The sequence below is a fragment of the Saccostrea echinata genome, unplaced genomic scaffold, assembly GCF_033153115.1.
Source record: "Saccostrea echinata isolate AGI-Se365-2 ecotype Australia unplaced genomic scaffold, CSIRO_AGI_Sech_v1 ptg000025l, whole genome shotgun sequence".
In the NCBI taxonomy this organism is placed as follows: Eukaryota; Metazoa; Mollusca; class Bivalvia; order Ostreida; family Ostreidae; genus Saccostrea; species Saccostrea echinata.
The window spans coordinates 21,308,184-21,426,269 of NW_026889774.1; the positions used below are offsets into that span (position 1 = coordinate 21,308,184).

The window sequence follows — 118,086 nt, forward strand, 5'->3', positions numbered from 1 at the left end:
TATTTTCTTATCTTTGTTAAGTTGTTCTCCAATTTTTAATCCTTAATATGAGTACAAAATCAAGATCTTACACCTCATAATACATGTATTATAGGCTTTAAACCGCTTTCTTTGACTTTAAAAATTCAAAGCTCTGTCTCAGTATAGCGGTCTGGATTTTTAACTACTTTTATCAATCTTTTTGTTGAAAGGTGTTTACCTACATGTACATCTCAAAATATATTATAAGTGAAAATCAATGAATTATGAAGAGAAAGATGTTATTTATTCCAGTTTGTTGAATATTTGATTTATCCATGGTTCTCAAAATAAATAAATAAATTAAGAAAAAAAATAATTAAATAAATTACATCTTATTTGATGACATCAAAATAAATATCAAAGACCTTAATTTCGCGAACTTTACTGATAATCTATAATTTTCAGAAAATCATATTGCTTTGAATAAAGAAAATGTATAGAGAAAATGTAAAAGAGAATGTCATAGAAATACGAGTGTAATGCCTAGGTCACATTTAAGCCGATGGTGTCTGGAGAGAAAAGTGTGTGTAATTAGTGTGTACATTGAAAACGAAGATGCTTATAATGAAACAAGATGCCCATATGGGCCACAACGCACACCTGAAGCACTGGCCAAGCAGATTAAAAAAAAAAACCCTCTTTTATTTCATAAATATTTTGACTCCACGTTGTGAACCAAAATCTAGACCTAAAGGAGTTGCGATTTATTTCAAGTTAAATCAACGCAACATTTTGGTGATTCAATATCAATACGACCAACATGGTCCTGCTGCTTTGTTGGATATTTTTTCCTGTACACTTTGGAATACTTACAAGTTGATGAAACAAGAATATCAGCAGTCTCGTATAAAGTCGTCATTTCGCAAGTTCTATGGTTGATAGAGTGACCTTGTCAGCAAATACACGGCGGGTGTGTTCGGTCGGCAGGGGATGCTCACTCCTCCATGGCACTTGATCCCACCTCTGATGTTTTAGAGGTTCGTGTTTTCTCTGCTCCAAAATTTGTATTGTTTAATGGACTTTGAGCTTGAATACTGTTCGTTATCTCCATATATTTCATGCATTATGTAAAAATTTGTCAGAATGTAAAATTGTACTTAACCCAAGGGCTCATAACTTAAAAAAGTCTAGCTACTCTACATTTCTTAGGTAAGTTTTGCTTATTAATAAGATTAATCGTGATCTTGCAACTCCTTTTAAAGATTTCGTCCAATGTACTCCCTTGTAAAACTCTGATTCCCTTTTATAGTCTCAACCTATTCTTGAGGGCTTTGATCTGAACAAACGTAAATCTAAATACTTGAGGATGCTTGCATATCAATATGCCTCATCATGGCTTCTCTTTACATAAAGAAAGAATTAAAGACTTTTCCTACACACTCATATGTAAAAATTTGATCTCCTATTGTACCCTGAGGGTATTGACTTGAACAAACTTTGATCTACATTACCTGAGGATGTTTTCATATAAATACGATTAATCATTGCTTAGCCTTTTCTTCCAGAAGAAGATTTTTATTAAGATTTTCCTATTTATTCCCATGTAAAACTTTGAACGCCCATTTTAGCCCCACTCTGCACCTGGGGGGTCAAAATTTGAAGAAACTTGAATCTTCACTACCTGAAGATGCTTTTATTTAAGATCTTAGCAGCTTACATGCATTTATACTTTACAATGTATCTTTCCCACTGAAAATTTTCCAAGATATTCTTAATTTAAAATCATAGTACCATCAGATGTTTTTTAGACAAAAAAAAATCATCATACATTACCAGGAGTTTTGAAAAGATATCCAACGATAAAAAAGATTTAATAAAAATAAACAAAAGTATAGTTTTAACAGATGTTTCCTAAAAAACTTGATTCAGAGGAGTTGTACAGCATTACCAGACATCATTAAATCACACAAATGTCCTTTAAATATTGCAACTCTTTAAAGTATACAGTCAGGGAATAAGAAAATAAAGCTCAAAACTACGTTTCGTACCCCATAAATATGAATAACCATGGCATAGCTGCTCTTGGGAAGATTTTTTAAAAAAAAGTCTCTATATATTCTTATGTAAAAGTTTGATCGCTGAATGGGCCCCCGCCCTAACCCCGGGGTTCATGATTTGAACAATCTTGAATCTACACCTGAGGATGCTTCTATATAAATACGACTAAACATGGCTTCTTCTTGAGAAGATTTTTGAAAATTTTTCTTGTACATGAATATTCCAATGAAAAAAATTGATCGCCTTTTGTGGCACCACCCTATTCCCGAGGGTCATGATTAGAAAAATAATCTGAATCTACACTATGTAATGAAGCTTTCAATTAAGGTTCATCTTTTCTGGCCAAGTGGTTCTTGAGAAAATGATTTTTAAAAGTTTCACTAATTCTCAATTATCTGATGTGGCCCTTCATTTGAACAAACTTGAATCCTCTTCAACCAAGAATTCTTTGTGACAAGTTTGGTTAAAATTAGCCAAGTGATTCTTGAGAAGTCGAAACTGTGAAAAGGTTATAGATGACAGACGACACACGACAGACGGACGCCGGAACCCTTTGATCAGAAAAGCTAACTAAGCCTTCAGTTCAGGTGAGCTACATGTAAAAATATACACTCCAAAAATTTTAATTTGTCAACTTTTATGGCAGATCTAAGTATTTCTACAATTTAAGAAAAATTTTTTGAGAAGAAACAGAAATAAAGATTGATAAATCAAGGTAATTTTATAGGTACTATAATTAACTATCCTTAAGGAAGTAATGAAAGTAATTTCCTTTTTCATGCTTGTCTGCTTGGCATTTTGTATGTGTAACTAATCAGCTAGAGGATTTTTGCTCAAGATACTTATACTGGGACGAATAACATCGTTTTGGACATTTTTTTCTGAACTTGTAAAAACTATCATCTCTGGATTTTTATTTTTAAATGGTGGTGTTTTTGAACCTAAATTCATCTATGAAATAAAAATACGCTTTCTGCTAGTGCTTGGGATGTTAGTTTATTAAAAATCCTATGGGTAAATGATTTTAAAATCATACCCATTCAATTTAAATACTCAATTACAGTTATTGATTTATATAAGTTTAACTACTTGATTAGAGAGAAACAGTTCCTAAACCTAGACAATTAACATGAACTTATTTAATTTCCGCATTTGTCATGATTATCAATAAAAAAAAAAATGATTAATTGTTTTTACGGTAAAACAAAAGATGGAGGGTCGGGCCGGTTACCGCAGCTCTTACTGTTCTCTCTCCATGCACGTGTTCGTTAATTTGAAAGGAAACAAATCTCACAAAGACAACTGTCAAACGAACAACGTCACGGAAATGATAGATCGAGAGGTAATGCAGGTGAATTATTAGACGACAGTCCCTGAGAGAGACAACACAAGACAAACTAAAGGGATATAAACAGGACTGCGAAAAGTACTCTAAAGGGACACAACTGGACAATTACGAAAAAATAATATAAGGTGAGAAATGAATTTTCATTTTTAAAATTTAAAGAAAAATGTTCAAAACCAAGTCATAATGGAAAGCGTTTTTGGAGTATTTGTAATGGATTGCTGCCAGTATGTAAATCACGAAAACATTAGGCTCTTTCGAAACATTGATTGATAAGGCTATATTGCTTGATTAATTACAACAAATCAATATTTCAATTTAAGAAAAATGAAAAAGAAAAGAAATACATCATAACTTTGATCATAAGACCGCCACAGATAAACATTAAAGCATGTTTGTATCGCCACTGTGCAGAATTTCCAATGGATATGTTGAACCCGTGTTATTTCTTACTACGAGGAGACAAGAAAAAACAACATATTTCAGCTGTTTCACATGGCACCTGCGGATATTTGTCAGAAACAGCTCGTTTGTAAAGTCCTAGAAAAAAAGCTGAATTTTTTCCATTTCTTAGAACAAGTGCGCACATGATAATGTGTCATTCTTGACGGGGTCTTCTTTGGCAGGATAATTAAGAAAGTTAATTAGGATTGACAAGTTTACATTTCTTGGTAGCATGTAAAAATGATATATGTGCGCTTTCAATAAAAGCTGAAGTTTAACATGTATTGTCTTCCAAAAAAATTATGTACATGTATCAATTTTCCTGACAACTAAAAATGTTTTTTTTTAATGATTCTTTTAATTCAGTGTTAAATGGAATTATTTCAAATCTCATTATAAATCTGAACTTAATAATTTGCTTTAATATACTTAACATATAAGATTATAGTATGTCCATGAAAAAAAGAGATCTTTCCAAAAAAAGTAAAATTCTTCGTAATCAGACGAAAATGATCTGGCAATATTGACAACTGGTTTCTTACTCACCTTTTTGAATCAAACTTTGACAAGCTATCTTAATTAAACTCAATGCCCCATATATGCCCTTACCTCCCTATAGAAGTCAATTACGGAAGTAGCCCCGATTAATCAAACGTAAAATCCTTAAAAATACCCTTAATCGTAAGAAATTCTTTGTCTTCATTATAAATTCTTGATATAAAAGCACTTTGATCTTTTGTATTAATACATTTTAGATTTTTAAGGTTATTTATTAAAAGATTATGACCTGTAATCAACTAATGCTAATCATCTATTAAAGACCTCGCCTGGTTTACGTGCATGGAATGTCAATTATGAATAATTAAAATAGATTTGTAGATCATTGATAAAACTTTATTGAATATGAAATACGAAAAAAAGATCAAAAATACCCGCAGGCAGCTAAAGTAACAGATGAAAGTAATGTTAATATTAATGATTATTAATTATACTTATTAAAGCTATTGAACCTATTGTTATTAATTTTCTTGTTATAGAAAAGATTTTTTTTGTTAAAAAAACAACTTTGACCTGAAGAAACGAATAAGAAGATGTCCTGACAACAAAGGCCACATAATTATTAATATCAGATCAACTGACCACGAACAGATAATAACATACATTATAATTATGTAGTAATGATTAATTAACACCTAGTTTAATGTTAGTTGGAAGAATATATTGATATCCCTACGTTTAAGAAGTTACCATATTAACACACCAATGTCTTTCTAATAAAATACATACATTTCTGGGTTTATCGGAAAAAAGAAGGTGTGATGATAAATAGTCAAAGTTTGCCTAATCATTGTATCTTGTAAGAACATCGTCTACAGATTGAAATGAAAGGAAAAATTCATGACGTACTAGATCATTAATCAGAATAAAAAGTAAATGATTTGAGGGGGATTTTTCTCATAATTATATTCTTGTACAATTTATTGTTAATTAGCTTTTTGTCAATAATCACTAAGCACGACCTGACATCGGTTTTGTTATTTAAGCAGCTATTCTCCTCCCGAAAATTAAATACAGTATTTAACGACCAAAAAAGCAGTTTCTTTAAAGAGGCTGGGGGGTTGTGGCCATTTTTAGACTATATTGATCTCCTTTAGAAGAAGAGCTCCATATGAAGATATAGAAAATGATCAAATTTTAAAACTAAAATTTTTGAATTTTTTCTTTGCCAAATGATAGTTGACAGCTTAAGATATCATATCTAAAAAATTAAGTTAAATCTGGTGGTTAATTTGTTGACCCCCCAACCTCCTTAATGTAAGCTCCTATTATTTATTTCTTATAAAGATCATTTCTCCCCTAGTTTGATGCATTACATTGAAAATATATGTTGACCTCAACTGCTGGCACAAGTTCGGATATTCTTGTATTCTACAGAGAAATTGCATAATAGTCATTGCATAAATCAGATTCCTTTTTGTTTCAGCATTAAAATTCTTATCTTGCTTGGGAAAAAATATATAAAAATTTCATTACGCAAGCATGACAAGAAATCTAATGTGACAATTTGTTAATTGAAATCACGAGATAAAATTATGCTTTTATAATTCGACGTTTCCGTGTTACTCAGAATGCTTGCATTTGATTTATTTTTGTGTCAACGCAATGAAGCTTTTATTTTTGTACTTTTTCCCCTAGAGCTTCCCAGTTGATTCTTAAGACTCGCTGCATATCCGGTTCATTTAAGAAAAATATATATTGAAATTTGATCAAATCAATCATATATATCTATTTTTATGAAAACATGACTATTCTAGTATGTATTCATTGAAGTCGAAACATTGATAAAACGCCATAGATCTTTTTATTGACGATAAATCATAAAAAAGGAATAATTCATTTCATCTAATAAATCATTTATCTATACACTAGTCGACAAAAGTTATTAAAAAGATCATCATCTGTCTTTACAATATGAGTGCAAATTTTGATGATGTAAACTTTTTCTTTCAATGAACTCCTTTTCAATTTCAGATTCTTACTCTTGAATAACACACTGATAAGTTCAGACGAAAACCAAAAAAAAAAAGTGAAACAAATCGATTTTTTGATACTAGTATATAGACCACTAGTTGTTTTTCCTTCGAACATAATACGTTCTTTTTATAATTCAATTTGTTAATTACTTTATAATACAACAAATGATCTCTGCTTACTCTTTGTTTCAAGGATGACCAACAAGTTTGAAAGTTGCATTTTAAATTGTCATTAAAGAAATACCTTGTTTTTTTCTGTTTTCTGCTTCCGTGTAAACTTTTCAAATTATGCAACTGTCTCGTTTCAGAGAGCTTTGACAAATTAATTTTGGTTTCTTTAATTATTGCATAAAAATTAATTTTAAGACAAGAATATGGCGTTAATACAACTTATTTCGGCCATTTTGTACAGTGAAGGGTAAGTTTTGCCTTACGTTTCTTAGATTAACAACATATTTTCACGGTTACCGTAGTTTAAAAGGCACGTGACTTAGATATATATAATGATTAATAATGTTTCATTTCGGTTTACATTTTGTTTAAATACTAAACTGACGAAATCTAAAAAAAGTAGATTGTAACCTTAAGCCTAGAATTCTTTAATGAAAATTCAAGAATTTCAGACTATAATAAATCTTGCTGTGACCCATATTAACATCACTGATGTGTTAAGTAATATATCTAAAATATAATGAATGGTGATTATCGAGGTATTTAGTAAAACATGAAGCCTTATTTAACAATTCAGAAAGCGCGATTAGCCTTGTTCACTTTAACCTTGAAGTTTATTTTGTTTTTTGAAATCTTAAATGTTGCATGCATTCTTTGTATTTGTTCAAGGGACATACACGTTTAAATTAATATATATTTACTGCTGTGGTAGCTTGAATAGGTTAAATCTGTATGATCCATCTCTATAAATACATTTTTTTGTAACTGTAAACAACAGTAATCTGGCAACGAGATAAAAATTCAACAAGTGCTGTCCAACATTTTGCACGTAAGCCAGGATTTCAATATCTAAATATAATAAATATATGCAAAATCTTAGTAAATATTTGATTTCATTGTTCTGTTTACATGAAATATATGTAGAAATAAGAATATTTTAAAAATCTCGTAGTAGTATATGATGAAATTGAATATTTTACTACTTTTGTGGAGAGATGAAGCACAATTTATTGATGATATCAAAAGAATACCTCTTTTTAGAGATTCTGGTATAGATCTACTTGAACTTTTACTGCCAAACGCCTGAATTGATGTATATTTCAAATATTAACTTTATGTATGAAAACAAACATGCTTGTCTACCAATGTTAATCTATAGTAAATTAACTGATGTTAACAGTTGTAATCAGTTAAGGTAAAAACCTTGTAAGTTGTAAGAACTTGTGTTTTAACTTTTCTTTATGTTTTTTTTTGAATGGAAAATGTTCAAATCAAAACAATATCATAATACATATCTTCATATTCGTGAACTCTTCACATTGATTAGCAATTAAAGCAATGTAGATTTTTTCAACTTTAAACGCTTAGTACTTTGTTTTTCAGATCAACCAACGAAACAAAAAGGAACAAAAGCTGTCTCATAATTTCCAAAGAACACAGAAATGTCTCTACGTATATTCCTAGGAATTTTAGTATTTATTCCATTTTCTCAAGGTAACTACCTTAAGTAATATATGACCTTTATCTTTGCATATATTTTGTAAAATTTACTTGGAATACAAATCTATATTTTCTTCTTAGCCAAACTATTGTGATCCTGTAAAAATGCAATATTTAATTATCTCTTTACACCTATAAAATGTTTTTGAACTTTTAGAAAATTATATTGTATAAAGATGAAAATATTCAGCTCATGTAATATGGAGATAACTAACAGTAATCAACCTCAAAAGTCCATTGAATCAAAACAAATCAGGAGCAGAGCAAACACGGACCTCCAAAACACCAGTGGTGGGATCATGTGCCACGGAAGAATGAGCATCTCCTGTCGACCGATCACACCCTCCGTGTGCTCATTGTCATGATCGGGCAAACGGAAAAATCCGCAGACAATTCAGTGTTAAAATAATGCCTAATGAAAAAACGTCAGTCAGCACTCGGCTTAATGATAGATTGTATTTGCTGACAACAACGTCACTGTATCGACCATAGAACTTGCGAAATGATGACTCTAGACGAGACTGTTGATATCCTTGTTTCATCAACTTGTTTGTCAATAACTTGCCTCGTTTTAGAAGTTGTTCGTACGTGGAGCATGCTCTTGCGTATCGAAGTAACTGGGAGATATACATGTATTTCATTTTAACATAGACTATCTGCCATTCTACCTCCAGAAAAACATGTTCAAAGATGAACATAAATCACTTTAGATTTGCTTACTTATTTGGGGAGAAGGATGTCACTAAATAAACGCATAAGAAACAAACAACTTTATTAGTCCCCTACCGGTGAAACCGGAGGGGACTATAGGTTTCCTCTGAGTCTGTCCGTCCGTCTGTCTGTCTGTCCGTCTGTCTGTCTGTCGGTCTGCCCCACTTGGTTTTCCGCATCTTTTTCCTAAACGCTTGCAGATATTGAGCTGATTTTTGGTATGTGAGTGTATCTTGATGAGTTACAGATCAAGTTTGCATTTCGTTCCGCTTCATTGATTTTTGACGGAATTACGGCCTTTTCAATTTTTACGGGTTTTCCGCAATTTTCTTCTAAACGCTTGTAGATATTGAGCTGATTTTTGGAATGTGGCTTTACCTTGATTAGTTATAGATCAAGTTTGCATTTCGTCCCGCTTCATTAATTTTTGACGGAATTATGGCATTTTCAATTCTTAACGGGAACCAGATTACACTTGCTGGTAGGGGACTTGTATTGCTAATGCAATACTCTCAGAATGCTTGTTCAGTGAGCAAGGCGTTATGAATAGCATTTGCTCTGCTGACATATTTTCCACGATGAGCTATCGCGTATGATGGAAAATATGCCAACAGAGCGTTTGCTATTCATAAAGCCATGATCACAGAATATCGTTATTAATTATATTAGCATTTTATGGTTTGATAAGAATGAAAGTGGAAAGGCTGACTGTGCTTTGTTCACAGCTGCATGTTAGGCATAGGCTAAAACATGAATAAAAGTAATGCATGAAAATACTAGTAAATCAGAAGTGACCATTACACTTTAATTCCATCTGCATCATATACAATAAACACGATACTTCTAAACACAAATCTCGTGATAAATGAGAAAGATAGAGATTGGCGCCCCCAAATATCTAAAATCAAACTATTGTATGACCATATGAAGAAGAACATTACAATCTAAAATTTTATCTTTTAGGCCATCTTTAAATTTTTTTGTTTGCCCTCTCCCGACCGCCTGACTAAAAACTTATTTAACCCCAGGAAACGATATTTTTTTTCTTTTTATTCCTGAATTCTCTCATCCTGTCAATAAGTATTTTGAACTTTTCTGGAAAAAATTTAACCATCTACCTACCGACCCAATGATTTTACCCTGAGTCGGAAGAGGGCAAACAAACATTAGTTTAAAGATGGTCTTAACACGAATTAAGAGCATATTTAAATGTCAGATCTAGTCAATGTATGCCTTTTGATAATAAACTTTCATAAGATTTTCATTTTTATTATTTACCAACATGATTTTATAATGCTTATCTCGAAAATTATTTTAAAAATCAGGACAATGGCAAACCGGTGGTGGAACTAACGGTAATCCAGGAGGTGGTGGAGGAGGCCAGGACGTCTTGAACGGCCAATCAGCACCGGCTCAGAGGCCAAGCTTAAGACAACAGCAGCAACAGCAACTACAACAACTTCCTGGGTTCCCCCAACAACTACAACAAACAGCTGGGTTCCCACAACAACTACAACAAACGCCTGGATTCCCACAACAACTACAACAAACGCCTGGGTTCACTCAACAACTACCTGGTCTCCCACAGAATTTTCAAACATTACCCCAACAAAACAACTTTTTAGGTGAGAGAGGACAAATGTTACTTCTGACCAACGGAGCTGCAAGTATTATGATAGCTAATAGGGATCGCCTCCCCCGGGAAAGAATCCGGAGGGTAGGGGTCCCAGTGTCTCTTATTCGTGCTTTTGCTATTCAGCCTGAAGTTTTGCTTCCACGCTCGCTTGCAGCTAATGCACAACCTACTAATCAAACACCAACAACAGCACGAGGTATGTTTTTTTTTACTACAGCTTTATATTTAGCCATATAAATTTTATGCTATATAACATATATGTATATCAATATCTTAACATTATCTTATATCAAGATTTAATTATTATAAAAGACGGAATGTGCATAGCTTGCCTTTCTGGGTTGCTTTAATGCTTTTGATATTGTAACGCTTCTACTATGCCCTTTGTGAATTTTGAATGGAAAACATTAGATGCCAGAGTATCCAAACTGTTCAAACATTCGACATTTTCTGTCAGTCCTGTGGGTAATGGGTGATATTAAATTTTTCACTATGCACAATATCAAATATTTAACCACCGGTATATTGCACACATATACACATATAAATATGAAATATCCCAGAATTAGCACGTTGTTGCCAAGCTTTTTCCTATTGCTGAGTCTAAAATTTTTTTATATTTAATTTGAAAGTACATGTAATCACCAAGAAAAGCTTTCAAAATATTTTTGTAGACTGTTTGTTAATGTAAATATATATATGTTTACATAACAGCTTGATCGTTGGGCGAGCGCAGTTATTATCCCCTCCTCTCAGGAAGCCCCTGAGCTTTTTGCAATGAAATTTTATATCACAACTCCCTATATGACGTAAAGAAGACCCCCATTGATTGTGAGGTCAAAAGGTCAAAGGTCAAGGTCAGAAATTTTTAATTGCAAAAATGATTTCCAGATGACAATTTTAGTTCTCCTTCTCTTTTTCAATGAAGTTATATATCACATGGTAACTCCTAGTGACTAAAAAAAACCCTTTTGATTTTGAGGTCAAGAGGTCAAGGTCAAAAATTCATATCTTGTATAAAATGTTTTTCTGGTATTAAGTCTAGTACTTTTGGAGGTTCTGCAATTAAAGAAGATGGGTGAACAAGGCGTGCAGAATGCCTATAGCTTCAGATATTAATAAAATCATATTCAATTTGTGAATTAAGTATTTAAAATAAAGTTCTCATTATTGAAATTTATGAAATTATGATTAACAAAACTTTTCTGAGAAAAAAGATCTCGGAAAAATTATTCTTTTATTAAAAAAAATAAAATGGTATTCGTGAGATTCGAACCCCTATCAATAAAAACCCGGAGTATCATATTGTTTTGAGACTAACACGCTAACCACTTCGCCACGCAGCTACTGACGAATAGTGGCATTTAAATCATGTTTGTGATATGACCTTGACTTAATGGACTTCAAGTATTTCTCGGAAAGATACGAATGCTTTGTCATAAAAGTGTACTTTTAAGGTATAGTGGGTCTTTGCTCCATGTTTTTGTAAACCAAAAAATGTATATTTTTATGCAAACTTTTAGGATCAACTTTCAAAAAAATGGAGCGAAGACCCACTCACATCGAAAAATTTTGTTAAAGTGTGAGAAAATGATCCTTTTTGTCCTCTTTAGTGTGTGTATGCTATTTCGTAGGCAAATAATTTCAGTCTTTGTGAGATTTTTGCAAATTGTAGAGATTTAGCATAAAATAAACTTTAATGTTAGATGAAATATCAAAGAAAATTTTTATATAATTGAGATTTTATTTTCCACTTCATGTTTGTCGCACTATAGGCACTTCGCCCGCCTTGTTCACCCATCTTCTTTTATACCTTTATTCAAAAGACTTTAAAAAGGCTTCCTATTGATTCTGAGGCCAAACGGTCAAAAACCCAAATCAGAAATTTGTATATTGCATACATACATTTCAGGTGATAACTTAAGTTGTCTGCAAGCTTTTGTAATGAAACTTAAGACATGAATTTCTTTCATTTAAAACAACTCTAAATGACTTTAAGGCAAAAAGCTGAAATATCAAGGTTGTCCTTTTTTCTCCGTCTGCATATTTCTAACTTCTTCCATCTTCCTCTTTTCCTTTAATTAAGCAGGGAAACAATTCTCTGAATTAGGTTTCATTTATTTCAGTTGATTTAAATGAATTTAAATAAATAAGTGCTTAGTAGAACTCATAGCTTAGCTCATGTTACTTTGTTAGGTAAAAGTTCCGTGGTTTGTGTGTGTGTGTGTGTGTGTGTTTAGATTCATAACTTTCTTATCAATATTCACACGTTTACTATGAACTAAACATTTTCTCACATTTTAAAGACACCCCAAAACTCGAAAGGTTTAAATTTCTTGGACTTTTCCGACAAATCGGGACACCTCCCCCCAGAAAAATTTGATTTGATTTGAAGTTTTTTATGACAGAAAGATTATAATCCTATATTTTCTTACAAACCTTTTAAGTAAGTTGTTTCTATGATGTAAGGACTAAAACATTTTTCATATGGACGCAATATATATACTTTTCGATTTCGACTCGAATTCACCCTGTTCACACACTATTCTACATGCTTCGCGCCTCTCGCTGCGCTCGCTTTTAATTTAAATCAATCTGGTTAAAATTATATCCCTAAGCGATATATGTGAGCGGATCAAAGGATATGATTTTAATAAAATTAAATATAAATATGTTTTCCTCCAAGGAACATATTTGAAACATGAGGTTTTAATTTGTTGACGGTGTGTAAAGCTCGCTGCGCTCGCTCTAATCATAATTATGCTTTTATTTAATTACGACAGGTGGAGGAAACCCATTCCAAAGACCATTTTTCCCCCCACCTAGGGGACGTAAGTGTCATTCGATAGCTTCAGTTCATCAATAGTAGCATGAAAACACGTTTCATTGATAAGATTATTCAGTAATTGTATAATTTCGGCCATAACAAATAAGCCTCTTTTCAGTTTTGTATTATATAAGTATTTCACATTTTTTTCGTTAAGAAAGGTCAAATTAATTTTTAAGTAGCATACTTTAATTAAAAAAAAATCATAATTCGATAAATATATCAAATACCTTACTTTTATCTCATTCATGAAGCATTTCCCCCATTTGGGCAACCTGGACAAATTCCATTTGTGCCATTTAGAGGTATGAAAGATCATCTTTTTTCATATTTTCACGGATCAGTTTTGTATTTTTGAATGATAAATATGTTTCGTTTATCAAAGACATGCATTGAATTTCAGAAAACTTAGTTCATTCTTCCAAATAACAATAATTATCTTTCACAGGAGGCTTTCCTCCATTTTTGCCATTCCCAGGTATTTGTGATCACACGAGCACCTTTGTATTAAACCTTAAAAGCACCATAGAATATTACAAACCATATATTAGTCACTTTCTATACACCATCTGTATTATATCTAGTGTGACTGAAGCTGAAGTACGAGTTTAAAGATTAGAATGTTCCTTAGATTGAATGGTGTTTCTATCTGGTGAACACAATTGTGTACTGTATAGAGATTTAAATTCGCAGGTGTATAATTTTGACAATTTTCCCTATGGCACTTAATTCAGGGTGTCTGAACTTACACAAACTTCAAGTTTGTTTTGTATTTATGATAATTTTTAAACATAATAAATTATTTTCTGTTTCCTGAATATGTAGATTTGTAAGGAGCACTTATGAAGCGAAAATTAATCCTGCGAGTTATTCTTTTCTTATACAGTATGCATTTTAAACTTATGTACTGGAAAATCACATATTTTCGTGGGGTCAAATTTTCATGGTTAAAGAAAAAAATCCTGGTTTGTGGGGATTTGAAGTTTAATATGTTTTACATTTCACTGAGGTCATGAATTCGTGGGTCTCTTCATACCAAAAAAAACAAACAAACAAACAAACAAACAAACAAAAAACAAAAAACAAAAAAAAACAAAAAAAAAACAAGCCAACCAAGAACATAAATCCCACGAAAATTGTGATTTCACAGAATATATATAAATATATATATATTGGTGGTGTCAATATATATCATATCGGATTCATTTCAAACAATTTAACTTTATGTAACCAGAATGCCTTTAACGGTTGAAGTTTTTCAACTTTTAAAAAGGATATATAGTTTTTAATATTTAGAAAATCAATACTTAGATATAGAATTTAGTATCTAGTGAAGAGCCATTATAATTAAATAAAAGATGTATATAAATGGATAATTTTGAGATGAAGAAAGCAATGGTAATGACAACCACCTCTGGTTCATGCTATTCGGACTTTTTTTAATACTACAAGTTAAAAGGAATACTTTTTTGAGAGGGGACTTTGTTAACAGGTCAACTATTTTTAAATTAAAGGTGAAAATTAAAAAAAAAACGATAACAAACAAACAAAAACAAACCTAAGAATTCACGTGGACAATTGTTTATTTTTTGATTTCCAGAATTATTTTTTTTTTAATTTGTTTTAAGAAAAAGAAAATAAAAGGCATTAAATTAGTACATAAAGTTTTTTTTTTTTTGTGAAAAAGAAAAAGACCTGTTGATACATTAAAAAACCTCACTGCTTTATTATATGTTGCACTTCCAGTTTCGATAAGCTTTTTATATTAGATAACGAAGTATTCAAAGTAAAAAAATTCTTTTTTTGTATGTGTGTAACATTTAAATATTTAAAAGTATCCAGCTTTTTACCAGTAGGCATACAAAACTTTCTTTGACATACAAAATGCTTTTAGTTATTGTCAACCCAATAAAAAGTTGATATATCTGTAATGCACTGCGGCATGGAGTGTACAGCTGTAAAGATTTATCCATATATTATTTGTTTTGTAAGAGATAAAGATAAAACTTGGGATTATGCCAATTATATTCCCAGTTTTCTGTTTTCAGGCAGACCACCCTTCCTCCCACAATTAGGCGGTAAGTAAAATCTAGTATATGAAGCATGGAGATATTAATTATGTGTAAAAAAAAATACAAAGAAATAGCATATTACTTAAGACAAGTTATACCTTGTTTTAAATATAGTTTTTAATTACAATATATATATAATTAAGTCTTTTAACATTTATTAAAAAACATTTTCATTTACATAGAGTTCCAAATATCATTGAATGCAGAACTTTCAATTATGTCACATTTAATTATGTATAGTATTTCCTCTTAAACTAATCTAAATTCTCTAAATGATATATATGAACTTTAAATTTCAAATAAACATTGTTACTATGAATGCTTCTGTCAGGAGATTTTAATGATTTAAATTTCAGGAAGGCCAGGATTTCCGGGATCTTTTACAGGTAAGGAGATTATTTTCATAACTTAAAATGCCAATTAAAACAATTCTATAATGCCCATTAAACTGAATTCTGGCTCTTATAGAGATGAAACTTATTTTCGTATAAATTTAGATAATTTTGCAGGGCAACAATTTCAATTCCAACAACCACAGTTTTTGAATGGAGCTGGAGGTACATGTACGAATCTTATAGAGAAAGCTTTTCTTCTGATAATCATTGCATCCAATTCAATAAAAACAAATTATTGATTATTATTTTTATAAAATGCATTGCTCCTTTTAAAACACACTCCTTTGATAGTTATGTTTCTTGCAAAGAAAAATTTGTCATACGATTGACTAAAAAACTTTCAAAATAGTAAATTGATTAGAATTGAAAGAATTCAGAATGTTAAATGCCATTTACGGGAACATTTGTGTTAAAAGTGCAATTGTACATAAGGGTTCTCAGTTTTAGTATGATAAAAATCGTAAACTATATGATTGGGTCATAGTGTAAAGGCGAAACATAATGTGTAATATCATGTTTTGGAATTTTCTGAAAAAAAAAATCATTAGTAACATGAGTAAATCATTTAGTTTTTATACTCACCTAAATATTCGAATAATTCATTTTATTATGGATTGTATTACTATGTTAGAATACTCGTCCTTGTAGGACAGGGAGGGCAAGGACAAGATGGACTTGGTAAGACTATAAACATTTAAATTTTATTTATTTATTATGATTTGATAATTTTGTTTTTACTGTTTACTGATGGATGCTTTAATTGAACATTAATCAGTCATTTATTACTAAATTTTTCTAGCTTTTGATTCGATACCTCCGTTATCACTTCCTATAGGTATGAATATACATGGATTGAATGTACTTTATCACTTTTGTTTTAGTACTTTCACCTGTTATTCAGCACTTAGATTTTTTCCCATACATGTACTTATATAAAATGCTTGTTTTATTTATCGAATGATCACAACATCTCTTTTTTTCTTTAATAAATATGTTCTACCACTTAAACTATGAATAAAGATAAAACAAATATTTGCTACATGTATGTGATATCAGAACTTGAGGAAAAAGCATTGAAAAAAGAGTGTCATTTGATTGAATAGGAACAAGCAGTTATATATTTAGTGTAGTATATATTACAAAAACACTTGCTTGATAGATCTCAAAATCTTATATTTATTTCACAACTATACAGTTTATTTTTCTATGAAACATACCTTTGTCATCGCATATTTTAATAAAAATGTAAATGCATGAAGGGGCTTACATATTCGACATTCATAGAAAAGTCTAGGAATCTTTAAAACAATACCAGTTCAGCTAGCTTAAATGTATAATGAAAAATATACATATTTGATATCGCATAAGAATACATTGCATTGTATCAGTTTATCAATATTTTTATTAAATTATCTTTTGTCGTTTGGCTTCCCTTATGGTGATGGGTGCATTTTTTAATGTTACCCAAAGCTACGCAACACCTCTTAACAATGTCTTATGATGTATATATATATATATATATATATATATATATATATATATATATATATATATATATATATATATATATATTGGCTGTATATTTCTTTAAAATGAAAATGAGTAAGCTTGTACTTTTGTATAAAGGTTTACAGAAATGTGTTTGTAAATAACAATTTTGCTTTCTTTCTTTGTTTTAATAATATATATTCACTGCACTATATTTATTTGGTCCAGGCACACAAGGACAGTTCCCAGGAAACGGTAAGTTACTAATATACAATTTTTCATATATGCAACAGATTTCTATCAAATTGGTGTTCGGCTTTTGACGTTTTTGAAAGTGTACTTTTATCCATTCTATCCTTTTTCGAAAAGAAAATTGGACATTCTAAATTGTCTGATCGAAGAATATTGTCCTATTACAGTCCCATCTACTTTCAAGACTCCCAAAGTCACATTTTACTGAAGGGGGTACCCCATCCACCCGTCCATCTGCTTCCTTCGTGTCTGCTTTTGCGGTCTTTTCCATTCTTAATTCTTAATTGCATACATTTAAATGTTTTAGTATTTAAAGTCTTTTTCACGGTGTTGGAGGTACTGTGTAATAGTGACAGAGGTGAAATGTTTTAAAAATTACAAATAATTAGCTTTAAAAATAATAAATCTGCTATTCTAGCTCAACAACAAAGAAACTTTCCTCAGTTTAATCGAGGTACAATGCACCTGCTAATCAGTGCATAAATGTATGTGCTAAAAATCTTGTAAAAATGCTTGTTTGATTTTTTTTCTGTCTTATGTTCTAAATAGTACATTTAAGAGAGAGCTTTATTTGAATGATATTCACAGGGTTATTATAAAATTATTAGGACAAAAAGATTTAAGACAATATAATACCCAAAGCACGGTTTTAAAAATTACAAATAATTAACCTTAAAAGTAATAAATTTGTTATTCTAGCTCAACAAGGAAACTTTCCTCAGTTTAATCAAGGTACAATGCACCTGCTAATCAGTGCATAAATGTTTGTGCTAAAAATCTTGTGAAAATGCTTGTTTGATTATATCTGTTTTATGTTCTATATTTTAAGAGAACGCTTCATTTGGGTAATATTCACAGGGTAATCATAAAATTATTAGGGAAAAAATTAAGACAGAGTGTAATATCCAAAGCACGATTTTAAAATTATAAATAATTAGCTTTAAAAGTATAAGTTTGCTATTCTAGCTCAACAACAAGGAAACTTTCCTCAGTTAAATCAAGGTACAATGCACCTGCTAATCAGTGCATAAATGTATGTACTAAAAAATCTTGTAAAAATGCTTGTTTTGATTTTTTTCTGTCTTATGTTCTAAATAGTAAGAGAGAGCTTTATTTGAATGATATTCACAGGGTTATTATAAAATTATTAGGACAAAAAGATTTAAGACAATATTAATATAATACCCAAAGCACGGTTTTAAAAATTACAAATAATTAACCTTAAAAGTAATAAATTTGTTATTCTAGCTCAACAAGGAAACTTTCCTCAGTTTAATCAAGGTACAATGCACCTGCTAATCAGTGCATAAATGTATGTGCTAAAAATCTTGTGAAAATACTTGTTTGATTATATCTGTTTTATGTTCTATATTTTAAGAGAACGCTTCATTTGGATGATATCCACAGGGTTATCATAAAATTATTAGGGAAAAAATTAAGACAGAGTGTAATATCCAAAGCACGGTTTTAAAAATTATGAATAATTAACTTTAAAAGAAATAAATTTGCTATTCTAGCTCAACAACAAAGAAACTTTCCTCAGTTTAATCAAGGTACAATGCACCTGCCAATCAGTGTATAAATGTATGTGCGAAAAATCCTGCGAAAATGCTTGTTTGATTATATCTGTTTTATGTTCTAAATGGTAAGAGAAAGCTTCATTTGGATGATATCCACAGGGTTATTATAAAATTATTAGGACAAAAAGATTTAAGACAGAGTGTAATACCCAAAGCATATAAAACAAATCCTTAAAACTTTTCTTCAGAACTTTTGTTGGTGATATCACCTTAGTATTTGTAATGCCTTTTTGTGAATCATATACATGTATAATGATATGTTTATTTCAACGAGTTCAATAAAATTTTTAACACCTTCGGTTTTTGAGGATGAAATCAAACATTTGTTTGTCTGTTATTGATGATTATTAACAAAATCATAACTTTACTCCTTTCAACGGTAAATGATAATTTGAAATACACTAGGGTGTACGCCAAATTATATCGAATCAGGATTAAGATCATTTTACAATTATACAATTATTGAGGATTGTTAATTACAGAGGATCTAAATAATTTCAAGAAATTAGAATAAAAATTATCACTTTTAAAAAGAGTAGGTCTATCAAAAACAAAACAACAGATTTTTTTACCAGTTGTCAACTGAGTACTGTAAATGAAACAATATTTTTCTATCTAAATGCTCTTTGCACAATATATTGATTATATTTGAAAATTCAAAAGTCTGCTGTGAAAACTTTTTAAGATTTATGTCATTTCTTCTCAATGTATTAGTCAATGTATGACTGAAAAATAGTTCATTTGTTCTAGCTCAACTTCAAGGAAATCCTCCGCAGTTTAATCAAGGTACAATGCACCCGCGAATCATTGTATACATGTTAGTGGCAACATGCGTGTGAAAATGCTTGTATTGGATAATATTCACAGTGTAGTTAGTGTTTTTGATTATTTTCGGTAGGTTGTTGATAGTATAACACCTCAATAAAAGTTCCTTTTTTAAAATGTTTTAAAAGAAATTTTTATCCTATGTTAATTCCAGTGATTTCAAAATGCTTAAAGACATTTCAATTCATAATCTAGAATAATCAAATTTTTATCACAATTAATTATATTTAGATGATAACAATTAACCAGATAAGAAAAGTAAATAATTATAAATATCTAACTTATACAATTTGATGTTACACCTAACGACATAATTTCAATTAGGATATTATATTATTGCTACGAAGAAATACAAGTAAAATCAGAATTGTGAAGATTATTCACAAGATTTTAAGTATAAGATTTTAAGTATAAGTACTGATGTGCAATTGACAATGAATACTGTAAATAAAACACAATTTCTGCCCAAATACATTTTGCGCAATGCTTTTAGGAATTTTCATGTCAGAATATATTTTCATTTTCGTAAACATTAAGAAGAAAGCTATTATATTTTAGCATTCAAATTTCTGCTGCAAAAATATTTGTGCAATTCATTTTTCAGTTTTTTTCATTGTAAAGCTGAAAGATGTTATTCATTTGCTATTCTAGCTCAACAACAAGGAAACTTTCCTCCATTTAGTCAAGGTACGATGCACCTACTAATCGATGCTTACATGTAATGTCAAAATTTCTCTGGAAACACTTGTATTGTTAACTTTTGTCTCAAGACAAGAACAAAATCAGGAAGATTCAATTCGATAATAGAATGTATTCAGAATTTAGAAAGAATTGACCTATAAGATAAGTATTATTAATTTGTAATTCTAGCTCAACAACCAGGAAACTTTCCTCCATTTAGTCAAGGTACAATGCACCTACTAATCAATACATACATGCAAAATTCTTTGGAAACACTTGTAATGATTATTTCTGTTGCACGTTCTGAACAAAATCGGGAAGTTTCAAGATTAAAGAATGAATTCGAATTTCAAAAGAATTAACCTATAGGAGAGAACAATTTCCAAAAGTCTCATTAAAAATATCAGAGTTCATTAGTTATTTTGTACAGTGTATATGTTTAAATATTTCAAATTTGCATTATGAACCTAAGATTTATTATTTGCAATTTTAAAATTAGTAAATGTCTTTAAAAATAAGATTTAAACAACAGTTATTCCCATTAAAGCACGGATTTTTGCATGAATTTTTATCCTAGAATTCTTCAGGACTCCTAAATAAATATGTTTTGATAGGTTATGATCTAACGAGTATATAAATAGGATTATTTTAGGGGCATCCCTGCCCTGGGGTGGACATTTACAAACTTACAAAAATAAGGAAACCTGTTTTTGACAACCTGTTTCATGCTTTTTTTAGTCAGAATAGCTCAGATGGTTATAATGCTGACATTTGAAACCGCAGAAACGTTTTTAGAGTTGTGGTTCGAATCCACCTGACCAAACTTTTCACAGTTTTTAATTCTGGTCTTTTCAAGCACTATTTTAATTTTTTAAATAAATATGTGTGCATTTTCCTTCAATTATATATTTTTAATGTATGTTTATACGTGATAAAAAGGACAATCAAAAGAAAGAAAATCATAAATTCTATGTAACTTGCATGCACTCAAGCTGGAATATACACCAATATTATTATTCTCATTTATTCCAAGCTCTCTGATTGGCTTAAACTTGATCACATGACCAGATATATAACAGGATATAGACTTGTGTTACTATTTAAAGATTCTGAAATGCAAATCGACTTATGTTTCTAAAAATGGAGATAATCTTATGTAAAACAATAATAGTCCTGACTTCACAATAGCTAATACAGTGTATGGCTTAATTGATGTTTCTCAAAAAAAAAAAAATATATATATACTTCAATTCTTATTTTTAATTGTGATGTTTAGTAATCATTGGTAAGACCTAACATTATGCCTTGAATAATAAGGACCTATTTCATATTAAAACATATTAGATGTTTTTCATAAATCTATGCAAAACATAATAAAACAAATGAGAAACATAATAAAAACAAATAATTATAATTTGCTATTATAGCTCAACAACAAGGAAATTTTCCGTTTAATCAAGGTAGATACACCTACTAATCAATACTAACATGTCATGACAAAAACATCTTATAAAATACATGTATTTTTTCTCTCTCTCATGTACTTAACAGAGGAAATTTTCAATTTTATAATATTTGTAGGAATTTATTTTTATCGTTTATTTGCAAGACATACTTATTAACGCTTAAAGCATATAAAACTTAATTCTTTGATATTTTGTCAAGCTTTTTAGCTCACCTGAGCCAAAGGCTCAAGTGAGCTTTTCTGATCACATTTTGTCCGTCGTCCGTCCGTCCGTCTGTCCGTCTGTCTGTCTGTCTGTCCGTCCGTCTGTAAACTTTTCACATTTTTGACTTCTTCTCAAGAACCACTGGGCCAATTTCGACCAAACTTGGTACAAAGCATCCTTGGGTGAAGGGGAATTTAAATTGTTAAATTGAAGGGCCAAGTCTCCTCACAAGGGGAGATAATCAAGAGAAGACAAAAATAGGGTGGGGTCATTAAAAAATCTTCTTCTCAAGAACCACAGGGCCAGTAAAGCCGAAACTTATATGGAAGCATCCTGGGGTAGTGTAGATTCTAAATTGTTAAAATCATGACCCCCGGGGATAGGGCGGGGCCACAATAGGAAATACAAGTTTTACATTGAAATATATAGGAAAAATCTTTAAAAATCTTCTTCTCAAGAACCACTGAGCCAGAAAAGCTGAAACTTATGTGGAAGCATCCTTGGGTAATGTAGATTCTAAATTGTTAAAATCATGACCCCCGGGGGTAGGGCGGGGCCACAGTAGGGAATACAAGTTTTACATTGAAATATATAGGAAAAATCTTTAAAAATCTTCTTCTCAAGAACCACTGAGCCAGAAAAGCTGAAACTTATGTGGAAGCATCCTTGGGTAGTGTAGATTCTAAATTGTTAAAATCATGACCCCCGGGGGTAGGGCGGGGCCACAGTAGGGAATACAAGTTTTACATTGAAATATATAGGAATAATCTTTAAAAATCTTCTTCTCAAGAACCACTTAGCCAGAAAAGCTGAAACTTATGTTGAAGCATCCTGGGGTAGTGTGGATTCTAAATTGTTAAAATCATGACCCCCGGGGGTAGGGCGGGGCCACAATAGGGAATCCAAGTTTTACATTGAAATATATAGGAAAAATCTTTAAAAATCTTCTTCTCAAGAACCACTTAGCCAGAAAAGCTGAAACTTATGTTGAAGCATTCTGGGGTAGTGTAGATTCTAAATTGTTAAAATCATGACCCCCGGGGGTAGGGCGAGGCCACAATAGGGAATCCAAGTTTTACATTGAAATATAAAGGAAAAATCTTTAAAAATCTTCTTCTCAAGAACCACTTAGCCAAAAAAGCTGAAACTTATGTGGAAGCATCCTTGGGTAGTGTAGATTCTAAATTGTTAAAATCATGACCCCCAGGGGTAGGGCGGGGCCACAATAGGGAATTCAAGTTTTACATTGAAATATATAGGAAAAATCTTTAAAAATCTTCTTCTCAAGAACCACTGAGCCAGAAAAACTGAAACTTATGTGGAAGCATCCTAGGGTAGTGTAGATTCTAAATTGTTAAAATCATGACCCCCGGGGGTAGGGCGAGGCCACAATAGGGAATCCAAGTTTTACATTGAAATATATAGGAGAAATCTTTAAAAATCTTCTTCTCAAGAAACACTGAGCCAGAAAAGCTGAAACTTATGTGGAAGCATCCTGGGGTAGTGTAGATTCTAAATTGTTAAAATCATGACCCCCGGGGGTAGGGCGGGGCCACAATAGGGAATCCAAGTTTTACATTGAAATATATAGGAAAAATCTTTAAAAGCCTTCTCCTCAAGAACCACTTAGCCAGAAAAGCTGAAACTTATGTGGAAGCATCCTGGGGTAGTGTAGATTCTAAATTGTTAAAATCATGACCCCCGGGGGTAGGGCGAGGCCACAATAGGGAATCCAAGTTTTACATTGAAATATATAGGAAAAATCTTTAAAAATCTTCTTCTCAAGAAACACTGAGCCAGAAAAGCTGAAACTTATGTGGAAGCATCCTAGGGTAGTGTAGATTCTAAATTGTTAAAATCATGACCCCCGGGGGTAGGGCAAGGCCACAATAGGGAATCCAAGTTTTACATTGAAATATATAGGAAAAATCTTTAAAAATCTTCTTCTCAAGAACCACTGAGCCAGAAAAGCTGAAACTTATGTGGAAGCATCCTGGGGTAGTGTTGATTCTAAATTGTTAAAATCATGACCCCCGGGGGTAGGGCGGGGCCACAATAGGGAATACAAGTTTTACATTGAAATATAAAGGAAAAATCTTTAAAAATCTTCTTTTCAAGAACCACTTAGCCAGAAAAGCTGAAACTTATGTGGAAGCATCCTCAAGTAGTGTACACTCTAAATTGTTCAAATCATGACCCCGGGGATGGGGGGGGGGGGCACAATAGGGAATCCCAAGTTTTACATTGAAATATATAGGAAAAATCTTTAAAAATCTTCTCAAGAACCACTGGACCAGAAAAACTGAAACTTATGTGGAAGCATCCTGGGGTAGTGTAGATTCTAAATTGTTCAAATCATGGACCCTGGGGGTAGGGCGGGGCCACAATAAGTATTACAAGGGGGGAAGTCTGGTAATGAACAGCATGGCCAAAGTTACTCAGGTGAGCGATGTGGCCCATGGGCCTCTTGTTTTGTATTAACACTGCAGTATCTTTTTTTTTTATTTTCTTTTATTTTTATCTTCATTATATGTTTATTTTAATGAATTTAATTTAAATATTACGCACATTTTGTTTTTTCAAGTTCTTACTTTTTCCAATCACCGTTTGGAATTTTCAAATTCTTTCACGAAGGATTAATTTAAGATGAAATTATCTAAAAAGATGATTGTTCGTAAATGTCCAGTTAGTACAGTTTGACGTTGTACTCCCAACATATGTGATGATAAAATTACACAAGATTATTTCATTTTTGGATCAAGAAAGATACATGCAGATCAAATCAGGATTTTTATGCTCCTTCATGAATATGACCGGGGCATATAGTATTTGTCATGTCCGTCTTCCGTCCTTCGTCCTGTCCTTCCGTCGGTCTCACTTTGCGTTAAACTCAGTTTCAAAGAACTATTCAAGATATTTTTATCAAACTTCATGTTCTGATACATATTGATGAGAGCTATTTAACTACTTCAACTTTTTTACATTAATCTTTCCTTTGACCTTGACCTCACTTTTCTAAAATTTGTGTTTAGCTCAGTTTCGAAGAAACTTTTCAAGGTACTGTTGTCTAACTTCATATGCTGATACGTATTGATAAGAACTATACTGCATCAACATTTTTGACATTGACCCTCGTTTATACTTGACCTCACTTTTCTTAAAGTAGTGTTTAGCTCAGTTCCGAAGAAACTATTCTAGGTACATTTGTTAAACTTCATATGCTGATACATATTGATAAAATTATGCAACTGACTCGACATTTTCGACCTTGACTTTTGTTTGATCTTAACCTCACATTTCTTAAATTTGTGATTAGCTTAGTTTCGGAGAAATCATTATAGCTATACTGTATGTTTTACTTCATTTGCTGATACATACTAATAAGAGCTATTCAACTGTATCAACATTTTTGACATTGACCTTTCGCTTGACCTTGACGTCATTTAAAAAAAAATTATTTAGCTGTTTCGAAGAAACTATTCAAGATATATTTGTTTACTTCATATGCTGGTACATATTAGAACTATACAACTTCATCAAAATTTTTTACCTTGACCTTTTTTTTTCAACTTTACCTCACTTTCTTAAATTTGTGTTTAGCTTAGTTTCGAAGAAACTATTCAAGGTAAATTTATGAAATTTCATATGCTGATATTAATTGGTGAGACCTATTCATCTGCATCAACATTATTGACCTTGACCGTTCCTTTGACCTTGACAACATTTTTCTCAAATTTGCATTTAGCTCAGTTTCAAAGAAGCTATTGTTATCTAAACACACATACATGTACTGATAGATATTGGTGAGAACTATTTAACAATGAGAACATTTTAACCAAAAATGTATGACCTTGACCTTACTTTTCTTTATCTTGCTTTTAGATCAGTTTCAAAGAAAGTATTTAAGAAATTTTATGTAAGCTTATGCACTTATAAGTTACTTTTACCTTGCCAATGACCTTTGACATTACTTTTTATTGTCTATAAAACTCATTTTAACGAAACTATTCAAAACATTTTCATCAAAATTCATAATATTTCATCAAACTTCATATCAACCATATATTGCTGAAATACTGCCGATTTGGCGTTAAACAACAATCAATCAATAAATCAAACATCAAATTTCATGCTGTATCACTAATGAACCCTAGGTGGAACATTCATGATGTCCTATGGACATATTTCTAGTTAAAGATTGTTTTACATTTCTAAAGTATTATTATTCAAAACATTCGACTATTTATGTCAAATTATTTGATCAACAGACCTTTTGATACAAAAGCATGATTTAAAACAAGTTCTTACATTTTTCGTCCTTTATAGTTACCCATATTCAACTGACAATGACTATAGGTACTTCGAAAAAGAAAAAGAAAACACTTGAATTTTTGTCGTTATACTGTTCACAATACTTGTGCATTTTTGTTCTTTTTGGTGTAAGAATATATTTTCGTAAATATAACCAGAAAAGCATTAAAACGTATGCCGCGAAAACATTTGAGATCATTTGTTATCAGTCAGAAATATTTTTATAAACAGAACCAGAAATAAAACACATAAGCATCCTTAGCTCATAAATAATAATTTGCTATTCTAGCTCAACAACAAGGAAACTTTCCTCAGTTTAATCAAGGTACAATGCACCTGCGAATCAATGTGTGCATGTAACATGTAAATGTATGTGCCCAAATTTTTGTGAAATTAATGCTTCTTTTGTTAATTTCTGTTTTCTGTTTTTTTAACCAAAAAAAGGAGATGCTTTCAATTATATAAAAATCACATGTTATAGTTTTTCTGCTGACATGAAGACAAAAAGGTTATAAATGCCTAAAGCATATAAAATGGCAGTCTTTGATGTTCATGGTCGGGATTCTTGTTGGTATTAGAAACTCGGTATATTTAAAACCTCCAGGTTTCTTTTAAAGGGGAATTTCTAACATCTTAATCAAATTCTTTCACGGTTGAATAATTTTAGATGAGACTTGAAAGAAAAATAATTGCTTATAAGTAATAAATTCATACAAATTGATGTTTCCATAAACAACATACATATGAATATGATTATTTCAAAAAGAAAAAAAAATAAAGTAGGTCATTACAGCATTGCTTCAAGGAAAGATAGCTACACTTGCACAATGCTTATGTTACACCTTCAACATCAAATTAATATTTTGTTAATCATTACCGGACAGGTGATCATATTTAAGCATTTAAACATATACTGTGAAATTCAAAAATTCGGACTAAGATTTTTTTCAACGTTTTAGTTGTATACTAATAGTTTAAAAATATGAATTTGCTATCCTAGCTCAACTACAAGGGAATCCTCCTCAGTTTAATCAAGGTACAATGCACCTGCTAATGAATGTATTGCCAAGCTTTAAGATTCTTGTGAAAATGCTTATATTGTTAATTTTTGTCATATGTTCTTAACATGAGATGTTATTCAAATAAAACAATGTATTATTTTTTCGCTAATTTGCAAAACCGAATACTTACCAATGCTTAATGCAATTAAAAATGTTGTCGTTGATATTCATTACTTTTGTTGGGATTTCATCTCTTTTATATATCTTTTTAATGTTTTTTTTTGTAAATCGTATCTTTCTGAATTATTATGCCAATAAAGTTAATAAAATTTAAACAACTCAGTTTTTTCAAGAGAAAATCAATCTTTAACATTTTCATTCATCATCTGTGTGTGATTAAATTCTCTCACCGTTGATTAATTTTAGATAAAATATTTTTGAAAGTTAATAAACAATTCTTTAATATAAATAACAATATCGTACAACTCGAAGTTTCGCTTAACAGCATAATGATAATTTGAAATAAGCAATATTAGTAATTATATACAAAATAAGGATATTTAAAGTGGGTTCAGAAATAAAGATTAACTACTAGTACTCATCTTTAAGAAGTTCCCAATCATTAAGGATTATTTGGCCTTTTATTTCATGTCATTTTGATACGTACCACCAGTTTAGAGGAACATTATTGAAAGTAAATTACCATTTTTTCATGGCATAGTACCATTTTCTAAATTTATTTTTTCACCTTTTTATGTTGATAACATTTATTTCTTTGGATAAATATTACATTTTAAGCTATACATAATGTATAGTATTTTTTGTGAACTCGTCTTTACAGTATATTTATTTTATATTTTAACTCAACAACAATGGAACACACCTCTTTTCAGTTGTGGTACTTGATGTTAAAATATAGAGCACCCTCTCTTATTGGCACATGTAAACATTAACAAAAATGTTTTTTTTTTTCCCGAGAACTTGATGTTTTTAAATTGAATGTGAAGCCTTTTCATACCAAATTCAATTTCCAACTTTGATAGTAATTACATATCGTAGTAAAATTGGACTAGCAATCATTAGCATGAATCAAAATAGGATCATCCTTATACCGGTTTGTTTAAAATTAATACAAAGGTAATGAATTTGTATTATTTGTTTTGCTTTTTAAGTATCATACCTATGGAATTTCTATAGGTCCGTATGTATTATGCCCTTTTTGAGATCGGTTACTATTCGCTATCTTCATTTATTACATTTTCAACAGTGAAATACTGTGATTTATTTATTGAATAAAAGTGATATTCTCTCACAGTGTGAAAGAATACCAAAAATGATTTTCCCTCACAGTGTGAAAGGATATCAAAGTAAGTAAAAAATAATTTCTGGCCTGTCATAAGATAGATATAGTAACTAAGCATCTTGATAGAGCTAAAACTGCAAATTTCTTCCTAAATTTGTTGCTAAAATCCATGCTATTTAATGTTTTCAATCTGACACACAACTTCTAAGCTATGACGTCTCAACCGCTCAATTATGACGTCAAGCCTATGACACTGTGTTAAGAAAAGACAGAGGCAAAGGGAAAATCAAAGAAAATGTAATAAACAGAAAATTAAATGTTTTGTAGATGAATATGGAATTTTATTTCACTTGTGAGAAGGATTTTTTGATATTTTCACTCGTGCTTCGCACTCGTGAAAATATAAAAAAATCCTGTCCCACTCGTGAAATAAATTCCATATTCATCTACAAAACATTGAATATCCTCTATCTATTTCATTACACATTGATTCTTATGTCATGAGTAATGTGTTATGTCGATATTCATCAATAATTAAACTCATATGATATTATATTAAAGGTGCATTTTTATGAGCATCCATGTAATAATTTTAAATTGCCATTTAAAAAAAATTATTTGCATAACTTAATACTTTTTTCAGGCCTTCTTGCAGGTCAAGGTCAAGGACAAGGAGGATCCGGTAAGATTAGATACAATGTACAAAAATAGAAATTATCTTCTTAAAAAAATTATTCATTTAACATTGATATAATTTGAAATATTTTTTTTTAATAGCTATTGATTCGATTTCCCCGTTTTCGTTTCCTACTGGTATGAACATTGATATTCATGTACATGTATATTCTATATTTAACCCTGAAATTATTTTCATTTATTACTTATACGTTCAAGCGAAGTCCTTATTGTAACATTAATAGTATAATTACGGAAAGAATTCATTTCAATTGTAAATGTAAAAAAGCAAATTATTTTGACTGTATTCTGATTTCAACATTTTGCCAAAAATATTTCAATTCGATTGAACGTATGGATTAAATGCCATAATACACTTAACTATTTATATTTTATTAATATACTTAACTATCCTTATTAACACTTGAGGTTTCTTTGCAATAGTAGATGTATTTTAAAGTTTTACTTATTCCAAAGATTTGAAATGAAAATGTATAATTGTATTTACAGTCAAACTAATATTTTTTTTACATTATGAAAATTAAATAATGATTTGATTAAGTTATGACGCAGCATTAAGCAATTTATTTGCTTTCCCTTCAAAGCAATATATCATGCAATAGAGATCTCTTGTGGCACACGTTTACACACTCATATGAATGTTGAGGACCACATGTTATTACATCATATTGTCCAATATCAATGACACAGGAAGAATTTCTTAAATTTTGCACAAACCATTTCACTCTTTTATCTGTGTTGCATGACACTGAAAATAGTTATTAGTTTAGGAAATTGTGAAAATATAACAAACATATTCTTACTCCCGGCATATTTGCTTGTGTATACTGGGTTATGCCTCGATATGAAAGAGACCTTTCATACTATCAATTCTAAGAGCATTAAAAAGAAACAAGTAATAATAAACGCTGAAGATTAAAAGGAAAGAATAATACATGTTATTTGTGTCAATAATTTGATGGGAGAAACTTTTAACTTTTTTTAATAAAGATTAATATATTCAGCAACTAATTTTATTTTCTTTTTAAAAAAAGTTCTATAATTTGGTTTGTAGTATTTAATTTAAAATCTTTTAACGTAAAATCTTTGCCAGGAACAGGAACAACTGATGGCTCACAGCTTCCAACAAACGGTAGGTTTTCTTATACGTTTGATGTTTTTCTGCGTTTCTATATTTGTTTTCTGAAAGAGTAAATAATCATGAATATGGCACTGTGAAATATAACTATCTTTAACTGGTCATTGTCCACATATTTTTTACGTGTCATGTGGTCCTTAATTTTACGTATGTGTTATAAAAAAATATTGTAATTATTAGAAATAAATATGGTAGCCAAAGAAAAACTGGTTTTAAACAATACAAAACGGGGGTCATTAGATTAGCTGCATCTATTTGTAGTGTATAATGTATGGTCATGGTTGTCTTTCTTACATGTAATGTTTGGCATTTCGATGTGTTTGACAAAATTAACGAGAATTTCTTGAGGGAGATTTTTATTAAAAAGAAATATCAATTATACCCTTTGCATAGCCAAAATATGCAAAATTACGGTCCATATGACTTTAGAACTTAAAAAAAGAAAATTCTAGCCGTTTAATGTAATGAAGATTATATGTATTTCTTCGTTTACCCCTCCCCCCTTCCCCCTGCTTCTGTCTAGTGGATAACTATCATCCATGTTCACTGTTTGGTTTCACGGTAAGAAAGAAAGAAATTTTACTGCGCTCTTTTAAATGCTCTAAATTAAGAACTGTTATTTTTTTATCCTGTGCATTTGTAATGGTGACACATCTGGTTAGAATTTATCAAAAAACTTTATCTTGATAAATTTTTAAAAAGTAATTTTAACAAATAAAGTCTACCCTTGCCTTGTCGTGGTATAATTCCTTCCAGGACAGTCGTAGCTAAAGTTTTTTTAGTGCAACATGAAAGCTAAAGTTTCATTTAAAGTTACTAAAATATGTGATATATCTGAACACTTAAATACGTATGTCATTTTTGAAAAGTGTAATTATCTCGTAATCATTAAAGGTTTTAAACTGATATATATGGAATATAGTTACACAATAACTGTAAAACCAGTTATTTTCGTGGGGTCAAACTTTCGTGGTTTGAGGAAAAATTTCTGCTTCAAGGGGATTAGATTTTGGGTAAAGGAGCATCATATTGCTGTATTAACATTGCGTGAGGGATATGAATTCGTGGCTCACTTCATTCCACGAAAAGAACGAAAATTAAACCCAAGAAAAAAGTGATATCACAGGTATATATATATATATATATATATATATATATATATATATATATATATATATATATATATATATATATATATATATATATATATATATATAGTTTAGAATTTTCATCGTTTAATGAATTTACTTTATGTTATCTCACAGTAGCACAGAGAATTCAAGGTACTACGCACCTACTATTTAAATTTAAATTATAATCACAAATAGTACCAATTAACTATGATATATGTTTTTGTATACTAGTATTGGATTACAGACATTAAAAATAAATATACATGTACTATATTAATAATACTGTTTATCAAATATTAATCATACATTAAGAGGATATAATGCTTTTTATTATTTTTTCATTGAATTAATAGAAAATCAAATTTTTTGAAGGATACAATTTATATTGATTGAAAAATTATTTCCCTAATCACTTTTTTTACAAACATGTTTTTTTCTATTTTTAAAGAAAAAAGAATGCAACATACTATCCTTTTCCTTATTAATGAAAATATTTTGAATTGTTACTTGTGACCTGATATATTTACCACTATAGTATGACAGGCCTAATACTAGATATACTTGGGATATTGTATCAAATTAGTTTCACTATCTACACAAGAAATATTTAACTGTTTTCCCCAAATTTAAAGAGTTTGTCTCTTGTGATCTTCTTATTATGCTATAATTCAAAATTGTTTCATTTTGGAGCAAGGGGTCCTCATGGATAATTGATTATATTCTGTCATTCACTCAGATAGAGGCCCCTAATCTACTTGGCTAAACTCAACATTCGTCATGTTTTTTTTTTTTTATATCAGACATGTGCTTAAATTGAAAAATGTATATCATTTTAAAAGAAATCATATTTCAGCAGCTCTTAATGGAGTAGTTCGTTGTTTATATCTCTCCAAAATTTAAATGATTTGAAATTATTTTGAAGAAAAACCGTCTGTTTTATTATAGCATTACTCCAACAAGTTCAACAACGACAAAACCCCCAATTTAATCAATTGCAAGGTACCACTCACTCACAGAAATGGCAGCTTGGGAGATGTAATTGTGATGTGAATGTTATGCTAAGTCTGTTACTTACAAAATGTCAGTCTTGTTTCATAGTAATGTTTCCTGTTTCATTTGTTTATCCATATTCATTTTATACTTAAAGGCTAACCAGTCTTTGAAAATCTGTTTTTATAAAGATTTTTGACCTTTTTTAAAATGCACAAAATAACCTGTGATTTTATAAATATTAACCTCCTCTAATAAATTTACAAAGCAGCTATATTCACAGTTTAATCAATATTTTGAAGTACCGAAATAAAAATAATAAAAAAGATTAAGACAACGAACAGTGTTCGATCCTAGAAAACCAACAAAACAAAGTATATTTTTGAATAGGGTATAAAACACGGACCACTAGAAATTCCAGAGGTGAGATCAGGTGCCAAGGAGGAGTAAGTATTCCTTGTCGACCGGTCACACCCTCCGTGAGGCCTATGTGTTGATCAGGTAGACGGAATGATCCGTAATTACATTAAGTATAAAAACACGACGAAACAACAAACCCCTCTTTAAATTAACTTAAAATGACTTGCTTATTGAAAGAGGAGCCTTGCTATTCAATTATGATTATCTTGCATAACTTATATTCTAAATTTTTGTGTATTAATATCAGTACTACAACTTCTTATAAGATCACTTTAAAGTTCAAAAAGTGATTTGTTGTGGATATTTTCTGTCATGCTACTTGATGTATGACTATTTAAAAAAGGACATGCTTGCTTTACGTAAAAGTTACCAGCATTTTAGATGTTATTGTTTTAAAGAGTTTTATTATATGTATTTGTCGTCTAAATCTGCATCTGTATTTCGTATGGTTCGCGGAAATATTTTTTTTCAGCTATAAGTTATTTTTTAATTAGTATATTAATATAATTTTTCTTACTTTAGTTTACTTTCTTTAAAAACATGCATTTGGTTTTTTGGGTATTATTATAATTGAATATAGAGTAATTTGAAAATGAAATACATCTCTTTACATAAATCTTTTATTGTTTCATTTTACAGGACAAGGATTACCACAAGGTTTCAATGGTATTTATCTTTATTATCCACCTTTTCTGTATGTTTAATTGAAATACAGATAAACTACATATATTTTTTAATGCTTGCTAATAGTTTTGTACATATACTATACTGAACACTTCACACCAAATTCAATAATTATGCTTTGGTTTACCAGGTAGTCCCTTTACAGAAGTATTTCAAGGGTCAACAAACTTGGATTCTCTAGGTTTTAATCTTAAGTTTTTTTCATGTGATTCTGGTTTACATAACTAGACTCATAAAGGAAGGAATCATTATATAACATATAAAACCTTTTTCTTTCAATTTTTGTAGGACAAACTCAAAATCAAGGTGCATCACTTCCATGGATGCAAACAGGTAATTTTTTTCCACAATAAGTCTAGAAAATTTTTAATCTTCACGTACAAAGACGTTTTTCATTGTATGACAAGAAATATATGAAAAATATATGTGTCTTTATAATTTCCATTATGAAAAAATGGGTCAATCAGTAGGATGAAATGTGAAGATAACGAACATTATTCTTGCTCGAAAGTCCTATGAAACAATACCTGTTGTAAGCAGAGCAAACACGGACCTCTGAAAACATCAGAGGTGAGATCAGGTGCCTTGGAGGAGTAAGCATCCCCTGTCGACCGGACACACACGGTGTGCCCTTTGTCATGATCGGGTAACTGGAGAAATCCGTAGTCAATTTAGTATGGAAATAATGGCTTCTCAATTTGTATGAAAGTCGTAAGTCAACATTTGACCTAATGACAGATTGTATTTGCAAACAAGGTCGTTGAATCGACCATAGAAATTACGTAATGTTTTCTTTAAACGAGATTGTAGATACTCTTGTATCATAAACTTATTTGTCAGTAGTATTCCTTGTTTTAGAAATTGTTCGTACAAAGAACATGCTCTTGGGTATCGAATCAAGTGGGAGCGAAACCAGATATGCAGGTGATAATGGTATATTGCTACATGAATATGGGAAATTGATAAAAGTTGAAGCCATCATGTTTATCATAAAGTTTGGTTGTAAGTTTGCCATCATTGTCTTTCTCTAGTAAAATATCCAAAAAAAAAAAAAAAACAAAAACAAAAAAAAACAAAAAAACAAAAAAAAAAAAAAAACAAATGTTTCAAAAATCCTGGTATCTTTTATTTCGAGTTCAATAGGATATATTGAATCAACGTATGAATTAAAATAAATATTGTTATTTGATCAGACGTCATCGATATATCTTAATGTCGAATTGAAGACCATAGCAAGAGACTTCTTTTCATGTAGAAGTTTTTTTAAAAAATAAATTCTTCATAAAATATACAAGGACATGTCCGCTGATAATGGGACACAATTATATTAATAGGAATTCCAACATTTTAATTTTTTCAAATAAATGTTTTCGTATATATTTCAAATACGTTGCATGTTATCACCGTTCACTTTGCATAGTTTTTGTAGTTGTGCTATCCCATTTATTATGAAATGTATGAAACAGCAGAGTCTGGAGTCGGCAAGGATTTAACTCTTTAGTGTTTTATTTCTATGATAAAAATATTCAAGGTTGGGGTAGAAATCAGGTCAGTCTGAAAATCATTAAGTCATACTGTTTTGACTTATCTGATATTCATAAGGTAAGGGAAAATAATGATCCCTTCAAATAATCAGTAAACAGTTAAGGTATTTAATATAAAAGTCGCTTAAAATGTCAATCTCTTCATTTTCTTCCTCGTAGGAAATGGACAGAGTGCAGGATTACCAACAAACCCATTCGGCCAGACCCCAGGACTGCAAGGATTAGGTAATTATTACAAATGACAAACACAAATTAGATCATTTACAATATTCCAAATGTTTTAAAAATTTTCAAGGGGTGCATTAATTCCAGTTTATCAGATGAATTTGTCTTTGCTGTAAAGTTATCAAATGAACATTTTAGTACAATATATTCAATATACATCAATATTCGAACAAAGCTATGTTCACAAAAATGGACCCCAGATCTTTCATTTTGCCTCATTTAATTAAATGTCATTAAGATTTTATTTTTAGAAGTACGATTTTTTAGCATAGGAAAAACGTTACTTCTATTTTCAATTATTTTTTAACGAATTTGCCTTATTTTTTTTTAATGCATTTAGGTCAACGATTTTAATTGAACATTTTTTTTTTCATATTGCACTTATCTTTAGGAACTTATAAACAACGGTCAATCTTCTCAATATCAAATCCAAATCTTTTATAAAGAGCAATAAAGGCAATTGAGTGCATTAAAATACAGATCTTGAATTATTTTCCATATAATGTCTCATATCAATTTTTTTTTACCTGTCAAAAGATATCGCACTAAAAAGCAAACAAAGTTGTATATAATTTTTACTGATCCAGAAACAGTTTCAAACAAGAGGTTCACAAACATTATTTATAAGTGGTAAAAAAAATATATTCTTTTGTCTAAAAAGGCTGTCTGGAAAAGGATGCACTGTAGAATAAAATGTTTAATAGCAAATTAAATATACTGCAAAAATGTAATTGTTTTCTTAAATTTTCAAAAACAATAAAATATTCATGTTAATTATAACGTTTATTTCAATCAATTTTGAATAGGTGGATCCAATAATCAACTACCATGGCAAACTTCTCGTGAGTAACACTTCCTACAAAAATTGTAATACATTTATATTATGATGTAATTGTTACATTTGGTAAATCAGTAGAATGAAAGAGGTTAACTTATGTTTGTGATCTGCAATTAGAGGAACAAAAAGAGGAGATGAATTTTGAAGACTTTTCTATAACTCAAAACAGACTGAAAAGTCGATATTCATGTATTCTCAGAATATGATTTTTAACAAATATTAAACATCTTATTATGGCCCCGACTATTGAACTATTTATTTTTGTTTACAGAAACCCAACCTCAGAACTCTGGTGTTTCCGGTAAGTCTTCTTAACACAAAAAGAAAAAAAAATCGCGTGATTTAAAAAAGCTTCATGAGAAATCTTTGTCATATATAAAAACATCTGTTAAATTTTGTAATTTGTCTTTGTAAATCAAATTTATTTATTTTTCTTACTTTAAGTAACTTTGAAACTATGTTGAGATCGTTTAATTTAGGAATGTGCATTAGTTTTTTGAATGTTTTTGCATGGTGTGTAAAACTCACGGACTTGTCACGAAGGCATATTTCATGAAGTGCGCTAGACAGCCAAAGAATACATTAATTTATCACTGCCCTATTTCGTCATATTTTCATTACAATCTCCTAAACCTCGTTGTGACGTCATTCTAGCGTGAATTTCTCCTTGTATATCTCTACTTGTGACTATACACGACAATGGCATTCAAATCAAATTTTTTAAGGGAAAAATCTAGACTGCAGTGTGCTAACAGATCAGATTTATTTCATCGATTAAGTTCGTTCAGCTTACTCTGGGACCAATTTGCCATGTTTTAAAATCAATTGTCAGTAATGGTACACCAATAAAATCGAGCTTTCTTATCTTCTTGTCATGGACAACTATTTTGCTTAATACATTTGAAATGTTTTTTTTGTAGATCTTCTTCCAGGCCTTACATTCCCCGATAACTCTGGTCAGAACACCGGTCAAGGTAACACCGGAAGCAGTGGCACAGGAGTCCCCGATTTCTCCTCTCTCCTTTCAGGAACTGGGTCGGGTACACAATCCCTCGATTTCTCGTCTTTATTTGGAAATAATGGTAACACTGGAGGTACAGGTGGACCACAAGGTACGCAAGCACAAACTCCACCCCAACTTCCGACAAATTTGCTTCAAGGACTTCAGGCCCTTCAAAGTGCTGGGCCTGCTCCAGGAACTAATCCTTTAGGTGGAAACCAAGGCGGTAATCCACTGAGTGGTCTACCAGGAGCTCAAAATAACAATCCTTTTAGTGGAGCTCAGGGCACCAGTCCATTTGGAAATCTTCCTAGTTTGAATCTAGGCAATGGAGCTAATGGTAACAATCCATTTGCAGGTCTTCCATCATCTGGATTACAAAGTACTAATCCATTAGCTGGTTTTCCGAATGGTCTTCCATCAACAGGAAACAGTGGTAACAATCCATTTGGAGGTCTTCCATTAGGAAATCTTCCAGGAGGCTCTCAGCAGGGAGGATTACCAAGTAGTAATCCATTTGGAAATCTACCAAATGGTAACACGTCACCTGGAAACAATGGAAATAATCAATTTGGTGGTTTCCAGGGTTTATTGGGTAGACCCCAAGGGAATAATCCACTCGGTCTTCCAGGCGGTTCACAATTACCTGGAATGCAAGCAAATAATCCTTTTAATGCCAATCCGTTTGCCGGTCTTCCAAATATGAATGCATTGGGTGGACTTCAAGGAGGAAATCTCACTGGACTGCCAGATCCACTTGGTGCCGCAGGTCTTCCTCCATTCTTGCCGCCTGGTTTCCCCCAGATGGGAGGTCAATTTCCATCAAACATCGGAGGTGCGTTAAATCCATGATAATTCTTCTTTTAAAAAAAGTTATTAAACGGTTATTTCACATATTCTTTTTATTAAATGTTAATTACTCATTGTTAATGGGGGGTTTGAACCTTCTTTATCCCTTAATACTTCTTTTTATCGTTTTAAATCAGTTGAAATGCGCTAAGCAAATACCACCATGAATATTTTTCTGCATTAACACCATTACTTATCAAAAAGTCTTTGACATTGAGTTGGCTACATTTTACAATAAGGTATTTACACATACCGATAGTTTCTCAATCACTTGTTGTACATAGTTGAAATGTATTTTCAGCCACACAAACAGGACAATCCGGAACTTCTACAGGTACGTTATCTACTAAATGTTTTATCACCATTTAATGCCACTTTAATCGAGGATTAAGATATGCAACAAAACATAACTTTGAACACATTTTATATTATCTTTGTATGCCTTTTAAGTCGTTTTTAGGTCAACCTGACCATCTAAATGACTTATTGCTATCTTTCTACTTAGTGTGTCATCCATCGTCCGTCGTGCATCGTTATAAACTTTGAAGCATTTCCAGCATTAACTTACAGTCAGAGAAAATCTTATACCTGACTAAAGTACATACTGTTTGACCAAAATCCGTGGTCAATCGCCTCTTTTGTGCAAGCGTAAGATCACCTTGAGAGAATTAAATTAATTACAAGACCGATAGTTAAATATGAGAAACTTGCGATACATGGACTACTATGTAGGGGATTTTCCTAGAAAAAAAAAATGGCAGCGATTTATAAAGCGATTAACTTTATGAACTCGCAAAAATTTTACATCAAAACAGAATCCCAGTTTTGCGCTGACACATATGAGTAACGCTTTACTTCTGATAATTTTGTTGCATGTCATGTAAATGTATAGGTCTGATAATCATGCTTCAAGATCGATGGATAATAGCTTTCGATAATGATCAATATTTATTTATAGGTAAGGAATACGACAAATACTTTGTCCTTATAAATAATATCCTTTAAAAATAGTGTTTACTTCCTTGTTGATTTTCATGCTTAAAAAAATTCTTTTTCTTTATCGAGGTATCAAAGAAAAAGTTCTTTTTCCGCGTCTCAGACTCTTCATCCAAATTTCAAAACTTTCAAAATATTTTCAATATCTAATAAATATCTTGCATCGTGCCTTACATCTGGCTGTAAAATATTTTAGTGTCATTTACCGATTTTTTATAGCTTAAGTAGCGCAAATCGCCGCTTGACACTGCGAGCTCTAAAACAGCGCCATGGCGAAAATAGAGAAAATTCGGACTGTTCACAAAGGTCCAAATGATTTAATTTTGCGCAATAACACTGAACTTTATAAAAAAAAAGTATAAATATATATGCTCTTGGAATTTTAAACACAGGAATTTGAAAATTTCCAATTATTTTATGGTATAAAGTCTAAGTATCTAGTAGACATTCTGAGAAACCCTCTCTGGAAACCAGACAGTGGAATTTTCTCTTGCCTAAAATGTGCAATATAATATTACTCATCACATATTACGATTTCATCAAAAAATCTTTTGTTAGATTAGAATATGTTTAATTTGCTATAAAGTGCGAAAAATTAGCACTTTCCTATATAATCCCATAGTTAATGTACCTGTCTTTTGATACAGTCCCTAAAATACCCTGATTTTCCCTAAACTTGGCATGTACAATTCAATGTAAGTTACAAATGGTATAAAATTGAAGCTTTTTTTAAATTTCACTCAATAAAATTCCATTTGGCTCCCTAAAGGTTATAAAATCTCAAACTCGTTGTAACAGTTCAAGAAAGGATAATATTCGAGAATGTGTTATATGTAATTGGCTAATCTTTAATATCTTATAATTTTTTTAAATAATCATCTTTTGAACACCCACTCTCCTTCAAACTTCACTCAACATTTTTGTATTCCCATAGTATCCAAAACTGCATGAAGCATATTTAATGTATTATTCGCAAAAATAATAGTTTGGTTGTTGTGTAGAGAGCTTTCTTGAGTATTCCCATTTTGTCCTAGGTACTGGAAATAACCAAGGAACCCCAGGTGTTTTTAATCCCCCAACGGGTATGGGTAAGTGAGACGTGTGTATGTGTGGTCGATGTGAACTAGATATAATCAATGAATGATACTGTAAACTTACTTATTTTAGCCGTAATCAAATACACGATAATGCATGGTTTAAAGAGATACCTATCCTTTTCAAGTCTCAAATGCGCTACTCTATGATTGCGCTAAACAGTTGAACAGGACGATTGCGCTAAATTTTGAGTGCGCTAATTTATGTACGTTTACAGTATGTTGTAGCACCTGTGGTGCATGCTGGGATAGTTATTACTAGTATACACTTCGGTTGCTTGTTTAGCAGTTACTGCAGTGACAAAACCATAAATAAACTATATATGCAGCGCCTGCAAATTAAATATTACTTGAGGTTTGATAATTAATCTTTTATCAGCACCTGTATAAGACACTGGATTGACGGGTGCACGACTTGATTGTCTCATTTTCTATTTCCTATAGACTTTTTGCAAGGATTGGGAACAGATGCTAACCCCTTCCCTGGTCCATCTGGTGAGCTTCTATTTTTAAGGAGATAATACGCAATTGAGATAATTAAAGATGAATCAGACAAAACAAGTCATTTATTTAACATATATACATATTTAGGAGCTGGTGGATCAACATCAGGAACAAATCCTCTCTCTGGACTCACCGGTCAATCCAGTGGTTTGAGCCCCTTCTCCAGCGCTGGCTCGCCCTCATCAAACCCCGTCTCTGGGGGTGGTAATACCGACCCTTTCTCAACCTTCACATCATTTCTTCAGAACAACCCTTCTAACACCGGAATCCCATCCTTTGGACAGTGATCATCTAAAATTTGATCTCTTAAACCTAATTTAAGTGGGAATACTGTGTTTTCCTGAAACTAATTAAAAACTCTCCTTCTCGTCTGTTACTGTGGTTATGGTTTGTGAAGAATTCAAATCAAACACTTCAACATCTAATTGACTTACTTTTTTGTTTCTTTTTTAACAACATTTGATGCATGTAATGATACTAATGTTTTAATTTAATAAACAAATTATCTCTTTTCTAATTCTATCTGTTGATCTTTGCAATGGTGTAAATTACGATCTTAAATGCTAAAGAAGTCGTATTTATAATGAAACTGAGGCGATCGCTATAAAAAAGGATAACTTGCACCGAATGAATCCAGACTTTAACAAGGTTGGAAGGAGTTTCTGTCCCTTTTACCAGATCCATGAACGAAGAATGGCAACACTACAAAGAGACATAAAAGGACAAGAATAAACCGTCTGTGCCTTTCATTTACCGTCTTCAGGTTTGAATTTGTTAACCAGGAGCAGTATACACAAGTTATTTATTATTTCCCCAGCTTTTGACCCACAGCATTGTTTGAAACTCTTAATTTTTAAATTTAGATTCGAATGCTTTGGAATAGTAACATGATTTTGCTCCTTCTTGTTTCCCCCTGTATGTCTATTTGCTTCTTATGATCCTTTAAAAAGCAATCCTTTAAATAATAATATTATAGATCTAGAATTCATGTAGCTGCTTTTGCCTCCACGCCGTATATCTCGGAAATTGCATGGGTTGCACGAAACTCATATTATGCATGATGATTGTAATAAGGTTTGCATGTGTAGCATGAACTACCTTTATGCCTGTCGCTTTTTATATAACTCCCCTATATTCCCCGTATTATTATGTTTATCAAACTTGTCTTTAACACCGGTTTTGACTTATATGAAAGAATGTTTGATTTAATATTTATTCCTCAATCTACTTTTATTTTTGCAATGGCAATAATGATAATGATGTTGAATTTGTAGGCATGCGGATAACAACGGAGCGACCACCACCACCACCACCTAATCCTGTGAAATCAAATAACGGTAATTCACAACTTTATTTTTACTTCACAACTTTACTTTTACAACACAGATATTCAATTACTTGAAAGATTTTAAAAATTAAGTAAATAGATTTGAAAAAAATGAATTCTAGTATTAAAGCAAGAAATATGTTCTTTAACATTTGAAAAAAAGGGAAAAGAGCAATCTCATTAGGAAAAAACGTTCATGTTTATCATTAATGGCAATCTGAACACCTCCAATTTTCAATGCAATCAATTCATCAGACATGAAATTCCTTACTAAATAAAAACTACACATCTTAAAGAAGAAGGTATGGTTTTAGCTTTATTGTGCCCTAAAAATTTAATGTTTTCGAAAAGTTTTGAAACTGACTTAAATATTAGTTGAGTATATGACTGTAATAAATCAGGAAAGAATATAGCATGATGGAGTACCATCTTGGATATATGACGTCATTAATTTGATGCATTTCTCTATTTTAAACAGAAAAAGCCTCAAAATGACCCATTTCAAGGGTTATTTTCCTTAAGAAAATAGTGTCCACAGCCGTCGCCCACGTTAATTTTTAGATATGTTGTGTAAAATTCTTTGAAAAATCACATATCTCAAAATCTTTGTGGGCGATGCCTGTGGACAATATTATCTGAAAGAAAATTCCATTGAAAATTGATGTCTTCTGCAACTTTTTAAGAAAATACGGGAAAATGCACAAGTTTATGACGTCACAATTAGCATTTGGAAGGTCATGTGAGAAAAAAGATTTGTATGATCTTTCTGCATGGAATTTCAATAATTCAAAAAGCATGAGTTTTAATTTTTCACATCACTTTTATTTTTAAGAAAAACACAGGGCAAGATTTGTATTGAAACCGTACCTTGTTCTTTTATGATGGATTTTTCTCTGAGTGCGGATTGACACGCATTATAGTATTTCTGGAATTATTTTAATGTAATTAAGTAGAATAATTAATTACATTAAACTAATTCCAGAAATACTATAATCCGCATTGTTTTGATCCGCATTCAGAGAAAAATCCATCATAAAATTTAAGATGTGTAGTTTTTAAGTAGAATTATTAAAAGACAAAAAAGGGTTACTCTATCATTAGGTGATAAATCAAGGTTGGTTATGTCATCTCGTCATTTAGTGAATTTCTTTCTCACTAAAAACATCTGCCATATTTGTAGCCGGAAAGAAGCCCGGAAGAATCATGGCCGTCATTGACATGACGAACGCTACTGAGGAGAATCTGGCTACTATGATCAGAGTGTTAACAAACATGCTCGATAGCAAACGTGAGTTGCTGAAGCAACTGTGGGGTGGGCCATTGTAAAATATTCGCACAGCTTTCATTTTTCATTTATATGCACATTGACTAAGAGACCAAAAAGGCTTTTCATTTGGCCGATCTTAACATTCGTATGGAGGGATTATTATGTGTAATTTTCTATAGCTTTGAATTGAGTTAACATCTTAATGTATAATTGGATTTTCCAAATATGTGCTTTTCTGTTGTTGTGCATCTTCCCATCACAAGAGTTTCTGATCCGCTTTGCTGCACATAAACGGAGTGGATCAGAAATCCTTTACTTGGGAGGATGGTTGCTGTGCTAAAGTTTTTGTTTGGATTGAAGAATATCTATAAAAACGACTTTTTTAATGCTGAATGTTCATAGTCTGCATTAATAAAATGGCTACACGTGTATGTCGTTGTAAGAAATGCTACTTGTACATATGAGCACACATCACGTTTTTACGAAGCATAATTCAGATTTATTAAATGGTTAAAGAGCTTATTGACGTTTATTGTTTTAACTCAGTGTCTTATCTGAACTATTTTTATGCCCCCGTAATCGAAGATTCGGGGGCATATAGATTTTGCCCTGTCTGTCCGTCTGTCTGTCTGTCTGTTTGTCCCCAAAAACTTTAACCTTGCCCATAGCTTTTGAATGGTTAGAGCTATGGATTTCATATCTCACATGTGTATTCCTTGTGACAAGACCTTTCTTTGGGTACCATCATATTTGATCTTTTGACCTTGACCTTGGAGTTTGACCTACTTTTGCAAAATTTTATGAGACTTTAACCTTGGCCATAACTTTTGAATATTTGGTGCTTAGGCTTTCAAACTTCACATGTATAATTCCTGTGACAAGATCTTTCTTTGGATACCAACAACTTTGAACCATTGACCTTGACCTTGGAGTTTGACCTACTTTTGAAAAGACTTTAACCTTGGCTATAATTTTGGAAACAAAGGGCTATGGCTTTCATACTTCAAATGTGTATTTCTTGTAACAAGACCTTCCTTTGGATGCCAACAACTTTGACCTTTTCACCTTGACCTTGGAGTTTCACCTACTTTAATTTTATAAAAATTCTAACCTTGCCCAAAACTTTTGGTTGGTTGGAGCTATGGCTTTCATATTTCACATGTGTATTCCTTGTGACAAGACCTTTCTCAACTATTAACATCATATTTGACCTTTTTACCTTGACCTTGGAGTTTGACCAACTTTTGCAAAGTTTTATGAGACTTTAACCTTGGACAAATTTTTGAACAATTAGTGTTTGGGCCTTCAAACTTCACATGTGTATTTCTTGTGATAAGACCTTTCTTTGAATACCAACAATTTTGACCTTGACCTTGGAGTTTGACCCACTTTTGCAAAATTTTTTGAGACTTTAACCTTGGCCATAACTTTTGAACATTTGGTGCTTAGGCTTTCAAACTTCACATGTGTAATCTCTGTGACAAGATCTTCCTTTGGATACCAACAACTTTGACCCATTGACCTTGGAGTTTGAGATACTTTTGAAAAGACTTTAACCTTGGCTATAATTTTTGAACACTTAGGGCTATGGCTTTCATACTTCAAATGTGTATTTCTTGTGACATGACCTTCCTTCGGATGCCAACAACTTTGACCTTGACCTTGGAGTTTCACCTACTTTAATTTTGAAAAATTCTAATCTTGCTCATAACTTTTGATTGGTTGGAGCTATGGCTTTCATATTTCACATGTGTATTCCTTGTGACATGACCTTTCTCAACTATTAACATCATATTTGACCTTTTCACCTTGACCTTGGAGTTTGACCAACTTTTGCAAAGTTTTATGAGACTTTAACCTTGGACAACTTTGAACAATTGGTGCTTGGGCTTTCAAACTTCACATGTGTATTTCTTGTGATAAGACCTTTCTTTGAATACCAACAACTTTGACCTTGACCTTGGAGTTTGACCTACTTTTGAAAAACTTTAACCTTGGCAGTAACATTTGAACGTTTGGTTCTAGGGGTTTCACATTTCACGAACATGTGTATCACTTGTGACAAGACCTTCCCTTTGGGCACCACTTGACCTCTACTTTGACGTTTTACTTACAAATGTATTTAAAAAAAAAAAACTTTAACCTTTGTGATAACTTTTCAACAGATAGGGCTAGGGCTTTCATATTTCATAAGTATATTTCTTGAGACAAAACCTTTCTTTGGGTACCAACATTTTTGATCTCTTGACCTGGAGTTTGACTTGCATTTGAGAAACTTTAACCTTAACCATAAACTGCCATACGGGGGCATCAGTGTTTCACAAACACATCTTGTTTTTAATTATAAAAGACTGATTTATCATTACTAACTCACAATGAAATAGTTGAAGACTTAGCAAAAAGACAATGGGAGGATCAGTCTTAATAATGACAATTAAGACGTAATATGTTTACAAACAAAAAAATATAGTAAAACATTTCATATTCTGGTAATTACAGAAGGCGATACTCTCTCGGTGAAAACAGATTCAGGCGATCTACCTAGTAAGTATGCATGCTCGACTGTAAGCAGTCATTCATTTTTGTTTGGAATCTATATGTTGGTGACAGTAAAGCCCCATTAATCTTTATTAAGACTGTGGATTAAAGATTTATTAAGACTAAAGATATTGATGTTTATCATGTTAACGAAAATTTTGGATAAAAAATAAGTTAGTACAAATACATTTCGATTAAAACTGGTTTGGTTTGTTTATGTTCATATGTTCAATACTTTATACAAAACAAAAAAGAATTAAATGAAATTCACATCTGATTTGAATTAAGTATATGAAACTACAACTTTTAGCTGAAAGAGATATTCATATAGGGCCTTTGTTAATAAATCAGTTATTAAATTACCCCAAAACTCGCATAAATTCTATGCAAAACAGAATATCTTAGAAATACAAACAATAATAAAGCATTACATATTGCTACACTGTAAAATAATATTTAAAAAATTTAAGATATTATAATGACTGGTAACATATTACACAAACAGCAGCAAAAACGACCTGTACCTAATACATGTACGTTGCGAACTCATTTCTTTTTACTGTTACCAACGAAATAATTACTCTAAAGTAGGTTCAATTTTGGCGAAATCGATTGCAACTTACAATAAACTTCGATTATGAATAATAATAATAATTCATGCTTACTAAAAGCTATAATATTAAATCGCCTCCAAAGTCTGTCGTTCTATCAACACAATGTTGATAGACAACAGATTAAAGCCTCATTGATGGTTTATGAATTTTTAATGTTTACTTATGTCTGATATTTTCAATCGCAGGTTTATCCAACCTCATCGTCTAAGGTAAAGATTTTCTGTCCTTACTAACAAACATGTAAAGTTGTGTGCTGTCTTTAATGTTGCTTAATGTAGTAACAATTAAAGCTGAAAAAAATGGAATTGCATAATATCATATATGGTGACCTTTTGAAAGGTTATTTTAAGAAGTCACAGGATAGTTATAATGTCATGTCTTTTAGTCTAGTAATACAGGTGGCCATATTCCTAAAGTTTAGATTGACGAAACGGAATGTTGATACAAAGTATTACAAGAAAATACACATGTAGTTAAAAAGAAAAATAAGAAATATTTCCAATGTTTCTTCAAACAGATTTTCTGACTTTAAGAGAAAAATTGTGATTTGTGTTTGCCTTTCTGAAATAGTAGGTAAAAGCAGATAGATATATTATAAAGATGACTAGGATAAAATTTTAAGCCGCACAATATACAACGTCTCATAGTACAATGATTGCTGCTTAGGACGGTTTAGAATATAGTTTATTCAAGTCAAATTTTCAAAAAAGATCAAGGTTATGCTTGAAATTAAACCTATGGTGTAAATTCGGCATTGTTTCTAATCTTTCATACAGATTAATGGGGCATCAGTCTCTTTTACCACAGAATGATGATCGGATTTGAAAAAAAATTAAAATATTGAAAGTCAAGATGGAATTTCCCCTCTTTTCTTCACAAAGTTTATGTAAAATTTGTTTCTTTTTAAATAGTTATTCCTTGGATAGAAAATAAAGCATAAATGTCAGTGTGATGGTGAGTACAATTTGTTCCTTGCAATCTTTGCACTTGCATCTTCTGTTTATTTTTAAGGCTGACTGCTCTCTTGTCACAAAAAAGATCCCAATAACTACGAATAGGAAATTTATCTCGTTCCAAGATATAATCCATGTATATATAAACTACACAGTAATAATTATTATTTACTTTTCCTCTTTATCAATAACAATGTATTTGTGACGTCTTTCAACTTCTTTTTCCAGGTGCAATATAAGCTTGTGTGTGCAGATGTAATTGTGATGGTATATAGCTTTTGTATTTATATATTCTGAGATGCATATTTGCATATTAAATCTCTAAATACTCGTCTGTCTTTCTTTTCTATATTTGTATTCTAGAATCTTAAGGTTACAAGTGAAGTGCCTTGATTATGAGTCAATATTATTTGAAAGAAAAGGACAGTTTAAATCTAAAAATCGAAGAAATTTATTGCTTCGAACACGCACACAAAGCATATATAGATGATTAATGGAAATGGAGTATGTACATGATATCTCAATTAATTCAATCATTTGAAACTAAGTAAAAAGTTCCAAGAACGCAATTCTACAAAGTGAGAGAGATAGCAGGGAGTAGAAAGCCCGAAATGCTACACATTAATCTACTTAGTGTGTTTGTTTCTGCGAAGACTAATTGTTATGTACATCTGCTTCAGTTAAAGTCTATCTACTCAAAATATGTCTTTTATAATTCTTTTACAATGGCATCGGATCAGGCATGGATGTGACGTCACTCATTGCAGGTAAATCAGTTGGGAAAACATCGTTTGTGAGGGAACCAGAAACACCTATATCTACAGGACCGGAATCTACTAAACCAGTGTCAATTATTCCGGATCCATCAGACATGGTTCCTGAGGAAACCATTCCTCCTGATGTAAAACGTTCTCCTCCGATACCTTCGTTGACGAAAGAGGAACTCATACTTCCGCCAACATCACTCCCGAATCCATCAAAACCGACGTCTGTTGTGCCTGTGTTTCCTGTTGGCGATGTTCGTCGGATGATGGTGGTTTTCTTAATTTTTCTCATTCCTCCAGATCCTGCTCCTCCGTTACCAGTCATTGATGTGTCTCCGGAGGTTGTTGTACTTGTAGATGTTCTAGAACTTGAACTTGAACTCTCGAATGAGCTACTAAAGCTACTTGATGAACCATCCAAGGCAGCTCCATTACCCACACTGCCATCTACCGCCATCATTCCTCCCATGGAGTTGTCGACCTTTATATGAACATGAGAATATTGTTTATAACGTTTTAACGTAAATAAATGTCCTTTATCTTATTTTTAAAATAAATTTCCTGTACAGATACTACTTTTATCTTATAATATTACAATAATTGTATGGAATTTAAATTGATGGTAAGCCTAAGGAAGTTTGGTGTAAAATACATTTTATTCATTTTACTTACTCCTACTCCACTGTCTATGGTATTAGTTGACGTTGTTGACTTTCTATTAATTATATTTACTTCTGAAAAAGAGTAACACAGTGATGAAATACAATATAGAGAGACATTAATATCAAACAAATGTTTTTTAACAAAATGAAAGCTTATATAAACCTACGATTTGCATTCGTCATATTTCGAAGGAATTCATTGAAGTCTGCTTGATTGGCCTTTTCATTCATTGGGATAACAGCAAAAACAGGTCTGTCTACTCCAGCTGCAGCCACTAACTGTTGTTCAATTGCGTTCAACTGTTTCTCAATAGAAAGAGCAGAATCCCCGGTTATACCAGCCTCAGCAAGTCGTCTTGTTGTTGTAGTGGTTGTACGAGTTATTGTACCTGAAGAGCCAACATCGGTCACTCCATCTACGCCTATTTTCTTTATCGAAGTTGTCTTCACTGACGAAGCAGATGTATCAACTCCTAGTCCACTTCCGTCTATTGTATTGTCTATTGGATCTATCCTACTTCCTGCAACACCAGACGTATCTCCTGTGAATCTGGTGGTTGTTCTTGTGGTTTCCGTTCTGGAAGCTGTGGCAGGAACTCGACTTGTCATGTCGATTGTTGCCCTCGTGTCTGGTATGTCGATTCCAATTGACCCCTGGCCTCTATTGATGGAGGTGGGCACGCCTATGTCGATATCCACGTTACCATCAACATTAAATCCTCTCGATCGTGTCATGCCATTTATGGCAGCTGCAGTTCCACCAGCAGGTCGTAAAGGTCGCAAGTTGATGTTGATTCTGGATCCTCTTCTTATTGTAGGGGTAATTGGTATTCTGTCTATTGTTGCACGAGGAAGTGCTATAGATCTTATGTCAGAGTCAACTGAAAAATATCATTGGATAAAAATCAGTTTATTCGGTGTTTTGGAAAAGACTGTTCGAAATTATTTTTATAAAGATGTATTTTAGTTCAGTTTGTCCTTTAATCTAAATTTGAACCTTGTAAGTGATGATAAATTATTTAACTTGATTTTATGAATAGATATTTTCAATCTTGGCTGATGTTATGGATATTAAGGTGCATGTATTTGCCGATAAATCATTTGAAAGAACATCAAATTCTTTATTTTCCTTCATGGCACTGTAAATAAAGAAACATGAAAAAATGTATTCACTGGCAACAATTGCCAGAGAACTTGCAGAAAAGAAACAGGTCTCCAATGTTCATATTTACAATGACCCTTAGGGCGATATGCAGCGTCTATATACAATTTAACATTTCGATTTTTATGTATATTCTGTTTTCAAATTATACAGCATAGTCAATGAGGATGCTAAAGAATAATAATTCGTTTGAAAAATGGTTACAGTATATCTCAGTTAATGAAATAAATGTTAGAGAAGGGATTCAGAAAGTAATCTGATGAAAATTAGATCGTACAGGAGTATATGACTCATTATTTTTTAGTATCTTGATTAAAGGCAATCGTTAACGAGGTCTCTTCATAATTTGTGAAATTTGTCTGAGCTTTTGCTTTACATATATCTTTACCGTATAGATTTTAAACACTATGTAAAATATCCAATGTCGTTACATATATGTAGCTGGTATTTAAATTTTACCTGAAAGTCTTACGGTGAAAAAAAAACAGTCATGAAATAAACGGTTACTGGATAATTCAGAGAGTTATTATCGCAACAACTTTTCTTTGCTTAAAAAAAGACATTTCTGTACAGTTTATACTTGAATAACCATTGAGGGAAATGTATTAACTTAGTGCGTCTGATACTGTATCCACTACATATATATTGTATCTAGTTTACATTAATATTGTGTCCAGTACACATACTATCATTTCTAGTACACATTATATAGTATTGCTACAGATATAATTTGTAGTTCTGGCAAATGAGTACAAAACAAATCCCCTCCTCCCAACAGAGGTGATTGCCATGAATTCTGAGAGTATGTTTCCTATGAAAAGATAGATCAATACAAACTTTAATTTTCACCGCACAGGAATGCTTGGCATTGTCTAAAAATTCTTAGTTTGACAATCTGTAGCTTTTGTTCTTGATGAATTTTTCTTCTCTACTATCTATTTGTCTACATATATATATAATCGATTATTTACTTTCAAGTACTTAGTTGTTCCCCTTTTTGCACGAATAACTCCTTAAATGCAATTAATCATGTTATGAACTATGTTTTCACGGAACGTATTTTGAATTGAGTATACCATTCCCGTTGATGTATCTTCCACATGTCTTGTTAAGATTTTGGCGTGTTTTAAACAAATTGTAAATACTCCGCCCTAAAAATTCCCTGAATTGCTTTACATTAAGTTTCAATCGGTATTGTTTCACGACGGCGTTAACATAGAAAATTCATTGCGTTTGAGAAACTCTTTTGTGCTCATCAGAAGATACTGAAGGATGTTAATTCCATGGGTACCTGTTACGTATTTCCCACAAAATGATTTGTATGTATTATGTAGCAGCATGCCATAACTCGGAAAGCACAAGAGAGTTTCCCAAACGAAACGTAGGAACTAAATTTTTGTTGTTCTGGAAGATTCTTGATTCAAACCTAAATAAAAAATTGGGGATCAAATGAAGAAAACCGGACCTTATTCAAAACATGCTTACAACTTACAGATTAAGATATGCGAAAAGCACTCTAGCGAGGACGGTGCTCAATTCCAAATAAAGGTTCTGTGAAAACTAAGTTCATAAAATGCCAAATCGCGTTAAGGTTGTTATTTGTGCAAAAAAAAAGGAGAGTAACTAAGTAATACAATCTAGATTATCAATTATGAATATAAAAAAAATGCAATTGAAATTACTTGACTCCAATCTTTGCCCTATGCTACATTTAAACTATAATTTCACTATACACAGAATCCGACAAAAAAATTTTCTCAGCAATTTTTATATCCTATTTTCAAGGTATGTTATTAACCTCTCAATGGAAAGAAAAGCTTTTCTCGAATAAGAGCCCAAACATCTATCTCTCGTTCGAGGAGACTTTTTATCAATTTTCTATGAAACTGATCCAATAGTTTTGATAAAGAAACAATAGGACGACAGACAACAAGACAAGGACTTAAAAAATCAGAGAGGTATGCATTTTCATCGCACTAAATTTGAAAACACTTCTTCAGACACCACCTACAATTAAGAAGTATTGTTCGAACGCTCGGATGCTTGTTTATAGCATGCTGGTTAGTAAAATTGAGCAAAACTAATAATAAACAAATATTTATTCTACTTTATTCACGTACGATTGTTAATTCAAACAATAAACAAAACAGTCTATCACATCAAAATAAACATATAAATCTTTTAAACGCAAACATCAGTCAATTAATGCGCATTTGAAATATGTCTTTGGTTTTGTTGGCAACCTATCAGTAATCACTTGTATCCATAGTTAAGTATTACAATAACAGCAGTCATAGCTGTTAGTATGTAGCTCCCACATACTTCAATAACAGCACCATTAATGTATATTGCATGGATCTACTGATATATAATGTATATATAGAGATTATGGATACACAATCTATGTTAGTGCTAAATTGGCTCCACTCCAAGACGCTAACCTGTTGTGGTATCCGGGCCTGAAATACAATAAAAGAGAATTATCATTGATTACATTGCAGAGTATGAAAATACTTTGTAAAATATCACTCATTTAACTGTTACATTTATTAAAGAAAGATACATTAAATGCCTTGCCAACAGTTTAAATTCTAGTTTTTCTAGTTTTTATATAGTTTTTCTTGTTTACTTGCAAATAAACCATAAATTATTTCTTATTAAACAGGCATATCCAAAAATGATTTTGTATATCAAAATTTGTACATCCAGTCAAAATGAAATTGTAAATGATATCGCAAAAAGCATTACAATAAAGAAGATACATAAAAGGATTTTTTTTTACCACTTTGCTTACCTGAGCTGAATAATGCAGGATTAACGGAATCAAAGGTGAGTGAGTTACTAAAATCTGTGTAGACAAGAAAAAAAATATAGTTAAAGATAATGCAAAAAAGAAAATCCATCTTTTTTCAAAATTATAATGATCATAATATTTGTTTGTTTTGTTTTCACTTAAGGTATTGTAAATATATGCATTCAGGTAAGTGAATGTTCATTAAATAACTTCAATAAATAAATTTTGAAAATAAATCGTTTTGGCTAAAAAATAAACAAAAAAAAAATTACTAGTTTTTTTCCAATTTGAAATAGAAATCGTTGTAAATAACCAAAGCAAGCAGGTTAAGTAAACAAACACTGACAACTTGCAAGATTCATGAGCAATTATATACCAAAACATATATGAACCGCTTACAAAAAGATTTACAACACAAGCAAATGACAAACAATATATACATTATTGAAGCATTTGACATACAATATACACAAAATGAATGTACGAATAATAGAAATATACCAATACCAATAGACATGCATTCAATGTTAATCAGTCTATTGCCAATACCAGTCCATTTCTATATTTGATACACACATAATGAATTAACAGTCATTTTTAATGTGATAATGATGACGTATAAAGGAAAAATGAAATAAAAATTAGCAAAAACACAAACATATATCTTTGTTTTTTTTTTCCTTGACTGCCTGAAAAACACAAAAGTCAAGAGAAATAAATAACAAGCATACAAAACAGGGCAAAAAATACGCAAAGCGCAAGAAAACCAAACAACCTTAGCCACGTAGCGTAACAGAAATCAACAAAGAAGTCAGCTCAAGCAGGGCTTAGTGATGCAGTTTAATGTGTTCACTCGCCGTGGATGAGTCTTATCTTTATGCAGCCTGAGAAGACGCTGATGAAGATGCAGTGTTGATGGCGTTTCCGCTCAAATCTGTCCTACCAGGTGCGATACTTCCAAACCCATTGTCTTGTAGGGCTTTGCTGAAATGACTCCAATCGATAAAGGAGTCTCCCTTTACAATTGTAGATCCTAATAAGATTTACCATCATGTTAAGATCATATTTTCTTTTCTTTTTCTACCACAGACAACACAGGCAGAACAACTGAAGATTTGATATCTTATAAATTTGTAATGTTTTAGAGTTTAAAAGTATGGATCTTAGAAGAGAAAGTAAATAAAGAGAAACCAGAGTCTTGGAAATTCATGGTATGGAATGAGAAATATATGTATCTCAAATACAGATATTCAAGGTAAGATAACGTATGCAGGTTACAACAATTTCTCTCAGCAGTGAAAATCAGCTGCTTTGTACCTTGCTCAGGGCCTTGTCCCTCCAAGAAGAAACCCGCTGAGTCAGCTGTTTATACAAAAAGAAGAGCTTCAGAAATAGAAAAATAATCATGCACAAGGGTTTGAATAAAAGGAATCAATTTCATTCCCAAATCTTCTTCTTTTTTTTAAAAAAAAAAAAAAAAGAAAAGATAATTATGTTAACCTGTTCCACTGTTTATCAATGTTTGAATTGAATTCATGGCACCACGTCTGAGATCTTGAGGAGATTGTCGTGGAATTGCTGTATTAGCAAATTGTTGTGAATTGACTGCATTAAAGGATTGAGCTGCAGAATTAAAGTTTTGAGTAGGGGATGAAATTGAGCTAAGTTGGTTGTTTGCACTAAAATCCGCATCATTTACGTCACTGATCCCAGTATTGTCATTTAAAGTTCCTCCAGACGAAGCCAATCTTGTATTTGTTCGTCCAGTCGCATCTATGGAGCTGATACCAGAAGTACTTGTTCCACTGTTAGTGTGTGTGACTGGGGACGAGTGTGAGGCATGAGAAGTTAAAATGTTGTCATTATTTCCCGACACTGTTGGTATATTTTGTACGGTATTGCCCGCCCATAGAAAGGAATTGGTTTGAGAATTTATGGTACTAGAGGATCTTTGATTATTTCTCATTTGAAATGCAGGATCTGAAATTTCATTTTGCGAAAATATATTGAACAAGAACTTTAAAAAATATTATAAATTGTGATCCTTTTCATGTATAAAAACCACTAGGTTATACGGATAAATTTGGAATATTTTTGCGAGATATAAATAATCTTCCTTAACATATCGATATATTTATTCATGATACATTATTATAAAGATTTCTTTGTTTTAAAAGAAATTCATCATTTTAGATTCTGTATGAAACTATTGACCTGGAAGAGACGTAGGTAGTGTAAATTCATTGCTGAAAATACTGTTTCTATTGTTTGTTGTTGAGCTTCCGGAAACTGTTCGAGAATTCTGGGTATTAGATAAGCCTTGAGCAGATTCCTCAGCTGCTATCAATGCATCGAGAGAGCTCAGAAAGTCATCAACTTGCACATCGATGGAAGAATTTCCAGATCGAATAAGAGGCTCGGAATTACTTTGAGTTGATGGTTGTGGATTTCTTTGAAATGTCTGAGACATGGTTCCTCTCACAGGCTGAAAATTTCTTGGTCTAAAATTTTGGGAACTCCTTTGTCCAAATGTTGTGGTTCCAGACGTTCGGGATCTTAGAAATTGAGTTGTTCTTGATCCAGCTATTCAGAAACCGCAAACATAAATAATCTTTTGATGTACAAAAATTTTGCATAAACATGTCAACAGAGGGAATTGCTCTATGCCCAATATTCATAACAACAGGGGAAAAATTAAAAGATGCTAAAAATATGGGGAAAAAATACGTTTCATTAAACCTTTACTTTTCTACTAGTAGGGACCATAACTTATATTATTTATTTATTTTATGTATAAGTGAGTTTAATCTAAAAGATCAGTATTTGCCCCCGAATGACAGCTCATCGCCAAGATTAAAGTTTCTCAAATGCAAGTCAAACTTCAAGGTTAGGTCAAGATGTAAAAATATTGGTACCCAAAGAAATGTCTTGTCACAAGGAATATATAATAAAAATCCCTTGTAATAGCAGTTCAAAAGTTACATGTATGACCAAGTTAAAGTTTTTCGAAAGTAGGTCAAACTCCAATGTAATATATATTGGTACGCAAGGAAAGGCCTTATCACAAGTAATAAACAAGTGAGATATGACAGCCCTAACATCAAAGTTCGAAACGTATGACTAAGGTAATTTTTTTTTTCAAAAGTAGGTCATACTCCAAGGTCAAGGTCATGAGGTCAAAATTGTTTGTATACAAGAAAGGTCTTGTCACAAAGATATGAAAGCCTTAGCACTAACTGTCCTAAATAAATGGCCAAGATTTAAGTTTTTCAAAGTAGGTAAAACTCCAAGGTTAAGGTTAAAAACTGTTGGTACCAAAAGGAAAATCTCACAAGGAATACACATGTGCAATATGAAAGCCCTAGCATTAACCGTTCAAAAATTACGACCAAGGTCAAAGTTTGGTAAAATATTGCAAAGTGGGTCAGACTCCAAGGTCAAGAGGTCAAGTATGCTGGTGTCTAAAAAAGGTCTTGTCACAGGAAATACACATGTGAACTATGAAAGCCCTAGCTCCAACCGATCAAGAGATAAAGGTTGAAGTTTTTGTGGACAGACAGTTTGACAGTCAAACGAACAAATTTGTGCCCCCGAATCTTTAATTACGGGGGCATAAAAAGGAAATTTCTCCACCTTATATTCAATCGCATGGGGATATTGCAATGAAAAACCCCATGTTAAATTTGAAAAATAAATACATAATTGTGTTAATTAAGCCTTTCCTCTTCTATTCTTGTAGACCACTAGTCTTGTACTTAAAATATAGAATTAGACAAACATCTTGTTGGATCGTAGCTAAGATTAACCTGATGTACCGGAAGTCGTGCTTGGGTTAGCATCTACAGGTGGCTGACGAGGAAAGGTTAGCCCGGGCCCTGGTGGCGACTCTGGTCCCGGGAGTGACCCTAATCCTGGGGGTGGGCGAGCAGGAGGGACTCTTGGTCGTCCAGCATCAAAACCTGGCGGAGGGAAGTTGAATGGCTGTCTTGCCATGAAATTCTCTAAATTATTGGAGCAAATAAGTTATGATTAAGATTTCGTTAGATTACATAGCATATTAATATTAAACAGATAGTGCGTTACTGTACGTATACAGTCGTGATGATTGTTAAGAACATAGAGAACTACATATACAGTATCATGAGAATGGGTAATAAGTTCCGGAGATGTAGTAATCTGAAATTAGGATTCTAATTAGTTTAATGAAAATTACATGGGTTAATCAATTTTCTAGAGTTATGATTGTCAATGCCACAGAGAAAACCATTAGTCACTACTGTATAATTTCCACCACATGGGTGGTACCTGAAAAAGGTTCCAAAGAGCTTAGAGCAATTGGCTGTGGTGCCACATTGTTACTTATTATATCGGTTTGCATTCCACTGAATGGAAATGGCGAGACTGTAAATATACCCGTAGATAAGATGACAGATATAACAAGCACTTTAATAGAGAAATTGACGTAAAACTTTCTATTATCAAGCTATTGTTATTCATTGTAAAAGCTATTGAAAAGAAGTGTAATTGTACCTCTGTCGTTAGGAAAACCCCTGTTGAAGTTTGTATTACGGACTGTTCCTGCCATTCCACTGGGTGGGAAGATCGGTAGCTCTGGAAAAGTTATCGTATTCGCTGAAATTGTTTCATGGCTTCCAATCAAACAGACAGGCAGAAGGAGAATTAGAATACTTTAAGGTATCCATCACACCCAAAATTTACTTACGTGTTCTTCTGAGATTTGTTTGTGGTCCACCTGCGAATGTGGATGTAGGTAATCTTCGGAATCCGTTTCCTCCAGCTGTGTCTGTAAATCCGCCTCCGATACCACCATCACCATTGGTTCTTTGATTGACTAGGTTATTAGCAACACCAATTGGACGAACCAATACTCTTCTCCCAGAAACAGGATCTAAGAACAAGTCATCCACATTACCACCTAAGCCTCCCAAAATACCACTGCGAGGCATACCACCAGTAATTCGTGTTGTTGTACGAACGGCTGGTCTCCCTCCAATCCTTCCTGATGCCCGTGTGGCAGCTAGGTCTATCGTTTGACCACCAGTTCCTGGTGGAATTCTTCCTATTCTTGTTGTAGAGAGAGAATCTCCAAACCGGTTATTGACCGTAAATCGACGACCTGCTACTCCGCCACCGTTAACACCGGTAGCTGTAAGAGTGTCCACTCCAAAGGTACGACCTTGAGCACCGTTTACAGTGAACCGTCTGGTATTGATACCAGCATTAGCACCTCCAATGCCCCCAGCGAATCCATTGCCTACACGACTTCCTCTCACGCCATTTGCAATCAGTGCATTTATAACCTCAATTTGTAATGGTCTTGGTAATTCACCTAAGCGACGGTTTTGAAATCTTGGAATTCTCATATTTGGATCAAATCCTCGTAACGTCGGCTCGTTGCCAGCATTGTTGACGTTCAAAAAATCACCACCATCAAACGCACCTCCAAACGTTCTCTGTGCATCTGTGAAGCAGTTAATGGAATTATTTTCAAAATGCAATTTCTGGTTTTCATCTTAGAATTTACTCAGAGTTTATTGTAAAGAAAAAAACCGTTAAATGATCTTAAAGAAAATATGACCAAATGAGGTGGAGTAAATCATGGCTTACCTAAAAAAGATACGCCAGATAATGCAAGAAATAGTACACAGCTAAACCTTGTGATCATGTTGACTTTTCCTTTACTTCACCTAAAAATCAAATAATGGAACATTGTTAATCTGGACGCCAGCAATCCGGAAGCTTCACCTTCCGGACAAAATTTGTGTGAAACATAAATTACATTTAAATCTACCAGTTATGAAAAATACGATTTTATAATCTGGACGTTTCATTAATCCGGATGATTTCTTTGGGAACACTTGTCCGGAGTGACGAGGCTCGACTGTAATTATGTTTGTGTTCTAGAATTTCAATTAATTGATATATTTTATCATCCACTTAGAATCTTGCTTTAAAATGCTAAAAGATATGCGAGTTCCTCAAGACGATTAGACAAATCTTTATTCTAGAATGACATGGGATACGATTTAAAAAGAGGACTCGTTCTTCTGATGACAAATTTAACAAGACAATTTAGATAAATTTAGATAGATATTTTTCTCCCACGTTCACCACAAGAATCTAAAAGGACGCCCACAAAAATAAAAATATGAGCGAGCGCCACTGTCTCTACCGGGCCGGGATTTTTTTTCCTTGCGTGCAATAAATCGCACTGCACTGCTGGACAGGGATTCTCAGGTCATAAAACGAAAAGCCGTGTCATTCTTTGGCACCAGAAACAATCGTAAACATGCACAGTGATTTATCAACACCATACGGAAACGAGAAAAATTAACAGGTTTAAGTGTCATTTCGTTTGTTACAAAACATTAACTTTATTAACTGGCCTTATAAAAATGCTATGACATTTTATTGTTGTTTTCCAGGAAAAGACATTTTTTTGAAAGGTTGAGCTTCTGTTAATTTCAAATATTACTCATTTCCCTACATGCAAAGATTCATTAAAAACGATACACGACCTTATTACCTCTCAAAAAATGTGATATTGTAGACAATAATAAAATCATTGTTTTACGGTCTATAACAATCGCTAAAACATAAGAGATACATGGGTTGTTTCGCTTCAAGTCATATGTCACGGTGCAAATTCGGATTGTTACGTCAAAAACAGGTACAATTAGCAGAAATAACGCCCAAGGTTACACAACCATCCAATAAAATTTGTATTACAACGTATCTAACACTTAAGACACCTTATATTTACAGTAACCTTATATTTTTAACCGGAAAAAGAGAAAAGAAAGCAATAAAATGTTTTGTTCGAGATTTGAAAAAAAAATATCACTATTTCCTAAATTTTGAGTTAGGGAAATTTCAAGAATTAAGAAAGTGTCGAATTGATAAAAAAAAAAAAAAAAATAGGGATTGTAAAAAATCGAAATAAAATTATTTATATGAATTTTCACTTAAAATTGTTCTTATAAGTTACTAGGTTATTAGATTGACTTTCTTCATAGTGACCAATTAATAAATATGAATTCGATAATTTTGCAACATTAACGAATATAGTCTTCGTGCTTATTTCATAACCATTAGTTAAGAGGCAATTCAAATGATGTAAATTCTTGCATTTGCATCAAAGTTCGAAGTCGGTCATAACACGAAGGAAAATTTGAAGATGAAGAAGAAGAAAGGGTATCGATTAAATTAAAATAGAAAACTTAAAGCGAAATGTCGGAATGTTTAATTCAAACATAACCGTTTCTTTTTCTGCTGTAAGAAAACAAAATTTTATTTTTAAAAATTTTGAAATTATCATATATATATTGTATAATTAAAAATATTGATGATGAAAATAGGCAAATAAATAGTTTACTTACAGTTTTAGAAACCAATCCTTGTGAACGTGTATTTAACCCCTAAAGGTGGGGTTTCCAATGGTCGTCTACTCGTGGACAGGGCCGATACAGCGACACTAGACCGCTTCTCGGCTTTGATGAGTATTTGACGGCGCAGATGACAGATCGTACTGCTAAGCCAACACTGTCCAAATTTTACAGCCTGTCCCTAAAAACAGATGATACACTCTTATTAGCAAATCAATTGTCTCAACATCTACAACACACTTGAACAACAAAATCAAAGAGCGCATGTGATTGTAATTGTGATGTCATTTCCTTTGCCAATCATCTAATTTACGATCATGATTACTGTTAATTAAACAAAGAAATACAATAAAAATAAAACCTTACAAAACAAACAGTGTTATTTCCTGGACGAATACAAGATTTTATTGATTGGTATGATCGTGTTTTTAACTGATTAGTTATTTATCTACTCGTGATTTATGTAGATGGCATTTCGTGTGATATTTAATGTTTGATTATCGATCTAGTAAATGGCAACACCTTTACTAATTTAATTGATTACTACTAAACATATTAAATCAACATAATTACTTTTTTGCATTAATTGAAAAGGTGTTATTGGATCACGTTAAATTAAAAACTTATTCACTCATTCATTCACCATTACGCTGAGCGATTATATTCATTAGTAAATACATGTGCAGAATAAAATATTTTACATGTGACGACATTACAAAGAATATGGAGCAGAAGCTACAAAAGTTAGTCACTTCTTTCTCTACTCAGTCGGTTCAAATTTCTTCGGAAAAAACAAAAGCTGCATCAAAATTCTGAGCATTAACGTAAAGGAAAAGAAGGGATCGTATCTTATTATTCAAAACCAAGTCAAGAAAACAGACCTACCTGGCAAAGATGTATGGTTTGCCTTTTACATTAACCCGGATTTTAAAGAAAGAGTTTTATTGCAATCATTTCATTTTATATGAAATCATGATGACCGACAATTTAACATTAAACAAAGGCTAATTACATAACATTTCCTGTAAATGCTTATAAAAATTTATATAGATCTAGTTGAATTTTACTTGGGGATGGCAATTTTCTCTTTTGAAAAATGCCAAAAATGATTTTTGTTTCTTTCTACAGTTGGGCTACATGTTGCATCAACGTTTGATAAAAAAACCATCACTCATATTATAATTACGTTATGATGACCTTGACATAAAAGTAAATTAATCATGAGAATTATTTAGAAAATATGAAACTCAGGTAAATAAAAAAAAAAAGATGATTTAAATCTTTTCTGAAGGAGGAATTTAAGGTTAACGTCTCAGACTATAGCACTGTTTAAAAAACTGCAAGACGAAAAGTGATAGTTAAGAAACCATTACCTTCCTTCTTTAACGCTGTTAATTTCATGCAGTAATGACCCAAAACTCAGGGAACAGAATGTACTATTTGCCCAGGTTTCCAATAAAGGTGCAGTATGACATCAGAGAAAATACTTTTGTTTCTTTAAAACAAAGAACCAGAGAAGATAGATCTAATTTTATATACCTCAGCAAATCGGTCAGCAAGAATATGAAGATGTATTAGAGTTGCGCTGGGTGTTCTGCATAGCCATAAACCATAAAAAAGCCCAATTTATTACGTACGACTATTGAATAAATGCTCTTCATTGAAATTTATCATGTTGATAGGGCTTGGTAACAAATCATCATTTATGTTAAAAGTATATCGTGATATCGTCCTCTGTCATTCTTTTATTTTTTTTTCAACTCTCAAAATTTAAACAGCAATAGTCTTATTATTGAAATTTGTTCCTTATATACAAGATGTAAAGAACGCCCCTGACTATTTTATTCGTTTATAATGAGACAACTGACGATACAGAAGTCATCAATGTTAAAATTATAAAAGTTTGACAGATCTCTCCATTGCAGATACATAACAGTTTTTGGGGTTTCAACGAATTTGAAGGCAATAAAATTAGTATACATTCGAATTGTAAATGGTTATCTTTTCGTAGATATGTATAGAGATAATGATAATATTCTTTGTGCGTTATTTTTGTATTTTACATGAAAAAGAAGTTCTTTTCACTTTTTGAAATGATTCATCAATTTTATATAACAGATTGGCGGTTGTTTAGCCATACTAGATGTATGTTTCGTAATCAGAAAGAGATGATCTGCATGTGTGCTATAGCCTATCCATTAGCAATTCAACCTTATATTTTTTTACTATAGCAAACAAATATAATTGATTGTCTTGAAGGAAAATATCATTGTACTCAAATTTTAATCACTTCTTTGCCACTTTCATTTTGATTGGAAACACACATGTACAACTGTTTAAAAAAACACCAGTGTGACATGATTTATCAAATTCTTACAGAAATTAATGAGGTATATAATAATTCAGCCAGTGTAGTCAAGCTTAAGCGTTTAATGGAGTAGTCGTTATCCCAGACACCGAATGTGTATGTTATATCATGACGACAAGCGAGAGAAATCAAGAATAACACAGGATCCCTGTCAGCCATTTTCGTAATATTAAACCCATGTAGTCTGTGAATTTATTGCCATGTTAATTCACTATCTGAACTTGAGGAACATTTCAAAGCAAAGAGCTTGGATAAAAAAAAACTATTGACAGAACATAAATTTTTAGTGCCATTTCAGGTATTTTGATAGATATGGGAATTGTGAAGATGGTATCGTGGGTAAGACTTTAGTAAACAATTATCCTGAAAAAAGTAATGGCTAGGGTAAAAATACAGAGCACCAGTATATAGTAAGCTAATGAATTGTGTTGAAGTACAAGATATAGCATATCCTGAATAAAGGTGAGGCACCGAGTACTCAGTACAATAGGAACTTAGTTTCGGAGCCACGTGTAGGGAGCCCAGTCACATATTACAGTTTAAAAAAGAGCTTCGGTTTGTGTCCCTGTAGTTAAAAAAATAGAACATGGGACAAGTATCCCTGTAAATAAAGTACATGTATAATCGATGTAAATGATATTGATACCAAGTATTTAATTATTAGCTCAAGTAGATCCGGAGAAAAAATATATTTATATGTGTATAATGGCACTCTTTGCCTCTTGAAAACGAACCCTTAGGTTACACAATACAATATACAGAACGACAAAATATCTATGTTGATGGAATTTAAGACCTACACTAATTCAATAGCAATTGGTAGTAATAACACGGATGGTCAATCCTTGATCTGCAGATGCAGATATTTATATCAAACATTTAAACATTATTAAACATTTGATATCGAGAAAATGCATGTAAGGTTACCTTACAATCTGTTACAACCTTACATGCATTTTGCAGTCCACATTGCAGCACTCTTAAATTAGTATTTTTAAAGGATATTAATTCCATCTACCCTAAGTTAAGCTACTCGGATACAATGATCAAACGTTCGTTATTTTTTCTGTCAAATAATCCAAAAATATCGAGAAGCCAATCGCGTAAAACATATAGTATGGCAAATGTAAATGATATGATGTTTGTGGTTATTAACCGCAACCAAGATTATAATAATTCAGGGGAAACCATAAAGGTTCTCCATTCACAGATTGATGTCACCCTGCCCTATTAGTATTGATGAGCTCAATGACACGTTGTCAGAATTATATTCTCATAACACAATTGCCTTCTCCAATTTTACACTTTCGTATTTTTTTAAGGCGTATTCGTTCGTTCTTCTAAAAATCAAATGTCAATCATTAAATTCTCAGATCTATGTAGTCTTTGGAGACCAGGTCTTCCAGAAACCTGTTGGAATTTTGAAGGGCTCTAATCCTGCCCCTGTATTAGGTTTTTATATTCCTATGACTTTATTCAAAAAATTCTATGAGAAGAGAAAACTTGATGTGGCCGTCATCTCAACATGCAGATATATCAACGACGTTTTATCAATTAACAATTATGATTACTTCCATGCACATGTCGACTCGATATATTCCAGTGAACTCGAAATTAAAACATCATAGTCTGCCACATCTTTTTTCATATTTGGATGTTTTACTTACTATAGACGATAAGGGCCAACTTACAACTAAATTGTATGAAAACTGGATGACTTCAGCTTTTCCATTGTCAACTTTGTATATGTAATGATATTCCATTACCTGCATATGGTGTTTATATCTCCCAACTTATTCGATACTAAAAGGATGCCCGGAGTACGATCAGTTCTAAAACAGAGGCAGACTACTTGCAGATACGTCGATGTAACAGGGATTTCCACAACCTCGTTTAAAGTCTATGTTCAATATGACAACCTTGTTAGCAAATATATCCTATCATTGGGTAGTATTTTGACTGATATATTTCATACCAATTATGAGGCCTTTGTTTGTTGTAATGAATTTGACTACGGAATATTTCTCTCTATCTTATCAGTATATAGGGCTCACGGCAGATGTGTCCGGTCGGCAAGCGATGCGTACTCTTTCAAGGCACCTGATCTCACTTCTGGAATTTTTGGGGGATCCGTTTTTTATGTTCTGTGAAGAAACGAACAGTGATCGATCTCAAAAAATCTACAAACAATACAAATCTGTGAACAGGGGGGGGGGGAGGCATGAAACAGACCCCCAGGAATTGCAGAGGTGGGATCAGGTGCCTAAGAGGAGTAAGCATCCTCTGTCGACCGGTCAAACCTGCCTTGAGCCCTGTCATGCCTTGTAATATTCAGTGATGACGATCTACATGTTTTTATCAAGACTGGAGAATTAGTAACATATTGATCCAAAAATACATGCCCAAGGTTGTGTCTATGTAACAAAATATCTTCATGTCTATTGAAAAAACCTTTTCTTTAATTTATTTCCTTATTTTTTTTTAAATTTTAGCAGGCAATTTCCAAATCATGTGATGATGAGAGAGAAGCCTTCTAACATTGCAAGATGTCTTCAGTTCAGGCCAAAGAGGGGATGGTAATTTTACCTTTAAAAGGCAAAATAACTTTTATAACCGCATTCTCCAACAATTGAATTTTAAACAGAAAAGTTAACTATAAGCAATAAGCTTTCTATTAAAATTATGTAAAAGTATCCTCTTGCGTCAAGAATCTTGTCAAATAGCCATGAAAAAGCAATATATGTTTATAAAATTCTCTCTCATAAAGCAATATGATAATGTACGAGAAATTCCCTACCAATAGAGTAAAACTTGTGACCATGGGACTAAGAGACTGACGAAAAGGTGATGTTACAATGACTGTCAGTGCTAGAGTACACGGGGTCTTGTCTTTCATTGTTTTTTTCCTGTCTTGAGACAAGAAAAGAATTCTTCTCAGGTTGTGTGCTATGTTGCAATTAGGATATACATGGCAGAGTTAGGTTGTGCTGGTTATTTTCTTTGTATGGCGAAACATTTTTATTTGTGTTTGTTTGAAGGGACAGTACATCACAAGAAATATCAGAATATAGTCATTGTAAATAATGAAACTATTCCCTTAGTGAAATTTTCAAATCAGTTATGAAGGAAAACGGCAATATTGAATGCACATCAAAACTGACTTTTAACGTGTTGTCTTAACCGTTTTATTATGTTTCGTTTTAATGACTATTTACTTTAAAAATTCCTTTTTTTAAAGACATACACATGTACTAATTAAAACTCTGTTTTTTAACTTACAGACAGATCATTGATATATTTATATTGACGTAAATTGTTACTTTATATGTTTTTATTTACTTTGTATACAACAAAAGGTACTTCTATCTTTGCCTGATATTTATGGTCTCATAACTGTCACCAAAACAGACCACTAAACACAGGGCGCTAAATAAGGAACGGATCTTTAGTAGGCGGACGTTTATTTCGTCACCACACAAGATAATATTAAGGTGTGACAATTGGCACCAGTCAACACTCTGCCGGAAATTTACCTTCCATAGAAGGAGGCAATATCGTGACAACATTGACTCTTTGATGTTGGGTTTGTATGAAAACTATCGTGTGTATTGGATTGATAAGCGTTGAACGCAATTTCATTCGGTTGTTCTGGACATGTTCTAAGTATAAATTGGGCTATGATTATTTTGATTTTTTTTTTACTTTTCTTCCAAGAAATGCAACATTTTTTTTTCAATCCTGTACAACAAACCTGAAATAAGAACTTTTGCCAATTTTATTTTTGTAAGCATTGCTTGTAAGCATTTTATTGAAATATCTTCATGATCTACTTTTTAAAACTTAAAACTCATTTCTTTCAATAATTGTGTTTATATTTATGAAAATAAGTGTTCACGGTTACGAACAGTAATGCTCAAAAGTCCAATTAAAACAATACAAATTGTGAGCAGGGCAAACAGAGACCTCTGAAAACATCAGACGTGAGATCAGGTGCCATGGGGAGTAAGCATCCATTGTCCATTGATCACATCCGCCTTGAGCCCCTTGTCATGATATGGTCATTGGAGAAATCCGAAGATTATTCAGTATGAAAATAATTGCCTAACAATTTGCATGATAAACGTCAGTCAGGACTTGTCCTAACGATAATATGTATTCTAACAATGTCATTGTATCGACTGTAGAATTTGCGAAATGTCAACTTTAAACGAGACTGTTGATACCCTTATCATCAAATTAATGGTCAGTAACTTACCTCGTTTTTTTAAACTGTTATTTCGTAGAACATGCTCTTGCAAATCAACTGGGAGACATAAACACCATATGCAGATGATAATGATATATTGCTACATAAATAAGGAGAGTTGATGATAGAAAAGTTGGAGTCCTCACGTTTTTCATAGTTTAATTATAAGTTTGCCATCAGTGTCTTCTCTAGTAAAACGTCCAAATATGAGACAGATGTGCAAGATTCCGAATTCGGTAGGATATATTGAATCGACTTATTAACGAATGAAAAGAAATATTGTTAATTGATAAAACGTCGTTGATATGTCTGAAAGTCTTATTGAAGGCCACTGAAGATAAAGTATGAGAATGAATTCAGCTTCATGAAATACAAAAACAGGTAGGGCACAATTAATATCCATTGAAATTTCACCAAGGTTGTTGAAGACTGGCCTCGAAGATTACATTGTCAATAAGGAACTCGAGCATCTTTGGAACAGTGTTACGATAATCTGATATGTTATTTATTTGAAGTATTGTTGCATCAGCTGTTTTGTGTTGTGTGAAGTCATTAAAAAGTTCGAAGATAGTCACATGAGATCGTCTGCTGGGGGATGCGGAGTCAGCGGAGTGGAGACATACTAGGGAATGGACATACTTCGAGATCCGACTATAAGTCCAAGTGGAAGTTCCATATCCTCGGGATTATCGTGCAGCTTTAATCCATTTTCAAGATGTGTGTGCGTCAAGTCGACTGTGGAATTAGGATTTACTTGATATTTGTTTTTGTGTATTTAATGACTTATTTATATGTATGTATTTATTTTTATGAATAAACGTTTAAATGTTTGGTATTGTTGTAAGTGTGTCGCAGCGCTGAAAATAGGTTTTGTGTATTCGTCACATATTACAATTAATATCAATCTAAGAGGATCGGTGTTTAGAAACAGAACGGTTTTTTAAAATGTTTCGAGATCCTTTATTTTTTTTTAATTTAAAAATTGTCTTTTGATTCTGTATCTCTCATTCTATAACTGCATACTGTTATGATGTAGAAGAGAAGAGCAATAACTTGCTTCCATTTCTCCAATATATTTGCCACTATCCAATAAGAAAACCAGCCAATTTTCCGTTCAATTTAAAGTTACTCGCTATAATAGATCATTTATAACAAGATTCATATTACATTACTTACATAAGATATGATTTCTCTTATAGATTCATTCTAAGTAGACATACTTATGATCTTCAACCATTGAGGAGTGAATTCGCACTCAGATGGGACTACTTTCAACTAAAATGAGGGAAAAAGCCCAAAGACATTCTTTTAAGTTGAAAGAGTAAGAATACAAATATAATTTTCAGTTTATATAGTTATGGATATATGAACTGATACTTTTCAACCATGACTGTATATTTCTTCAGGAAGAGTAAACACGATTCATAAAATATGCCTGGGAAAAAGTTTGATGTGTACTTCCATGGATTATCAAAACTGTACGGTAGCCCTGGAGGGACATTGACTTACTTCTTAGGTGTTTTGACTTAGTTCTTATGACTTCATTGTTAATTCTTGTTATTTTACATTTGTTATCACACGTTTATTTAACCTCAAAACGTGGCGTACAAGATGGAGGCTACGTGTAGTTTCAGAAAAGAGAGGAGCATTTTGCCTTTGAATTTTATCTCATTTTTATCATTTTCAAAGAAACGTAAGTCAAAATACACGTTCTCCAAAGTTACGTTGCACTTAGTCATAACCAGAAATAAAACGTCATAACAAAGAAGTCGCAGCAAATAAACTGTAACAAATAAGTCAGTGTCCCTCCAGGGCTTCCGTAAAACTGAAATACAATTTTTAAAACTTTTGTTATGTTTTCATCTTTGTAACATATGATATACCCATATTTAGTAAAAGAATTGTTTTAATTTTCCAAATAAATGAAACTTCGTTTAATACCCATTCCTAATCTATTGTCTTTACCGGTAAACTCTTACACTTTTCATATACCAAGGAAGCTTTATACTGTGTGTAGTTTTGTAAGTCGAGTTTTGTCAAAAAAAGTGGGGGGAAAAAACAAAATGTCAAGACGATTGTTTTTCAAATAGTTTGAGACAAGAGCAATAGAGCGCTGGTTACGAAAGTGAAAAAAACTTGCTTTTTAAAATAAAAGTGGGCGAAAATGCACATAACATATGTATTAAAGGTAATTCATTTAACATATCACCGACAAGAGCTCTCCCTGTTCGTAGCTGTAATCAAATATCATTTTAATTAATTCATACAAGAAATTTTGACGTAATAATTGGCTTCTTGAGATTGATTTGGGTCGTTATATCTACATATGCTTAATTTATTTGATGAATTGTTTGAACATTTTGACGAATTATCGGTTTGGAAAACAACGCCTTAATATGTATTTCTGATTGGAGCAAATATACATAAATATATTAACTGGAGAGATCATTTTCAGTATCTTAGGCAATGAAAGAGAACAATCATTAGTAACAAGTCAAAATTAACTTTAGTATGAGTGTCTGTCAAAGGTTTATTATAATTACCAAAAATGTCAAATCTTTCTTTTTAAAAACTTTTTTTTTTAAAAAATGCATGTGTTAATATGATTTAAATAATTGATTCAAAAAGAATCGGAAGGGTTTTATAAACAATAAACAGATTCCAATTACTGTGTATTTCCGGATAACGGATTGGAATTACAAGTATTTCAATCTAAAAAAAAATGCTATACTCTGAAAATAAACTTGTAAACCTGAAAGATTAAAATTTTTAAATGATTTCCAAAACAAAGAAATATGAATCTTCTGTATTTTAGATCGCAGAAACGAAAATTGCAAAATGAAAAAAGAACTCCAATTTTTATATATTTCTCGTGAATTAACAGTACGAAGACATAAGAGGAATTGATAGAGAAGTTTCTTGCTTAACCTAATATATCCTTAAAAAGAGTTGCACTTAAGGAGTATTGACTTGCAGGAGACCTTTTTTTTTTAATTAATCACTATATTTCCTTGATTAACTGACAATCTCCAATAAAGATTTGAATAAAACTTTGCCCTATAAAATGCACAAAACTATTACCCTGTAAAATTCACGAAAGTTGCTTGAATTTCATTTTTATCTTCATGATCTCTTACAGTAGCAAACTGTCATACCAATAACAGAATTTCATTTTTACAGCTGTTTTAACGAACTGTGGGTTGTTTTCCCCTTATAATATAGACAAGAGACATCCTTGACAGCACTCTTTTTTTCTCATAGGCAAGGCGAGACAATCAGTGTGTTCCATAGTACAATCAAGATTAGATTTTAAATGAAATGCTGATTTATTTATTTATTTATTTTGTAGAAACATTTCCTCTTGAAAAATTTAGCACAACAGATAATGGTCATGTTTTTCAATGAATATAATGCGAGAAAGTATTTGTATTCATAGAAAAAAATCATCTAAATTTCTATGTATTCCTCTGAAATTGCAACAAATGCTTATGATGCAATTATAATTTCTTTGACAAAACTAATCTTACCTTGAATTCAAGTGAAAAATTTAGTCCCAGCATTGTTTAAAATGAATGATCACTTAAGGAGAAAGAATCCTCTGTTTGGAAAGGTTTAACTCTATTTTTGATAAATTACTGTATTTCCTTTTTAAAATATTCAATATCAACAATGAAATTCTTCAATTTTGCATCATTTCCTATACTATATTTCCTTGAATTTCCTTTTAAGCTGTGCTGGTCGAAAACTAGGCGTGAAGGTCATTAACAGAGAAAAACATGAATCTTTTTTTTTTTTTTTTTTTTTAAATTCTGAATATCTTGAATTTTATTTCACATTTGTTTACAAAAATGCAGGTCTGTATGATATCCAAATACAAACATTTGATTTAAATTTTGCATCATTATCAAAATTATTTCAAAAGTTCATGAGTTTGAAATTTTAACTTAAGTTTGTGCTCAGTTTATGGTTTAAAGGCCAAGGCTGAATGTAAGATTTTCGTCGTCCGTCCCTAACTCCCCGCTTCTATTCGATTGTCTTTTAAAAAATTTTCAAGTTATTCTACTCCTTGGGAATACTGCTCAAGTAACCCGTCTGTTCCTTAGACTTAAGTTTGCCGACACAGTAAATATTAGTAATATCTTTAATCACAAAAGAGCCCAGTCTTATAGTCCCCACCTTGTATTCTTACAAATATTCATCGACTATTCCAAACCTTTTAATTACCCCCCCCCCCAAAAAAAAAAAAAAAACAACAACAACAAAACAACACATAAACAAAAAAAACATAAAAAATCCTAGTGCCTAGATATTGAACATCTGTAACATAATCTTCTTATCTAAATTTGAAGCCCTTCATGGTGATATCTATATGAGTGAAAGATTCTCGAACGGGACGTAAAACAACATATAATCAATCAATCAATCATAATCTTCCTACTTATTCATGTTTTTCTTATCCCTACAACTATAGTCATTACTGATAACGTGAATATAGTTATTAATAATGACCTTAAATCACTTATTTTAAACGGGCAAAAATTTAGGAACCCCGATCTTACCACTGGCGTCAAAATGTTATAAATTCGTGAATTCTGACATAGATTACGCCAGGCGATGGGTCAAACATGAAAAAGAAGACCTTGACATTTTGTCAGAGTGGATTTAAAGTATCAGATGTATGTTGAAATCTTGCATTAAACGGGACAATATGATAAACCGTCTGTCCTTCTGTATTAAATAATTCAGAAGTGGACAAAGAATTAGAAAGATTACACAATAAATATGTACTGGTCCTAGCTGACAAAGCAGGTGAAACATTGTCTTTGTTTGTAAGACTCATTATTTTGATTGTATTTTAAAGGAACTTAAATTTAATTCTGCAAGTGGTTATTCAACTTATAGTTCCTTTCTAAATTTTCTAAGAGGAAATTCTTCAAAATTATATGTCAGTTTTAAATATCTTAAATATTCCCAACACCGAATTGAATTTGAATTACCATCCCTATACTGAATTCCTACACTACCTAAAAATCCTGAAAAACAAAGATACATAGCGGGTTCTAGTACAAATGTTCTACCAAGCCACTTTCTTTACTCAACACCAAAACATTAACAGCAACACTTTATATACCATTCCTCAAGATAGACTTTTTGACATCTTAGACAACTGCTTTTTAAATAAAAAATTGAACTCGTAAATTCACGTACCTTGTCATTGGACATCTGCAAACATACTTTGTGTGATTGTATACACAAGTACTCCATACTTAATATTAAAAAGATGCTTGAGTTTCTGATTTACAATGTCTTTGTAGTTTTTGGAGATCAAGTGTTCTAACAATCTGTTGGGAATCCAATGGGTAATAATTGTGCCTCGTTATTAACAGACCTGTTTTAGTTTTCTTATGAAGCAGAACTTATTAAAAAACTTCTACAACTTAAGAAGTCTCTTTCCGTGGCTTTCAATTCGACAGTTAGATATATTGACAATATTTTATCAATTAACAATCTTCATTTTCATTCTTACTTTGATTCGATATATTCCTTTGAACTAAAATAAATGAATAAAAGACTTCACTGAATCTGACACATTTGTTTCATATTTGGACATTTAACTAGAGGAGGACATTGATGGCAAACTAACAACTAAACTTTATGATGACTTCAACTTTTATCAAATTCCCTTATTTATGTATAGCAATATACCATTATCACCTGCATCTCCCAGTTGATTTGATTCGCAAGAGCATGTTCTACGTACGAACAATTTTTAAAACGAGCCAAGCTATTGACAAATAAGTTGATGATACAAAGATATCAACAGTCTCGTTAAAAGTCAACATTTCGCCAATTCTATGATCGATGCAATGACCTTGTTAGCAAATGCATTCTGTCATTAATTCGAATGTTGACTGTTGCATTGTTTGGCGATTACTTTCACATTGAATTATCTTCAGATTTTTCAGTTTCCCAATCATGATAAGGAGCACACGGCGGGTGTGACCTTTAGACAGGGGATGCTCTCTTCTCCATTGCTCCTGATCCAACCTTTTATATTTTAAAGGTCCGTATTTGCTCTGCTCCCAATTTGTTTTGTTTCAATATGCTTGATTACTGTTCGTTATCTTCATATTCCATTCTACATTTTTGCTCCGATTTCAATGAAACTTTGTCCACAGGTAAACTACTCTACATGTACTTATATGTTTCCAGAGTCATTAATAACAGGGTTACTTATGTTTCTGATGTTTCTGTTTATCGTGTTTTTTTTTTATTTCAGAGAATGGTATTGTCATTGTTTATAACAATTGGATTTTCTGTGAAAATTTTTCGAGACTTTACTTCTCCTACATTTTTAGTCCGATTTCAATGAAATTGACACATGTACACAAATAGTCTATACTTAAATAAATAATTCTATATATCTATTTTGAAGTTTCCATTGTTTTTGAATATTAGATATCTATGTCAATTTTTTTCAAAACACTTCTCCTCTTTCAGTTTTGTCCTAATTTGTATGTAATGAAAAAGACGAAGAAACAAACAGTGATCGATCTAAAACAAAACAAAAAAAAAAAAAAAAAAAAAAAAAAAAAAAACCTAAAGACAATAAAAATCTTGAGCAGGGCATAAAACACGGACCCCCTGGATATTTCAGAGGTGCGATCAGGAGGTGCCTAGGAGGAATAAGCACTCCCTGTCAGCCGGTCACATTCGCCATGAGCCCTTTGTATTGATCAGGTAGACGTAATATTCCGTAGTCAAATTTAGTATATAACCTAGGAAAGAGATATATTACTTAATAGTACACAACTATTTTATTCTGGGTTTCAATAAACAGTGTTGCATTTTTAATAAAGAAAGAATAAAATTCATTCAAATGCATTTTTTTCAAAATGGTGCAATTCTTTCAATTTAAATGCATTTTTTCAAAATGGTGCACCTCCTACAGTTTTAACCTGTTTTCAATAAAACCTGGTCCACTGGTATACTAATCAATGGCTCATAATTCTATTTATCGATGTTGTTTTATAAAAACATAGTTGTGTAAATGTAAAACTGAATAAAAAGTGTTAAAAGTCCTACAAGCTATCTTTGTCTTCCTTTATTATAAATACAAACCAGTTGGCTATAGTCTTATAAGAGACTTCTGGTTTTCGCCATCTTTTGTTAGAAATAAATCATTTAATTGACCAAAGGGTTGTTCTAATTAAAGGGGGTCCAAAAATCAAATAAAATCATTTAACTGAAGATAAAACAGAAAATAAAAGGTTCAAACTTGACATCAACAATGTTAATTAAATTAGGAGAACAAATTTTTGCGTGAATGGAAGAAAAGATCAAATTGTTTTCCGCACTTTAGTTGTTAAAACCAGCTCTTGATTTGCTGATTTTGACAACTTGTTACGAGATTATAGAATTTTTTTCAAACACATTTCCGTCTTAAATTACAGGATGTCGAATGTTAAATTAATTTTAAAGTGGTTTTGAACAATTCTAGACGTGTACCGATATGATTGGACGTGGTTTATATTCATTACCAGTTGTCATCAACTTCAATCAGGTTTTCATTAGAGAGATATGACTTAGCAAGATTGATTCTTTTTAAGTACATTTGTAGAGAAGTAAAGCTTAAATTACAAAATATTGAAAACCCTTATTCTTTGGTTATTTATTTGACTTAGTTAATTGGCTAGAAATTGGATATAAGATTTTGATATGTTTCATTTTTGCCATGCACCACTTTTTTTTTCTCACAATGCTGTAAACCTAATGTGCATGTGAAATGTCAGTTCATCTTTACATTTGGAATAGGGATGATTTCCACTTTTTGTTTAAAAAAAAGATTCATTTTTCATGCCGTTAATTTTAAAGATGGAGTATCTAATTTTAATTGTTAATAAGCAATTTAAGTTAGTGGAGTATACATTTAGTGTTTTTTTTCCATAATGACAAAAATTCATTAGACCGTGTAATTATTTTTGTTACATTTTTTTCCATCTGTCACAAGCCCAATGTTCTATGATGATGCATGTTTGCTCTAAAACAGGATAACATGTTTAACTGCCAAGAAAATTGTGCAAACACTTTAATTTATTATCAATTTCATATTTTAAATTCATTGTTACATAATAACAAATGTGACTTTTAAAATAAAAAAAAAATAACTCGACTCTATCTTGCTAATTGGGTTATTGAGATTTCTCATATAACATTTATCATTTCAAATTACGAATCTATAAATCAAAGGCACATACACACTTTCATTAGAATTAGTTTTTGTATATACTGAATTTGCAATTCATCATCATTAAATGTCATATTAGATCAAATACTTATAAGAAAGAGAAATTAAACAAGGAAATATTTGTTGAAGTAAAAGAGTCATTGCCTTTAAAACTCCTGTTTCACTGTAGATTGTGGATAGAATTACACAACACATTGTTTAATCTTTTTGTATCGTGTTGGGACATTTTTTAAGTGTTGTCTTTCTAGTGTGAAAATTTTTAAGAAAATAACATTTTGTATCCAGTTCTTCATACACAACGATCAGTGAATAATAAAGTTGCAAGACTTTATATCATAAGAGCATTACAAGAGCATTTCTTATGATTACATTGTAAATCTGGCGACTTTTTATTCCAGAAAAGGTTGTACGTGTATATCCATCTGGCATATTTACAAATGTAAGTCTTTCAACGAAATCGAGTTTCCCAGAATTACCTTTTTTCCCGGAAAATCCAGCACTTCTTAGTTAGTTCTAACTTGTTTCTATGAATCCACTCTGAATTTTGTACGCATTTTTAACATGCCAAATCACCATTTTTGCAAAAAATTGTTGATGCTGTGAAAAATCAAGATAATGAGTTATTTTACTATTTTGGGTAACTTCTTGATATTAGATTACAACTTGTATGCTCATGCCTTTTACATGTATGTACAATTTTTGCCCATTTATGCTCTGTTTATTGAATTTTCAAAGTGCTTCCTTATATTTAGCATTTTTACTTATTTAGCTCATATTTGTTAGTTAGCAAATTGCAAGACGAAGAAATTTTTTTTTTTCGTATCTGTTCATTTTGTTTCGCAGTTTACCCAGGCAATACGTCGTCATTTGCTACGATTTTATAATGAATATGACTCCTAGGGATTCTACTCATACATGTATTTGAAATTTCGGGGTTTTTTTTTTTATCAACGAGCTCATAGAGTCAGTTTTGATCTGAAGAAATATTTGTTGAAAAAAAGATGAAATAATAGTCCAAGTGTGAAGCAACGCATGTGCATTTATAAAATATTTCTGTCACTTCTTAAGAAACCATGACATTAGGCATAAATAATAAAGACACAAAACTACAGATACAGATTTATGTAACAATCATAAAAGAAATGAATTATACATTAACAATTTCTTAATTATTTCAGAGGGAAAAAATTATATCCGGTATTCAGTTGTCTTTTTTTCTACGAAATATATTAGCTTGAAATGTCTACAAGCCACATCCATGGAGTAATTGATTTATTTACCCATTGTTACATGTAGGAGTTACAGTAATATTTTCAAAACTTGTTTATATAACTGATAATATGCTATGTGAAATTATGAATAAAAACGAGCTTTGTCCTCAATTTTGCACAGTATATTAATTAGTAAAACATATAAGATAATTATAATTATTCGACTGTCAAAGAAATGTCACTTTCATGGACAAAAGTAGCATAGCGTGATATTTTAGAAACCATTTGCATTTTCTTTGGTGTAACTGGGGAATTTCCTTTTATACTATAAAATAATTGAAGTTAAAGGTGCATAGACAAAGATTTAAAGTTTATATTTTCTCAAATTTTCTGTATAATACATGTATCACAACTTATATGTTGCTATAGCATTTTACACGAAAATAAAATTAAAAACTTATTTAATCTTGGAATTATTGAAACTACGAATTTCGGGAGGCGTTTGATTAACATATCCTTGCACTTTCACAATTTTTAACTTTATCCTTAATACTTAAGAAAAGTAGCAATTTTGTTGTGTATTAATGAATAATATTACATCTATAATCCAGAAAATTCAGAGTAAAAATGTGCGAAAGCAAAACCCACTCACTTAAGCACTGTCAACCTGTGCTCAGTGTTGTGTAGTTGTGTACAGAGTTTAACAAATTGACTACACCCGTGAAACGTAAACTGTTTTTGTAAACAGGGCACGAGCTCTGTTGTTGTTAATGTTTACGTTTCACCGGGTGTGTTCAATTGTTAAACTCTGCGCACACCACTGAGCACGGACTGACAATACTGGTGAGAGGATTTTGCTTTCTACATTTCTACTCTGAAATTTCTGCATCATAGTTTTAATAATTTTCATTAATAAACAACAAAATTGCTACTTTTCTAAAGTAATAAGGATAAAGTTAAAATTTGTGAAAGTGCAAGGATGTGTCTATCAAACGCGTCCAGAAATTCGAAGTTTCAATAACTTCCAGATAAAATAAAATTTTTATCAAATTTTCGTATGAAATGCTATAGCAACATACAAGTCATGAAATTAAACAGAAAATTTGAGCAAATATTAACTTCAAATCTGTGTCTAAGTACCTTTAAAAGGGAATAAACGTTTTTTATTCCTAATAAATATTTTATAAACGCATTTGTAGCGTGTTTTTCTTTGCGATATATTTTCGCTATCTCGTGCCCTGAAACAATAAGATAAAAGTATCTTTTATATGAAATTAGTTCCAGGAAATTTTAAAACAAGTGCCTAGTAATTTATTTAACAAAACGGAGTTTTTCCTTTCTTGAATCTTTTAAAATACAGAAAATGCACTATATGCGGAGGATAGATCAACAACTTTCAAATATTCTTCCTGACATTTTCTACATGCAGTTAGTCAAATGCCCATATTTTATTACATCAGATTTCGAAGTGTTTATAATATCGCTACAAGTATGTAAAAATACTATTTAGTAAAAAAGAAAACGCCTGAACAAGTTAAGAAGGGTTCGTTAAAAAACAATTTAATTCATAAAACATATGTACATATCAGAAAACAACAATAATAAATAGTTAGGACTAAACTTTCAGTTAAATTTACAAAGAAATTTATCTGGAACTCTTTTTCAAGAATAAGATATATGACATAGTAAAAAATTCTCAAATTATAACCTGTTCATGAAATTTGATGTTCTAAATAAATGTACTGTGTTGAAGCGTAATTCTGGAGATATAAAGTTAATTAAGAGAAAAATGTATTTACATGCTACTAGCAAACAAATTATTTGTGTCCTTAGGTTTTTCACCTAAAAAGGCCAGACATGAATATGGAATTAAAATTTCACTTTGAGTGTATATCGTTCACTTATATCGCTTACTGTGCTATCCATTCAGAATGGTAATAGTTAGACAAGAATAAATTATACATGTATATCTGTATTCGAAACTCTGTTTTTCTAAGACTGCATCCCCTTGAAGGAAAAATCAACGAAACCTGTCACCACCTGAAAAGAAAAAAGATAGAAATAAGTTCCCAACAAAGCAGGCATTGGTTGACAAGAAACAAAGTCTGATGATTAATGTTCAAACAGTATTGTAGTTTGGTGTTTTCCTCATTATGACAACTTACCTTTTAAATTCTGCGCCTCGGGCCTTTATTATACACCTGAACAAGGTAGATAAACATAGATAATTATACATAATATTTAAACGTAAATCTAGTTATATTTTTTAATTTCAATAAGTCCTCAGAACACATTTTTAAAATAATTTTTAAAGAAATTTAAGATGCATAAAAATTTACAAAGAAAGAAAAAGCAAAGTAGGTAGTATGGTTATCTGCAGATATATAAATATAACAAAAACACATGTATTTATGGCTTAAATATTGAATTAGTGATCTTTATATTTAGGTAAATATTAAAGTGCAAACATAGGAAATGACAAAAGAAAATGCTGAAAATTACCTCTAAATCCCGAGGGATTCTGTAGGAATGATTCAAACAGGTTTTGAAGCTCTGTTCCTGGTAACATAAAAAGTTCAAAAATCAATCTCCAAATTCATTTTTATCTCAATTCTTATTATTTTCTTATGTATACAATACATTACTCTTTAGTACATTTTCTATCATTCGATTGCCAGTATAATTATACTTGTGCTGAAAGGGAAGAACACCATTAATATCAATATATAGAATATGTCTGGGTTTTTATAACCAACAGAAATACTTACATCGAACCATTTGAAAGTGGGATGCTTATTTCTCAAAACAAATGCCCGTTGTGATTTATAATATTCCTAAGAAATGCCAAAATTGTTTCAGATGTAAAAAAAAAAAGAAGCAATCGCACAGCACACAAAATGTAAGTAAATGAGCTTTAGCAAGTTTTTCATATACATTTATTTCGTTTGAACTGCTACTATAGCAAAAAATGCAGCAGAAAAGTTGCTGGGAAATCCAAACTATGACCAAACTAACTAAACAATGCTACAGCTCTCATTTCTACCAAACAAGAAATTAGGAAGCCAATAAAATGGTAGGATCGGGAGAACAGTAAAAGCCACTAATGTCAACTATAAATGTCACCTCTACAATTATCTGATAAACGATTAACAAAATATCATATAAATGAATTTAGTTTTTCTTGGTATATGATCAAAATTAACAATGAACTGCGTCTTCTTTTATCTCAAATTTAAAGCAATCGGAAATAGAACAGGTTCTTATATATATATATATATAGAGAGAGAGAGAGAGAGAGAGAGAGAGAGAGAGAGAGACTATTTCCGCTCTGGTTGGATCCAACATACAGGGTTGCATATACATAATGAACACGTATAGTCTAATCAACTAACAATTCGTATATACATGTACGTAACACGTATAGTCTAATCAACCAACAATTCAAACTACGTCTTTTAAAAAGCAAATGTCCACTTAACTCTTTTAAAATTCTTCTTAAGAAAAAGCCTTGATTACTACTGTTTTGAATTTCCAGTTAAACGTTTCTTGAATTAAACGTTTTTGTAACAAGAATTTGTATTAACTACTTTTGCACATGCTCATGCAGACTTACGTGGACGCCATTGTTGTTGAAATGCATTTCCAAAAAATCCTGATGTCAAAATAATGAATAATTTTTATCTAGTACACACAATGATTTCATCTGATATTACAATACGATTTTCATAATGGCTGGTTGTACAAAGTAAGTTACGAATATGCAATTCCATGTTCTGTGAAAGTATTTCTCACTTTTTTTTGGTTTGTTCTTTTAAATTGCGATGCACTGGGCATCAATCAAGGACATCTGAAGATAGTTGTAAATCAAATGACCACAATTATCAGAAAATATAATTATACCGAAGACATCATAATGCCCTTAACGCATCAGGAAATACATTCTAAAAAACATGCATCTATTCTTTTTTGTATTTATAGACGATTTAGATGATTTCTTTGTACCTTATATCATTAACATTCCAATTCCATTAGTGATTTGGAATATACTTTACAAAAAAAAAAATGAATTTATAATAATGATAAAGTTATCTGCTTTATTATTTAGAGAAATTGCTGCTAATTTGCAATCATCGCATGAATTCTTCAAATAATTAGATCAGCGTACCACTGCATTTCAATACAGAAGCTTTGATCTCACTAACAATTTTATTATACAAATAAATCATTTTTATCGATGATTTTTCTTTTCCTTGTGATATATTCTCGGAATGGCAATTTTTGAATATAATTTATGCTTAACAGGTACCAATCAATAATAACTATTTAGTTTTCAATAACTGTAAGATACACACATTAGATAATGAAAATGATTGAACATTAAAACATATAAATATTAGTATATTATGATTCTAACTTTACAATGCAATATCTTAAACATTAACTAACTGATTCTAAGTAACAAAGAGTAACCAAAATGGGGCAATTGCACTCCCTTCTTCTAAGTTTCAAATATGATCACAACATTTAGAACATAAGTTGTACAAATAATATTAAGTACCGAATTCTAGATATGCCTGTTCTGTTTGTCTGTTTGCTGTTGTTTTTTTTTTTTCAATATAATAATACAATTTTTAATGTTTTAACCTAAATTTCATCGTAAATAACAAGTTTGAAAGATTAAAGCCTTTTCCTGATAACGATCTCTAGAACAACAAAAACCACAAAAAATATATGGAAGAATACGTATGCTTTATAGGTGAATTAACCAACAAAGTCTATTAATGGAATTATTTCGAAATGAAAACAAATTTAGCGCCTGGCATCTAGTGACATGCGTACAACGCATACATTAGAAAACATTTTCACCTATAAGATTACTTAAAACATAATTACTATTCTTATTACATGTACTACCTACTAATCTAATATCTCGTACACTAAACTATATAATATTCCATTTTCATATATTTGTCTTTTTGAAATCAATTCTATTAGATTCACAGAGGATTATTTCTGCAATTGCTTATCGGCTTTTAATTCTATGAACAAACATTTTGCTTCGATTACTGCATGTAAAAGTATTTACACAAAATAATTAGTGTAGATCGCCAAATTTTCGCGACACCATATTTCGCAAGAAAGGTATTAGGTTTTTTATAAGCTAGACAAAATTTTCACGAAATTTGGTTACTGGTGTATATAATTTATACTAATAAAAAATATACTCGAGAATGAAATTTTGGCGAGCAGACCGTCTCGCGTAATTACGCGAAAATAAAGTTCTCGCGAATTAAAAGTGATTTACAGTATTATCCTTGTCCCACTCGGTTAACTATTCCTGCTCTTTTTTACAGAAGAGATCTGACTGGGGAAGTAATTCAAATAGCCTATTGTTCTAGTATCATATTCATCATTTTTAAGGTTTGTAAACTATAGGTTTTTATTCCACTTTGACTTAATCTGGATGCATTTTTATCTATATACAATGTATGTTGAATGTCTTTTGCTTTGACTTCAAAATTTTAGCAGCAAGATTTATCCTTAAAGATTCTTAATCAAATTATAATAAACTCCTTAAAAAGGCAAAGAATTACATTTTGACAATTACCATTCAAAAATCTATCCATTGGCAAGTTATGGCAAGACAAAGAGTGTAGTATAGAAAAATGATTATCACTTCATATACGTGTACTGTTTACTGCTTCTTACACAAATTTATATATGTTACCTGTTGATGAGGATGTTCCAGATGGTGTTCCCGCTGCACTACTTGGCTGTTCCTGTCCGGTTCCTGTAGGACTGAAAGTATCTACTGGAGGAATTGCAGGAACCACAGGCTCTGAAGGGGCTGGAATGCTCCCCGAACTTCCCGTTCCGGTGGACGAAAATGGTCCTCCAGCATTAGCCTCCTGATTCACTTTGTTTGTAAAGTTAGAAGACACTTCAGTTATATACTCTTCAATTATTGCATCTTGTGTGCCTTCTTCGAATAATCTTTCGGCGATAACGTTGCCATTTTCATCTTTAATAGTGATGAGGGTATGGCTTATTTCAGGGTTTCGTGGAACTGATGCACCGTTAGCAAGGGTGCCAGTCTCCCCTGTTGCAACTGGAGATCCAAATCTCTCCAAAGCTTGCTGATTTGTAAGGTGTCCATCAATTGTATGCTCGGACATTGATGGACCAACACTTCCTGGCTGAATTGTTTCTAGTGCTGGTGGAACAGGATTGGTATTAGTATCTGATGATCCTGGGGCTGCTGGAAGTGAACGAATGATGTTTGTAGATGACACAGGTAAGGAATTAGGTGGAATTTGCCACGGGTTAACGACTGGGGGCACCGGAGTTAGATTCACCGGTTGTGCCACAGGCTGTGTTTCTGTTTGTTGATTTATTTGGGAGCCTGGAGCTACTTGTTCTTGTTGCTGTTGCTGAAGGGCCATTTCTAATGCCTGTTGTCTTCTTAAAAGAGATTGTTGTAACTGAAATCTTTGACGCTGTAAATCAATCAATTGTTGCTGTTGTTGTTGCTGCTGTTGTTGTTGCTGCTGCTGCTGTTGCTGCCGAGAAAATGTCGCCGAGTTGTCGGTTGAACCAGAGAGAGTCGTACCTGGTCTATTTTGTCCAAATGAAGGGGAAGTTTGACTGAATGGGGAAATACCAGTCACCCGAGACTGCGAATTTCTTCGGGCAAATAAATCGACTGGAAACTGGGGTATGTTTCTCATTTGCTGAAAATTTGAAAAATCATTTCGCAATGTATCCAGATTGTTTCTGTTAGCTGGTCTTAGAAATCTATTTTGATTTTGCTGTGCAAAGTTATTTGGTAAACGGTTGTTTGGGGGATTTGAATTTGGTGTTCGCTGTACCGCACCAAATGGAGGTCTAACTAAATCATTAGGTTGCCTATTGTTGGAGGGACCTGTATTTCTGTTATTATTATTATTATTATTATTGAAATTCATTCTTTCCGACGTTTGTCGTCCAGGAATCGCTCTGTCGTTTCTGTTATTATTCCAGAACTGCGGAGGCTGGTTGATTGCATTACGTAGTGTACCAGGACCAAAAGGAAAGGGTGGAAATCTTTGAAATGCTCCTGGCGGGGGTGGACCGAACCTCCTAAAGGGACCGTTTCTGAACATAAATCTTCTATCTCTTGGTGGGATGAATTGCGCTACAGAACAAAGAAAATAATATTTGATACCTTGTGTCTATAAAATCATTGTTTTCTTGATTTAATGACGTGGAAATTAATGAGATTTTAATTCAGAGACGATAAGGATATTCATTTGCGATAGATAAAAATGTTCTCTATCATGTTGAAAGAACACTTCCTCGTTTAGAACATTATTCAGTGATTCACATAGTTACAATCAATGTCTTGATTCTGTTTTACAGTTTTATCGATGCTTAACATTGGGTGAAACACATTAAGAATTGGATAAGTCAGCGAATTCATCTATGTGAATGCGTATCTTTTAAGAAAAAGAAAGAAATAATAAATAATTACCTTATAAACCATTAATAGATAACGAACATACTAACAGATAATGCTTTACCTCACAATATTCTGTTCATTAGATCAGATCAGCCTTTTTTTTTAATATAAAAAAGCAAAATCTTTCCTTATTACATGTACAAAACACGTCATAAATCTTTATGTCTGCTAAATAGTTCTAAATGTTAACTTGGTTACACAAAACAATTAAGATTCCTTGAATGATTCATCGCTATACAGACTCACTATGGTGATGTTACTCATGATCCTAATACCAAGTTACATTTATTCAAACCGTAACTAGTACCACTTATAATCTACTCAGTCATATGATGACCTTTTTTTTTAAATATAGAGTAATTTTTTAAGAAATGGAGATTCCTTCTTTTTCAAAATTTTCGCATTAAACGGAAAGGCCATAAAATTCCCCCACATTAAGAATTACCTATCTCAATCTGTCTATTTCCATTTTTTGAAATAAATGTAACACTTCCTTGAACTGCCTTTTAATTCTGCTTGCCTCACTTTGTTTTGCAATTAATTATCTCGATTCAACTATTTTTAAATTGAAATAACATAATGAAAGCAAAAACAATATAATAGACTTAATTGAACAATCACTCACCATTTGTATAAATGAGTCCCTCCAACAGTATCAAACACAGGGGTAATAGATGCATTTTCTCTAATTAAGGAGTGAAAACAAATTAGCACCTATCTTCTTAAAGGTAAACCCTGCAAATAGAAAGCACAGCAGGAAATTACAAACTGTCGTTTCAACAAACAAATGTTACCATCACTGTAATTTAAAATCCAAAGTATGTTGTCAAGAATGAAATCAAGCATGGAGAAAAATTGACGGAAATTACCTTTGCAATGGAGATACAACAAAACGATGTCAGAACGTAAAAAAAAAAATCACAAATCAGAATTCTACGATACTCAAAGTATTTTTTTTATGATAAAGTACTTTGTTGTTTAAACACTCAAAGAAAACAACGAAAATTAATTATGAAGACCCACATTCGTTTAAGTCATATTGATAATGTTTTACGTAGAAAAAAGAAGGGGCTCTTAATTATCTAGCATTATTAAGAGTCATTAATTGCGGTTTTAATAAATACTTATCGTAGTCATACATTATGTAAATTTCACCATGGCAATGTGTCTTTTTGATATTGTACAGTACAACTCTTTTATTCTGATGTATAGAAACATTAACTTACATATCATTAGGTCTTTATAGTATGTCAATATATGACAAAAATACTGAGAGTGGGGAATAAATTCGAGAATAATTGACACAAAGCAATCAAGAAGTTAAACAAATCTACTACGGAAAATACAAAAATAGATTTTAATGATGCTTTTTAACATTGCTTCCAATCAACAAGAAAATATTAAGATTTATGAGAAATACGATTTTGAATTAGCTCATTATGGAAGACTTCATATTAGACAGCTTTATCCTTCTCTATATGTACCTTTCTTTTACTTTTTCATCTTAAAAAAAAAAAAAAAGACTTAATTTTCAATTATCGTAATGTAGTGGCTTAGAGGGTCCCAGTTTTGAAATTTTTTTTCAGATTTATATGAAATCATTCATTTGTCTATAATTTCTTACCTCCTATCATGATTAATGACATCCATTAAAAAAATATTAATTTACAAAAATGTACTTACATATGTACCGTAATAATGACCAAAATTTATAAGATTACACTAATCTTTTGCCAAAACAAATTCCAATCACATGGAACTGAAAACAAATATCAGAGACATACTTTCAATTATAAGTGCATAAAAAGTCCCAAATATTAGACCTCCAGCGGAAAACACAGTTAAGATAATTCCAAGTCAAAATCAGTAGTTTTATAAACTTGAATTATGTAAAACATCATCTGCAAGTACATAACACCATTCAATACTTTAGATTAATGAAGACCTGCATCCACATGTCAAGGGTTTAAAACAGTGTTTGGTTGTAGTTTCTGTACTGGCCACAAAAGGCGCCAAGGTGAGGGGGCAGGGATCCCTGGTTAATGAGACAAAGTTTAAGACATCCTATAAACATCCATTATTACTGGTCCAATGCCTTCCTCGATTCATTTCATCAGGAAATGAACGTTATGCATCCAATGCACAGAACCCACCTTACAGGTAAAAAGATACTCTATTGTTTATCACTATATCTAGTGTGAAAATACGTGTACCTTTGAGAGATTTTTTGTAAAAAAGAAATTCAGATGCGGTCCAAAAAAGGGTCAATAGTTCAAAATTGGGTTTTCCAGGAAAATCGGATGTTTTAACAATATTGGACAATTTTTTTTGTTACAAGTCACTTGTTCTTCGCAGAAAAAAGCTCTATTTATCAACTGACAAGAAAGGTTCAACGGTAGATCCTATTTTGTGGTCAAAGAAAACGAATTTTGACAACTAAATAATAGATGTCCTCTTGAATATGGGGAAAATTCCTTCAGACATAGGTGCATGGTGTAGAATTTTTTCATGGTATATAATGAATGCCAATAGGTTAGGAAGAGCAAATCGATTATTTAATGTCATGATTGTCAATCGATACTCAATTTCCCATTTTTGGTTAAAACAGACAATGCCTTGTTGACACGAAATGACATCAATGGTAAGCGCTGAGAGAGTACCTCATCTCAATAATATCACTCATATGACCCAACTTCTTCTAGACGCCCTTCGTATTATTCGTAAACAAACTCATTTGCCCACAAAAGATATAGAACCTCTAATAACAAATAAATATATCAAAGATCAGGTGTGGGATGAGAATCATGTACTGAATGTCTATTTGATACTTAAGCTGATATATCATTAGAAGCACAAAGAACTCGATGGTCACCTGGTTTTTATGAGAGGGAAGTTTCACATTTTATTGAGGAATCCTTGCTTATAAATGCGACGAAGAAAATTTTAAGTAATTTGTTTAATGTACAATTTGTGGTGAACTTAGCCCCACCCTGGGACTTGGGCCCTATACCAAGTAAATATTTCACATTTTTAGAGACTTTCTTGCCTTTTATCATGATGCATATACTTGGACTGCTATATGTTCAGAAGTTCAAGAAGAATACTCAGTATTCTTGAAGACTGGATTAATTTTGAGCGCTTTGGACACATCCTTAGATCCAGGTGGTTGGGACCATAAAAAATTAGTCCGCCTCAGACTAAGATCTTTTGTTTCAAAATTGATTGAGATAAGTTCTGAATCAGTAGTTTCAAAGAAGAAGCTGGCATTGTTTATAAGTTTACAGACAACAGACAATTAATGACGTAAAGGATACAGGTAGGAAATGGACACCTGAGTAACTCACATGATCTATGATATCGAATTAAAAATGGTTGTTTCATGTCATTGAAGTGAAAATGAATATTTTTTAATTCTCGATTTTATTTCTCTTTGATTTTATTCATTCAATTTTAGAATATTATATGCATTTCATATAGGTAATATAAAAGTGCTAAAAAAGCATAGGGCATATCTTTAAAATCATGCATCTGTATATCAAACAACAGTTTAGCTAAATGTAATTATAAAAATAAATTCTAGAGCAAACTGCTACACCGACTTGAATTCATGATTTTGTTGTTTTACCAAAATAAACATCCAACAACAAAAGGTTCAGGAGATTGTCGACCTATGTTCTCGATGTTTTTTGTATCAGGAAAAGTCTTGCACCTTTGTTTATTACAACTTATTCAATGCTATTAAGACATGAACATCCACTTCACATTTGCTTGTTATCTTACAAACATACGCCCTCTTGGATTCTTGAAGCACTCAAACGTTTTGCACCATTCAAAGAAATACGATAGCCAGAATACTTCTCTTGGACCTCAATGGTGTACTGCATAGTGGTGTATATTAAATTTAAAGACAATTCACCTACGGTAATTCAAATTCAAGAACTGACTGTTCGACTAACCTGTCGATCCTTTTAGAGCACTGATAAGTACCTTGCATGTGCCATCTATAAGCACAACAGTTTTTATTTAATGTTACTCAATAATTTGTAACCTCACTGACCAGCTATGCACCTTCTTTTTTTAAATGAACACCGACCTCTCAATATCATCTACCAATTGATGGAATCTTCACATTTTCTGATACTATATATCATAAGTACCTAGTCTGTGTAAAATGAGATTGACAAAGTATTTAGCATGAAAGCAGCCCAGTAACAATGATGGTCTGGCCTGAGACTTTGATAAGTTATGTTAACTAATGAACTTGTATTAGACAGTGTATAGAAAATAAAAAAAGTTTCAGTTAAAAAATAGACTTGTTCAAGCCTCGTTGATTTACTTTAAGTGATCTCTTTAATACTTTTTGATGATGTCAAACATAAAGGTCTATGTTTGACAACATTTAAGCCAGGTAGAGAGCAGAGGAAACATAAATATAAGATTTAGCAAAAAAAATTATTTAAAAAAAAACATAGAGACTGAAGCAAATCTATTAAAATAATTAAATAAATCCTCTTCATCTTTGAAGTGAAACTACAGTGTATTCTTTCTTTGCATAGTTTTTGATAACAATCTAGAACCTGTAGAGTTTACACAATGATGTCACCTTTTGACCAAGCATTTGTATAATGACTTCATAATATTTACGTAATACCTGCAAGATATGTGCATAACATGAGAAGGCATCATTTTATACCATCAATTATAATAACAATACTTCTGTTGCATTTTGACTGATGACTGCTATTTATCTGTGCAACATTTTAATCAAGCAATCAATCAAAAAAGTATTTCTATTGGGGTCAGCACTTTTATAAAAATCGTCAAGTACTTTCTTTCAGATTCCATAACCGTTGCATTTAGAAAACATTTTTTCCCATTTTTGATCTTTCCTCTATCTTCCTTGCTATTTGTCTGTATAATTTAAAAACCTAAAATGCCAAAAATTCCCCCCGTTTTTTAATCACAATATGAACTTATTGCTTCATTTAAAACGAAGGGTTTTTTTCCTGGCAGTGCTCTGCAACTGTGATCGAGGACATTCTCTTTTTCTTCTAAATACAGGAAAACATATTCTAATTTCCAATTCACGACTATATTATATAAGGACAAAAGTAACATGTATATAAAGACAAAGGTAACACGTATGTATGTGCATGAAAAGTTTCATCGGAAAATGTTTCCGAGAGATGGGTCCCAAATGACAAATCACCTTGTCGCGTCCATTGTTCTACTATATTCCGTTGCGTATTGAGAAATGGAACTTCTTATCATTCTTTGTCTAAATTATGCAAGGTGTATATACACTTAGTTTAATTGATGTATTATATTTTAAAGTGCTTAAGGTCAAAAGTAGCACGTGATTTAAAATGCACATGCTTAATACACGTTATTAGAATAAGCATATTTTTTGTTGTTTTCTAATTACTGTTATCTTCTGAATCAATTTTAATTATCTTTTATAAGGAGTGTTCTAGCCATTTAAGCATTGAATTCTTATTTTTGGATGTCGTCGGTCCTATAACACACCTGGTCGTGCCGACAAATTGAATACTTTTACTTGAATAATATATTTGATGATTTCAATTTTTTAAGCAATATGATTTTTAAATCCTCTGTTATGATGACTTGATTTACACATGTCCTTAAACTCTCTGAATTTCACTCTAGTCTAATAAGACCGGAAAAAATTTTCAAGTAACTTTCTGTTAAACACTGTAGTAAATTCATCAAAATAATATTTTTGTTTAATTTCCATATAATTGTGCTTTGCAACAGATGGATACATGAAACCTGTTACACTAGTAGCTATTCATCGGATGACAAAATGCAAACTATCTATCCTTCCGTTTTCAGCAGACCGGAAGTGATGAAAGAATTAAATAAACAATATTTTTAATATTCCTTTGCGAAAACTTCTAAGTACATCCATATATAAGTGATCAAGAACTATTCAGCGGATGACAAAAAGCAATCTATCATCCTTCTGTTTTAGTAGACCGGAAGTGATAAAAGAATTAGAAAGACTACATGAAAAATATGTTATGGTTCCAACTGACAAAGCTTGTAATAACATACTCTTTGTACAGCTCATTATTACAACTGCATTTCAGGAGAACTTGGTTTTAATGGGAACCACATTCATCTGGTAATCCAACCAATACACACAGTTCCCTTTCAAAGGATGAAATTCTTCAAAATCACCTTTCAGTTTTAAATACGTTTAATATTCCTGTCAACAGAAGTCAATTTGATTTACAGTACCTAAACTTCATATAAATCCTTGCAAACAAAGATATATTGCAGGGTCAAGTGGATGTTCAACCAAGCCCCTATCCTTACTCCTAACCAAAATGTTAACTGCTGTGAAGGAGAAACTTCAGACCTATTGTTCTACAACATATTCAAGAAGTGGTGCAAATCAAATGTGGCTTCTAAAAGAACTCCTAAGAACGTTTGGGAATTTTAAAATCTCAAAACTTTTCAAACTCCAATAGCATCAAAACATGTGACTTTTCTACGTTTTATACAATGAAATATGTGGAGATAACGAACAGTATTCGAGCTCAAAAGTCAATTAAACATTACAAAATAGGACCATTCCTCACGACGAATTAAATGACAGGCTTTTTGACATCATAAACGACTGCTTCCTCAACAAAAATGGAACTCGAAAATTTTCATATTTTGTGATTGGTTATCTAAAAAATTGTTAAAAACCAGTCTGATTCTATATACAAGTTCTATGAAGTTGACAAAAAGATGCTAGAGTTCCTCATAGACAATATCTATATATATAAAGACCAGGTCTTCCAACAATATGTTGGAATTTCGATGGGCATTAATTATGCTCCTTTATTAGCCAATCTGTTTTATGTTCCTATGAAGCAAAATTTATTCAAAAAATTTCCTTAGGAAAAGAAGAAAACTCTCGCTGTGGCCTTCAACTCAACATTTAGATATATCGACAGCGTTCTATCAATTAACAATAGTTACTTCCATTCATCTGTTGACTCGATGTATCGAAGTGAACTCAAAATGAAAGACACTAGAGAGTCTGTCACATCTGTTTCATATTTGGATGTTTTACTGATTTTTGACGATCACGGCCAACTAATAACTAGACTGTATGACAAAATGTAATGACTTCAACTTTTCCATCGTCAACTTCCCTTATTTATGTAGCAATATTCCAACAACACCTGCATAGTGTTTATGTCTCCCAACTGATTCGATATGTATGGGCATGCTCTGATTATGATTAATTTTTAAACCGAGGGAAGCTACTGACAAATAAGTTGATATGATAATGATTTCAATAACTCCTTTTAAAATCAGCTTTTTTTGCAAATTCTACGGTCGTTATGATGACCTTATTTATCAATATAACCTATATTGGGTGGTATTTTGTCTGACATGTTTCATATCATTTGTCTGGCCATTTCCTTTATACTAAATTTGACTACGGTGTACTCCGTCTACCTGATCAATACATAGGGCTCACGGTGTGTGTGACCGGTCGACAAGGGATGCTTACTCCTTCTAGGCACCTGATCCCACCTCTGGTGTTTTCAAGGCTCCGTGTTTTTGCCCTGATTACCATTTGTTTCATTCACTGTTCGTTATCTTTACTTTTTACATGGTAATTATCATTAGAGTCACTACTTTATATGCTAAAATCTACAAATAAACCTTAGACATTTGTCATTAAATGCACAGTAAATGCACATTTACTTGAAGATTTTTCCTTGCCAAATGTAAATATAAGAAATGTATTTTAGTTTATGAAAATATTACCTTAAAAAGTTCATGAAAGTATGATCGACCCCGGGCAAATTTGTCAAAGTGCATCTATTAGGCGCATCATAAGATCATATTCTGTAACGGTTCTACTTTCATGAACATATGAAAACGATTCTAAACGATTTGCAAAACAAATGTTTTGGTACATAATGATCGTTGAACATGATATTAGTTTATTTTCGGTAATTGGTCTTTATTTTGCATGATTAATAAATCATGAAAGACAGAAATCTTCACTTTATTTTTCTTGTAACTTAGACTTGTTCTATATAATATAATATGATTTAACATGATTGAAACTTATATTTGATTGAAACAAATTAATACCCCTCTGGAACTTCAAGTATCCTTTTATTTAAGGACTATGTAAATTACAAAATTATTTAAAAATAATTAAAATCTATAAATCTGAAAAGAGACCATTTGATAAGAATGATTGAACTCTGTGTATAGAAATATTTCTTTTAATCTTGTAAATGTTCCCTTTGGGGAAAAAAATATAAAGATCGTGTTTTATGTGCATATCATGTACCATGTGATTACTAAAAAAATAAGTACATGAATATATCTAAATGTTTTTTCTGAAAATTAAGTTAAAATTAGTTAAAAGAGAGTACTTTCATAGGTAAAACTTTGTTGAATAAAATATCAATAAAATTTAATATAAATCAAAGTTGAAACTGCAATTGTTTGTCATTGGATGATAATAGTAAGAAATTTTAATAATTTATTAACATCACTTTCTTGTTTGCCCAAAAATGAGTTATAAGATATTAATTAAGAAAGGATACGTAATAACATTGTACAGGCAAGGATAGTGCTGTCATGCATGTTTTAAATTTTGTATTTAGTGGCACAAGGTAAATTCAAATTTACAATTGGACCGTGATAATTGACATCTTACCCCTATTCACGCATAATTTCTCTCCGTTTCTTCAGGTCTCAAATGTCCGTATATCCTAATTAATCAGTTCAACTGTTAAAGACTCTCCTGTATTTGCCAAACGTAAATCGCATTTTTGATTCATATAACCACTTCCATTTACCTAGAAAACCTGGTAATTAATACAACATAACTGTAGAGTTGGAGCATGTAAAAAATCCCTGGAATAGACCAAATATCGATATGCAGAGAACTGCAGAAAGGTGTTGTTATGGCGTGATATAATTGTACGACAATTGGTCTTGTCTTACGTTTCCCTCGGGCAACAAAGCTTCGGGCTCGTCTGCGGACCTGGTGTCGAATTAACCATTACAGGCATCTATAAATCGGACAAGAGACCAATTGATAAGATTGATTGAACCCCGAGTAAAGAAATCTTTCTTTTCGCCTTGTATATGTTCCCTCTGGAAAAAAATATTTATATCGTGTTTTATGTGCATACCATGTCCATGTGATTACAAAAAATAAGTACATGTGATTTATCTGAGTATTCTATGAAGAGTGCATTTCCATTTTATTTTGTGCCTAAGACATCTTATTTCTGTGAGTAAAATTCAAAAGAGCCTCGGAAGACAAAGAGGAATAACTTATTTTACATATTTCTGAAAAGATAATATGTGAGGAAGGATATTCATCTATTCTTGAAATTAGCATGAAACATGGTATTTGACAAAATATCCTTTTTAAGTAAAATTTTCAGTACATTTTAATCTTCCAAATACGATTTAAAAGTTTTGAAGCAAAGTGGTAAAGTCAAATCTGATATTTATACCTAAAAATTATTTATCTATTTTTCTCTCTTAAAAAGAAAACTTTTTTGGTAATCAATTTTTTAACAAGAAAATTCTACATTGCTGTGCCAATTCACATTACTGAAATAGATGTTAACTGCTTTCGGATGTCCTCTATATCATGATCATTTATGATCTACGTGTACTATGTGACAAAAATAGCATTGAATTAAGAGACATTTTAGTGAATTATTTATAACTTAATTGCTGATTAAAGAGAATCTGACGGATGTAAATCTTTAAAAGCCAATTACAGAAAAAAAAGAACAAAATAATTTATTAACATAAAATAAAATATCTTTAAAGGAAAAAAAAAAACAAGAGGTCGATGGGCCATATCGCTCACTTGAGTTACTATGGACCTGCTGTTCTCCATCAGCAGATTTTCCCCTTATATATCCTTAAGTAAAACTTTGATCACATTTTGTGGCCCGACATTACCCCCCCCACCCCCCACCCCCGTGTCATAAATTCAACTATTTTGAATCTACACTATCTGAGAATGTTGCCATATAAATACATGCATGATTAATCATGGCTTTGTTGTTCTTGAGTAGTAGAGTGATTTAATAAAAAAAATCTTGTATACTTTGATCGCCATTTTGGCCCCACCCTACCCGAGGGTGGTACGGGCATGATTTTAACAAACGTGAATCTATATGTGGATGCTTCCATATAAATATGACATCATGGCTTTGCTGTTTTTGAGGAGATAGTTTTTAAAGATTTTTCCTATATATTCCTTTGTTAAACTTTAGTCATCTATTATGGCCCCCGCCCTACCCCGGGGGTCATGATTTGAATAAATTTGAATCTACATTATGTAACATGTATGAAGATTTCAAAAAAAGTTCATCTTTGCTGAGCCAGTTTTACGTGTTAGATCACTGTTCTTTATTTTCACCCTTTTCATTCCGAAATTGTATTAAGAAATCTTTGAAAATAAAAAAAAATATATTTGAGGCTAAATTTGAAGATGCTTGAAAAAAAAAATCCCCAAAGAAAATTAAATCACTAGTAAAACAATGAGTAACTTAAGTTTTTTTCATCAGATTTTTAAAAGATTTATTTATTTATTTATTTTTTGTATCCCAATGAAAAATGTCCACCCCATATAAGTTACGGCCCCTCTTCATAACTTTGTGGGTCTCTAAATCCAAACAACATAGGGATGCTTCAATATCAATATGACTGAAATATCCTTGCAGTTAAGGAGAAGAAAATTATATATATATATATATATATATATATATATATATATATATATATATATATATATATATATATATATATAGTCCTTTTAGCATGCGCATAGAAGTGAGGTTTGTACATGCATAAAATGGAGGTACTTCGCGATCGCGTTTTTAAACCATGTGCGAACGATATATACCATAAAATAAGCATTCATAAACATGGCAGCTCTTTGGCGTTCGCTGAACAAACATGTCTATAAGCAATATCTTGGTTTGAGCAGTTGGGGCTTCACCATTCACTACACACTAGTTAAGCATGTTCAAATATTGGCAGAACTTCTGATTCTTCTGCGCAATCGCAAATGCTGCCCAGGTTAGAGCATACATTAACATCACCACACCTTTGCATCCTCTGATCATGTCTATGCCAGTTTAGAGCTTTTCTGTATATCCACGCATGTATGATCCATGCCCCATGCATGAGTGATACCATAGTCTGAGCACGGTACATATTGTCGTTTTGTGCAGAGAGGGTAGGTACATATTGTCGCCGACGACAATATGTACAGAACGACAATATGTACCGTCACACACTGCATTCTCTGAAATGTTTGAGCATCACAAGGTCCTTACATTGTAACTCTGCTTGACAACTATAGTATACTATAATACAAGCATATCTAATTAAAAGACAATATTTTTCAGATTAATTTCTCCCATTTTTATTGAATAAAATGGAAATTAATCCGATTTTCATTTCCAAAAATCTGGCAATTATTTTTCAGTTTTCCATATTTTCACAAAATAAATAAATTTGTAAAACAAATTAAGATTCTGAACTCAATTTATTTTTAATTTGCACAAGTATAAATTTACACAAAGAAAGTGTGAAAAATATGACAGGTTTATTAACCATTCCTATTTTAATGTAAACCTTTTGTCTCATTTCTTAAAGCATTGCCTTCTTCTTTCTCTGTGTATGATTTCTATCAGTTTATTAACCTGTTCCTCCAGAAATGAACTCATGTGTTAAAATTTCTTTTGATAATTCATAACTGGCAAAGAATGATCAGTGCCACCAAGTTGCAATTTGCCTGTATGAAAAGGTCCCCTTTGCATTTTTTCATTTTATAAGTTAATCTTTAACTCAGAGACTTCTAATTAACAACAAGCCATGACACCAATACTGCAGTATCATTAAATTCATATTTGCCAAGAGCAAATGTCTGAAACAATGATAGGTTACAACTCTTCAATAAAACGTCTTCCTCTGGGTGAAATACGGAGATAACGAACAGTATTCAAGCTCAAAGTCCATACAAACAATACAAATCGGGAGCAGAGCAGACCACAAAAAACATCAGAAGTGGGATCGGGTGCCATGGAGGAGTGAGCATTCCCTGCCGACCGGTCAAACCAGCCGTGTGATCCTTGTCATGATCGGGAAATAACGGAAAAATCCGTCGACAATTTAGTGTGTAAGTAATGGCCTAACAACCAGTATGAAAAACGTCAATCAATATATGCCCCATATGCAGGTGATAAGGGTATATTGCTGCATAAATAAGGGAAGTTGACGATTGAAAAGTTAAAGTCATCACGTTTATCATAAAGCTTTGTTGTTAGATTACAATTAACGTCTTTTTCTAGTAAAATAACCAAATATGTCAGACTCTGTGGATCATAGAACATGACAACCAAATAGGACTTCCCAACTCCAATACAAGGAGTTAGAAATTGATCTCTCTCTCTAGACATCTCTTCCTTTGAAGGAAAGAAACACTACGGTCTTTGGAATAAGATGACTGGAATTTACCGATACAAGTTTCTTGACTTCAGGTTCATGTCTTCTGTCCTTTCTTCTCTTGAGATGACTGACTGAGCTTCAATTTTAAGTTCCACTATTTAATCACTGTTTAGGATTGCTTGTACACTTCCATACCAGACTTCATTGCTACCTTGAAAATTAATTGAAAATCTATATGTTTGGGTTTTATCAAAACTTGTAATTACCTTGTTCTTTATACAAATCGATACTATACATATGCCTGGAAGTAATATACATTTAGATAAAACAAGCCAGAGGTCTCTGAAGAGATTGTAGCTCTACTTATAAAATAGATGGAATGAAAACAACATATATGAAAGCATGATGATGAGAGGCTTGGCATACTGTTTTCTTTTAAAAGAAATACTCCAATATGTATATGTTGGCTACCTATTTTTGTATCTCTATTTTGTCCTGTTGTCTTGCAAGAAGGATCATCATAAAAACATTTGTCATCCATTAAACCACAGTTCTCGTCAACATTGAAGTTTCCTGTGATTGCTAACTTTCCAAACAAGTGATTGGTCATTACCACAGCGAGCTCTGTCTCACTCTTTATTTCTGGGTCAATTTCTAGGGGTTTTGCTGAAATAAGACCAAAAACAATTATCAAAAATAAGGGAAGACACAAAATACATGCAATAAAAATACTATGTATAATTAGTTATCTGTTTTAGAGTAATAGCTTGTTGAAGTCTAGCTGCTTGCTACTTATTTGTGTTGAACAACTTTTACTTTATGCTGTATACCATCTAGAAAGTTAACTATCGTTGGTGTATCCTGTCAGAGAAATTCATTTTCAGTCAATATAAACAGATGTTTTTTAAATACCATATCATTCAACATATCTTGTCCTTTACTTGCATACATGGTAGTTTTTTTATGATTATCATGCCCCCCCCCCCCCCCCGAGACTTTGAAAGAATTTTTATCAAACAAATCTCCTATTTCACTTTTTGACTGGACACATATTTCAGGTTTCCCATAGCAAAAAAAAAAAAAAAAAAAAAAAAAAAAAAAAAAAAGAAAAAAAGAAAAAGAAAAATGGACACTGCCATTTTATCTTAATTACATTGAGATTGTGCACCTCCTCCTTTATGTTTTGATCAGACAGATATTTGTGCTTTCACACATAGCAAAATATGAACTTTGGCAATATAATCAAATGGGAGCGGGGTATCATTTGTGAGCTCAGTGCTCACAGTACCTCTAATTACACATAGGGTTAGCATGAAACAGGAATTTAAAAGCTCTTTAAACCACTATGTTTGAATAAATAATAAATTGTTTGAATTATTCAAAATTATATTTTGATAGGGTTAACATGTAATAATGTTATCGTACATTCTCATTTGACAATTTAATATATTTATTAATCAAATATCAGAGTACAGTGCTTAGATAACAATCACAGCCTACAATGACCATGACATAAAAAAAATTGAGCATCCCCTTAGCACTTGTAAAACGATTTTATTTAAGGAATACATATCTTATATTTTGAATTGTTATGATTTTCATACAATAAATGAAATGAAAATGTAAGTTATAACGTACATATATCATTTCTAAAAATTTATCAGGGATGGATATAAATACTTCAGACTAAAGGGGGTTTGCTCACGATTTGTGAGCACGATTTGCTCAAGAATCTTGTATAACAAGCCTTGACAGTTCTAAGTGTATGCGGGAGAGTAGCAGAAACGACAACTCTGGATATAAATGCGGTATCTTCTGGTTGCACAATAGTATTAAATTCTGCTATATATTCTTATCAAAATTACTCACCTTTAGTATGGCCTCACTCATTCAAAACAAACTTCTCAGATGTTTCACTTTCACACCTTGTAGTACTACTGTTACTTAACATTTCAGTACCAAAAATACATACCCATCCAGCAAGGAGTCAAAGTTTGTTTACACCAAAGTCACTTATGTGCTTGAAGGCCATGTGTTTGGCCTCATCCTGAAATAAAATTAAAAGAAAATATTTATTGGTCTAATTTATTTTTTCTTCTATTTTTTTCTGGAAAAGAATATATTGTTTTACGTCTCAGAAAAAATCTGGGCACCTACCTCTCTGCTAAAGTCCTGCAATCAAGGGGAAAAAGTCAGGAATTATTTTGGGTCGACCATGTTTTGACCTGCATTCTCATCTCCGCTTTCATGAGTGGGGTCTGTCAGCTAACATCCGCAACGGTACTCGGCAATGCTGGTACCGGACATCCATGACTGTACCTGCTCCAAGCTCCAGACAGCTCAGTATTACGTTACGCTACAACTCCATATCATCGCTGCCACAGGCTTTTTGATATGACCCCGTTGAACCGTGTTGGCTGCGTGACGTCACAGTTAAAACAGCGCGGTAAAAGGACAAGGTGCGTTTGGTGCAAAATTCGGCCCCTTGTCAAAATTAAATAATATTCCTCAAAACTCTTTGAGAGAGTATATATTTTCATGAAATTATCAATATATGTATGTACAAAGCTTTATTTTTGTTTTATATAGACGTAAAGGTAGCATAGTTTACGATAACGTTGCGATATTTTGACGTTGCTTTATACGACGTCATGAACAAGAATTTAACGTCATGTTTTAAAATAAATCTAGCTTACATGTATATTTTATTTTGTACGTTAATTAAATCTCATTTTCATATAAACGTACATTTTGATGTACATGTATTTGTATACATGTGATAGCATACTAGTATTATGCTTACTAAATTATTTTTCATAATTAAAAACAAATCTTTAAATAAATTGGTATGGTTGGCTTTGAATTTTTTTTTAATCATAAGGGAAAAAAGGGGTGTACATGTACAGTACATTCTAAGCGGGTTTCTGACTTTCCGAGCCCCGTATTGGCACAAGCAAAGTATTGACTTTATTTTTTAACTTGACGATCCGTAATTGCCAAGCTTTGTAAAAAAAGACTTAAAGGACCGTTCAACTTTTTCTTGGACTTTGATTGCAGGTGTTGAAGAAAATGATCTTGTGTGTAATACTATGTCAGTATGGCTCGCAAGATTTTGGTCTTCCTGCTTATCTGCATTATATTTTCAGAAGAAGAAAAAAAAACACAGTTTACGCTCCATACTTGACATTGCTTTTTCTGTGGCTTGATTTACCTAAGTTTTCCTGTGTCTACCTATTATAATATTTTATTTGCGCTGTCCAGAGGCAGAGCCCATCCATGAAAAATAGGAATGCGTGTGAACCTTCGTTTATTCTTTTCTATCAGCAGTTAGGAAATATTCCATCATCGAAGTTATCAGCTATTAATTTATCATTTTTTTCCTTCAAAATTGCAGCTTGTTCGGACACATGAATATATTAGGATCTACGGGTTATTGAACAGACAGCATGTTTTAACGACGTTTTATACATATTAACCTATACATCTTCACAATGTCAAGGTTTTGTGATACTGTTTCTCTTCACAACTTTTTTAAATAGGAACGATTTCACAAAACTTTGACATTGTGAAGATGTTTAGGTTATTGCGTAAATCTACTTGGTCTATTAATGATGTTTTAGAGACTTTTACAATAAATCATCCCCGTGGTAGACAAGGAGCAAAATGTACTACCTGGTTAATAAAGGATTTTCGCGGGAAAGAAAAAAATACTAGTACTTCACGGTAAAAAAGGATTTTTCGAGGAAAAGCAATGTGGACTCGCGGAAAAAGTTTAACAGCGCAATTGAGGAATATTCCTGTAATTTTTCCCAGAAAAAGGTGTTCCATACCAACTCAAAAACAAAACAAAACAAAAAAAAATAAAACAAAACAAAAAAACACAAAAAAACCCACCTAAATCGACCCAAAGGACAAAACCTTATTTAAAAAAAAAAAAGAAAAAAAAAGAAAGAAAACTAACCCAAACCTGAAAAACCTATTTTGAAAGGGGGGATGTCACTTCACCTTCCTACATATCTTACCAACTTTACAAAGTTTACTTGACCCTTCCCCCTTCATATTTTTTGGTATTTTACTATATGAATTTTATACAAGTGGTGCGTGTTGGGTGGGGTCCGGATACCCCCCCCCCTGCGGATCCCTTACTGCTTCCTCTAAGTAATCGAGATACCTTTGTGACGACAACCTATGCAAACGTGTATTTTAAGTACATTGTAAGCTCTAAACACCAAGGAAAATCCCTTTTTAGACTTTGAGAACATTTTATCATATAAAGTGTACATTATGAACTAATCTACTTCATTTCCAGGATAAAGTACCTGCCTTATTTCCCGGGAAAATTGTTCAAAGACAATCGAGTGTTAGTGAACAGAAATCACTGTTGTTTACTTATATTGGTAAACAATATGTAAATTATTTATACTGTATTCAATTACTTTATCTTGGTCTAAGAAACAGAAAGCAATGTTAATTTTATTTTGTAATTCGGGGGAAAGGAAGCAGGCAGTACAGTTGATACTTTTTTACAGGTATCACATGTAGGGGGGGGGGGGGGATCTATACAATGAGAACTTTGATTACATGAAATATTCGTAGTTCCTTTATCAGATATAGTAGGCGTAGAAAATAAAGCATAAGTAATTAGTAATTACTTAGTGAAGTAATTATTGATAATTTATTAAGTGTATATTTTCAAGATGACAAAAAGTATAAAAGTATTTAAAAAAAGGACTGACGTGGAAAAAGTATCATTATGTTCATCGTGGTAATGAAATTTCAAGTAAAACTTTACCATTTACCCATGCAGGGGGTAGGTTCACATTTTTTTTCGACAGGAAACATTTTTCGAAATGGAATCAGCACTGAAACTACGTGCCTGAACGTTATGTATAGATAAACTGAGAGTATAAACAGGTTAAACAAAGAAAATGCACACAAGCAAAAAATAAATAAATAAATTTTTAAAAATTTTAAAAATCTCAAACGAGGGGGAGGGGGGGGGCACGCTGGTGCTGGATCCGCCTTTGAATACGTACTAGATTGTTGATAATGATATCCAGGAAGTCACTATTTCAATAACCTGTGAGAACAACATTTTCTACAAAATCCAGCACCAAGGAATCCAATTCACAATAATTCCGATGCTTATACATTGTATTTGCATTTATTAATCATTTTCAATGTTCTATGACACCCTATTTATATTTTATTTAAATTTTACCCTCCAGTTGAAACAATTAACAAGAATAAAATCAGCTATATTTTCTACGATCACTGCATTACATGTATGAGCCCCGTTCGAGAATATTTCACTAATGCACAGATATCTGTGGATATATACTTATCATTTCTTAGCAAAGATTAATATTTGTTTTAGTAAACAAGTCAGAATTTCAGTTTTGCGTGTGCGCGCACATAGGCAATACTTTTTTGGATATTAATACAGACGGAGCACAAGCAAACTATGTGATTTTTGACAATCAAAAGGAAACACTTTTTTATCCTCTGCCATTCGTTACTTCTATATTATGTTTCCATGCTGTATACAATATATATGCTGTATACTTAGTATATATAGGTCTGTCGACCTATAGTAATATCAAGAATATGAGAGGAGCATTGGACTTGACCCATGCCACCTCCCATCCGATACCATCACTCATGTAGTAATTTATAACCCCCTCCCCCCCCCAAAGTTAATTGTTTTCTTCTTTTTTTACGTTATGTAAATATTACACCCAACCTTTATTTAATTTCATTAAGTACATAAAATGCCGAGAAATAATGTGACCAAAATACATTTATGTGATGTATATATGGCTTCACGAGTAATTTTTATGTAACTCTTCAAAAAAGGTAACTGAAGTCAGTGATAAAACATATATGACAATCTAGATCATGTTATGTTCGGAACTGATCTACATTGCATATATTTTACACTGAGAGGCGCATTGTTAAATCTATTGTGATTATTTGCCAAGTTGTCTTCTATCTTAGAAACTTAGCCTCTAATTTTCACTATAATAACTCAAAATATTCATGTCCATGTACATGTAAAAAGTCCAGTTTCCCAACAGGCCAAATAGATCGGCGAAACCATTGTGACGTCAATTTTCAAAAATGACGTATAAATTGTTTTATAATGATTATGGAAACAGGCACTGGGTTATAAACTAAATGTAAAATAACATTTATACAACAATTGTAAATACTGCATTTTCTGAACTGCTACTTTTTTCAACCACCTAACGTTCAAATTATAGTCTTACTCGGACCACTGTGGCTTACGGAGAGTACATGTATAATTCGCAGTAAATTAATGCGAAGTAAAATAATGCGAATTAAACTAATGCGAATTAAGATGCTATATATATACTAATATAGGCCAAATGTATCTGAATTCGAACAGCATTTAAAGAATATTATGCCCTGTTCACACGGAGAGTTTAATTCGCAGTAAATTAATGCGAAGTAAAATGATGCGAATTAAAATAATGCGAATTAAATTGCGTTCACACGACAGATAATGCGAAGTAAACTAATGCGAATTAAAATTTTATTTCTACAGTAAGGCTTTTCAGTAAGGCTATTATGACGTCATTTTCAAATCACGTCACCTTATGCAGAGCAAATCCATTTGACATAATGTCATAGTGTCTATACACATTTCAGTGATTAACGTAATTTTCCTTTGTTTTGCACTAAAAATGGCATAGGTACCTATAACTGACCACCGTCATGTGCCAGGTGACTTAATTTTGCTCTTGCGCATGCGTAAAATTTAATTCGAATTAGCTTCGCTTAGCGTTCACACGGAGCTAATGCAAAGTAATTTAATGCGCAGTAAACTAATTCGAATTAAACTAATTCGCATTAAATTCTCCGTGTGAACGCGGATCAAATTTAATTCGCAGTAACTTACGTTTAATTCGAATTAAACTCTCCGTGTGAACAGGGCATTAATACACACCAGATCTTAAAATTCATAACATTGATGTGATGATTTTATGCTCTTTATTAAAGGATTTTTTTAGCGATGGTATATTCTCACTATTATTTAGATCTAGCAAAACACCGTCTAATGGATGTGTATTGCATGCTGTAAAATGAACACATTTTTTGAAAATAAACATGGTCCGCACAATATCACCATCGTAATTTTTTGCATATAAATTGGTTTCATATTGATGTTTCATTTGTGAAAATTTCAAAGTGGTGATATAATGCGGACCTATCGAAAAATGCTTTTAAGTCCCTGATTTTAACGATTTTTTCGGAAATACGCATTCCGTGCTTGATTTGACAACGAATAAACAGTATACATGGGACACATTCTCAAAGTTTGGGTTTATTTTTTTAACAAGCATATATCCAACCTTTATTTTCAATGTAAAGTTTTGATTCAGCATAAACTTTAATTTTTAGACATTCTCAGGGCCGAATATTATATCAGATGAACCTTGTCCTTTACAACTTTACTACAAAGGAACTCCGTAGATCTAATAACTCATTTGCTGTTGATAGATGAAAATATTTAGCAAATCTCCTGATGTAAATCCTATCCAAATTTTATGTATAAATATTTAATTTTACATGATGTTTATACGCACGATATGATTTTTTAAAAACAAGTTGAGTTATCTACATGTATGTGCTTAATACAAAAAAATTAATTTGCATTGAATTTTTAATTCATAAAAAAACATTAGGTCTATCATTAACCACAATCAACATGGTAGCTTTTATGCAAACATGTTTGTTGAATCAGTAAATAAAGTTAGAAATTACACTTAATTGTACTTTGAAGACAAAAAAATATTCTTAGATTATATAGTGGAACTTAGAAATGACTCAAGATTATTATACACAGAGATTAAACTGTTTAAGAAAAATTATGGCATTTTCCCCTGTTTATCATTTTCTTTGTCTCTTTTTTTTTTTATTTAATATAGACGGGAATTATTTTTTTCCACAGGCACCAAACTCGCTTGAATTTTTGACCCCCTAGTATTTATAATATACTAGGGGGTTAAAAATTCAAGCGAGTTTGGTGCCTGTGTTTTTTTCATACACCCGATTATATAATTGAGGGAAAAAATTAACGAAATTTTGAGGATGTAAAACATTTCAAACAAAATCAAAATACAATACATTTTTAGCATCGATTAACAGGCACGCGTAGTATCGTATCTAAATATAGGGGCAGCCAGAAAAAAATATTTTTTTTTTTACAACTAACAAAAATAAAAGAAAAAAAAAAAGAAATTGTCTAATTATAAAAAATTTTACTTCGTAGGACGGGGATGGATAGGTTCCAACTTTTCCCACAAACAAATGTCGTTAATACACGTACATTACCATGCCAATTTGAATATATACTATAAGATGAACATTTTCAACAGTAAAAGGTTATGTTCGGAAAAGCACCCCCCCCCCCCTTCCGATAGAACGTAGTTGGTAAAAATATGCACCTGTATCAGTCGTCATTTTATGTAAATCATTAATTCATCAAAGTTTTCAAAATAGTCGGTCCCAGTGAGCAAGGCGTTCAGCTGTTTCCATGTTGAAGGCATTGAAACGTGAACAGAAAATAAACTGTACTACATACGAACATTTTTATCAGTGTCTTCGCCGTTTGTAAAGGAAATATTCCTCTGGTTTGGTAAAATGATGTTTCGACTTTTCAGTGACAATGCACGTAGCCTTTGGGGTGGAGGGGCACTTTTTTGGGGGGATATTCGGAATTCTTCTTAGTTTTAATATACATGTACTGTAGCATTAAAATTTTCATTGAAGGGCAGTCCTCAACCCCATCCCCTCCACTTTTCCGTTTCAGTAAGATCGAACATCCCATGTCATTGTATTCATTTTTTTTCTGTTGAAAAATTGAAGCCTGGCCCAAATCCCAATCCTGCTTGTAAAAGTTTTAGGTAAATTTTATTTTTACTCGTTATCCCCTTCTCCTTTTACACACACACACTTTTAAAAAAAAAAACAACAATGCTAGGCGCCTGATTATTGGTGTGTTAAAAACTTTAGTGCTTCGTGCATTTTTTTTTTTTTTGTATTTATTTATTCTTTTTTTTTTAAATCTATTTGGGGCTTATTGTAATTAAAAGTAAAATAGAAAAATCAATAAAATCCTCAGTATAAAAGGGGGCAGCACGAAGTTGCCTAAGTCAACATTGTTCACGACCAAAAGATCAAAAGACTGGGGGGAGTGGGTCTCCGTACCCATCGCATTTTTTTTTCCACATTCAATTTGATTTAGTGATCTTGAATCCTCATCATTTCAAATTAAAATACATAATCACTATATGACAGCAAAGTTTGGATAGATTTAAAACATTGCAAAATAAATGCAATGGTCCACACATTTTGGATGTGGTATATGAAAAGAATAACTTGAGAACATAGGATTCTCAGGAAAATATTTTTCTGAAATTAATATTTTTTTCTGTACAGGTTCTATAATTGCTGAATACATTTTCATAAAATTTTGTATCAAACCAGCTTTTTCATTAACCCACAATCTATAATTTGGTATCTGCATGTATATTTAAATTCAATCAAAAACAGGAAGAAATGGAAAATCCTAAATATATAACTACAATTTTGCTTTATTTTTACCTAGCAAGAAATTACTTTGAATGTAATAGCAACACAATCAAGAAGCTTTGATAACCCCCCCACTTTTTTCTGGATTTGGGCCATTTTGGGGTATCAAACTAGTTACATGTATGATTGATGCACATCTAACTCTATTAAATAGATAAAACAACACACAGTGTGATACTGATGTGATCATTTTATCAATTGCCTCTTAGCTACATGTATTCAAATAAAAAAAAGTTATGTTGAATAACATTTACTTTTATTTTAAAATCTGTATGCATGTGTAAATATCTACCACACAAATTTTTGCCCCCCCCCCCCTTTTGTGAAAGTGAGGGGACAAAAAAATCTCATTTGTCTGTCAGTCTGTTACAAAAACTTTAACCTTGGTCATAACTTTTGAATGGGAAGAGATGGGGCTTTCATACTTCATGTGTACATTACGTGTGATGATTTTTGACCCTGTGACCTTGCCATTATTCGTAGGGAAATTGACACTGTATGAGTTTGTACCTGCTCACTAATATCAAAAACGGAATGTCAGAGCAAGATTTTCCGGATTGTTCAACGTATATAACTATATGTTGTTAAGTATAGATTGTTTTTTAATGAAAAATACGAATAAGGGGAAAGAAAATAAATCTACTTTATGGAAGGCTGTAATCGCCAAAACGGTAACGATAACTGGCTTAGTGAATATATCGAGGAAAATATAATTATGTAAACTTGACTATGCCTAAATCCATTGTATGGATCGCTATAATCTCTAAAAAGTAACATTTACTACAGCGTACATTTTGTATATCTATGACTGTATACCTGTGCCTGATATACAACATCTGCGACTGTACCTGTGCCGTACATACACACTACCACTGACTCAACCCGCGCTTGATTAATAACATCCACGACAAGAAATTCTGTGGATTTTCTCCGATTTAGATTTAGACTGAATTCAATCAAAGCGCAATTAACGCTAATCTTTATACATACGATGTCAGCTGTGATTAGGTTAGGATCCAAAACTTTTACAAATTTAAAATTAAAGCTTTAAAACTTTATGTTCAAAGAACAATATGAGCCAGGTCTTTAATTTGTGTGTGTGTGTGTTGGGGGGGGGGGGGGGGAAGGGGGGGGGGCTGGGGGCATGATTTCAATTTCCTACGTGCTCAATAATAATGATGTATTTTAAATGAAACTTGCTAGTATAATTATTGAAAATATACGAGTAAACAATAAACAAATTGAAGTAAAATAAAAAAGGAAATTAAAATAAATATTGGAATTAATTTGTAATCCTTAATTTTATGTTAGAAAGTATAAGTACGTCACAATATTATTAATTTCACCCATTTCATTGATCATGCAAGTGGTGTCAATGAAAAACACAGGTTTTTTCCCATTAATATATGTCTTACGATATATAGGGGTGGAATGGGCTGACCCACGCGTTTTCAATGTGTTATATATAAACATCTCAAGTGCACCCCAGGAAGTAGCCTCCTATGCCCTGAAAGAGAATAGTTCCTGACAAAAAAACCTTTATTTATTTACAAAGTACATAAAATTTACTAGGCACAGGTATCAAAGTTGTAAAAATAGGCTGGAAGATCCCCCACCCCCCACCGCACCCCACCCCCCCCCCCCACCCCCCCAAAAAAATTCTCAAAAGAAATAAAAATTAATTTTATATGCATGGAACAATTAACATCTTAACTGGTCGATAACCGTGGTGTGATACCTGAAATATGCAGGGTATGGTATTAAAATAATTGATCATATTAAAGGAAATTACTGCTATAATTACATGTATCTATAACATCCGAAGAAAATATTTGTATAAGTAAATATTTTTATTAGATCCACCTCTCTAAGATTCTGCAATCAATTGTCTGGAATCAATCTATAGGGAATATCGGTGAATAGCGTTAATAGCACCATTATTGAGTTCAGCTCATAGAAAATGGTAAGGAATTTCTTGGGATGCAACATCCACAATTGTACCTGTCCTGACAACTCTAGAAATTTTACACCATGACTGTACCGGTGCCTGATTGACAACATCCACGACTGTACCTGTCTAGTACACACACTTTATTCTACATCCATGACTGTACCTGTGGCTTATAAACAACATCCACGACTGTACCTGTGCATCATGCACATCTTACTCTACATCCATGACTGTACCTGTGCCTTATAAACAACATCCACGACTGTACCTCTGCATATATACATACTTTATTCTACATCCCTGACTGAACCTGTGCCTTATTAACAACATCCACGACTGTACCTGTCCAGTACACACACTTTATTCTACATCCATGACTGTACCTGTGCCATATAAACAACATCCACGACTGTACCTGTCCAGTACAGACACTTTATTCTACATCCATGACTGTACCTGTGCCTTATAAACAACATCCACGACTGTACCTGTGCAGTATACACATCTTACTCTACATCCATGACTGTACCTGTGCCTTATAAACAACATCCACGACTGTACCTGTCCAGTACACACACTTCATTCTACATCCATGACTGTACCTGTGCCTTATAAACAACATCCACGACTGTACCTGTACAATACACACACTTTTTTCTACATCCCTGACTCTACCTGTGCCATATAAACAACGTACATCCACGACTGTACCTTTGCATATATACATACTTTATTCTACATTCCTGACTGTACCTGTGCCTTATAAACATCATCCATGACTGTATCTGTCCAATACACACACTTTTTTCTACATCCATGACTGTACTTGTGCCTTATAAACAACATCCACGACTGTACCTGTCCAATACACACACTTTATTCTACATCCATGACTGTACCTGTGCCATATAAACAACATCCACGACTGTACCTGTCCAATACACACACCTTATTCTACATCTATGACTGTACCTGTGCCTTATAAACAACATCCACCACTGCGTACTGTCCTGTATTCGCACTTTATTTTACATCCATGACTGCACCTGTGCCTTAAAAAGAACATCCACGACTGTACCTGTCCAGTACACACACTTTATTCTACATCCATGACGGTACCTGTGCCTTATTAACAACATTCACGACTGCATACTGTCCTGTATTCGCACTTTATTTTACATCCATGACTGTACCTGTGCCTTACAAAGAACATCCACGACTGTACCTGTCCAGTACACACACTTTATTCTACATCCATGACTGTACCTGTGCATTATAAACAACATCCACGACTGTACCTGTGCAGTATACACATCTTACTCTACATCCATGACTACCTGTGCCTTATAAAAAACATCCACAACTGTACCTGTCCGGTACACACACTTTATTCTACATCCATGACTGTACCTGTGCCTTATAAACAACATCCAGGACTGTACCTGTCCAGTACACACACTTTATTCTACATCCATGACTGTACTTGTGCCTTAAAAACAACATCCACGACTGTACCTGTCCGGTACACACACTTTATTCTACATCCATGACTGTACCTGTGCTTATAAACAACATCCACGACTGTACCTGTGCAGTATACACATCTTACTCTACATCCATGACTGTACCTGTGCCTTATAAACACCATCCACGACTGTACCTGTCCAGTACACACACTTTATTCTACATCCATGACGGTACCTGTGCCTTATAAACAACATCCCTGACTGTACCTGTGCACGTATACACACTATTCTACAGCTATGCCTGTTCCTATGCCTTATAATCAAGATTTACACACAATAAACTTCTCAGAGTTTAAGAAGTACGTATTGTATAATATATTTGGACCATCCTACCATAAAAACAACATGTAAAATATTCAAACAATTTTATTTTACTCACAAATTTTGATCTTTCAGTGTGTCCTTAACTCTTAAAATTTGACCGTGAAAATCAATTAGAATCAAGTTCGAGACACGAATAATCATCAGTGTACAGGTGGAAAACTCAAAGCTATAATTCAACTCATAGCCATTTACTATTATTAATTTTTATTAATTTTAATAAACATTTGTCGTATACGTTTGACGTATAATCTGTTGTAAACTATGATTATAATACCCCACAACTTTGAGGTTGGCACAGAAGAAGGTGTAAAAATGTTTTCATAGTTAAAAACATTTTAGGATCGAATGGTGCATTTTATCGTGTTAAGAAAGAAAGACCTATTGAAAATAATTATTGCAGTACATGTAATACTACATGTATCTACACTTCACAATTCAATATTTAAATGGCATTCAAAAGAATTAAAAAAATAATCCAATGATGAAACATGACATAAACAGGAGGGGAAATGAGGAAAAAGTTGGAATTTTTTTCATGTGCTTAAGAGCCCTCTATACACTGCACACTAAAGAGTTCTGATTTTGTGGTACATTTATGCAAATAGAGTAATCTGCCCTTTCATCAAGAATAAAAGAAATTGAAACCGGAGGGGACGATAGGTTTCTTCTAAGTCTGTCCTTCCGTCTGTCTAGCTGCCCCTCTGTCTCTCTGTCACTCTGTCCCACTTGGTTTTCCGCACTTTTTTCTAAACGCTTGCAGATATTATGCTGATTTTGGTATGTAAGTATGTACTGATGAGTTACAGATCAAGTTTTTAATTTCGTTCCGCTTCATTGATTTTTGAGGGAATTACAATCTTTTTAATTTTTAAGGGTTTTGCACACTTTATTCCCCAAACGTTTGCAGATATTGATTTGATTTTTGGTATGTGAGTGTATCTTGATGAGTTACAGATCAAGTTTGCATTATGTTCCGCTTCAATGATTGTTTGACAGAATTACAGCATTTTCAATTTTTAATGGGAACCAGATTACACTTGCCGGTAGGGGACTAGTATTGCTAATGCAGAAGGCTTGTCTTAATAGCTTTAATACGCATGCTTGAATAACCATATGATAGCAAGAATGATAGTAAAATTCTGCCACCTATCGCAGAGTTAATTTAGAAAGTTAACATATTGGAATGATTTTTCATATTTATATACCGAATATTTATGTGAATTTCATCAAAAAAACATAATTTATTTGGGAAAACAAAGAGAGATAAGTCTATAATTTTGGTAAAACTTCATCTCAATAGAAATCAACGGAAAATATTTTTATCTGCCCCCCTTCACTGAAACAACAATTCCTTTTTCAAGTATTATGAATTGTTATTTCACAAATTCAAATTTATACCAATTGTTTGTTGTTTCAGGGGAGTGGGTTGTTGGGGGGTTGGGGGTGGATGAGGGTGTAGAACATATGTTTACAGACTATAAAAGCAGCAAAAATAGTCATTTTATTGCCAGTGAATCTAATATGTCAGTTGACTTTTACATAAGTTAAACATATGGAGAGATTTGATGGTTATTTATCCATTTCCATGAGTATTTGAAAATCTGGTTCACTCGTTATGTTTAAAGCCCGATTTCAATTTATAAAATTGTCTAACCCTCCCCCCTCTTTATGAGAAAAGTTTTAAATAAGAGCAGTTAACTTTTTGACGCTGGTTTTAAAATAATTAATCCAATATTTATAAACTCTTCTAAAATAATAATAAAACTTGGCAGAAGCTGTGAAGACGAGGACGGAGTATATCGAAAGAAGGAGTATTTCCTCTTAAAAACAAAAGTCTAAATCCCACGCTTTCTTGCAGGCATATGATTCAATTTCTTTTGACGGGGTGGGGATTCGGGTCACAAACGACAAAAGAACAAATTTTAGTAGGGCCTTGAGTAACTTATCATGGATGTTGTTAATAACGCAAAGATACAGTCATCAGCAAAGATAGACGCAAAGATACATGAAGAATAAAGTGTGTGTACTGGACAGGTACAGTCGAGGATGTTGTTTATAAGGCACAGGTACAGTCATGGATGTAGAGTAAGATGTGTATACTGCACAGGTACAGTCGAGGATGTTGTTTATAAGGCACAGGTACAGTCATGGATGTAGAATAAAGTGTACATATATACACAGGTACAGTCAGGGATGTTGTTTATAAGGCACAGGTACAGTCATGGATGTAGAATCAAGTGTAAGTACTGGACAGGTACAGTCGTGGATGTTGTTTGTAAGGCACAGGTACAGTCAGGGATGTAAAGTGTGAATGCAGGACAGGTAGATTCGTAGATGTTTTAAAATAACGCACAGGTACAATCATGGATGTAGAATAAAGTGTGAATACAAAACAGGTACAGTCGTGGATGTTGTTTATAAGGCACATGTACAGTCATGGATGTAGAATAAAGTGTGTTTATTGGACAGATACAGTCGTGGGTGTTCTTTATAAGGCACGGGTTCAGTCAGGGATGTAGAATAAAGTATGTATATATCACAGGTTATTTATAAGGCACAGGTACAGTCATGGATGTAGAGTAAGAGGTGTATACTGGACAGGTACAGTCGTGGATGTTGTTTATAAGGCACAGGTACAATCATGGATGTAGAATAAAGTGTGTGTGCTGGACAGGTACAGTCATGGATGTTGTTTATATGGCACAGGTACAGTTATGGATGTAGAAAAAAGTGTGTGTATTGGACAGGTACAGTCGTGGATGTTGTTTATAAGCACAGGTACAGTCATGGATGTAGAGTAAGAGGTGTATACTACACAGGTATAGTCGTGGATGTTGTTTATAAGGCACAGGTACAGTCATGGATGTAGAATAAAGTGTGTCTACTGAACAGATATAGTCGTTGGTGTTGTTTATAAGGCACAAGTACTGTCAGGAATGTAGAATAAAGTATGTATATATCACAGGTAAAGTCGTGGATGTTGTTTATAAGGCACAAGTAAAATCATGGATGTAGGAAAAAGTGTGAATATTGGACAGGTACGGTCGTGGATATTGATAATAAGGCACAGGTACAGTCATGGATGTAGAGTAAGATGTGTATACTGCACTTGTACAGTTGTGGATGTTGTTTATAAGGCCAAGTACAGTCATGGATGTAGAATAAAGTGTGTGTACTGGACAGGTACAGTCGTGGATGTTGTTTATAAGCACAGGTACAGTCATGGATGTAGAGTAAGATGTGTATACTGCACAGGTACAGTCGTGGATATTGTTTATAAGCACAGGTACAGTCATGGATGTAGAATAAAGTGTGTGTACTGGACAGGTACAGTCGTGGATGTTGTTAATATGGCACAGGTACAGTCATGGATGTAGAATAAAGTGTGTGTACTGAACAGGTATAGTCATGGATGTTGTTTATAAGCACAGGTACAGTCATGGATGTAGAATAAAGTGTGTGTACTGGACAGGTACAGTCGTGGATGTTGTCAATCAGGCACCGGTAAAGTCATGGATTAAAATTTCTAGAGTTGTCAGGACAGGTACAGTTGTGGATGTTGCATCCCAAGAAATTCCTTACCATTTTCTATGAGCTGAACTCAATAATGGTGCTATTAACGCTATTCACCGATATTCCCTATAGATTGATTCCAGACAATTGATTGCAGAATCTTAGAGAGGTGGATCTAATAAAAATATTTACTTATACAAATATTTTCTTCGGATCGATGTTATAGATAATCATAGCAGTAATTTCTTTTAATATGATCAATTATTTTAATACCATACCCTGCATATTTCAGGTATCACACCACGGTTATCGACCAGTCAAGATGTTAATTGTTCCATGCATATAAAATTAATTTTTATTTCTTTTGAGAATTTTTTTCCTTTTTTTTTTTTGGGGGGGGGGGGGGTCTTCCAGCCTATTTTTACAACTTTGATACCTGTGCCTAGTAAATTTTATGTACTTTGTAAATGAATAAAGGTTTTTTTTGTCAGGAACTATTCTCTTTCAGGGCATAGGAGGCTACTTCCTGGGGTGCACTTGAGATGTTTATATATAACACATTGAAAACGCGTGGATCAGCCCATTCCACCCCTATATATCGTAAGACATATATTAATGGGAAAAAACCTGTGTTTTTCATTGACACCACTTGCATGATCAATGAAATGAGTGAAATTAAAAATATTGTGACGTACTCATACTTTCTAACATAAAATTAAGGATTACAAATTAATTCCAATATTTATTTTAATTTCCTTTTTTATTTTACTTTGTTTATTGTTTACTCGTATATTTTCAATAATTATACTAGCAAGTTTCATTTAAAATTCATCATTATTATTGAGCACGTAGGAAATTGAAATCATGCCCCCCCCTCCCCCCCCCCCCCCCCCCCCCACACACACACACAAAATTAAAGACCTGGCTCATATTGTTCTCTGAACATAAAGTTTTAAAGTTTTAATTTTAAATCTGTAAAAGTTTTGGATCCTTCCCAAATCACTGCTGGCATCGTTTGTCTCGGTATCACTGTCGTGGGTAATACATGTATAAAGATTAGCGTTAATTGAATTCAGTCTAAATCTAAATCGGAGAAGATCCACAGAATTTCGTGTAGTGGATGTTATTAATCAAGCGCGGGTTGAGTCAATGGTAATGTGTATGTACGGCACAGGTACAGTCGCAGATGTTGTATATCAGGCACAGGTATACAGTCATAGATATACAAAATGTACGCTGTAGTAAATGTTACTTTTTAGAGATTATAGCGATCCATGCAAGGATTTAGGCATAGTCAAGTTTACTTAATTATATTTTCCTCGATATATTCACTAAACCAGTTATCGTTACCGTTTTGGCGATTACAGCCTTCCATAAAGTAGATTTATTTAAAATCAGAAATTTTATTTCCTCCATATTAACACATTTCGTATTTTTCATTAAAAAAAAACAATCCATACTTAATTAACAACATATATAGTTTAATACATTGAACAATCCGGAAAATCTTGCTCTGACATTCCGTTTTTGATATTAGTGAGCAGGTACAGTCATGGATGTACGGTACCAGCATTGCCGAGTATAGTTGCGGATGATAGCTGACAGCCACTGTTGGCTTTCATCGCCATCTTGTTGATTTTCAAATACGCCCTTACCAATTCGACACCGAGACATTTCGGTCCATTGTTTGCATTTCGAACACTACCCTCACTCCCTCCATAAAATCTTAAACAATTAGTTTTGATTTTCAATAAATACTACATGAATTATACAAAAATAAGTTTGCCCTTGGTCGTATTCACATTTTTATTTCATCTGTTTATTTTTATCTTCTTCGAAAAGCATGAAATTTACGTTTCTTGTCTTCATAGAATACATGCATGGGCCTATATAAATAATTATATCAGTACATCGGCCTTTCCATGAAGTCGTGAATGAGGTATAATATTTGGTCCATGTAACACTTTTAAAACTTAAATTTCTATAAAATGATCAAGATTTTAATAATTTTAATTAACAATTAAATTCTTAATTCCCAAAACTCAAACTGTTTTACCTTAAATTTAGAATCTTAGTTCAAACATTTAAATTTATAAATTCCAATGGTGTTTTATTATTATTATCTTTTAAAATTTTATCATATATATTTAGATTGTGTATTTATGTACATTGTATCCTAAATTTCAAAAGAGCCAATTCTGTATTTTGAACTTTTGAGTTTTTAATCCATCTATTGTTCAGAACTTTTAGTATGCCTAAAATAATTTAGTAACGATTTTCGTCTTTTAAAAACGTCGTCAACTGAAAGTGTAAATCATTTGAATTTTTAATCTAAATTGTGAAGTGCTACACAGACCGTATTTCGAGCTTTGCCGAAACCTTTTTTCAAATCTGTACAGGATCATTGCTTTTAGAAAGCAATGAACTGCATGGAAAAAAAGAATGCAAATTTTCTATTAAAATAAATAGTTTTGTCTGTTCTACCTAAACTTTATTGACACCCCATGCTTGATTCACGCTATTATTACGAAAGCCCATTGTGGGAAGCCCACTGAGCTCATTTTGGTAGGTAAAAAATATTTCTCGCGTTATAACTCGAAACTTTTGCGAATAAACTTGTAACTTTCGCGTTATAACGCGTAACTCTCGCGAATTAACGCAAAACTTTCGCATTTTAACGCGAATCTTTCGCAAATAAACGCGTAACTTTCGCGTTATAACGCATAAAATGTTTTTAACCTACGAAAATGAGCTCAATGGGCTTTCGTACTAGTTATCATATGTCTGTAAATTTGTACCATTTAATCATTTACAATGTTTTGAATGAATAATTTGAATTGCATGAACTGAAGAAAGGAGAAAAAAGACTGGTCTCTGTACACTTTAATAAACAACATACAACGACAAAAATGGTATGATATACCAACAATACAATGTAATTTGTTCATGTTCTCATGTCAAAATCGGAAAATAGCACGTCAATTTTAAAGGAAATTAAATTTCCATGTGTCTGCTACTGTTATAAAACTAAGAACTTACTTATATAACAGTAGCGCAGACTTATGGAAATTTAATTTCCTGTATAAATGACGTTCTATTTTCCGATTTACCAGAGGAAAGAAAAGGATTGTCAAATGTGAAACAAATTTTCAATATATGACCAGCTGAGCCCCATCCTAGGCTTTGATCGAGGTGTCATGATTTTTCAAAAGTTCTGCATTCACTGCACATCTTTCCACCTTGCTTTATAACGCCTTTTAACATTTTCCCCACATTTATTGATCCTCACAGGCTTTTGTAGAATACATAGTAAATTACTAAATACATACAATTTTATACAATGTTATACAACATGATAGTGGGCATAATAGATAAATAGCAAGAAATACATAGATTGTTTTATTGTAATTATGAAACTTTTTAGAACTACAAATCATTAATTTAAGGAGGCTTAATAGAAATATTTTCCGAGATTACAAAGTTCCTTAACATTTAGTACGCTTAGCAGTATCATTTATTTCAAAAACACTAGATTTCATTTAAAAATATTTTAACCATTGTACAAAGTCACTGAGTAGGAATGAGTGAATGAGGCCATGGAGAGAGAGAGAGAGAGAGAGAGAGAGAGAGAGAGAGAGAGAGAGCGTAAATAGTTACCAAATGCAAATTACAAATGTACAAAATCTCAGGAATGACAAAATTACCTATTTAAAACACAATACAATGCCAGTGATCTAGGTGGGTGACCTGCTTTTCCGCGATTTTATTTTCGCTACCTGTCTGCTTTTCCGCGACTACTCCATACTGCTTTTCCGCGATTGGTTTTTAGCTCACCTCAACGAAGTTTATGGGAGCTTATGTAATACCGTCGGCGTTCCAGGTTAAAATTTCTGGAACAGATTTCTTTTAAAGTACATGTACTTCTATGCCCAATATTAATCAGAGATGCATGGAGGATGCCTCTAGTATGTTTTATTGTACCAGTCAAGGTTTAAGATGCTGCAATTTCAGCTGAAAAATGACTAGGTTAATGTTTTTGGAGGAGGTATATATTGACCAAACTTAAATGGATGATACATCTAAGGATGCACACTACCAGATGCTGAATCTGACCTACATTTTCCGAATGAGTGACAAGGTTAAAGTTTTTGGAGCAGATCTCATTTCCAGGTAACTATAAGCCCTATATTGACCAAACTTGCATGGATGATACATCCAGGTACTTTTTCCGGATGAGTGACTAGGTTAAAGTTTATGGAGCAAGTCTCATTTTCAAGAAACTATAAGCCCTAGCAAACTTGCATGGATGATACATCTAAGGATGCACACTACTGAAGTTGCTTCGGATGCTGGATCTGACCTACATTTTCCAGATGAGTGACCAGGTTAAAGTTTTTGGAGTAGGTCCATTACCTAGAAATTATGAGGCCTATCTGAACCAAACTTCTTATCTAGTGTTTTACAAGATTTGTATTGCTTAAAATCTTACTTCCACCTCCCCGTGGAAAGCAAGGGACAACAAATTTTACCTGGCTAACGGGAGAGGTAGGGGAAAAAAGTCGCGGTTAAGCACAAAATATAATCGCGGAAAAGAAGTACCGTCTTTATATACCATTAAAATTTCTAAATACGAGTATTGTTTTATTCATTTATTATCATTATTATTATTTGTTTACCTAGTTTCGAGAAAATTTTTGCTTAAATTTGAAATTTAATACAATTATAATTTTTGATATTTATTACAAT

The 118,086-nt window shown here is 32.3% G+C and overlaps 4 protein-coding genes and 1 pseudogene across 58 annotated transcripts in view; 1 reads left to right on the top strand and 4 right to left on the bottom strand.

The window, feature by feature from the left end:
- The first annotated feature begins 3,277 nt into the window (after positions 1–3,277).
- Positions 3,278–47,905, top strand: LOC133192155 (collagen alpha-1(IV) chain-like). Of its 50 annotated transcripts, XM_061328052.1 has the most exons (43): positions 3,278–3,492; positions 7,897–8,007; positions 10,050–10,349; positions 13,144–13,191; positions 13,442–13,492; positions 13,636–13,665; positions 15,236–15,265; positions 15,616–15,645; positions 15,757–15,816; positions 16,303–16,332; positions 16,454–16,489; positions 17,371–17,397; positions 17,813–17,848; positions 18,094–18,126; positions 18,361–18,396; positions 18,643–18,675; positions 18,912–18,947; positions 19,725–19,760; positions 20,451–20,486; positions 20,670–20,705; positions 21,908–21,940; positions 26,751–26,786; positions 27,462–27,497; positions 29,409–29,447; positions 29,543–29,578; positions 30,555–30,593; positions 31,865–31,882; positions 32,678–32,731; positions 33,782–33,808; positions 33,957–34,007; positions 34,115–34,159; positions 35,530–35,595; positions 36,402–36,437; positions 36,705–36,734; positions 37,354–38,268; positions 38,584–38,616; positions 40,313–40,366; positions 42,151–42,213; positions 43,384–43,491; positions 45,970–46,014; positions 46,808–46,831; positions 47,534–47,576; positions 47,804–47,905. In XM_061328052.1, exons 2-41 carry the CDS (start codon positions 7,956–7,958, stop codon positions 46,828–46,830), a joined length of 2,763 nt encoding a protein of 920 aa, XP_061184036.1. In that variant the 5' UTR covers positions 3,278–3,492; positions 7,897–7,955; the 3' UTR covers position 46,831; positions 47,534–47,576; positions 47,804–47,905. The 50 variants fall into 50 exon arrangements, with proteins under 50 accessions (XP_061184036.1, XP_061184056.1, XP_061184039.1 ...); XM_061328050.1 differs by lacking the exons at positions 42,151–42,213; positions 43,384–43,491; positions 45,970–46,014; ... (1 more) ...; positions 47,534–47,576; positions 47,804–47,905 and adding exons at positions 40,817–40,867; positions 40,964–41,393 and having other exon boundaries at positions 3,284–3,492; XM_061328051.1 differs by lacking the exons at positions 42,151–42,213; positions 43,384–43,491; positions 45,970–46,014; ... (1 more) ...; positions 47,534–47,576; positions 47,804–47,905 and adding exons at positions 40,817–40,867; positions 40,964–41,393 and having other exon boundaries at positions 3,284–3,492; positions 15,769–15,816.
- A 390-nt stretch (positions 47,906–48,295) lies between these two features.
- On the bottom strand, positions 48,296–61,816 carry LOC133192951 (mucin-5AC-like). Its single transcript, XM_061328953.1, has 12 exons — positions 61,737–61,816; positions 60,358–60,544; positions 58,586–58,665; positions 57,681–58,439; positions 57,488–57,568; positions 57,263–57,358; positions 56,764–56,958; positions 52,958–53,011; positions 52,605–52,622; positions 49,169–49,882; positions 49,012–49,073; positions 48,296–48,820 (listed from the first exon to the last, which is right to left on the bottom strand). Exons 3-12 carry the CDS (start codon positions 58,641–58,643, stop codon positions 48,296–48,298), a joined length of 2,562 nt encoding a protein of 853 aa, XP_061184937.1. The 5' UTR covers positions 58,644–58,665; positions 60,358–60,544; positions 61,737–61,816.
- Positions 61,817–78,035: 16,219 nt separating this feature from the next.
- LOC133192152 (probable serine/threonine-protein kinase tsuA) lies at positions 78,036–92,811 on the bottom strand. 6 transcript variants are annotated; one of them, XM_061328047.1, is made up of 6 exons: positions 92,639–92,811; positions 84,560–84,669; positions 82,165–83,610; positions 78,939–78,995; positions 78,602–78,637; positions 78,036–78,476 (listed from the first exon to the last, which is right to left on the bottom strand). In XM_061328047.1, the coding sequence occupies exons 2-5, from the start codon at positions 84,612–84,614 to the stop codon at positions 78,630–78,632; spliced, it is 1,566 nt and encodes a 521-aa protein (XP_061184031.1). In that variant the 5' UTR covers positions 84,615–84,669; positions 92,639–92,811; the 3' UTR covers positions 78,036–78,476; positions 78,602–78,629. The 6 variants fall into 6 exon arrangements, with proteins under 6 accessions (XP_061184031.1, XP_061184030.1, XP_061184028.1 ...); XM_061328046.1 differs by lacking the exon at positions 92,639–92,811 and adding an exon at positions 85,880–85,985; XM_061328044.1 differs by lacking the exon at positions 92,639–92,811 and adding an exon at positions 85,863–85,985.
- A 2,792-nt stretch (positions 92,812–95,603) lies between these two features.
- LOC133192952 (uncharacterized) lies at positions 95,604–97,359 on the bottom strand (annotated as a pseudogene).
- A 20,585-nt stretch (positions 97,360–117,944) lies between these two features.
- LOC133192709 (glucose-dependent insulinotropic receptor-like) overlaps positions 117,945–118,086 on the bottom strand; it is a 4,649-nt gene continuing 4,507 nt past the window's right edge. Inside the window, exon 2 of the mRNA XM_061328709.1 lies at positions 117,945–118,086. This exon is cut by the window's right edge and continues 221 nt beyond it. The gene's annotated coding sequence lies outside the window, so the exon portion shown is untranslated.

Excerpts from the sequence above, each read along its gene's own strand:
- LOC133192155 (XM_061328050.1), top strand. The coding sequence starts at position 7,956 with ATGTCTCTACGTATATTCCTAGGAATTTTAGTATTTATTCCATTTTCT. Across the intron at positions 19,761-20,450 it reads TCCTCCGCAGTTTAATCAAG|CTCAACAACAAGGAAACTTT; the intron begins GTACAATGCACC and ends TTGCTATTCTAG. Across the intron at positions 38,269-38,583 it reads ATTTCCATCAAACATCGGAG|CCACACAAACAGGACAATCC; the intron begins GTGCGTTAAATC and ends ATGTATTTTCAG.
- LOC133192951 (XM_061328953.1), bottom strand. The coding sequence starts at position 58,643 with ATGATCACAAGGTTTAGCTGTGTACTATTTCTTGCATTATCTGGCGTA. Across the intron at positions 56,959-57,262 it reads CTCTTTGGAACCTTTTTCAG|AGAATTTCATGGCAAGACAG; the intron begins GTACCACCCATG and ends CCAATAATTTAG. Across the intron at positions 49,074-49,168 it reads AAATATGACGAATGCAAATC|AAGTAAATATAATTAATAGA; the intron begins GTAGGTTTATAT and ends ACTCTTTTTCAG.
- LOC133192152 (XM_061328047.1), bottom strand. The coding sequence starts at position 84,614 with ATGCATCTATTACCCCTGTGTTTGATACTGTTGGAGGGACTCATTTAT. Across the intron at positions 83,611-84,559 it reads GGGACTCATTTATACAAATG|CGCAATTCATCCCACCAAGA; the intron begins GTGAGTGATTGT and ends TTTGTTCTGTAG. Across the intron at positions 78,996-82,164 it reads TGGAACATCCTCATCAACAG|GAACAGAGCTTCAAAACCTG; the intron begins GTAACATATATA and ends TTATGTTACCAG.